This window comes from Andrographis paniculata, unplaced genomic scaffold (genome assembly GCF_009805555.1).
Source record: "Andrographis paniculata isolate CXL003 unplaced genomic scaffold, ASM980555v1 Contig56END, whole genome shotgun sequence".
NCBI classification, from domain to species: domain Eukaryota; kingdom Viridiplantae; phylum Streptophyta; class Magnoliopsida; order Lamiales; family Acanthaceae; genus Andrographis; species Andrographis paniculata.
In genome coordinates this window covers 2,939,237-3,083,415 of record NW_026137591.1, presented here as the reverse complement: position 1 = coordinate 3,083,415, position 144,179 = coordinate 2,939,237, and the positions used below count along the sequence as shown (strand labels likewise).

Below are 144,179 nucleotides of genomic sequence, written 5' to 3'. Positions count from 1 at the left end.
TCGAAGTTATTAGAAACAACATTGATTGTTTAGCATGGGATTATTCAGAAATGCCTGGTTTGACAAGAAATCTAATAGAGCATCGATTGCCTATCAAGGAAGGTTGCAAACCTTACAAACAACCTCCAAGGCGAATGAGCCCGGATCTAATGCCTCAAATCAAGGAAGAAATCCAAAAACTTCTCAAAGTGGGTTTTATTCAGCCTTGCCGTTATGCGGAGTGGCTGGCTAACATTGTGCCAGTGGTCAAGAAAAATGGTAAGATTATGATATGCATCGATTTCAGGGATTTGAATCTAGCTACCCCTAAGGACGAATATGTGATGCCTATGGCCGACATGTTGATAGATGCAGCAGCATGGCATAAAATCCTTAGTCTGATGGATGGTTATGCAGGTTATAACCAAATATTTCTGGCAGAAGAAGACATTCCTAAGACAGCATTCAGATGCCTAGGGGCTTTAGGTATTTATGAATGGACAGTCATGCCATTCGGGTTAAAGAACGCAGGGGCAACTTACCAAAGAGCCATGAATTCAATCTTTCATGATTTAATTGGCAGATCTATGGAAGTTTATATTGATGATGTTATTGTTAAATCTGCCAGTTTTGACGAACATTTGAGAAATCTTGAAGAGGCATTCGAAAGAATGAAGAAGTACAAGTTGAAGATGAATCCAACCAAATGTGCTTTTGGAATATCAGCTGGGAGCTTTTTAGGATTTTTAGTTCATGAGAGAGGAATTGAAATCGATGCCAATAAGGCTAAAGCCATTCTTGACAGTCGGCCACCCAAGACGGTTAAAGAAATCCAAAGTCTTTTGGGTAAGGTGAACTATTTGAGGCGTTTCATTTCTAATGCTGCTGGCAAGGTCAGACCCATTACTAAATTGTTGAAAGCTGGAAAAAATGCTTTTGAATGGGGTCCCGATCAACAGACGGCTTTAGATGCTATCAAGCAGGCATTGGTTCACCCTCCAGTCTTGATGCCTCCTAAACAAGGTCGGCCACTCAAACTTTATTTGGCAAATACATATGAAGTGGTTAGCTGTTTATTGGCGCAGGATGGTGATGACGGGAAGGAAAGGGCAATCTACTATCTCAGTAAAACCCTTACAGGACCAGAACTGAATTACACTATGCCAGAGAAAATGTGTTATTCATTGGTCTTCGCTTGTACTAAACTTGAGCATTATTTGCTGCCCAGAAAAATTGAGGTCATATCAAAGGTGGATCTCATCAAATTGATTTTACAGAGACCTACTATGAAGGGCAGACTCATGAAGTGGGCCATCAAATTGGCTCCTTTTGATCTTCAACATTCCCCTTTGAGGGCAATCAAGGGACAAGCAGTAGCCGACTTCTTAGCAGAATTTTCACAAGTCGGGTATTCTCTTTGTGATAGCGTCCGACCACTTGGTTGTTCATCATATTTGAATAATCTACAGGTCGGATGTGTACCTTATATAAGTACCAGAACATGGTTGATGTTCTTTGATGGTTCTACCTCTGGAAATAAATCAGGGGCAGGGGTCTTTTTGCAAGGACCTGACGGTCAAAAGATCAACTTACAACTACGATTGGAAGCCATGACCCATAATTCGGCAGAGTATGAAGCTTTAATTTTGGGTTTGGAGGCTTTAATAGCCAGAAAGGTCCAGTCTGTAATCATAAGAGGGGATTCTCAACTAGTAATCAACCAGGTAAACAATCAATATGTTTGCAATTACCCTCATCTTCGCAGATACAGGGATATTGTGGGTCGGTTACTGACAAGAATCTCAGAAGTAATAATTGAGTTCGTTCCGAGGAAAGAAAACCAACGTGCTGATGAATTGGCTCAAAGGGCCTGTAAAGGAATTCTGGAGGATATGTGGTCGGAGGTCAAGTCGGGCATAGAAGGAAAGACAGACCCAATATGCGAAGTTACGGTCGGGCAGGAGACTGTCGGACAGGAGCCTGACTGCGAAGTTACGGTCGGGCAGGAGAATGTCGGACAGGAGCCCGACTGCGAAGTTACGGTCGGGCAGGAGAATGTCGGACAGGAGCCCGACTGCGAAGTTACGGTCGGGCAGGAGAATGTCGGACAGGAGCCCGACTGTGAAGTTACGGTCGGGCAGGAGACTGTCGGTCAGGAGCCCGACTGCGTAGTTACTGTCGGGCAGGAGGCCGACGGCGTGGTTATAGTCGGACACAAAGATACCAGCGAAACAGTGCCCGATTGGAGAACAGAGCTTATCATGTATTTACAGAATCCAGGTGCGAGTGTTTCAATTGCGACACGATTGAAGGCTTTACGTTTTCAATTGATAAATGGAATTTTGTATAAGAGATCATTTGAAGGTTTACTTTTGAAATGCTTGGGGTCTAAAGAAGCTCTAGAGGTAATGACAGAAGTACATGGTGGGATATGTGGAGCTCATCGGGCAGGTCTGAATATGAGATGGGCCATTCATCGTTTGGGTTTTTTCTGGCCAAAGATTTTCGAAGATTGCATACAATTTGCCAAAGGCTGCCAGGAATGTCAGAGACATGGAAACTTAAACCATTTGCCAGTAACCGAATTGCAATTTTTGGCAAAACCATGGCCTTTTAAATCATGGGCTATGGATATCATTGGTAAGATACATCCTGCTTCATCGAAACACCATTGTTTCATATTGGTCGCGACTGACTACTTTACCAAATGGGTAGAAGCAGTTGCTTTGAAAAATGTAGATCAGAAGGAGGTGATAGACTTCGTTTTGAATCAAATTATTTACAGATATGGCATTCCTCAGTCTATAACAACCGACCAGGGCCTAGTTTTCACAGGGGAAAAGTTCTCTACTTTCTTGGCAGAATTCGGTGTTCGATTACATCATTCGTCACCTTATTATCCCCAAGCTAATGGACAAGCGGAAGCAGCAAATAAGATTATTATTGGGATTATAAAGAAGATGGTTGAAGGGAACCCAAGAAAGTGGCATTTGTTATTGTCTCAGGCTTTATGGGCACATAGGAATACCAGAAATACGGCCACAGGGTTCTCACCTTACCAACTCACGTTTGGCCAAGATGCTGTTTTACCAGCCGAAATCCGAGTATCATCTGGCCGAACAGAGTTTACTGATGGTGGTCTTACAAAAGAATACCAGCAACTTATGATGCAACAGTTGGAGGATTTGGATATTAGCCGACTTCATGCAATAAGTCGAAGTGTGAAACAGAGTGAAATCAGAGCAAGGAATTACGGAAAGAAAGTTCTTCACAGGACATTCCAAAAAGGAGACCTAGTCTGGAAGACCATTCTTCCTACATATAAGAAAACTGACCAATTGGGAAAGTGGTCACCGAATTGGGAAGGACCATACATTGTTCAAAAAGATATTGGGAATGGCGCTTTCATTATTGTAAATCATGAAGGTAGAAGAGTACATGATTGTATTAATGCTAAATATCTGAAGAGGTATTATCCTGCCTTTTCAGATAACAAAACTGCCTGAAGCAAACTATTATTCAGAACCCACTTGTGGGGTTCGAACCTATTTAAAGGTTCATTTCTGTTAGTCATCATGTATTTGTGAGAAATTTTCTGCCTCTGAATCAGACTTTTCATCCCAGTGAGTGGATATTAGTTCTGGTTCTTCTTCAATAAGATCTTCCAAATCTGGTCGGTACCTCTCCCATTGGCTTTGCATTTCGTCTAAATCTTGATTGGTACGTGCTTGCATGTCTGTTATGGCTTGATATTCACGGTCAACAATGGTACGCAACCTTGAAAAGACTTTTCGTTGATTGGAAAAGATATTATCCCAACCAAGATCTGGAAGTATGGTTGCTGCGTGATTTTCAATCATTTCCATGTGATGATGGAGGTCAGGAATGCGACCAAGGATGTCACGAAGAGGTTCATACCCCTCAATGATTTTTTCCATTAGGCGGATGACGCGATGAATGGTTCTTCTACCTCGTTGGGAGAATCGGAATTTGAAGTCTAGTTGCTTGAGTATATGTAACAAGTCTTCTGCATGGCCTCCAATAGGGTGATTACCTACAAAGAAGGGTTGAAGAACACCTTCCCAGTTGCTTGATGGAACATGAGGTCGGTCGTTCGACATGTTTGTTAACACCTCAAGTGTTTTGGTTTTCAAAATATGCCTTAGAATGTGTTTCTTAAAATGTGAGAAACAGTGTTCTTTAAAGGAAGGAGTTTGTTTCAGTTCCTATAAAGTTGGAAATTAAAAGGTGATCCTTGTTTTGAGAGAAGAAGGAAAAATATATTACTAAGTCAAATGTTGTTACAGAGGGGGAAGTGTTACAAAAGTGCCCCTAGGGCAGTTTTTATATGTGTCCATTTGACTTCATCCCTAGATAACCTTCTGGTATTAGCAGCCGTCTGATATCTTCTGATGAATTGGGATCGAGCTTGGGTTTTCAGCTCTTGATCCAATTCAGCCTCGTTCTTTGTATACTTCTCAAGCAGACGTTGCTCATTGGTAATTTGATTATCCAGGATAGACTGTTCTTTCCTTAGTTCCCGCAATTCTGCCTCCTTTTTCTGGATGGATTCATCAACTTGAGCCTTCGTGCTAAGGAGACCGCCCAGCCTTCCAGTAGTCTGCTGAAGGGATTCTCGGGTTTTAGCCAAAGAATTCTCCAGTGTTGTTTGATCGAAGACAGGCTGGGGGGTTTCGGCTGACAGGAGTCCAATAACTAACACTTCAGTCTTGAGCTCCGTAAGTCTTTCCATCAGCTGATGCAGAATGGGGACGGCTGGTGATTCCGTCGGAGTGTAAAAAAGAAGGCCACCAACCGTCTGAATGAGTTTGTCTAATAGGTCGGATCTTAATTCTGACAGGGGTTGGTTAATGGCCTCAGTGAATATAGTTTGGGCCTCCGCTGGAACCGGAACAGTCGATAGGATAGCTAAGTCCGAAGGCCCCTGCAAGTCTTACAGTTTCAATAAGCATTCCAAGGGAGGTGTAAAATTATTCAGATAAGATATGTGTCACCTCTGGGCGAACTGCTGTCAGTGAAGGGGGCAACAATGAGGTCGGTCGAGTAGGGCGGACAGCTGGTATAACAGCAGCCGACTCGTCGGCTGCTGCGAATGGTCGTTGAGGTGCCGACCTGGGTCCCTATGGAAAGTAGTATATAAAACAGTTAGTGTTTTCCGAAAGAAACATTGTGGTATGAATTGGTTTAATCTTACCAGATTCACAGAAGTCTCCGAATTGGATGAAGAAACTTCTTCTATTTCTGGAGGTTGGGCTGCCACAGGTGGTTCTTCTGCCTGCCACTCGATTGCTGGAGGTAGCGCCGCTGCTGGCTGGGCGGCTGCAGGGTGGGCGGCTGCATCTAGAGCCACTGCAGCCGGGATCTCTGGAGCAACTGAGATAGCCGCAGCTGGGGCACTTTCGGTTTCCAGCATGGCTGCATCCGATTGGACTATTTCGGGATCAGCAGCAGCAAGGATGTCGTTGTGAGGGTCAGCTTCGGCAGGGGCAGTTGGTTCTTCCTTCGAAATGGAGGAGTCTGATGCCATGTATGGCGGTCGACCCATCTGGCAAGTAGTCCCCTCACTGTCTGAAGAGACCCCTGCTGCTGATGCGATTGGTGAATGTGTCTGTGAAAAATCATGGAAATGTTGTTGTTAAATATATCAAGGTTGATCATTAGAATCCTAAGTATTGCTGATGAGAGAACTTACTGGTTCTATAGGCACTGCTGGTAAAGATTGCCTCCTGGTCGGGTGCCTGGCCCGACCACTCCTCGGTACGGGAGGTTGCCTCCTCGTCGGGTCCTCCGCCCGACTGCTCATTGGCAAATTGGTCTGGACCAAAGGTCCGATTGAATGGTCGGCTGGGGCTGGCGTCGTTTGTGTGGTCGGTGTCACCAAGGTCGGTTCTGGTGAATGAAATAAGTGAAATCAAAGTTAAGATATAGTGAATTGGTTCACGGTTTTAAGAAAAATTACCTATTCGGGGTCGGGTCCTTGCTGACGTCCTAGTAGTTCCAAGGTCCGCTGGAGCTTGCTGGTCGGCCCCAGAGGTCGGGGGTGTTTGCAGCTGGGAAGCTTTCCTTTTTCGCATTGGAACACTAGATCCGATTCCCGGGGCGGCTGTTTGTTGCTGAGTGCTAGTATGTCTAGCCGCCCCTAGAACTAATCCTTGGGGGGGAAGGAGTATGTTCAGCAACCGATCTTCATTAGGGGAAATCAGGGGCCATGCAACCGACCACCATTCATTGAATGTATCTACAGGCTCAGGAGTCGGAAGAGGATTTGGTGCCGGAAAGGGCCAAAAATGGTCGGGAGCATAACCCGCATACTTTTTATACATAGAAAATCGAGAGTTACTGCGGGTTTCTGTTAAAATTGTGGTTATTATTGGATCGGAAGATTGGAGTTTATTGCGTCCTGAGCAGAGTCGGTTGAGGGCTAATCCCAAATGTTTTTCGGATATTGGCATAGTGGGCGGAGATCCTAAATTGAACGCGTTGGGGAAGTAAAGACAGAACCAAAGTTCTAAAAACCAAAAAGGACCCGATGCGGCAGTGTCTAATTTTCTATTATCATTATCTGTTAAACGAAGGCTAACTCTGGTGAGTCCTTCAAACAGATTGGCTAAAAACAGGGTGCCAAGGGAAAAGAACCGACCTGATGCGATATGAATGGCCAGGTCGAGATGAGAAGGAAGAACACATTTGGAAGGGGAAACAATGACGTACCTACAAAGCCAAAAAAGAATAAAGGCAGTATGCTCCCGGTCGGTCACGGGGGTCCCTGGAGCCCCTTGCTGATCGGTTGCGAACTTTGTCCAGCCCCATTCCTTCACACCTTGTAAAGACCACCCTGGATGGTCTTCTGATGGCTCCTGCCCATCTAGGGCTCCCATCACAGGGTCTTCACCCACGACTGGGAGATGCGCGATCATTGCCACATCCATAAGAGTTGGACCAAAGGGGCCAGATGGTAAGAGAAAAGTCCCATTTTCCGCATTCCAGAAGGCAGACATGGCCAAGAGCACCTTCTCATGCAGGTTGATAGGCATGGTGGACAATAGTATTGCTTGGTCGATTTTTTGAGATCGCCATTGGGTCTGGAAGTGTTCTGCTACCCGTCGATACCAAGCGCGGTAAGGGTCTTTTGGGTCCGTGAGATGGGTTTTGATGCTGTCTCGAATGCGAACTGCTTGGTAGTTAGGGTTGTTGATAGCCAAGGAATTTCGGGATTCCAAAACTTCCCTCATCCGATTTGAGTCTTCAGTTGTAGTGCAGTATGGGCGAATCGTCGGAGTTAATACTTTCGAGGCTGAAAAGGGGCCCTCTGGGAGGTTTCCGTCGAAGGGAAGGGCAGGAATGTATTGATTCGCCATGGTTGGAGTGTTTGGGATTGTGATTCACAAAAGCTCGTATTGCGGAGAAGGAAGTTAATCAGGAGTGTTGCAGTAACTGGTGCAGTTGCTAAGGGAATTTTTCAAGAGGGTAGTGATTTATGAACTTCCAAACATTGATTGTTAAATGGCGTTTGAAAGTCCCTTGGCGGCGGGCAAGTTGTTACGTACGAAATTTAGAATTAGGTTAAAAGCCCAAGGTAAAAAGAAGAATGGGCCTGGCAATAGAGTTGATTGAACTAGCTCAAGGAAAATAGGTTTATTTCTAAGGAAACTCCTCAGGACGGAAGGACCTCAGGTCGGTAGGTCCTCAAGACGGAAAGACCTCAGGTCGGAAGGTCTTCAGGTCGGGAGGTCCTCAAGACGGAAAGTCATCAGGACGGAAGGACTTTAGGTCGGTAGGTCCTCAAGACGGAAAGACCTCAGGTCGGAAGGTCTTCAGGTCGGGAGGTCCTCAAGACGGAAAGTCATCAGGACGGGAAGTCCGCAGGTCGGGAGGCCCTCAGGACGGGAAATCCGCAGGTCGGGAGGCCTTCAGGACGGGAAGTTCTCAGGTCGGAACTCTGCGGCAGGACCAACAAATCGGATGGTTTGTTAGTCGGGATGTCTGTAGCTACTCCAAATAAGTCAGATGGTTTGCAAGTCGGGAGGATTGGCAGTCGGACCAATGCGGTTGTAGATTGGCAGTCGGGCCAAAAGGGCGGAAGGTCTGTGGTCGGCTCAAAGAGTGGAATATAGGGATAATTTTTGGTCTGCTGAGGACACGTGTCAGCAGGAGAAGGATTGGAAGACGGTTGGGAAGGAGACGTTGTAACCGTTCGGGCGACGGTTTTCAGTACAGTTTCCCAGAGAATATTTAAGGATTTGGATCATCATTTGACAAGGCATCTTCAATCAACTTCAACAAAGCAAAGTCAGATTTGGGGATCACCACTTTAAATTTCAGTCTTTTATTTTCCAGTTTATTTTCTGTACCATACAGTGTTTAGAGATTCCTAATCTCAGGCACTAATTAATCAAGTTTAAGGATATTTTCTATATCTTTGAATTTTACTTTATTTTTGTTGAAAAAATACATCAACAACTATTATACCCAAGAATGTATTTGGTCAAGGATTTTATCTTGGGTTTTACTTAATTAATTTTTTTTTAAGAAAATATCAAATCAAATGTTTATTTTATATTTTTTTATATTATACTAAATATTAATTTTATATTCAAAATATCACATCAATAATATTTATATCATATTATATAACCATTCAAATTCAAAATTTTAACTATTCAAAATCCAAATCCAAAATCTAAACCCTCAACCAATCACACTTTAAGGAATTATAAGGTTTATAGTCAAGTAAAATACCTATGAGTAGTTGGTAACTAACTAACCGTTTAGTTGAACAAATTTAATCATCAGTCTGATACTTAAGAAAATATCATACGGATATTATAATTTTCCTGCAACTTCTTTTCATAACTTCTTGGCAGGTATAATAGTTTCAATTTTAAATCAACTTATTTGACTTCAGTTTCAAATTTCAATCTAGTTTTTTATTTCATTGATAATATCAATTCATCAGCAAATACAGTTTGTAAAACATGATATACATCAACCTAAAACAAACTAAAATTTTATAAAAATAAAGAATACCAAAAAATATACATCAACTTAAAACAAACTAAACTAAGATAATATCACTTTGTTCCAATTGAAGTACTTCTTTTATCAATTTCGTTTATCACACTTAAAAATATTTTTTCCTATTATAATAAAAGTAATCACTTATTAATATTAAAATATTATTTAACTTTCATATAAATACGATTATAGGCTGTGCACGGTGCACAAAAATTTATTCCCCTATGATGACAATTACCATCCAAATCGGAGGCCGTGGAAGAAGGCGTACCTTGATGACATCGTCGAAGAGCATCCGACCCACGTGATGGGAAAACACAACCAAGGATGAGTACTATAAAGGACTTCTCCAATGTGGTTGTACGAAGGGAACCCTTTACCGTGCACCACTGAAAATCAACAATGAAATGTTCAAAAGGAGCGCTTAAATAATTATATTTCATCCAACAAAAACGCACAACATCACTTTGGGAGGGGGTTGTGTCATCTCCATAACTATCATGGTGCTATACATTCCTCACAGTCTTTAATCAAACGAAACATTACAACCTCAACACTCGAAACTACATCGTTGGCTACGAGGGGAACCTCTACTTTTAAGCTATTCTAGAGGAGACAACGAAATTCTTTACCAATTACTACAATTCGCCGCAGCTATCACCCTCAAGCAAAGTGACAGATTCCACACGTACATATGGAATCGGTAATTGAACGAGGTTCATATTTTAGTAAAAGCAAGTTAAATATTAAATGCGATCGAGGTTAGAGTTTCTAAACATTGGAATGGCCAACCAACGTTATGGATCGAATCAACTAGATACCTGAGCTGTTTTTGGATAAAGTTACCGATCGGATTTTGTTCAGTAATCGGAACAATATATATTTCTTAGTTTGAACGAGTGCTTGAAAACACACACTGTGTACAAAAAAATTATTTTGGTCAACGGCATAACAGACACATCTAAATGGACACAAATTTTCCAATATTAACTCAAAATTGGTAGGTTAGTGAAATAAATAGTCCGCCTACGTAAGAAATTATTGCCCTTACAACTATTTCACTAAGGTGGGCGTGGAAATAAATTTACAATACATAAATCAAGAAAGTACTTCACCAAAATAGGCCACGGGGCGGCGCGTCGTCTCCAACTGCGCGTCCTCTGGCCGGCCGGAAAGAGGGCCGACAAACTTTGGCCGGCAGCAGAAGATACCCGACATCTCCCGTACTCGATAGCGCAACACAAGCAAATAAATTCCAAATCGGCTAAGACCATCTCCAAACCTCCACTCCATTTTTGCAGTTGCTACAGTAAAAATGCAGTTATCAGTAATTTTACTCCAATCATAAACTTCAATTTTTACTCTAAAAAGTATATTCTCTATATATTCCTTTTTTTATATTATTTTATATAACTTTTCATATTTATAAATTACACCCCAACTTTAATTTATTTTTACATTAGATCTATACACATATAATTTATAAAATATTTAAAAATTACATATGTAAAAATTAACATTTATAATTAATAACTATTACAAATAAAATAATTTTAAATAAATAATTAAATGCTATCAAGACAAATATGATCATAATAATTAAACAAAGATAACGTAATATTATTATTTCATAACAATTTATTACAAAACATACATTACAAAATAGTTCAAATAAAATACGACATATTTATTCAATAGAGTTACTATATTGCTCCCATATATGCTCTATTAAATCATTACGTAGTGCAAAATGAGCATCTTTGTTTAAAAAAAAAATAAAATTATATATTACTTTCCAAAAACTAAAATTATATCCCTTTTGAAAAATAAAATTATACATTATTTTTCAAAAAATAAAAATTACATACAACTTTTTAAAATATAAAATTATATATCATCAACTAAAAAATTAAAATTACACAATACACAAAAAATTACCAAAAATATAAAAAACACCACAAAAACTCCACTCCAAAAATAGAGTGAAGTAACAGTGTTACTTCATTTTTGGAGTAACACTGTTGATTGCTGCAAAAATGGGGGGATTTGGGGGTGGGTTGGAGCCCCTCCCCCCATTTTTGGTACAACCCAATGCATTTGTGGCAAGTAAATCGAATTCTAACAACCAATCAAACTTTTTGAAACTCATTTAAACCCCATATGCAAAAGAAGATCGAAATTTTACTGGTTTGAGCTCTCCCACCGGAAGATCGGATGAATTGCTCCTCCACTCATACAACGTGCCTTCCCAACCATGTCGCCAGTATCATCACCGGCAGCCACACACCTTCACATCTGTCAATGAGCAAAATACAGATCTGCAACTATCGGTGCTTTTGGGAAGAGGGGAAGGTTATGTTAGGTGGAAGGTGGAGTAATAAAAATTAAATCGGGAAGAAAGGAAAATAACAGGGTAGAGAAAAAAAGTCAAAAACCTATAACCACTAGCTTCGCAGTCAATGCCCTCTACTGGGAGTCTCGCGCCAAAACGTCTATCTACTAAGTATTATTTGACATATATATATTTAATTATTTTTTTTTTCACTTACAAAATATACATATTTTTATTTTAAATTGTCTAACTATAATGTAATCATTTTAAATTAATACCTCATTTTATTTTTTTTACAAATACATCTGCTTTATCATTCCGTCCCATAAATATAGTCTTAACTAGGTTTGGTAGGAGATTTAAGAAATATTGATATTATATTAGTAGTAGATAAAAAAGTATGGATAAAATACTTTTTTGCCCTTGTGAGTGTATTAGTGTAAAAAATAGTGACAATTGTGTAATAAAAATAAAAAAGTAGGGGTAGTTTTATGGTGATATGGTTATTTATGAAAATAAGACTATTGTTTTGAAACGGACAAAAATGGTAAACAAGACTATTGTATTGGGACGGATGAAGTATTAAATAATTTTAAGATTCATTCAAATATAAATATGTAACTAAGAATACATGTAACCAAAGTGCCGGTGAGGTCGGGGTTCAAACTTAAGTAGCCTTTTGATTTTGCTTGCTATGGATTGCAATGTGATTTATTTTATTGATTTAATTTATAAAATATTAAGATGTGATTTATTTTATCAAATTTAATTTATAAACTATTAAGTTTGATCAAAAATTTATTTAAAATACCCTTTAAAAAAAAAGTTGTTGCTTGATTTTTTTTTGATTTTATATTATTTTATTTTAATTTTATAATTAATTTCAAATTGTATTTTTGTTTATTTATTTTATTATTTATAAATTAAATTATTTTTTATATTTATATTTATATTTTAATTTATAATTAATATTATTTTTATATTGTATTTAATCAAATGATTATATTTTTATTTATATTTTGCATAAATATTATTTAATAATATTAAAAATTTATTTATTTAATATAAATATTTATTATTTTTTATGATCAAATAATTAAAAAATTGAAATATATTAAAATAAATAAAATATTTAATATTATTTATAAAATTTAAAAAATATATATAATAAGATATAAAAAAAAAATATTACATGAATTACTGTAGCCTAAAATACAATTTTTTTTTTTTTTTTCTCTGTTACAACACACTAAATATATATTATTTTAATACTAAAATAAAAACAAATTTTCCCAAATTCATAAAAGAAAAAAAAAAAAAAAATGAAATGCCATTATACCTTATGAGTTTTAAGATGGTTACATGAAAAGAAAGTGCTGGTGAGAATAGGGTTGGAAGCAATCCAGCGGTTGGCGGCGAGAAGGGTCATTGCTATTGTTGGGTTCGGTGTCCGGTCAGGTCAGAGCACCGAGAGAGACCACACCCAAGAAAATTCACCATTTAACACCTCCACCCCATCTCCATCTCCCCTTCTTCTTTCTTCCCCATAATACCACCACCGCTCTTCCCTCCCTTTCTCCAATCCAATCGCTCTCTTTCTATATATAATCAATCAAGACGAATAGTCCACCGAGTACTAAGCTGTTAGATTAGAAGGCAGCAGCAATGGCGTACGTCGATCACGCCTTCTCCATATCCGACGATGATATAATGATGGGAACCTCCTACACTGTCAACAACAAGCCTCCTATCAAGGAGATCGCCCTCGCCGTAGCTCTCCTCGTCTTTGGCACTCTCGGAATCGTCATCGGTGTCTTAATGGCCGTCAATGAAGTCGGCGGCGATCGCGCTCACGGTGCTTGGTTTTATTCATATTTCCGTTTTTGTCCTCCACTTCGTTTGTGCCTCCACTATTTCTGCCTAGGGTTTGGTTAGGAATGGATTTCGAGCTGCTCTATAGCATTCAATAGTTCATTTTGCGCTTTATCACTGTGTTAGGGTTCCAAAAGGAAAAGCCAATTGTTAATAGTAGTTAAAGGCCATTAATCTATGGAGATTTTGATTATATATTCACTGGGGTAAGAGTAGAGAAGAGAGGTTTTAGAAACTAAAACAAGAACACAAGGTCGAATTGGTCATAGTTAAGTAGGTGTTCCTTTTTTAACTTATTGATCGGATTTTTCAGCCTTCTTAGTAGTTTATAATAAGCTTCGATGTATCGATCTGTGATCTCTTACAGGATGACAAAGCAGTGAATTAGTGAATTGTTAATCAGGGAGACACAAGTATGGAAGTTTGATAAGAATTAGCATACTAGAAATGGTGGTACTTGAACAATTTAAATTCTTAGTTTATCGATTACCTATATTCCTGTTTTCGTCGGGATATAACTGAAACTTAAAGCTAAGAATATATGATGTTTTGAGGCACCAAACAATGGGTCATGTTGTTGAGGAAGTTAAAAAATCAATTGTTAGCTGGATGGAAGGTGGTTTATGGTACCAATATTTCATTATTTTGGTATAATAGTTGGTAAGAGTGGAGCTTTTTTGCATTATGTTCTCTTAGAGAATCCTCAAGTTTAGTCTTCCGGACTAAAGTTGTATTGTTTGGAATTTCAGACCTTTCTTTGTCATTTTTCGAGTATAGGATGATGTTAGACCTAAAAGCCCGGTGCGGCCAGGCAGTATAGTTCTGTGGCCATATCACGATGTCTCAGCTGTGGCAATATGGTCGTGGACTATATTAACCTACACGCCGTAAAATATTGGTTGTATTGCACTAAGCATTAATTTTGCAAGGTAGAGCTGAAGCGGTTGGAGTCTTTCTCGACATATGCTGATGCAAGATTGATTTGGCAAGATGGTTACTGACACAGTTACGCAAGATTGAATTCTTAAGTACAGTTGATATTTTGCCTTAGGATAGATATTTTGATTACCTAGGCTGGTCTTGCATATTGTTTACTTGGACTATGTAGCGCTGCTAAGAACTACGTATGGTTTGATCCCATTCGGGTACGTAGGCAGCCCACTTTGGGTTCAGCCACTGCTATATAGGGAAAAAAAAGTACAGTTGAGTTAATTTGTTGGGTCAAGGGGAAAGATGGAAAATTGTCTGAATCTTGCTTGGACTTTTTACATCTACGTCGTTTTCTTAGAAAGAACTATAGGACTTTTAGGCAAATATGCTCCACAAAAACTTAGAATTATGATAGATTATGGTTAAAGTATTTTGTGTGATATAGAGGACATCGACAATAGATTTACATGCAAACCCTTTTTGAGATTGTTTATGTAAATTAGGTGTAGTAAGTACTTTTTTATAGCTTCTTTAATATTACAAATTATGACTCTTCAAAAATCAAAAGAATCATAATATTATATTTGCAAGTAGTATTTTTGATCTATAATTAGCAATTTAGTATATTCTTAGAATGATATGTTTCCCTCTAAACCCCATTCCCTAGATGTGTTCCAGTGTGATTCAACAGAAGATATTCTCATCGTTTTGTATGTAGCAAAAATATTCCCAAAGGAGCATTCTTTGAAAAAGGCCATATTGATTTATATGTAAATGGATGGATAGTGAGAGCATGCTCAATCTTCAAGACAATAGTTTTTACCTCAAGACTAGCAAGTCACACGTCACACGAGTATGCTATAATTGTAGAGACTTTCAAGGAGATAAAAGGAGAAGGTTTATTTCTATATGTTCATTTGATATCGACTTCTGATAGCTCGTGCCGAGGATTATCTATGCATGTAAATAGTCTATTTATGTATGGATCTCGGAGACTTTACATAGATGCAGTGCATCAATAGAGTCGATTATGACAATGCAGCTTTGTGAACTTCCATTTTTCTTTCTGTCCTGCTTTGCCATTATTGTGCTTGTAGACTTTTAGTGTTCCTCGTGTCGTATAACCTTGAGTATAACACTTACAGAGCAGCTCTGACTAGTAGAATGTATCGTTGTGGCTATATTGTTTATATTTATGTCATTTACATGGTATTTGGTATGGCCTGCGACCAATGATGAGAGCGAGATATCGCCCACCGCTGGTCTGGACCAACCTATTTTGGGCCGCGCGTTGCCCTTTGTTCATTCCACATCCGCCAGTCGCAGTTTCTCATTATTCTATCATGTTTTCCGTTTATTGCATTTCCATCCCTAAGTCGTGGTTCTTTTCTAGTTTTATGGAGATGCAGCCATAACCATAAGGCTTTAGAGAGCTTTCCTGTTAAATTTATTGTATTCATTTAGTATCGCAATTTATTACGACATTTTTTCATGTTTGTCACTTGAATAGAGAATCTGATTACTTTCCTTCTATCCCGTGTCTCATGTTAAAGCATTGTTGTATTGCAGGTGTTTTTTTTGCATTACTGGGTGGAATTTTGTTCCTCCCTGGATTCTATTACACTCGTATTGCGTACTATGCTTATAAAGGCTATAAAGGTTTCTCCTTTTCCAACATACCTCCTGTCTGAAGATGGACTGATCAATGTACATAGGTATGTATGTATGTATATGCATATATATATATATATATATATAACACTGACTACATGGTGTTTCGACTGCATCTTTATTCATATCTCATATCTATATTCGTCATATTATATCCATTTTATTTCCAGTATATTGAAATATTGTATGTGAATCTGAAATTTGTTAGCTGCAAGACTGCTTTTCATGTAAGACACTGTTGACTTGCTGCTGTAGTTTTCTTTTCTGATTGAGGAAGTTACATTATATTCATGCCTTCATCTGAGCTGCAATTAGGTTGACAATGTATGTAAATTGAATTTTCGTCATTGGATACGGAGTAGACATTGAAGATGTTAACAATCTATTCGTGTCAAACGAGATGGGTGAAATCCAAAAATCTAATTAATAGATCCAATCAATTAACAGATACAATTTACTGATTGAATATTGTATTCGACCCTCGCGTTGCACGCGAATTCTTTGAAGCAAGTTTGGCTCGCCACCAATTGTTTTCTAGAATAGAACGAACTATCCAAGAACTGAACTTGGAAAATCGCTGGAATTTTTCGGAGAAATTTTTTAGTATAGAGACCAAATATTGTGTACCTCGGAAAGAAAAAATATAATAATAATAATTGTTATAAAGAATGTAGGGTTTTGTATATATTCATAGAAGAAAATGAATTTTAAATAACACAGATCTTGCAATCACCACCACCCTGTTTTGCTCGTTGTTTGGTTGCAACAATTTAATTTTTATTTTATCCGTACGGAGTACGGAATAAGTCCCAAATCTTATATAATTATAGTCAAGCTCACACGGCTTAAACTCAGGCAAGCCCAAGTCAATCCAATCTAATCCCAATCATTCATTCATTTATTGGGATCAAATTAAATTAAATCTGTTTGTTTTACCACGGGGGACATAACTCTTTCACATTAATATGCTTCTTCTTCCTCTTTCATACTTACACTGATACGCGGTGGGATGCAATCAAAAGTTGATTCACGATGACGGAAAAAAGAGCAAGTGTGCTTTGGGCTAATTGTGGCAATGGTCTGAAGTCTAAGTTTATTATTAAGTACCTTAGTTCTTTATTTGATTATTTTAAATAAATTGTTAGGTTGGTTGGATCTAGGTCCATAGTAGTTTTTCCATAATATTTAAGTATTATTTTGAGATATTATTAGCATTCTGATTTCTTTAACTTTCATAACTTCGGCTTGGAGTATTTTTTCCTTGGTTATCAATAAAGTTTAGTCTTTTGGTTTTCTTAAGTTCTTGAGCGGAGGAGGATGACGCTAACAAATACGCAACGCATTAAAGCTTTGGACGAAGCCCTATAGGAACTTCGAACAGGCATGAAAACACAATAAGAAAGATTGTCGCACGTCGAATTAAAGGTGGATCGACAAGTGGATACTCTTAAAACAGAACTTTCAGCAGTCATGCGGGATACGATTCTTGGGTTGTTCCCGCATGGGCCGCCCACCACATCTATTAGGGGCTCGGCGGCGCAGGGAGCTATGGCGGGAGAAGGTGAGGCAGCGGATTCGTCGACGAGGGCTGCCGGCATCAGCAGGGCAGCACGTCTGTTTAAGGATGTTGGAGGAACGTGGACTACTCCGACAACAGATTTTAAGCTTAAGGATGCGCAACTCCCTAGCTTTGATGGCCACGACCCCTTGGGATGGGTTGCGAAGGCCGAACAACACTTCGTATTACACGGAGTCCCCGAGGAGATTAAGGTGAGTCTTGTGCGAGTGGCCATGGAAGATGTGGCGCTCCATTGGTCCCGTTGGCATATGATAATGCATGTTTCTGCCTCCTGAATCAAATTCTCACAGGCATTGGTTACTAGGTTTGATGATCGATTCATAGGGAATCCGTATGAGAGGATGGTAACGTTAAGGCAAACATGTTCTGTTGATGAATATGTTAATTCATTCACTCAACTTGCCACTCAGGCTCAACCATTGACAAAAGCGCAGGCTTTAGGGTATTATTTAGGGGGCTTGAAACAAATTATCAGAAATAAGTTAAGGGTAGTGGAGCCTCCGGATCTCGAATCTGCAATCCGCTTAAGCAGAAGCATTGAATGGAAGTTGAAAAATGGATCTATGGCAGAATTTTACCTGCGAAAAACTCTTCGACATTGCGAAGTAACCTGGTTGGGCGAGCTGAAAGCACTATCTCCTCAAACACAGTTGGAGGGGTAGAGAACCGCCATTCAACTAGCAATAATATTGTGGGGGGCAAACATCAGTCACTTCAACCCCTTCTTCAAAGGGAAGCACAAGAAAATTAAGTCGAGACGAGTATCGCGAGTGTCAAGAGAAGCAGCTTTGTTACAAGTGCAAACAATCTAATAGTCCACTCCACAAATGCAAAAGTAAATATCTTAATGTTGTGGTGAAGGATAGGCAACTGGGTTGCAGAGTTAAGGGAGATGAGAGAGAGCAAATTTACTGAGGAGGCGGGACTTACCTTGGAAAGTGACCAACCGCCCATGAGGAAACAACACAGGGGGCCCTTCCTTTATACGCCTTGGCTGGATTTTCAGGACCTCGAACTATGCGTCTCTGTGGTAGTCTTTTTGGATTTAGGGTAACGGTACTAATCGACAGCGGTGCAAGCCATAATTTTATTTCCCAAAACTTGGTTCTACATGCAAAATTGAACGTAGACACCCAGGAATTCAACATTGTACTAGGCGATGGTCGCAAGGTGGCAAGTATGGGAGTCTGCTTGAAATTGAGTATACAGATCAATGGAGCAAAAGTGCAGGCAGATTGTCACGTATTTCCTTTTGGTGGGGTGGATATAATATTGGGTGTCGCATGGCTCAGGATATTAGGAAAAAATTCAGATAGATTGGGAAGCCTTGGAGATACAGTACTATTTGGCGGGACAGCAGGTGACCTTGCACAGCTCGGCGTACAACCTGGAAACTGACGACCAAACTGAAGTCTTGAACCGCACACTAGAGACATACCTTCGTTGTTTTTGCTCGGAACAACCCCGAAAATCGGCAGCGTGCCTTCCATGGGCTAAGTTATGGTACAACACCTCCTTCTAAACTTACACTGCCACTACTCCCTTCTTGACCGTCTATGGCCGACCGTCACCCACACTGTATAGTTTCTTACCAGAGGAATGCCGAGTTGTTGCAGCTTCAGAGTTACTTGGCGGGTGCGAGGCAGTTCTGCGACAGTTGAAACACCATTTGGAGCGTGCTTAACATCGCATGGTGCGGGCAGCCAATGCCCATCGCCGTGAGCTCACCTTCCAGGTTGGTGACTTGGTATTCTTGAAGGTCAGACCCTATCGCCATGGCAGCTTGCGCCAGGGCATCCATCACAAGCTCATGCCCAAATTTTATGGACCATTCCGCGTCCTTCTCCGCGTGAGAAAGGTCGCATATAAGCTGGATTTGCCAGCTACTAGCCGTATCCATCTTGTGTTTCATGTATCTCAATTTCATCGAGTGCTGAGCAATCAACCAGTTAAGCCTCATTTACCCAATAACTTAGAGGTCCAGCAGCTGCCTGTTTACGATCCTGAAGTTGTTCTGGACAGACGATTGATCAAACGTGCCGGAAGTATGGTTTCTCAAGACTTGATTCAGTGGCGCGGTCTTCATCCAAATGATACAATTTAGATCGACGAGGAATAGTTCTGTGCTCAGTTCCCAACCTCCTGCCTTGAGGACAAGGCAGTTCTTAAGGGAGACGCAGTTGATATGCGGTGGGCGCAGCCAAAAGTTAATTCACGACGAGAAAAAAAAGAACAAGTGCGCTTTGGGCTAATTGTAGCACTGACCTGAAACCTAAGTTTATTATTAAATAACTTAGTTATTTATTTTCTTATTTGATTATTTTGAATAAATTATTAAGTTGATTAGGCCTAGGCCCAAAGTAATTTTGCCCTAAGTATTATTTTGAGGCATTATTAGAATTGTGATTTCCTTCAGTTTCACGGCTTCGGCTTGGTCGGGAAGAATACTTCTTCCTTGGTTATCAATAAAGTTTAGTCATTTGGTTCTTTTAAGTTCTCGTGTTATCAGACACCCAACAGAAGATTCGGTTATTACCATAGTTTGAATATAAATATTACATGATACTATAATATTAGTAACATAAGAATGGAGGAGCATGCAATAGGCAACTCTGTAAGACATCTGATCTAGGCAATAATAAAAATTACATAATATTACAGGGCATTAATAGGGTGAAGTTTCCATGCATAACATCAGCCACTTCAAGAACAAGTGTACCAATGAAACTGTGGTCTTGTTCTTTGGTATTCCAGAATTTAGAAACCAAGAACCTGAAGAAATGTGTCCAGAGACAGTAGTCATTGTTATTCACATTTTTAAGAAACAAAATGCTCTTGGAAAAGAAACAAAATGCTTGTGTGAGAGTTTCTTACCATTTCATACATTTGGCACTCTACCGGGTGTGATTTGTGGTTTTGCTTCTGGATTCTACAATCAGGGCAAGGAAGGCATTAGAAGTAACAATAATAGATCTAGGACGTGAGAAAGTAAAATGTTTTGCTATATTTTGGCATTATTCATCAAATAATTTCTCCATATATATCATAAATTACATTAAAATTTTACATTTTTTTATACAAAACATTGCATCGATCATTTATTTACATTACACCAAATATATGTTTTTTGTTCTCTTTGTTTTTTTTTTTTTGTTTTAATTTTGAAATCTCTACAAAAAACTTAAAACAATTCCAAAATACATCTTAATTTCCCCAAGGAAGTATGGAACATAAACTCAACAAGAATTTGCTGAAACCCCTTAAGAGGGCAGCAAATCAGCAACAGTTAAGTAGCAAGAGATATTTGACCAACAATAAACTTTTTAAAACAGTTCGATATTCAAATGGCTAATCGAAACGTATTTCCACAGTTCAATTTTGTCACATAGAATGCTTCAGAAATGATAAACAAAAGGACCCGGATATGCTTTTATAGAAACAGCATGATCTAATATGTAATATTTTCTCAATTTGGTAAATTGTCAAATTCCAATTCAAAAGTGTTGCAATCTTTTCTCAATTTTCAGATGATCTCACAATATCAAGGCAGTGTCATCATCTATGGTAGTTAGGCTTCTAACAAGTGATTTTACCCATATAAGTATTTATTTTCTTTTCCTTCTTTCCTGCTCTTCATCGCCAAGACGTGTATGAATCCAAAGGTGTATTTACTAGAAGTTATTAGGGCAGATTAATTTGTCATTCCTAATCACATGCTTACATGTTAGTGTCACAAATTATTTATACGGCGACTGTTTCAGTGCTGAATCTTAACTGTGCATCATAAGACAGCAGCCCATATTTTATATTAATTAATTTGATAAGAATATAGAAAATAAACTAACACATAACAATAGTCTACACATCGCACATGAGATATGTTCATCCACATCTATAGTTGAAAGCATGCACTTCTCTCTCTTTTATCTACTGAGTAAGGCTAATGAGCACTCTACCAGAAGTGTATCTATATAAGTATATGATTAATACACTAACTTATAAAACTAAATGTATCCCATAAAACAAGGGAGATAAAGTAATCCCTTAAATTGAGATGAAAAATTATAATCTTATGGCTCCTTTTTCCACATATAGCCCTCAACCACTTAACTATTAGTTTTTCCCTATCAAATGCTGATTAAGTTATTCCATTAAACCTCAGCAAGAGACAGGGCTAGAATCTCAAGTTTTGAATCTCCAACTAGCACAAGTCTCCTAAAGCTTTCTCTTTCAGAAGTAAACCACACTCAGGAATCAAAGCATAAACATCCTAAACATGGTGTCAGGCAAATGCATACAGGTATTAAATAGGCATATTATATTATTAACGAGTTACCTTCTCGTTGCATTCATAGTAATCGTTCAATGCCCACTGGTACTTGGATTGATCCAAACCAAACCAACGAGCTACATGCTCATCCAAACTCGCATGCGCTGAACAAGATCAATTCAGGCGAATAACATAATTAGACATAATTCACAGAATTACCTTACTAGATATACAAATCATGTTGCCCAAATTCGCACAAGTGAAAACTCTAAGCAAATCAATGGAGGAGATACCATTTTGAATTTTGGCCACCGTGTCCCTGAGGAAACCAAGTGATGGAGGCTTTTCTTTGAAGAACTGCGCAGGCGGAGCCATGACCGGGGGAGGGGAGGGTTTCTCGACCGGAACTTGAACCGGAGCAATTACACCGGGAGATTCTGGTCCTCGGCCGGAGTTTGGCGTCGCCGGTGGCGTCAAAAATACGGTGTACGGCCCGATCTTCCCAATCCGCGGAGGCGGCGTCGCCGATTCGTAATTGATTGGCATTTTCTAGTAAATGAATAAATTAAACACCAATAATCGAAAAATTGGAGCCAAATTCTTCCAATCGTTTCCTTCCTCAGAATCAGAACTGCAAGAATGGGGACCTCGGCGTCGATCGGAAGCAGGTTGCGCCTTCCCCGTTCGTTTGGAAGTGGAAGTCCAAAAAGAAGTGCAGAAGGGAGTGAGAGTGAAAGGATTGGTATGACTCAACTGGTACTCAACTGTTATTTTTCTCTTGTACTTTAAAAGAGGGATGTAATTGTCAAATAGTAGAAGGGGCATTTTGGGAATTCAATAGACTGCAGCAACGGCGTCTCACGTTCTAGAGTGTTTATTTGGATTTTATCTTTTCAAACTTTACTGCGTTTGTTTACCGATTGCATATTGATTAAGAGTAATTTATTTGTTTGTTTGTTTGGTTTGGATTTTGAGTTAATATTAATTAAAGGACTTTTGTAATTTTTTTTTAATCGGAGGTGGTATAATGTATATGGTTAAATAAAATTTTAACTATGTTATTTTTAAATGTTTTTAAAAAAATATTTCCTCTTTTTCAATTTAATGTATTTTTTTATTTATTTCACTCAAAAATATTTATTTTGATTATAGTTAAACAATCATACCTAAATGTTAACATATTTATAATTTTTATAAAAATATTTATTTCTTTTTTATTTTTAAGAACAAAAATATTGAAATAATATGATATATTTCTACTAATTAATATGATATAAGGTTTTTTTAAAAAAGACTAGTAGAAATAGTATTTATTATTATTATTATTTTGCAATAAAGAAAAAGTAATAAAAATAGTATATTTTTACTTAAAAAGGAAAATAAAGATATTTTAAAATTAAACTATAATTTGTTATACACATCATACATGCGTGTATAAGTTGTGGATGCAACTACTCTTGCTATGTTCCATCTTCGTAGATGAAACGTTGTATCATTTGTAGCCTATTATTGTGTACTCATATTCCCTATAAATAGGACTTTACTGTAATGAAAAAAATTACACTACACATTAATTCCAATCAACCCATTTACTCTCCCAGATTCCATTTTCCTTTGTTGTGCTGCATATATATATATATATACATTCTTATTAATATATATATATAATATACACACTCAGGCACACACATCTACATATATATATTTACTTACCTATTATATATATTATATACAAAATATAAAATAGTGGTTAGCGGTAGAAATAATTAATATTTCTGTTGGCTAATCCTATAATAATATTACAACACGTTATCAGCACGATTATATATATTTTAATTCCCGCAAGGTAACATTTCATATTTTATCTGTTTATTATGATTAACCTTGCCAAACAGGAATTTCTCCCTCTCCTCGTTTCTGGCCAAAATTATATGGCATGGGCTCGCGATGTTAAAATGCATTTGGCATCAATGGGCTTGAAAAATACCATTGCTCGGGATAAAAACTCCCCGAGCCAAGATCCTGCAAAGGCCATGATCTTTTTGTGCCATCACATCGATGAGGCACTGAAAATGCAGTATGTCACGCTGGAATCCCCACTCGAATTGTGGGAGAGATTGAAAGAAAGATATGATCATTTGAGGCTGACATTGTTGCCAAAGGCACGAAGCGAATGGCAAAGCCTACGGCTTCAGGACTTTAAAACAGTCCAAGAATATAATTCTGCAATGTTTAAAATAACATCACAGCTGCGCCACTGTGGCGAAAATATATCTGAATCTGATATGATGGAGAAAACTTTCTCCACTTTTCATGCCTCTAACATGGTTTTGCAACAGCAGTATCACGAAAGAGGCTTCCAGAAATATTCTGAGCTGATCACCTGTCTTTTACTGGCCGAAAAAAATAATGAATTACTGTTGAAAAATCACGAATCTCGGCCAACAGGTGCAAATCCATTTCCAGAGGCAAATGCAATACAACCGGCAAATCCGGTGCGTGGTCGTGGGCAAGTCAGAAATCAAAGAATTGATCGCGATCGAAATCAGAATCGCGGACGGGGCCGGGCAAACGCATACAGTCACAATAATTATCAAAACAGACCCCGATATGTGCCAAATCGGCGTTACAATGACAAAAGGCCGTACAGACCTCAACAGAGGATCAACACCGGGAGAAACAGAAATAATGACGAGGAATGCACCCGGTGTGGAATCAAGGGCCATTGGGCCCATGTTTGTCGCACAGCCAGTCACTTGGCTGAACTGTATCGGGCTTCAAAAGAAAGACAGGGAAGAATTGCCCCCGAAACAAATCACGCTGCCCACGATGACACATTTGACGATGTGATGAATGAAAATATCACGCACCTGGATGCCGATGATCTGCTTGACATAGCTGATGATGTTAAATGATAAAATGATATTGTATCTCTTTTGTCATGTTGATGCTTTTTGCCCCCCTTTTTGTTTTACCCCCTATAATATAAGTCTATTTTGATTATGTTACTAATACATGTCTTTTATTATTTTTACCTTCTTGCAAAGATATGGATGCCAAATATTTTGGAGCCGATGACAACATCTGCCTTATCGACAGTGCTACGACTCACAGCATTCTGAAAAACAAAAGCTATTTCTCCCATCTTAATATGGGAAAGACCACAATTATTACTATAAGTGGTGCATCGAAAATGATTGAAGGCTCAGGAAAAACCATTGTATATCTCCCAAAATGGACAAAAATGGCAATTGAAAATGCCTTGTTCTCGAGCAAAGCTCGAAGAAATTTACTGAGCTTCAGTGATATTCGGAAAAATGGGTATCACATTGAAACATTGAATGAGGCAGAAAATGAATATCTTCTGATAACTCAGGTTGTGAATGGCAAAAGAATTGTGAAAGAAAAGTTGCCATCATTTTCTTCCGGCTTATATGACTCAAAAATCAGTGCCATTGAAACATATCACCTAGTAGACCAAATGGCTACTAGCGAATTTAAAACTTGGCACGATCGACTTGGGCATCCTGGCAATGTAATGCTGAGGCGAATTGTTGAAAATTCAAATGGTCACTCATTGAAAAAGAAAAATATTTTGAGTCCGAATGAATTTGCTTGTGCTGCCTGTTCCCAAGGGAAATTAATAATCAGGCCATCTCCAACAAAGATTGGATTTGAATCCCCAGCTTTTCTGGAAAGAATTCAGGGTGATATTTGTGGACCAATAGATCCACCGTGTGGACCTTTCAAGTACTTTATGGTACTAATCGATGCGTCAACGCGATGGTCACACGTATGCCTGTTATCTACTCGCAATCTAACTTTCGCTAGACTACTTGCACAAATAATTAAATTGCGAGCACAATTTCCAGATCACCTGATAAAGAAAATACGTCTAGATAATGCTGGAGAGTATTCATCACATACATTTGATGATTATTGCATGTCAATTGGGATTACTGTGGAACATCCTATTCCCCATGTACATACGCAAAATGGCCTGGCTGAATCCCTTATCAAAAGATTGCAATTAATTGCTAGACCATTGTTTATGAGGTCTAAATTCCCAGTATCATGTTGGGGACATGCTATATTACATGCAGCAGCCCTCGTGAAAATAAGGCCGACAAGTTATCACTGTTATTCCCCTACTCAATTGGTTTCTGGAAAAATACCAAATATATCTCACCTGCGAATATTTGGGTGTGTTGTTTATGTGCCAATTGCACCACCCCAACGCACGAAAATGGGACCTCAAAGAAGGTTGGGTATATATGTCGGGTATGAATCACCCTCGATTGCGAAATATCTTGAACCAACAACGGGTGATTTATTTACTGCAAGGTTTGCAGACTGTCATTTTGATGAATCTCATTTCCCGACATTAGGGGGGAGACAGTAATCTACTGAAAAAAGAAATTTCATGGAAAACACCACTTGAATTTGATCCTCGTACGAAACATAGTGAATTTGAAGTTCAAAGAATTGTGCATTTGCAGAAAATTGCAAATCAATTGCCTGATACTTTTAATGATGCTGCCAGGGTTACGAAATCATATATTGCAGCAGCAAATGCACCAGCTAAAATAAATATCCCAGAAGGAAAAGTGCCAAGTGCTAATGAGCATACTGCCCGCGTAAAACGTGGCAGACCATTGGGTTCCAAGGACAAGAATCCACGAAAGAAGAAAATTGTAAATCCTGGTGAAGAGATCAACAATGATCAGATACCTGAAAAGGTCAGTACAACCCCTGAAGAGGTTGATACTAAAAATGCTGATGAAAGTGATGATGAAGTTATTGAAACTTCTGTTAACTATACCACCAGTGGAAAATATTGGAACAGAAAGAAAACAAGTATTGATAATGCATTTGCATATTCTGTAGCACTCGATATAATGAAAGATGACGAGGATTATGAACCAAAATCAGTTGATGAATGTCGGCAAAGAGATGATTGGGCAAAATGGAAAGACGCAATTAAGTCTGAATTGGACTCATTGAAAAAACGGCAAGTATTCGGCTCTATAGTCCAAACACCGGAAAATGTGAAACCTGTTGGTTACAGATGGGTGTTTGTGAGAAAAAGAAATGAAAATAATGATATTACAAGATATAAAGCAAGGCTTGTAGCCCAGGGTTTTTCCCAAAGACCGGGTATTGATTTTGAAGAAACATATTCCCCGGTCATGGATGGAATAACATTTAGGTATCTGGTGAGCCTGGCAGTACACAATAATCTTGATATGCAATTAATGGATGTGGTTATTGCCTATCTGTACGGCTCCTTAGACAATGATGTCTATATGAAAATCCCAGAGGGGATTAACATACCTGAATCATTCAAATCAAAGCCAAAAGAATCATATTCCATCAAATTACAAAAATCTTTGTATGGGCTCAAGCAATCAGGCCGAATGTGGTACAATCGTCTCAGCGAAAGTTTGACAAAAGAAGGTTATATAAATGACCCTATCTGTCCATGTGTTTTTATAAAGAAAAATGGGTCTGAATTTGTAATCATTGTTGTATATGTCGATGATCTCAATTTAATTGGAACTCCTGATGAAATCCAGAAAGCTGTTGAATATCTGAAAAAGGAGTTTGAGATCAAAGATTTTGGAAAAACTAAATTTTGCCTCGGTCTGCAAATTGAGCATTTGGAAAGTGGAATCTTTATCCACCAATCAAATTATACCAAAAGGGTACTAAAACAGTTCCTGATGGACAAATCACATCCGCTTAGTACCCCAATGATCGTCAGAGCACTCGATCCAGCAAAGGATCCATTTAGACCAAAAGAGGAAAATGAAGAAACACTTGGCCCAGAAGTGCCATATATGAGTGCTATAGGCGCATTGATGTATCTTGCTAACAGCACCCGACCTGATATATCATTTGTTGTAAATTTATTGGCAAGATTCAGTTCATCGCCTACTCGACGACATTGGAACGGGATTAAACACATTTTTCGCTATCTCCAAGGAACAATTGATCTCGGGTTATTTTACTCGAAAGATTCTCGACACGAATTGATTGGATTTGCCGATGCAGGATATTTATCGGATCCTCATAAAGCCATGTCGCAAACTGGCTATATATTTACTTGTGGCGAAACAGTGATCTCTTGGAGATCAATGAAACAAACTTTAACTGCCACTTCTTCAAATCATGCTGAAATATTGGCAATACATGAAGCTAGTCGAGAATGTGTTTGGTTGAGGTCAATGACTCAACATATTCTAAAAAATTGCGAGTTAATACCTGACGATAAAATTCCCCCAACTACATTGTATGAAGATAATACAGCTTGTATAGCGCAATTAAAATGAGGTTACATTAAAAGAGATAGAACGAAACATATTTCACCAAAATTCTTTTTTACTCATGATCTGCAACAAAATGGTGAAATTAATGTGCAACAAATTCGATCAGATAATAACTTAGCGGATATATTAACCAAGGCATTGCCGACGGCAACATTTGAAAAATTGGTGAAGAAAATTGGGATGCGTCGGTTAAAGGATCTCAAATAATGCTCAGATCAGAGGGAGCGAATCAATACAAGAATGCTGTACTATTTTTCCTTCACTAGGATTTTTTGTCCCACAGGATGTTTTTCTAGTAAGGTTTTAACGAGACACATTCTTTGTATAAAAGCATCCAAGGGGGAGTGTTATACACATCATACATACGTGTATAAGTTGTGGATGCAACTACTCTTGCTACGTTCCATCTTCGTAGATGAAACGTTGTATCATTTGTAGCCTATTATTGTGGACTCATATTCCCTATAAATAGGACTTTACTGTAATGAAAAAAATTACACTACACATTAATTCCAATCAACCCATTTACTCTCCCAGATTCCATTTTCCTTTGTTGTGCTGCATATATATATATATATATATATACATTCTTATTAATATATATATATAATATACACACTCATGCACACACATTTACATATATATATATATATATTTACTTACCTATTATATATATTATATACAAAATATAAAATAGTAGTTAGCGGTAGAAATAATTAATATTTCTATTGGCTAATTCTATAATAATATTACAACATAATTATATTTTTTCTAAACTTTATTTTATTTTTCTCAGTCTTTAAAATTCCTATTTATTACTCCCTCTGTCCCAGATACCGTGTCTGTTGCACTGTAGACACGGTATTTTAGGAGGGGTGTAATTAATAGATAATTAAGAATATATTAGTAAAAATAATTATTCTATAATATAAATAATTATAAATTAATATTAAGATAACTAATTAGTTTAATTAAAATTAAAAAAATAAAATTTAAAATGAGATTAAAGTGTGTAATCATTTTCCAAAAAAAAAAAGTGACATGGTATGTGGGACGGACAGAAACGACAACGTGGATATGGTATTTGGGATGATATTTGGGATGGAGGGAGTATTATTGTTGTGGCAGTCACGGTATTATTATTATTGAATGTATATTTTATTTATTGAGTATATCATTAATATAATTTTTAGTTTTGTATAGTTTATTATTATATTTGTTGTTTATAATATTAAAAAAATAAAATTAATCAAGACCTATTATTTAATTTTTGCTCAAGGTCTAAAAAAAAAATGCGAGACAACCCTGCTTACAATCATCAATTAAAGCTCCAACTCATTCTATTCGGATACTCAACACCAATATGCAAATATTTATCAATTCCCTCCGCTCTTACTATTGTTATTATATTATTGTACTATTTCAAAATTTTTATTGTGTTTCTTCAAATAGTTTTTGTAGTTTTAAATATTATTATTATGTTTTTTCTTAATTAATATTATATTCTTAATTAATATTATATTTTAATGATATAATCATTATGCTCGGTTGATATAATTACTATGTTCTCGTAATTGTTGATGCTATTTTTAACAATAAAAAGTAAAATTCAAAAACTAATTTCGAATTTGACTATAATAATATTTGGAATTGTAAATCCTTAGACACCGTACGTAAGAAAATAAAAGCAATAAATACTGAAAGATAAAAAGGATGATCCCGAAAGTGAATTTCTCTAAAATTGATGCTGATTGAAGATGCCTTTGCCGGATGCGAGGTGCATGTTATATGCTTTTCAAGACGGTTATTGGATCATATGTGCTGGATTATCAGTCGGTTGCAACTACCCTGAGGAACTGCCTTATGGTTGCAACTGCCTGAAGAACCATCTTGCGGTTGCAACTGCCTAAAAAATTGTTTTGTGGTTGCATCTTTACTGACTGTTCTGATGCTACCACCCGACCAACCGACCAGACAGGCTACCGACTGGTTGACTGGTTCCCTTGTAACTGCTTGACGAACCGCCTTGTGGTTGCACCTTTGCTGAATGTTCTGATGCTACCAATTGATCAGCCGACCAGACAGGCTACCGACTGGTTGACTGGTTCCCTTGCAACTGTCTGACGAACCGTCTTGTGGTTGCACCTTTGCTAACTGTTCTGATGCTACCAACCGACCAGCCAACCAGACAAGCTACAGACTGGTTGACTGGTTCCCTTAATGGATGTGTGGGAAACCCACCCTTTTTTTGGGTTTGTCTGCGGGCCCAAATTTTTGAGTCCATTACAGGCCTAATAAAACCTTAAAATATTTTAATATCTAACAATTTGCCTCATCCCGCCCGACTCCCTTTCGTCACTTCTCGGTTAATGCGAGATGTGACGTTTTGGGAGTCTATTCATCATTACGCTGTCCCATCACGGGGTTTACGAAAAACCCCACTAAAACCCCTCTACTTCGTCTTCCTCCTTACGCTTTCCATTTCCTAATTTCCTTATTCTCTTGTTAAAATCCCTCTCTTCTCACGCGAACTTCAACCTGCTGTGATCATGGCAAACCAATACATCCCTGTTTTACCCTTCGATGGTTCTGATCCTGAAGTCTCATTCGTTTCATCCTGTGTTCTTACCCCTACCTTGCGCTCTTACTGCACCCCTTCTGAAGATGCTTCTCGCATGAGGAGTATCATTTCTCAAGTTACCCCTCTAGCCATTAACAATGTAGGTTTCAAATCCGAACGTATCAAAAACCACATCAAGACTCACCTCACGAATCCAAAGGAAGCCTTTCGGATTTGGTATTCCAGGCTATCCCCCACGTTTGGGGAGCAATGGAAGTGCCAGGGGATCGACAAAGCCATCTACCTTTCCATCCAATCCTTATACCTTCATGACAAGGTCCTACTGGCCATGGCGGCCTTCTGGAACGCGCAACTAGGCGTTTTTCTTCTCCCTTCCGGTCCAATGGCCAATGGCCGATTTTTCTCCTTAGGCACCCTCTTTCTGGCCAACCTATATGAGAGTCTGTCCAGAGTCAGTGTCCGCCTCTGATAAATCTTAATTTTGCCATATTTTATAAATTATATTTATTTAATTAATTATTTATTTATGTAGAGTTTTGGTATTATTTATGTTAATTTATTCTAATAATTATATTCATTTCATCTTGTTTGTATAATATTAAATTATTAGTTTTTAAATGTAATTTATAATTATTTTGGTGTATAAATTAAATTAATTGATGTGTTTCTTGAATTATATTTTTTGGCATTATTTATGTGCTATTTAAGTATTTAATTTTAACTAAATTAATTTTATTTAATAAGAATTATTTATTTAAATAAATATTTATAAGATATTCGTTATTTATATAGGTGAAATAATATTTGAAAACTGATATTAGAGTCAAAAACTGGCCTTAAAAAGTGAAAAATGGCTTCAGAAGCGAAAAAACAATCACCGGCGTGAAAGTTAACAAAAGTCAACGGTTAACACCAGAAAGTCAATGTACGAAAGTCAAAGTCAACCGAGCGCGGAAGACAAGCGATGGCCGCGCAGAAGACAAGCGACGGCTGACACGAAAGTGCGCGAGCGCGGAAGGCGAGCGGCGGCTGTATTTATGAACGCGGAAGGCGAGCGGCGGCTGTATTTATGAGCGCGGAAGGCAAGCGGCGGTTGACACGGAAATGTGAGCGGAGCGGAAAGCCATGCGTGGAAGTGAGCGAAGCGGCGGCTGGTGCAGAATTCCAGCGGCGGCTGGCGCGGACTCCATGAGCAGCGGCTGCATTAATTCTCGCTGCATTTATTGCCGCTGGGTCAGCGGCTGCATTTAATGCCCGGACTCCCTCAGCTCTACATTTATTTATGCTCTCTCTCAGCTCCCATATTAAATTTCTGCACTACTTTTTAGCCAATTTTTGGCTATTTTTGTGTAATTTTTATTCTAAAACCTTCTAGAAAATAGGTAGTTATTAGTAGTTATATTAGTAGCTATTTTTAGAGTTAGTTATTTATGGTTATTTTTAGAGGTAGTTAGTAGTTATTTTTATAAGTAGTTATTTATGGGCGGTTGTAACTGCAAAGCTTCTATAAGCTTTTTCCCAATAAATATCCCCTCTAATTGTACCATATATATATATACACCATACGTATATATATATACACACCATATATACACAATAATATACATTCTATACACTCCATTTTCTCCATTTCTTTTCTCCCATATTTTTATCTAGTTTAATAATACAAGATCTTCGGTTTTGTGTCCCGAGCAAACTGATTTTCTCCCCTTTTTTCTTTTAATTCCTGCATATTATTTTAGCTAGTAAAATCCTATCATATTTCTCCGCCTCACCTTCGCTTAAAAATTTCATGTTCGATTTGAATTGTTCAAGTTGGATTTCGACAAGGTTGCGGAAGGGCGGTAGAAGAATCGACTATTTCAGCCCTATTTTGTGCCAAAAGCAGATTTCGGGTAGTTCAACGTAGCTAAGTACGCGGGAGCCTTGTTGACCTGCTTAGTTGTTGTTTTGAATTCGATTCCGATTAAAGAGAGGTATCAGAGGGGTAGAGCCACTAGCGAAACGGTTGGAAGAATAATTTATGGGGCATAGGCGGTGGTCTATTGGGTCACAGAAATATCTAGTGACAATAGCGTTTCTTGCTTATAATGTTCTTCGCCGGGTGTCGCTGAAGCCTCGTTGTAAATCCCCTAAGGTCAAGTACCAACCGAGTCGAGAATCGGCTTAAACGAGCAAATGCGATCACGCTCATTTCTCCGTGCCGCCCCGCAATTATACATATATTTTTCGCTATCACGCCATCGTCATCCCGCTCATTTCATCCATGGAAATCTAGTCATTAAGGAACGCAAAAGTCAGACACAAACGCTTCGCTTCATCCTTTTCGAGATACATATATTTTATCGCTTTTTAATTAGATTTAATTTTTACAATTTATCTTTTCAATTTGTTCGATTGCATTAACTCATTGCACTTTTTCTAATTAAATATAGGATATTCGCATATTCCCTGAGTTCGACCCGGACACTCACCGGTTAAAGAGATTTTTTATTTTTGACAAAGAATTTTGGAGTTACTATGCGAACACGCACGACACTTATACATATATCTTTTTTTTGTATCTTAAAAGATATTTTAAAAACTCTCCAAAATTCTTCGATCAAATTTTGGCGCTGTTGCCGGGGAAGAAGCCTAGTATCTTTGTTTTAATTGGAAAATATTGAGTTAATGCTAATTTAATTTTAATATTGAATTTTATTTTATTTTGAACATTTAATCCATGGTGGTATGCTTTGTAGGTTTCGAGAGTGCGATATCCTTCGAGGATCAAACCTGCACGGCATTTATCTTTCGAAAAAAAAAAAATATCTGCAGTGGCGCCTAGGCCTTTGCCGCTGCCCTGTGTTATTTCTTTTCTATATATATAATAATAAATAAATAAATAATATTAGTAATAATAATAATAACTGCATAAATAAATAATAATAAATTAATAATAATTTTTGTTGTTCATTCAGGAAATTAAAGATTATCCGCACGTCGGTTCATAGTGAATTTTGAAGTAGAAGAAGCGGACATCTATCCTTGTGAACTAATGGATGAATTGCTTACAAGAGATGAACCCACTGCCAGCTGATCCTTGATCAAAATGAAGCGCCACTGCACCCGAACCGGCCGGTCAGCCCTAACCAAGCGGCGGCCAATCCTGCACCCGAACCGGCGGTCTGCCCAAGCCAAGCGGCCAATACTGCAAGTGAACTTATGGAGTCCGAAGCAGAACCAGCAACGAGTGATGCTTACATACAAAGCAGCGACTTCAGCCGGACACAAGCGAGTGAAAACTTCGGCGAGCGATGGCACCGATCAAACTCTGTCTCACCCTTTTTAAGCAGCAGCCTTGAGCGGCGATTGTCCAAGCGGGAATTAGCAGCGCCGTTTGTAACCAGTCAGTCGGCAAGCAAAGCGATGGACAATCTCAAGCAATAGAATGAAAATCGTTCCTGAGCGCTCCTCGGCGGCGTCTTCTTCACCCAATTCAGGGCAAAATTATATTTATTATTATTATTTTATTTTATTATATATATTTAATTATTTTTTTTTTAAAAAAAAAGGCCTGCGCATCATATATATATATGTTTTTAGAAATTATTATTATATTTTTTTTAATTAATTTTGTTTTCTTCTTCACCCAATGCCATTCAGCGGATCAGTTCATCTGAAGTTTGAAATAGAATCAAAGCAAAGCGGCATTAATGTCTCTGTGTGCAAATGAAGCGGCGAAGAAAACAAGCGGGAGATGTGAGCGGGTCTGCAAGCAAAGCCAATTTCAGGCAAGTGCAGCGAAGCGATGCAGACCAACCCCTCCTGCAAGTGAAGCTGCATCCAACCCCTCCTGCAAGTGAAGCGATGAATTTATTCTTCTTTATTTTGGCAAAAGTTCATTTTGTTCAACGGCGCCTACTAAGAAAATCCCAAATCATAGTCTTGGGCTAGAGAGATTTCAGATTTCGAATAAATAGTCGGTAATTCCAGGTAAGAAGATTTTTATTTGTATATTATTTCTTCCCCAAATTATTTCTCTCTATTTTCCATCGTTCTCCCTTTCCAATCGTTCACCCAGTACTTTCTTCCTTAAAATTTTCGCCATTTTAGTAAGCCCTAGCTACTTACGCCTTCAATCTCTTCCTTCCTTCCGTCATCTTCATCACCTAATTCTGAGAAAAAATCTGAATTTCACACCCAATTTTCTTTCAATTTCGTCAAGCCCTAATTCTTTTACCGCAAATTCCCCCAATTTCTTTACCGTAACCTCTTTTCTCCCACCGACGACGATGAAGCTAACCACACCACTTGCTCCAATTCTAGCTGCCTACGAATCCACCAGTAAACATCGGAAGAAAGGTTGTATTATTCAATTTCACCTTCTCTTGCCTATTTTCATCGAATTTCTTAATTTCGAACATAATACTAATAATTTGAAAATTTGCAAGGGCTGCTATGGGATGGATTGTACCTCTTGTAATTTTGTTAATTATGCTCCTTCTGATATTTAATTTAGGATTTAGTTGTGATTGGAATTAAATTATGTTGGAATTTTGATTTGGGTTAGATTGGAATTAGTTGTCGAGTTTGTATACATAATTGGCATTTGATTGGTGAATTGCAGACTGTGTGTAGGAGTTTTCAGTAAGATGAGTTGTGAGTTTATTTCTTATGATGATTTTAGGATTAATCGATAATTTAGAGAAGACACAAACAACCTCCAAGGGCTGATTGCAGGCTGTGTTGGATTGATTTGATTTGAGGATTGATAACTGAGGGCATTCGATAAAAATCTGCATACAACAGCTGCTGGTGGTTGCAAAATCTGAAATTTTCAGATTCATTCAGTGGTGAATTGACGCTAAGGAGGAGGCTGCTTTGAAGATTCCGAAGCAAGAAGACTTATGTAACTTTGAAAAGGGAGTTTTACTGTCTTTTATCTCTTGAATTCTTTGACAAATAATGTGACTGTATCTAATCTTTCGCTGCTGAAAATAATGTTTGTTTTTATTGCAGTCCCTACCGAGCTTACTCAAGGTTGTTCGAGGGCGAACAACAATTCAAGTGTGAGGAGGGAAGCCATCGGCACCACTAAAAATTTTGAACAAAAATCAGGCTGCAAGACATGAATCAGGGAAGTTCTTGATTCCCTTATCGATTATTTATGCCGGCTTATTTATTGATTGCTAACTTGTTAGATAGCAGAATATGTGTTACTTAGATAAATTAGTAGTTGTAATATAGTTGTATTAGGTTAATTTTCAGAATGGTTTAGAAGTAATGATAGAATAGTTTAGCTTATTGTGTAGATAGATCGGTTAGTTCTAAGTTCTGTTCATAGTCTACGTAACTAGTCTTAGTAATAGGCTGTTGTGATTAGCAATTAGCATAATTGGCTTAGTTATTATTATAGCATTAGTTGTATACAGTGCATCATTAAGTTTGTTCTGTAGTTATTATAGTTTAGGCTGCTGGTTTGGTATCAATATTATTCGAATTTGTAAATGATGAAGCTTAGCTTTTCTGTAATGTAATATATTACCCCAATTTCGTTGCATAGTTTGAGTTTTTAATTTTGTCTTGCTGTCAATTGTTGAAACCAGCTTGGTTGGTTTAACTTATTGGTTAGTCTAGCTCTGTGTTAGTTTTAGTTCAGTTCGCGTTATTAATTTAGATAATTAGCATGAACAGCCTGCTTGTTTGAATTAATGCGTCGGGTAGTTTACTTCTATATTTGCTTTTAGTCCATGTTACTTGTTTTGTCTAGATAAACAACTTGCAGCATGCCTGCTTGTTTACTTAATTAATTATGTATTTAGTTAATCCGTTTAGTTTAATATTTTGTGTGTTGTTAGTATTTCAATAATCTAGTCTCAAAAGTTCATATATTGTTTTAGAATTTAGTCTTTTCCCAGGCTTTGCTGTCATTCTTTAAATCCTATTAGGATAATTGTTGTTTTATGAATTATTTATTGTTTTTATTTATAGCAAGTATAGGGTTGTTCAATGGATATTTATTTGAGTACTTGTTTGGCTTAATTTTAAGATTAGTAGGTTGTAGTCTATCTTTCTTCAGAGCATTAGTTTAGGATGTTGATTATGTGTATGCTTTTGTTTAGCCGTAGTTTAATTCTAATTTTAATTTTATAATAATGTGTATTCTCAGCCGTAATAAATAATATGTGCTAATTAATTTATTTTGGCTTAAATTATTCATACATATTTTTAATTTCTAATTTATTGTTGTCTAATTTATTTTGAAATAAATTTATATATTTATTTTTATTTAAAATAAAATTAGCAGTGAAATATGTTATTTTCTTGAGTCAATCGATTTCCATTGTGCTTAATTTGAGTTTGAAATTGAATCTATTCAATAATTGAAATTCTTTTGAGCATGAGTATAAGTCGGGATTTTGATAAAGTTGGTTGATATCCCATTCGTTTCATTTATTCCATACTTAGTCTAATTTTTAGAACTTTCGTCTATTTAGCTGCGCTTGTTAGCGGAGAGGATGAATTAAGTTTCCTTAAAAATGAGATTGACGAACGAACAGTGCGAGGAAGATGTCGATTATCTTTATATACAACTTGATTTGGCAAAAAAAAAAAAAAATCGACGCGAAAAATGTCGAAATTAATTTATTATCGGTAGCAATGTCTACCGGGCCGCCTTGTTTCTTAATTTATGATTTATTATGGCGGTTTATTTAAAGCTTTGAGTCGTCGCATCATTTTTAGAAGCTACTCCGAACACTTAAGTTTGAAAATATTTCGGGAGACATAATTTCGAATCGTTGCAGATGAGCAATATCGCGTAAATGGCTTAAGGATCTGAACTTTAGCTAAGATTCGTTTACACACCACCATTGATATTGCCGACAATATTGAGTCCTTATTTAGAAAATACTTGGTTTAATTTCATTAATTGAATTTATTCGAGGACGAATAAAGGTTAAGTGTGAGGAGTTTGATAACTCTTGATTTTGCCATATTTTATAACTTATATTTATTTAATTAATAATTTATTTATATCGAGTTTTGGTATTATTTATGTTAATTTATTCTAATAATTATATTCATTTCATCTTGTTTGTATAATATTAAATTATTAGTTTTTAAGTGTAATTTATAATTATTTTGGTGTATAAATTAAATTAATTGATGTGTTTCTTGAATTATATTTTTTGGCATTATTTATGTGCTATTAAAGTATTTAATTTTAACTAAACTAATTTTATTTAGTAAGTATTATTTATTTAAATAAATATTTATAAGATGTTCGTTATTTATATATATGAAATAATGCTTGAGAACTGATATGAGAGTCCAAAACTGGCCTTAAACAGTGAAAAAATGGCTTCAGAAGCGAAAAAAACAGTTACCGGCGTGAAAGTCAATAAAAGTCAACGGTCAACGGCAGAAAGTCAACGTGCGAAAGTCAAAGTCAACCGAGCGCGGAAGACAAGCGACGGCAGCTCAGAAGACAAGCGATGGCTGACATTAAAAGTGCGCGAGCGCGGAAGGCGAGCGGCGGCTGTATTTATGAGCGCGGAAGGCGAGCGAGCGCGGAAGGCGAGCGGCGGTTGACACGGAAATGTGAGCGGAGCGGAAGGCCATGCGTGGAAGTGAGCAAAGCGGCAGCTGGTGCAGAATTCGAGCGGCAGCTGGCGTGGAGTCCATAAGCGGCGGCTGCATTAATTCTCGCTGCATTTATTGCCGCTGGGTCAGCGGCTGGATTTAATGCCCGGACTCCCTCAGCTCTACATTTATTTCTGCTCTCTCTCAGCTTCCATATTAAATTTTTGCACTACTTTTTAGCCAATTTTTGGCTATTTTTGTGTAATTTTTATTCTAAAACCTTCTTGAAAATAGGCAGTTATTAGTAGTTATATTAGTAGCTATTTTTAGAGTTAGTTATTTATGGTTATTTTTAGAGGTAGTTAGTAGTTATTTTTATAAGTAGTTATTTATGGACGGTTGTAACCGCGAAGCTTCTATAAGCTTTTTCCCTATAAATATCCCCTCTAATTGTACCATATATATATATACACCATACATATATATATACACACCATATATACACAATAATATACATTCTATACACTCTATTTTCTCCATTTCTTTTCTTCCATATTTTTATCTAGTTTAATAATACAAGATCTTTGATTTTGTGTCGCGAGCAGACTGATTTTCTCCCATTTTTTCTTTTAATTCATGCATATTATTTTAGCTAGTAAAATCCTATCATATTTCTCCGCCTCACCTTCGCCTAAAAATTTTATGTTCGATTTGAATTGTTCAAGTTGGATTTCGACAAGGTTGCGGAAGGGCGGTAGAAGAATCGACTATTTCAGCCCTGTTTCGTGCCAAAAGCAGATTCCGGGTAGTTCAACGTAGCTAAGTACGCGGGAGCCTTGTTGACCTGCTTAGTTGTTGTTTTGAATTTGATTCCGATTAAAGAGAGGTATCAGAGGGATAGAGCCACTAGCGGAACGGTTGGAAGAATAACTCATGGCGCATAGGTGGTGGTCTATTGGGTCACAGAAATATCTAGTGACAATAGAGTTTCTTACTTATAATGTTCTTCGCCGGGTGTCGTTGAAGCCTCGTTGTAAATCCCCTAAGGTCAGGTACCAACCGAGTCGAGAATCGGCTTAAATGAGCAAATGCGATCACGCTCATTTCTCCGTGCCGCCCCGCAATTATACATATATTTTTCGCTATCACGCCATCCTCATCCCGCTCATTTCATCCATGGAAATCTAGCCATTAAGGAACACAAAAGTCAGACACAAACGCATCGCTTCATCCTTTTCGAGATACGTATATTTTATCGCTTTTTAGTTAGATTTAATTTTTGCAATTTATCTTTTCAATTTCTTCGATTGCATTAACTCATTGCACTTTTTCTAATTAAATATAGGATATTCGCATATTCCCTGAGTTCGACCCGGACACTCACCGGTTAAAGAGATTTTTTTTATTTTTGACGAAGAATTTTGGAGTTACTACACGAACACGCAAGACACTATTTTCATTTTATACATATATTTTTTTTTTGTATCTTAAAAGATATTTGAAAAATATCTCCAATGGCCAATGGCGACCTTCTGGAACGCGCAACTAGGCGTTTTTCTTCTCCCTTCCGGTCCAATGGCCAATGGCCGATTTTTCTCCTTAGGCACCCTCTTTCTGGCCAACCTATATGAGAGTCTGTCCAGAGTCTGTGTCCGCCTCCTAGATACCAAAAAGGTGGACACAGCCGCCTTTGGCCCATTCTGGTTTCTAGAGCTTTGGCTTCATTTATATTTCCCAAAAGCCTTTTTTGGTCGGTTACCTGTAACCCCGAACCCTCAGAGATCCTTAGGACTAGCCCTTGCCCAACTAACTCAGAACTATTCCAAACTTCACCCATCCGACCCCGTAATTTCTGCCATTCTTTCAAAAGACCGTAGCAATTCCAAGTATTTTGTTTATGAGGCTTATGTACAGTATGCCACTGAGTTATTCTGGCCCTATCCGGATACAGACTACCCTCATTCGTACCCAGATCCTTTACCTCACCTGACTTATCCCTATTTTTGGGATTCTGCTCTAAAACCTCGGTTTTTTTTTCCAGCCAGAGATTCGACAAGAAAAACCAAAAGTTTTTTTTATACTTTTAATTACCAACCCCAATTTTTGTCCCGACAGTTCAGCTGCTGTCAAGGTCTCCTGGGTCCACTCACCCGACCGCATCTAATAACCCAAAGTTCCGACGGGCAAGTGATCCTTTCCCTAATTTCGCCTTATCTCTCCCAGCTTTCTTCTTACCTTACTTCAAACTCCTATCTTCCTTTTCTCCGGAATCCCTATTCGGTTGAGGCCTTCCCGTCTTGGTGGTCGGCTACCTGGACTGTGGTGGCCCCTCATTTCGACCAATTGTTGGGGAATTTCATTCCCCCTCCAGCCCTTGCTTAGGGCTCTACTCACCCCGAAACTGTCCCAAGGAAGAAACGGGCGGCTCCTGCCGAAGGCCCAAGCGCACCGAAAAGAAAGAAAAGAGCCGCCCGAACTAAAGCCGCCACTAAGCCAGCGTTCGATCGACAAATGGTAGAGGACTACTTGGTGTCCTTGCCTATGGATCCCGCTTGGTTGCCCACAAATGTGCGCCGATATTTCGGTAAGGACTAGACTAATTCAACCTTTACTTTCTCTATCCCGTATGGTTCAAAAATCCTTGTCTCCATAGTCACTTCCCCCGACTGCCGAGCAACCGACCGTCCTGCCTGCCAATCAACCGACTGTCTTGTCTGCCGACCAACCAACAACCGAATCACCTGTTGAAGAGGTAATCCCCAATATTCATTACCTTCCATAAACTTCTATTACTAACTTTGACTCCTTCCTTGAGCAGACCGCTCCTTCCCTGCCAGCTGCAGCAGCCCTTCCACAACAGGCTGATATACCAGCGGAGCCGCCCGTGATTCGTCGGAGGAGGACCCGACGATGAGGCAGGTTTCCTCTCTATCCTCAACATCTTCCACCCGTCCATACATGCCTCTGGTGAGTCCGAATTGACTGTAGGATTATATTCTTTCCCTTCGTAAATTAATATAAACTTCTTATTTTAGGAACCCGTAGCGGTCGTTTTTATGGCCGAACCGGCCGGTATCGAACACCATATGCCGACTCCCAAATCGGTTCAACCGAATCCCGAACTAGTCCAATCAAACCCTCAACCAATCCAACCGAACCCGGAACCAGTCCAACCGAACCCTAAACCAGTCCAACCGAACCCTGAACCAGTTGAACTCTCCTCTTCTGAGTCGGGTGATGCCTCCGTAAATCAGAATCTCGAGGCTGTGGTTAGCACTTCTTTATTCTGTGGTTCCTTATTTATAAATTCCAACCTTTCTTAACTCAGAATCTTATTCTTCCAGGGTTCGGAGCCAGATTTTGTCGGTCCCCTGTCCGCAGCCGACGAGTCGGCTGCCAGGCCGAGGACCCGTCCGAGTCCTCCACCGATAGCCCTAGTTCGTTTGGCTCCTTCTGAGGCCACGACCGTCCTCAACCAAGTAACTTTCACATCGCCCAACTAGTTACGCTTGAGTTATGTTTCTCTAATCACTTCAACTTGTATAATCAGGCTACCCGCAAGATCAACTTCCTGACAAGAGTACCATCGCTGGCGCCTGCCCGACCGGTAGTGATGTGTTGCACCGACTTGTCATTTGCCGACTTGAGCCTTGGAGACCTTGAATCTCTGGCTCAAGTGGCCATTGACCTGCTGGTGCAGACTCTTGCTGGGTCTGCGGTGGCCCCGATACTCAGTCGGATGATGGAGAGGATCACTGAACTTCAAGCCGAGCTACCCTTGATCCGACCTCCATCGTCCGACGCTACTCCATCGCAACCACCACCCGACACAGCTGCCATTGAGGCCTCTTTGTCAAAAGCGACAGAACTCCTCAATCGAGCCTCTATTCGGTTGAATGAGCTCCAACATGCGCGACATACTTTGGCTCCCTCGATTTCTCATAAAATCAAGGAACTCGAAAGCCTCCAAAAAGAGCTGGAGACTCTGGACGGATGCATTCAGGAAGGAGGTCGTCTGGTGACCGAACATCGTTAGACTCAAACAAACCTCCATGGCCAATTACAAGCAGGTATTCGGTCGAGGCTTGTACATGAGCACCAGATGGCCTTCCAACAGAGGAGGACGGCCCGGCCCGAACAAAAGTGGTCGGACCTCCGAACCGCTCTATGGGCCCTTCTGTTGTAGTACTTTGAAAAGTTCAAACTTTGTATATATGTGTAATTCCTAACCTCAATTTCATCCTATTTTTCGATCACCGATCCATAAATTTGCACCACAAAATTAAAACAGGAATTACTTATTTAAATCAAACCTCAAAGAAGAAAGTCACAACAATCCTTTGATCTTTTGAACACATGGCCTCTCCCCGCATCCGCATTCTCTCCAACAATTGGGAAAGCTCTATGTAGCCATTTTTCGTGGGCAACCATCCCATAGGCCATCATGCTGAGGACCTAATACAAGTGCTCAAACAGCTAGATTTTAAATTCAAATTTTCTGGCAGAGGTAGAAAAATCATACACCGTACGATCCGTCTTATGGAACATGTGTCCACCGGCAATGAACCCCTCACTGACATTCTCAACCGTATATCAGACCTTGATCATCATATGGACATGATAGACCATCATGTCATGGTTGTTCTTCCCAATCTTGACTGGAACAACATTTTATGTCAGCAAAGATCAACACTTTCCAGATTTCGTGTTCTTATCGAATGAGAACGTCATTCTCTACAGATATGAAGGTTCGTACTGAGCAAGACCTTCAAGAAATGCAGGATCAATGGGATCGTTACCATCCCGACTTGGAAGATCTTCTTGATGAGGAACCAGAATTGGTTACTGCTAATTGAGACGAGGATTTTGAATCAGAGGCTGATCATGTCTGTATCACCCTTTCGGATGACGAATAAAACCCTTCTTTGTGGGTTCAAACCCTTAAAGGGTTCTTAGATTCTTTGTAATAAAGGCTAACGATCATGCTCTGAAAAGGTAGGAAAATACTTTTTCAGATATTTGACGTTAATATTTTCATGTATTAATTTCCCTTCCTCATTCACAATAATAAATGCTCTATTCCCGATCTTTCTGTGAATGATGAAAGGGCCTTCCCAATTCGGGGACCATTTACCCAACTGATCAACTTTCTTGTATGTGGGTAATAGTTTTTTTCCATACCAGATCTCCTTCTGTAAAAGTTCTAGGAGATACCTTATTCCCATAATATCCTCGTACTTCATTCTGCTGGATCATCTGTTCCAAGGCTTCCATGCGTTCGGTATCCACTGTTTCTAGTTGTTGTATCATGCTTTACTGATATTCTGCAGTGTGGTCCAGACTAGCATGTGCCACTCTGAAAGTGTGTACGTTGAGTTCGACTGGAAGTACGCCGTCCTAACCAAACGTAAGTTGATAAGGAGAGAATCCTGTGGATGAACTTTATTGTTCCGGTGAGCCCATAAAGCCTGAGACAATAACATATGCCATTTCCTGGGATTTCCTGCTATCAGTTTCCAAATGATATTGATAATGATATTGTTTGCTGCCTCAGCCTGCCCGTTGGCCTGTGGATAGTAAGGTGAAGAATGGTGTAACTTTACATAAAAACTTGCCAAAACTTAATAAACTTCTCTCCCATGAACATCAAACCCAGGTCGGTAATGAGAGTATGCAGAATTCCAAACTGATAAATAATGTGATTGATCACAAATTCAATCACTTTCTTTTGCGTCACATTCTTCAAAGGAACCGCTTCTACCCATTTGGTAAAATAATCAGTTGCCACTAAAATAAAGGAATGATGTTTTGATGAAGATGGATGAATTTTACCAATGACGTCGAATGCCCATGCTTTCAAGGGCCATGGTTTAACTATTGTCTGTAAGTCCACCAACGGCAGGTGATTCAATGGGCCAGGTTTCTGACATTCCTGGCATCCTCTCGCAAATTTGATGCAGTCTTCAAATATTCTTGACCAATAAAAACCCATACGGTGAATGACCCATCTCATGTTAAGGCCTGCTCTGTGTGCCCCACATATTCCACATGAACCTCATGAATTACCTCTAAGGATTCTTTCGGACCCAAACATCTCAGCAAGACCTCTTCAATGGTTCTTTTATATAACACTCCTTCTATCAACCGGAACCGCAAAGCCTTTAGTCGGACCCCCACAGATGTTGATGGGTCCGGTGTTTGCAGATAGACGATAATCTCAGTCCTCCAGTCTGCAGGTATATCAATATTTCTGATAGCAATCTGCCCGCATGCACCCTGGGCCAGACTGTCTGCATGCTGATTTTCTGTTCTCGGGATGTGTTCAATAACTACTTTTACGATTCTAGACAATAAATGGTGCACTATATCTCTATACTTGCGCAAATGGGGGTAATAGCACACATACCGTCTCAGAACTTGGTTAATAACTAGCTGCAAATCTCCACAGATGATGACTGGCTGAACGCCTTTTTCCATGAACATTTTCAGCCCCAAAATCAGTGCCTCGTACTCAGTGGAGTTGTGAGTTACCTCATCCATCTGCAGTTGTAGCATGATCTTTTGCGCGCCAGGTCCCTCCAGAATCACTTATGCCCTTTATCTTCCGTTTGCCCGCGACCCATCAAAAAACATTCGTCAGGGGTTAGTCCCTACATAAGGTACTAGCTCATTTTCGTCAGACCCACCCTCAGTAAATTCTGCCAAGAGGTCCGCCACCACTTGGCCCTTCATGGCTTTGAGTGGTCTGTATCTTAACGAAAATGGGGCCAATTTGATAGCCCATTTTATCAATCTCCCTTGCATGGTAGGCCTGTGCAAGAGAGGCTTGAGGAGGTCCACTTTGGAAACTACTTCAGTTTCCATTGGCAATATATAGTGCTCCAATCGGGTACAAGCGAACACCAAAGAATAACACATTTTATCTACCATGGTATAATTTAACTCGGACCCTGTCAGAGTTTTACTCAAATAGTAGATAGTCCTCTCCTTTCCATCATCTCATTCTTGAACCATGAGACTACTCACCACATCAAAACCATTTGCTACATATAATCTTATAGGTCGGTTACCTTTTGGGGGGACTAGAACAGGTGGTTCTGCCAACGCCTGCTTAATTACTTCAAACGCTTCTTGATGCTCGGAACCCCAAACCACATCGGCTGCTTTATTTTTTAGCAGCTTGGTAATATGTCTTAGTTTCCCCGCGGCATTTGATATAAACCGCGTTAGATAATTTACCTTACCCAGAAAACTTTGTACCTCTTTCATTGTTCAAGGCGGCCGAATTGTCCGAACTGCCTTGGCTTTGTTGGCATCCACCTCTATTCCCTTTTCGTGTACCAGAAAATCCAAAAATTTCTCAGCCGAAACTCCAAAAACACACTTAGTCGGATTCATCTTAAGGTTATATTTCTTCATCCGCGTAAAGGCACGCTCGAGGTCGCCCAAGTGCGTGTTGAAGTCGGCTGACTTTACTATCACATCGTCAATATATATCTCAATTGATTGCCCAATAAGATCATGAAAAATGGTATTCATGGCTCGCTGATATGTTGCCACTGTATTCTTCATCCCGAAAGACATTACCGTTCACTCATAATTACCTAATGCCCCTGGACATCTGAACGCAGTCTTTGGAATATCTTCTTCTGCTAGAAAAATATGGTTGTATCATGTGTATCCATCTATAAGACTCAAAATCTTATACCCTGGAGCCGAATCGATAAACATGTCCGCCATAGGCATGACATATTCATCTTTAGAGTCGCCAAATTAAGATCCCTAAAATCGATACATATCCTGATCTTCCCATTTTTCTTGGTTACAGGAACAATATTTGCCAGCCATTCCGCATACCGACAAGGTCAGATGAAACCTGCTTTCAGTAACTTCTCGATCTCTTCTTTTGATCTAAGGGAGCAATTTAGGATTGATTCTCCTGGGTGGTTGCTTATACGGCCTAAAACCATTTTTAATAGGCAATCGATGCTCAATTAACTTACGCTCTAATCCAGGCATTTCTGAATAATCCCACGCTAGACATTCCATATTCTTTTGTATTAGCGCTACCATCTGCTCCTGTTGCTTTTTAGGCAATAAGCTACTTATTCGAACCATTCTTGGTACCTGGTTGCTTCCTAGGTTATATTCGGTAAGTGGGTCTTGTGAGGATAAGGAAGGTTCTATTTTTTTCCAGAAGGTCTGGCCAACGAAAACATTCTCCTTCCGTGACACAATTATTCCACCCCCTATTTTTATGTAATTTAACCATTAATTGGTTTAAATATAATTGTTTGATGAGAAAATCACAAGTATCTACTTCTTCCATAAAAGTCGAATAAATAATGGCTTCAGAAGTCTGGCTAGCATCAAAGCCAAAAAGATACAAAGAATGTTTCTTATTGAAACACATAACCCTGGGTGGTGAGCCTGCAACTCTTCCATAGATTTTCCTTGTCAAACATGGCTGTTTGAGAGATCGGGGGAACATACTTAGAATACAACACCGATTCTTCCACGATCTCTGTAGCATCAAAAGGGTTCTGATTAGCATCTAATTTGTACACCTGGTCTCCTTCTCAAAACATTATTTATTGATGGAGTGACGAGGGGACACATTTGGAGGCATGAATCCAGTCCCTTCCCAACAGCACCTAATAGGTAGTTTTTGCATCTACCACAAAGAACACTGTAGAGATTACCTTTGCCCCCACTTCAATAGGGGCGACCAACATGCCTTCTGGTTTGGTCGGTTGCCCTGTAAAGCTGGTCATTTCAATGTCTACTGGAGACAGATCTCCAATTCCCTTTCCAAGTCTCCTGAGGGTTCTCAAGGGCATGACATTGAAAATAGTTCCATTATCAATAAAAACTTTGTTGATCGGCTTACCACATATATGAGCACTTACGTATAATGGCTTCAAATGAGGAATCGCTCCTTCAGGCAGAGGTGGGAAGATCATTGGCGGGGGTGATTCTGATACAAAAAATTGGGGCCAATCGCTATATGTGCCCATTCTGGTTCTTCTATATAACCGTCACTCAAGCTCGCCCAATATTCTTCTTCGAACCGACGCACACCAACCATCCCAACCTGAAATGCCGTACTATCTGTCCCTTCTGCTTTTCGGGTCCCTTTGCGTAATTCTTTTATCTCATATCGAGAAAATGAACCAAAAACCACGTTGGATGGTTCTTCCCTTGCTTCTTCTATAACGGGATCGATATTAATCCGTCTATAGAATTGACAATGAAAATACCGAGCCTTTTAACTGGTTTATTTTCTTCTCTTTCCCTGAGTAAAGAGCCTTTTTGACCTCCTTGTCTTGGCGATGGTTCTGGTGGTTTTGGTCGCTCCTGACTGTTCTGATGCTACTAACCGACCAGCCGACCAGACAGGCTACCGACTAGTTGACTGGCTCCTTTGCAACGGCCTGATGAACCGTCTTGCGGTTGCACCTTTGGTGACTGTTCTGAGGCTACCAACCGACCAACCAACCAGACAGGCTACCGACTGGTTGACTGGTTACCTTAATGGATGTGCGGGAAACCCACCCCCTTTTTTGGGTTTGTCTGCGGGCCCAAGTTTTTGAGTCCATCTACAGGCCCAATAAAACCCTAAAATATTTAATATCTAACAATAATATAATAATTGTGCTCTCATAAAATAATTATTTTATTATTTTATTTTTATTTTTATTTTTTTATTTTGTCTATTTGTTGTTTATTACACTCTCATATTAGAAAACAATCAAGATTTCAAAATTTCATTAACATGGAGAAGCCATGGAAAACAGTTCTGTAGACCTGAAGAAAGTCTTGGGGAGGCATCTGATGCTTGTGAAAATTGCGATGAAGCGGTAGTAGTGGTGGCGACCTTTCATTATTGTTATTATTTTAGTGTGCTATTTCAAAATTATTATTGAACTTTTTTAAAGTAATGTTTGTTATTTTTAGATTTTATTGTTGTGTTTTTATTTTTTAATAATTAATATTGTATTCTAATGATACAATCATTGTATTTTGGTGATATAATTATTGTGCTCTCATAATATAATTATTATGCTCTTTTGTTTGTTTGTTTATTTGTTTTTTTTATGTGTTGTTACACTCTCCGATTAAGCAATCAAAATTTTATTAATACACGGGCATCTACATCTCTTAGTTTATTGATTTAGTGGGGAAGCCATGGAAGATAGTAAATGTGAAGAAATGAGATGTAGACTGTCTGTGTTGCTTGTCTTTATCGTTTTCAGTATGTTGTTATTATTGTGCTCCTTAAAAAATACTAAGGCTGAAGAAAGAGATATTCAACTATCAAAACATTTTAAGACATTCACATTACTTTCACAAAATTATCTAGATAAGCACTTCTCTAAAGGATATAAATATATACATATTGGGCTGATCCAAGTTGGTATAAAAACCAAGCCCATTGTATAGATGGAGTTAAGGGTCTTGAAGCAAATGAGTAGGGACTATTTTGAAAATTTCGAAAGGACTTTGTCCATTAGAGTATCGTATCATGTCTAGAAGATATTGGCGGTCTTGTAAGTCATTATACCATGCTCGATAAGTAAAACTTGTCAAAATATATATGGAAAAAATATATATTTATGGATATGTAAGTGTACTTTAAACAAACTACAGGAAAATATATCGAAATTTTTTTATTGGGTGAACACACCCAATATTTTTATTAGACAAGTTGACACTTTAGTATTTATTATAATGTTTTGTGACAAAAAGAATAAAGGTAAAATTATATTTATATTACTTCTAACTATACATTATAATTAAAACAATATTATTTCGTGTAAAAAATAAATGTATATTTTTTTAAAAAATATATGGAGTATTATTATTACCGGAAATTAGAGATATATGTCTCTGCCTAATGTCTTATTGAGATTCAGTCCCTAATAAAAATTTGTTGATCTGCACTTCTATTTTACAAATATTTTTACATCTAACTCCCTACCCCTTTTTTAATCCATTTTCTAGCCTTAACATCCACCCTCCTCACAGTATTGATTGGTCTACTATGTTATGCACCAAAATATTTTCAAAGAAAAATGTTTGTCATATTACATAGAAAACACAATAGATGTTCTAATAGCATTTTAGAATTAGTTCTTTCAAGTAAGTACTATATTATTCTTGTGTTATTTCATGAGAATAAATTCAAATTGCATCTGTAGGCATTAAAAATTAAATTCCTAAATTAAATTAAATATCATGTATTTTGGAAGAAAATAAAATTTTAATAAAATAAGTATATGGTATTTAATTATGCACATATGTTAATTTTTGTACAATAAATATCAACCATTAATGCAAAAAATCTGCTTAAAATGGAAGATATTGTACAAATATTATGTGCATAAATAGAGCCATAATAAATTTGGCAGCAAAATAAATTAATCTTGTTAATAAAGAAAGTATATAAATTAATATCTTCCGAAAAAGACAATGATATAAAGATCTTGGCGAGAAAAGAATGTGCATAATCAAATTCGTCAAGAATAGAAAACGGCATCTGATGGAAAAGGAAAGATTATAAAATCTTCATATTGGCCAATCAAGACGCGCCACGTGGCATCATTCTAAAAGGAAGCCGAGGCCACCCCTCCCCTATAAATAGGAGCCATGGCCAATTAATTTGACACACCGAAGTTACATCGAGGATTCAAGCAAATGGGTAAGTCTCTAGACTCTTTCTGTATTGTTCTTCATGTTTTTCGTGTCCTTCGAAGCGTTCTTCATCGAATGTCGCTGATTTGGACAAATGATCCGATATTGGTTGACGACTCGATGGAGTTAACGTTCTTCGTCGTATGCCCAAGCCGGAGGAAGGATCAAAGCTCCCAAAGCCGTTGAGGAATTTTTCAAAGCCAAGGGAAGGTCTCCAAAGTTCCTCTCAAAGCTTCAAAATGTTCATCGCATTCTTTAACAAAGTATCAACCAGGCCCTCTTCGATCCAAAAGTCAAAGGGACACGCCGTCAAAAGTGTTATGGAGCACCGAATCCACCTCTTCAAGGATCAAAGCTCTAAAACCCGTTGAAGAATCCATCAAAGCCAAGGAAGACCATCCAAAGTTTATCCCAAAGCTTCGAGGTGTTCATCGCGTTCTTTACCAAAACATCAACTCGGCCCTCTTCGATCTAAAAGTCAAAGGGACATGCCACCAAAAGCGTTATGGAGAACCAAATCTACCTTCTTAAAGATCAAAGCCGCAGATCGTCAAACGAAGATATCAAATCCAAAGCCGACGATCGAACAGCCCACACGAAGACCGAAGCTCACCAAAAGGCCGAAAAGGCAAACAAAAGATCAAAGTCGCGGATCGTCCAAAGAAGACATCAAATCCAAAGCCGATGATCAAATCGCCTTTCACGGAGGTCAAAGCCCTCCGAAAGGCGGCAAAGCCAAACCAGAGGTCAAAGCCGCGGATCGTCCAAAGAAGACATCAAATCCAAAGCCAACAATCAAATCGCACACACGGAGACCGAAGCTCTCCAAAAGACGGAAAAGGAAAACCAATTATCAAAGCTGCGGATCGTCCGAAGAAGACATCAAATCCAAAGCCGATGATCAAATCGCCCACACGGAGACCAAAACTCTCCAAAAGGCGGAAAAGCCAAATATCAAAGTTGCGGATCGTCCAAAAGAAGACATCAAATCCCAAACCGACGATCAAATCACTCATACGAAGACCGAAGCTCTAAAAAAGACGGAAAAGACAAACCAAAGATCAAAACTGCGGATCATCCAAAGGAGATATCAAATCCAAAGCCAACGATAAAATCGGCCACACGGAGACCGAAACTCTCCAAAAGGCGGAAAAGGCAAACCAAATATCAAAGCTGCAGATCGTGCAAAGAAGACATCAAATCCAAAGCCGACGGTCAAATCGCCCACACGGAGACCAAAACTCTCCAAAAGCGGCAAAGCCAAACCAAAGATCAAAGCCTCGGATTGTCCAAAGAGGGCATCAAATCTAAAGCCGACGATCAAATCGCCTGCACAAAGACCAATGCCCTCCAAAGTCCGGAAAAGTCAAACCGAAGACCAAATTTCTTCGGATCAAAGAAGCCATCAAAAACCAAGTTGGAAAACAAATCGACCCGGAAGGAGAATCAAATGACCCATATAGATAATATAACCCGCTTTAAATCCAAATCAAATATAATTTGTACAAATTTTGTGTTTATTAAAAATAACATAATTTTTTTGTCCTCAGATTTTTGGCACGGCCAGTGGGTCCTCTCTACTTTTCATCTCTCTTTCCGACGAACTTTTAACAACCAATGGCTTTCTACAAGATCAAGACGTCTAACACTGCGTCGAAAGCTGCTGCCCAAGCCACCACCACCAAAGGTGTCGCTACATCTATCGTATCAAAAAACTCAAACGCTTCAACAAATGTTGGAATGAAAGCACGAAGCATGACCAAAAGAGCATTGTCGTTCTCTTAACACATTTCTCCAAAAATCACAGAAAAAAGTCCACTCTAAGAAGAAGACGACAACTTCAAGAGTACTGCCGTACAGTTCACCCCTCAACAACCTGCAAGTCATTAAACCGCATCAAGCTCTGCTTCGGTGATGACTACCAACGCTTCGAATATTGAGGACCCAAAGACCGCGGATCAAAGTCTGCTCTGCAAGGGAGAAAAAAACTTCAAAGGTACTTTCATGCCACCTACTCATCGGCCAATTTTAAGTCATTCAACCGCATTAAGCTCTGCTCTGGTTATGACTATCAATGCTTCAAATAGAAGACCAACTTCCAGCATTTGCCAAAATCGTTGAAGGGATGTCTCAACACATGCAACAACAAGACGCCCTCATCGAAAACACTTCTCACAAAGCTGGACAAGTCTGAAGAATCCAGTCATGCCATCGAAAAGCAACCATCTTCCCCAGCGGCCCAAAATAAAGCGGCAACATCTGTGGAGCAACGTCATGGCAAAGAAAAGGTGGCGGAACCAAATCCATTTCAAGGATCATCCAACTCCATCTATATATCACAACTTACAAATACATCAAGGGGGCAATCAAAAGAGAATTCGAAGGGAGTTCAAGGCCGACGCACACTTACACTGCAAGGATTGACGCCCTAAAAATGCCAACGGCCTATCAACCACTAAAGTTTCAACAATTTGACGGCAAAGGCAACCCAAAGCAACATATAGCGCACTTTTTCGAGACATGCAACAATGCTGGAACATATGGAGACCTCCTAGTCAAACAATTTGTGCGGTCACTAAAGAGCAACGCTGACTAGTACATCAACTTATAGGCTAGTTCCATCGACAATTAGGAGCAACTAGAGTACAAGTTCTTGAACCGGTTCTACAGCACGAAGAGAACTGTCAGCATGACCGAACTCACCAATATCCACCAATGGAAAGATGAACCAGTAATTGACTATATCAACCGCTGGAGAAGTCTAAGCCTCAACTGCAAAGACCGTCTGTCCGAGGCTTCCGGCATAGACATGTGCATTCAAGGAATGCAATGGGGCTTAAAATACATTTTACAAGAGATCTGACCCTATACTTTTGAAGAATTCGCCACTCGCGCTCATGATATGGAATCGAGCATGATGACTAGTGGAATATATGAACCGCCTACCCAAGATTTCTCAGACAATGAGAAATATAACACCTGAATAGTGGGGGCAATCATACCTTCAACACTCCTAGAAACGATGATAAACTTTCTACAATCTCTTGGGAACGAGGATAAACTTTCTACAATCTCCTGTAAACGAGGTTAAACTTTCTACAATCTTCTGAAAACGAGGTTAAACTTTATTCAATCTCCTAGAAATGAGGATAAACTTTTTATAATCTCTTGGAAACGAGGATAAACTTTCTACAACCTCCTAGAAGGTAATTAGGCCAATACTTGCAGAACAACCAAATACCTGGCTAATCTTTATCAACATATAGCGCACTTTTTCGAGACATGCAACAATGCTGGAACATATGGAGACCTCCTAGTCAAACAATTTGTGCGGTCACTAAAGAGCAACACTGACTAGTACATCAACTTATAGGCTAGTTCCATCGACAATTAGGAGCAACTAGAGTACAAGTTCTTGAACCGGTTCTACAGCACGAAGAGAACTGTCAGCATGACCGAACTCACCAATATCCACCAATGGAAAGATGAACCAGTAATTGACTATATCAACCGCTGGAGAAGTCTAAGCCTCAACTGCAAAGACCGTCTGTCCGAGGCTTCCGGCATAGACATGTGCATTCAAGGAATGCAATGGGGCTTAAAATACATTTTACAAGAGATCTGACCCTATACTTTTGAAGAATTCGCCACTCGCGCTCATGATATGGAATCGAGCATGATGACTAGTGGAATATATGAACCGCCTACCCAAGATTTCTCAGACAATGAGAAATATAACACCTGAATAGTGGGGGCAATCATACCTTCAACACTCCTAGAAACGATGATAAACTTTCTACAATCTCCTGGGAACGAGGATAAACTTTCTACAATCTCCTGTAAACGAGGTTAAACTTTCTACAATCTTCTGAAAACGAGGTTAAACTTTATTCAATCTCCTAGAAATGAGGATAAACTTTTTATAATCTCTTGGAAACGAGGATAAACTTTCTACAACCTCCTAGAAGGTAATTAGGCCAATACTTGCAGAACAACCAAATACCTGGCTAATCTTTATCAAGCCTCACTACAGAAAAAAAAGGAAGAAAGCCGAGATTAATCATGTTGATAATGATGATGACCTCGATGATGATCTTCTAGATTACGACACAACGCATCTTGATAAAACGAATTTTTTCGTAGATCTAGAAAACCTCCAGTGATAGACATATTATGTCATTTTACATTATGTTATCTTTAAATTATCGTCTATATCTTTTTGTATTGTATTTTTTAATATTTATATTAGATTTTATTAATATTACATTTATTTATATTTGAAGGTTAAAGGAATGCCAATCAAAATGATGCAAATATGTGTTTAATTGACAATGCAACGACACATACTATATTGAAATACGAAAAATATTTTTCCCATTTGAAAAGGGAAAAAGATGAATGTCAATACAATAAGTGGCATTGCAAAATTAATTGAAGGCTCTGGAGAAGTCATTATATTTCTTCCCATATGGACAAAAATTATGATACAATATGCAGTATTGGCCACTAAAGATCAAAGAAATTTATTGAGCTTTCATGACATTCGGAAAATGGTTATCACACTAAAACTATGAGTGATACCGACGGTGAATTTTTATTGATCACCAATATCATTGATAAAAAAAATGCATCATTAAGAGATTACTCTCACTCTCTCCTGATTTATATTACCCTCATTCTTATATGGTTTATGTTTATGCCATCTATATGGTATTTGGTCTAGCCTGCGACCAATGATGAGAGCGAGATTGCGTCCACCACTGGTCTGGACTAACCTATTTTGACTGCTCGTTGCCCTTTGTTCATTCCACATCAGCTAGTCGCCGCTTCTCATTATTCTATTATCTTTCCAATTTATTCCATTTCCATCCCTAAGTCAGGATTCTTTTCTAGTTTTATGAAGGTGTAGCCACAACCATAAGGCTTACGAGAGCTTTCCTATTAAATTTATTGTATTCACTTAGTATCGCAATTTATTACCGACATTTATTCATGTTTGTCACGAATAGAGAATCTGATTACTTTCCTTTTATCTTGTGTCTCATGTTAAAGCATGGTTGTATTGCAGGAATATTTTTGGCATTACTGGTTGGTATTTTGTTCCTTCTTGGATTCTATTACACTCGTATTGCGTACTATGCGTACAAAGGCTATAAAGGTTTCTCATTTCCAACATACCTCCTTTCTGAAGATGGATTACATAGGTATTTATATATATATATAATTACCATAAAATGATTGCTCAAGAAGAGTACGATCTTGAAGAACATAATGAGATTATCGAAAACTCAATTAATTATGTTACTTCAAAAAAATATTGGAACCGTAAAGAGGCAATTATTGATAATGCCTTCGCATAAATTTTAGCACTTGATATAATAGAAGAAAATGAGGATCCAGAACCAAAATCGGTTGAATGTCGGCAAAGAAATGACTGGCCAAAATAGAAAAATATGATTCAATCAGAGCTTGACTAATTAAACAAAATATAGGTCTTCGGACCAATTGTTCAAACACCGAATGATATAACTAGTGGGATACAAATGGGTGTTGTACAAAAAATAAATTAGCTTAATGAAATTGTGAGATATAAAGCCCGTCTTGTTGCTCAGGGATTCTCAAAAATACCTGGAGTAGATTTTGATGAAACATACTCTCCAGTTGTCGATGGTATAACATTTAGATATCTTCTGAGCTTATAAGTGCGAGAAAAGCTCGACATGCGTATCTTTATAGCTCATTGGATACTGATATTTATATGAAAGTTCTTAAGGAATTCAATATGTATTAAGCATACAAATTAAACCCAAATGAATCATATTTTTCATCAAATTGAAAATCTCAGTATAACTGTCTCAATGAATGTTTAATAAAAGAGGGATACTAATGATCCTATATGCCAATGCGTTTTTATAAAGAAAATTTGATCAAATTTTATTATTATTGAAATATATATTGATGATATCAATTTAATTGAAACTTCTGAAAAGATCCAAATTGCAGTTGAATATCTAAAGAAAGATTTTGAGGTCAAAGATTTTGGAAAGATAAAATATTGTTTGGGATTACAAGTGGATCATATTAATAATAAAATATTTATCCATCAATCCACATATATCCAAAAAGTATTCAAGCAATTTTATATGAATAAATTTCACTATCTGAGTACGCCCAATTGGTTGAGGTCTATGACTCACGAAGCCAATTGTGAATGTGTTTGGTTGAGGTTTATGACTCACCAGATTTAGAAAAATTGTGACTTGGTTTCTGATGATTCATTACATCCTATAATATTATCCGAAGACAATGCAGTTTGTATAGCATAATTAAATGAAGGATATATTAAAGACGATCGGACAAAACACATATCTCCAAAATTCTTTTTTACTTATGATCTTCAAAAGAGTGGTGAAATTAATGTGCAACAAATCCAATCATCTGAAAATTTTACAGATTTATTTACCAATGTGCTACCGACTACAACATTCATTGGTGCAAGAAATTAGAATGCGTCAGATGAAAGATATCAAATAAAGTCCAAAACAGGAAGAGTATATTAATACAAGAATGTTGTACTATTTTTCCTTCACTATGATATTAATCCCAAGGGTTTTTTCCTAGTAAAGTTTTAACGAGACACGTTCTTTGTATAAAGCATCCAAGGGGAGTATAATTATATTTCAAAAGAGAAAAGAATAAATTATGTGGGATGAACGGAAATAGAAAAAATTGACACTTTATGTGAGACGTAGGGAGTAATAAAAGTTATAATATAAATCATTCAATGAAAATTTTAAATTTAAAATTATTAAAAACTTTTGAATTTGATAATTATTTTTGGTAGAAAAATTAATCTAAAAAATAAAAAAGGAAAAGAATATATCGTATCTAAATTGCAAATAGAGTATTGAAATATAATATGATTAACCTGCATGTGCCAATCATGAATAAGATATGAAAATTGCAATTTTTTAGAATGTACGTGATATATTTTGCCAACAAAATAAATAATTAACAAAAATAATAATAGAAGATATAGAATATATATTTTACAATTTTTTGTAATTTTTTTGGCTCATCCGTCGATAAAACATGACTGTAATTATTGTTATTTTATATTAATTATTTTAAAATACACAAACAAATGCATCCATAAAGTAAATAGAGGTTTATCAATGAATAACTTAGGTAGAACGTAGAATAAAATAGATACTTAGGTAGAACGTAAATAATGATTCATTATAACTTAGGTAGAATGTAGAATAAAATATCTTATAAGTATATAAAATTATTATTTGAAGCATTTGAAAATTGTTGAGTAAGAAAAAACCAATGTATAGGGTTTCTTGAGAATGAGTTTATAAATTGGATTGATGTATAGTCTAATGAGCCTGATAATGGTGGGTCTTAAATGAAGTCGGGTGAAGAAGGATGAGACGGCCGATAAGGAGGTCGGACAAGATGAGGTCGGGCAAAGGAGGATGAGACGACCGACACGGAGGTCGGACAAAAGGAGGTCGGGCAAAAAAAGATGAGAGGGCAGACACGGAGGTCGGACAAAAGGAAGTCGGGGGAAGAAAGATGAGACGGCCGATACGGAGGTCGGTCAAAAAGAGGTCGGACGAAGAAAGATGAGATGGCAGACACGGAGGTCGGACAAGAGGAAAGGTCTGTTAATTGGTCGGGCGAAGAAAGGTATGTTAATTGGTCGCTTAATTAAGCGACCTGTTAATCGCCTGATCGATTGGCCGGTCATTTGGTGAAACAGTTGTTCAATCGTTTGATTGGGCGATCGATGAACTGTTTGGACGAATGATTGTTCAGCCGTTTGAAGGGACTGGATGGTGGTCGCTTGATTGGGCGACCGATGAATCGTCTGGACGAATGGTTGTTCAGCCGTTTGAAGGGATTGGATGGTGGTCACTTGATTGGGCGACCGATGAATCGTCTGGACGAATGGTTGTTCAGCCGTTTGAAGGGACTGGATGGTGGTCGCTTGATTGGGCGACCGATTAATCGTTTGGTCTAGCGACTAGTTAGTATCTGGATTGGTCGGTTGGTCAATCGTTGGGTTATTCGGTAGGTTCAGTCGGTGGATGGTCCAGACGATTTCTCAGTCGGATGGTGATTTATGATCCGTCTGAAAAAACGGTTAAGGGAAGTTACAACCGGTGAGCGGATCGGACAAGTGGAAGGCGGGCAAGAGGAGACGTAGCAGCAGGTGTGCTGGTCGGACGAAAAGCAGTTCTAAGACGGTTGAGAGAAGTTACAACCGGCAAGCGGATATGAAGGCACGACCTAGTTGTGGCGGTTGACATAGGTTTTAAAGGTTTGTTCATGACCTAAAGAAACCATCTTCAATCAACATCAAAATCAGTGAATTTCTTTTGGAGATCACCATTTTACTTTTACAGTTTGTAGTATTTATTTTTCCTATTTTATTTATGTATCGTACGGTGTCTAGGGATTCTTAAATCTTAGGCATTTTATTTTATCAAATTCGAAGATAATCTCTATTTTCGAGTTTTACTTTTTATTGTTGAAAATCGGCATCAACAAAAATAATTTATTGATACATCAAATTTACACCAAACAGATTGAAAAAAAAAAAATATAAACAGAGATCAATATTGGAGCATAGATCAATTCTTTTATAACAAGAATTAAATTGAAACTTAGACAATCTTCAATCCAAAGCGTTTTTTCCTATTTTTGATAAGTGGAAAGAAAAAACAGCTCCAATCCTGCAAATATGCAAATTTCTCCATCTTATCAGAACGGTTTATGTAGCACCCTCTCATATGAGAGGTGCTCTTTTCAGCTTATTATTATTATTACTTTTAATTATAAATTAATTATAAAATATATTTATATCTTATTAATTCTAGTTTTAGCTTTTTTTTTTAAAAAAAAAAATGTTTTAAAATTATATTGTTGTCTTTTTTATTTTGGGATAATTGGACAAAATTCTCTATCAGTCATATTCAATTTTAATTTAGTCCTCATTATAAAAAAAATTAATTTGCACTCCCTTATTTACCTATTTAATTTAGTATTGGTTCCTATTTCATATTTTTCTATCAATTTGCACAGTGTAAATTTAATATACTCCTGAAATATATTCAAACACTTCCAATATTATTTTATATACTTATAACACATCCCTCTCTATTTACACTACATTTCACTCAACCTAAATTGTTCTTTGATATACCCCTAATTACTTTATGTGTACCTTTGTTTGTATATTTGATAACTCTTGATTTTGTCATATTTTATAACTTATATTTATTTAATTATTTATTTATTTATGTCGAATTTTGGTATTATTTATATTAATTTATTCTAATGATTGTATTTATTTCATCTTTTGTATAGAATATTAATTTATTAATTTTTAGGTGTAATTTATAATTTATTTGGTGTATATATTAAATTAATTGATGTGTTTCTTGAATTATATTTTTTTGGCATTATTTATGTGCTATTTAAGTATTTAATTTTGGCTACATTAATATTATTTAGTAAGTATATTTATTTAAATAAATATTTATAAGGTGTTTATTATTTATGTAGATGAAATAATAATTGAAAACTGGTTTGTGAGTCCAAAACTGGCTTTAAAAAGCGAAAAAATAGCTTCAGGAGCGAAAAACAGCAGCCAGTGCAAAAGTCAACAAAAATCAACGAACGAAAGTCAAAGTCAACGGTCAACGCTGCGCGGAAAACAAGCAACGGCCACGCGGAATTTGTGAGCGAGTGCGGAAGTCCTTGCGTGGAAGTGAGCGAAGCGACGGCTGCACGGAAACTTTGGCGTGGAAGTGAACGAAGCGACGACTGCATTAATTTTGCACATAATTTCTCGTTGCAATTACTGCACTGCTCCTCAGCTCCTGCATTTACTACAGCCACCCAACATTTATTCCTGTACTCTCCGAGCTGCTGCAATTTAATTCCTACATCATTATTTAGCCAATTTTTGGCTATTTTGTATATTTTCATTCTAGAACATTTTAGAAAATGAGTAGTTATTAGTAAGTAAATTAAGTAGTTATTAGTAGCTATTATTAGAGCTAGTTAGTAGCTATTTTTAGAGGTAGTTATTTATGGACGGTTGTAACCCCTAAGCTTCTAGAAGCCTTTTCCCATATAAATATCCCCTCTAATTGTATATTATACACACCGATATATATACATAACCGCACACTATCTATCATTCCATACACTCTATTTTCTCAATTTCTTTTTCCCCATATTTTTATCTAGTTTAATAATACGAGATTTTCGATTTTGTGGCGCGAGCAAGCTGATTTTCTCCCTCGTTTTCTTTTAATTCCAACATATTATTTTAGCTAGTAAAATTTCTATCATACTTCTCCACCTCATCTTCACCCAAAATAAATTCCATGTTCGATTTGAATTGTTCAAGTTAGATTTCGACAAGGTTACGGAAGGGCGATAGAAGAATCGACTATTTCAGCCTACTTTCCTGTCGTATTCATTAACGGATTCTAGGTAGTTCAACGTAGCTAAGTACGCGGGAGCCTTGTCGACCTGTTTAGTTGCTGTTCTAAATTCGAATCCGATTAAAGAGAGGTATCAGAGGGGTAGAGCCACTAGCAGAACGGTTGGAAGAATAATTAATTGGGCATAGGTACTTGCCTATCAGGTCGCAGAAATTTCTGGTGACAACGGCTTTTCTTTGAAATAATGTTCTTCGCCGGGTGTCGCTGAAGTCTCATTGTAAATCCCCTAAGGTCAAGTACCAACCGAGTTGAGATTTGGGCTTAAGCGAGCAAATGCGATCACACTCCTTCCTCCGAGTCGCCCAAAATTATACATATATTTTTTGCTATCACACCATCGTCATCCCGCTCATTTCATCCATGAAAATTTAGCCATTAAGGAATGCAAAAGTCACACACAAACGCCTTACTCTATCCTTTTCGACATACGTATATTTTATCACTTTTAAGTTAGATTTAATTCCTACAATTTAACTTTTCAATTATTCGATTGCATTAACTCATTGCACTCTTTCTAATTGAATATAGGATATTCGCATATTCTCTGAGTTCGACCCGGACACTCACTGGTTAAAGAAATTTTTTTATTTTTGACAAAGTTTTTGGAGTTACTACACGAACACGCACGACACTATTTTCATTTTATACATATATCATTTTTTATATCTTAAAAGATATTTTTAAATCTCCCAAAAATCTCTGATCAAATTTTGGCGCCGTTGCCGGGGAATAAGCCTAGTATTTTTGTTTTAATTGGAAAATATTGAGTTTAATGCTAATTTATTTTTAATTATGAATTTTATTTTATTTTGAACCTCTGATCCATAAGCGGTATGCTTTGTAGGTTTCGAAGGTGCGATATCCTTCAATGATCAAACTTGCGCTGCATTTATCTTCCCAAAGAAACTTTTCAAAAAAAAAAAAAACAAAAAAAATTCCATTTACAGCCCGCCTCTATTTTGCCTTCTCCTCTGTTTCTATTTTTGTTATGTTCTTACCAATAATAATAACAATCATAATAATAAAAATAATAATAACTATTGCTCATAAATAAACGTATATAATAATAATAATAATAATAATAATAATTGTTTTTGTCATTCAGGATTTCCAGGCGAACCGCTCATCCTCCAATATTGAAATCTAAGCAAAGCGGACGTCTATTCTTGTGAATCAAGTTGTGGCAGCTCGGAAGCGGTAATTCGCTCATCAGCCATCGATTGAAGGCACCCATCTGCTGCAGCGATAGAGACCAAGCGGAGAAGTTTCTCCTGAAAGTGCAGCAATGCCCTTGAGTGTGGGGCCTCCCTATGAGCAGCGATGTGCCCTTGAGCGGCATCCGTCTCCCACGAGCGGAGCAATAGTTGGCCCCTTGAGCAACCGCCCAAGTGGGTCTGCACCAGCCGCGTCAATCTCTCTGTGAGCCAAGCGGTGATCCAGCGAAGCGGTGCCTGTAGGGCAAGTGAACCCGCCGGTCTATCCAAACCAGTGCTCCGGTCAGAGAAAATTAAGACACAGAGAAAAGTAAAATTGCGGCGCTTTGAACCCTAAATTGATTCTTCGAAAATATTTGGAGAAAAATTTTCAGAATTTTGGGTGATAATAGTATGGGTAAGTTCAGGTAAGGAAATTGATTTATCTATATATGTACTTATTTTCCTCTTTTTCTTTCTCTTCTACAATAAGTATGAGGAGAGGAATATTCTGAAAATTCTTAAGCCATAAGGATGTTTCCATAATGTCGAAAAGGGAGTTTCATAGCATCATGTTTTGATTGATTACATCTATGATGGATACTGCTATTTTGAAATGATGTTTGTTTTGATTACAGCCCCTCTGGAGCCTAATCAAAGTTGTTCAAGGCAAACGATAATTCAAATGTGAGGAGGGGAGTTTAATCGACACCACCAAAATTTTGAAAAATTTGGCTGCAAAAGCAAGAAGTCTTGAATTTCTTCTCAACTATCTATGACGGCTTATTTATCGTTAACTTGTTAAATAGTAGAATATATGTTACTTAGATGAAATAATCGCTGTAATATAGTTGCATTATGTTAGTTTTCATATTAGTTCAAGAGTAGGAGTAACATATTTTAGCTTGTTTTTAGTTAGTTGTCCTAGTTTGGTTTATCATCTATATCTTTTTGTATTGTATTTTGTAATATTTATATTAACTTCTATTAATATTATGTTTATTTATATTTTCTTTTTTATTTGATTGAAAGCAATCAAATTCATTTCATATCACATGGTCTCTCTCTCTCTCTCTCTCTCTCTCTCTAACACATATGCTTATATATATATGTAATATATATATTACACCTCACAGTATATATATACCTACATATTATATATACTCATATATTGCATACTATAAGATATTTATATAGATATATACACTAAATATATTATATTACTCGATTCGTCCAGCTATAAAGTATACATATTTCTATTTTGGGACGTTCAATTACAAAGTAATCATTTTATTAAATACCCCACTTTTTTCCACAAATACCTTTACTTTACATCACATCATTACTTTTATACCAAAAAGCAAGGGCAAAAATGTCATTTCACTACTTTTACCTACCCACTATAATTAAAATACTATTATTTCTTAAACTCCCCGCCAAAAGTAAATGTATACTTTATCCGTGGACGGAGGGAGTAATATTTATACAAAATAATGATTAACAATATTTGTTATTCCTATAATATTAATATTTACAACAATATAATTATTATGTGAAATAGAATTTATTTATCTATTTTTTTCTTACATAACATCGACAACATCAAATGAAAACAAATTTTTCCAATCCAATCAAAATAAACATACCCAAGAAATGTACCTTATTAGTTTATATGGTTACATGATAAAAATGTTAGTTTAATTAATTAATTAATCATATTTGAATTTTGATTATTGTTGAATTATCTTATATAATTAAATTAACCTTAAATTGTGGCCCATTTTTCTCCCATTAAGTCTATCACATTCAAAATATACGTGAGAAGTGGCAGAAAAATCGTGATGGACGGTTTCTCTTTTTTATTATAAATACTCTCACATATGGATTACTAAACCTACTCTCAGAAAATTAGAATACACCATCGCTATTTGAGAGCCAAGGTTTGGCAACATCGTCCTAGGGTTCCATGATCTGGCACTATCTTCGGAGGTTTCCAAAGTTTGGCAACATCCTCCCAATGGTTCCAAAGTCTGACAACACCATCTTCCCACAGTTTCAATCTATTGTTCTTGAAGAAGATCTCAAGGACAAATCTAATTTTTAGCAATGGCTGGAGGTTTGTTTAAATTTTGCTTCCGCTAACATATTTGATTATATATTTATTTTCTAACATTTGGTATCAGAGCAATTTTGCCTCTGTCTTGCTTTGAATTTTCTTCTAGTCAAATTCTTGATCAAGATTCGCTTTAATTTCTTATTTGAAAATACTTTGGTTTTTTATTTTCAACAATTGTTTTGCGATATTTTCTTGATCAAAATCCAATCCTGCGATATAAGAAAATTTCATTATGTTTTTGGAAAAATTTTGAATTTTATTTTGAAATTAATTTATGCAAAATATTAAATTTTTGAATTTTCCTTGCATTTCGATGGAGTATTCAGATTCTTCTGTAATATTTTATGTGCACTTCACATCTGTGTCGACTTGTATGCGCAATTAATTATTTGAGGAAGCTTTTCGGTGTCGAATTTTGATATAGGAGATGATATTTATCTGCAATCATCTGTTTTCGTATATATATGTTATTTGGAATCAATCTGAATCAATTCATTCTTGAAAGTCCATCCTGCAGACATTAATATTTGTTTGTTTATTTTATTCGTACATGAATGAGCATTAAATGCAATAACGTACATATACATATACATATATAAGCAGACATTAGTTACGAATGTGATAGTCTGCATCGGTTGTTTTATTTATCTATTTTATTAGACCAATTCATTGGAATAAAGCATGAAGAATTATTATTATTATTATTATTTTGCATATATTTGCACTAATGTTTAATTGAAGCATGCTGATGGTATAAATCTGATTTATTTATGTGAACTTCATATTATATATTCATGATGTTTGTGATTTATTTTAAATTTTATTTAATTGCGGAATAGCCATAGCATCCTTGATTAATTAAAATTTTATTTATGATTTATTTGAAAATCACATTAATAGACATCGATTGTAATTATCATGTACGATGTGATGAGATCTACCTACAGGAGTCTTGTTATATTTATATGAGTAATTATGATAAAATATCGAGCTGTATTTCTTAATCTATCCACATGAGTTTAGAAAAGGAAAGGCATGCAGAATTATTATTATTATTATTATTTTGCATATATTTGCACTAATTTTTAATTGAAGCATGCTGATGGTATAAATCTGATTTATTTATGTGAACTTCATATTATATATTCATGATGTTTGTGATTTATTTTAAATTTTATTTAATTGCGGAATAGCCATAGCATCCTTGATTAATTAAAATTTTATTTATGATTTATTTGAAAATCACATTAATAAACATCGATTGTAATTATCATGTACGATGTGATGAGATCTACCCACAGGAGTCTTGTTATATTTATATGAGTAATTATGATAAAATATCGAGTTGTATTTCTTAATCTATCCACATGAGTTAAGAAAAGGAACACAATTTGATAGTTTTATTGTTAAGTTTTTGTTTGAACCTAATTGAGTAAAACTTTAGCCCACAAACAAGTTTTATGTCTCTAGATTCATGTTTTAACATGTTTACATTGGTAGAACATGTAATTTACTTGTCTCGTTTATTGATGAGCATGCATATTTAATTTTGGAGCGTTTAATCCTATCAATTTCTCTGACATTAAGTGTGATGTCTCCGAATTGACTGGTGATAATTACAAAATCTGGAAGAATGGATCCTCCTTCATTTAGGTTGGATGGACATTGATTATGCCAGTCATTCAATTCTCCACCATGAGATTCACGGATGTGAGGAGTGTGCGCGAGCACATAATGCGGATGCGGGACATTATCCTACAATACACATAAAAATAAATGGTCCATCAATAAATTGATGACTATGTGTGTTCAAGAGGATGAAAAATTATTGATGGAGGAATGTGAGAAAATTTAGTCTGTAAGCTTAATAAATCCATATATGGATTGAAGCAAGCCTCCCCAATGGTATTTGAAATTTCATGATGTTATCTCTTCATTCGGTTTTGAAGAAAACGTCATAGATCACTATATATACCAGAAGGTTAGTGGGAGTCGTATTTGCTTCTTTGAGTTGTACGTGGATGATATTTTGCTTGCAACTAATGATAAAGGGATGTTATATGAGGTACCTTTAAGGTACGAAGGATTTTATGCTCACATATAGACAAATTGATGTCCTGGAAGTGATTGGCTACTCCGATTCGGACTACGTTGGCTGCATTGACACTCGGAAATCCACATCGGGTTATGTGTTCATGTTGGCTGGTGGAGCTATCTCTTGAAGAAGTGCGAAGCAGTCTATCACTGCTACTTCCACTATGGAGGCTGAGTTTGTTTCATGTTTCGAGACTAGCTTGCATGGTGTATGGTTGAAGAGTTTCATATCCGAGCTTAGAGTCTTTGACTTTATTTCTAGACCGATCAAGTTGTACTGTGACAACTCTACTGCGGTGTTTATGGCTAAAAGCAATAAAAGTGGGAATCGAAGTAAACACATCGACATCAAATATCAAGGAAAATAAAGTGGTCATTGAACACGTTAATACAGAGTTGATGCTTGTGATCCCTTGACTAAAGGCATGCCACTAAAGAATTTGAGGGATCACGTAGCAAGTATGGGACTTGATTCTACAATGTAGTTTATTTGCGCACATTGTTATTTGAGACTCTTATTCAGTTTGATGTTTTCTCGCTTTATTGTGCATATATTTGTTTATTATTGAGAAAACTCGCTTATGTTTAACCCGGAATAAATATATGATTTATTCATTAAGATTGTGAATTTAGTTTGAGATGCTTGACATATCGTAATACATGGAAGGTAACATTCGTTTATAGAAGACCTAACGCCATGATTCGTATGTAAGGTTTCTCGTTATGTTGTGATGGTTTGAGTGGGCCAAGTGGGAGAATGTTAGTTTAATTAATTAATTAATCATATTTGAATTTTGATTATTTTTTAATTATCTTATATAATTAAATTAACCTTAAATTGTGGCCCACTTTTCTCCCATATAGTCTATCACATTCAAAATATACGTGAGAAGTGGCAGAAAAATCGTGATGGACGGTTTCTCTTTTTTATTATAAATACTCTCACATATGGGTTACTAAACATACTATTAGAAAATTAGAATACACCATCGTTATTTGAGAGCCAGGGTTTGGCAACATCGTCCTAGGGTTCCACGATCTGGCACTATCTTCGGAGGTTTCCAAAGTTTAGCAACATCCTCCCAATGGTTCCAAAGTCTGACAACACAATCTTCCCACGGTTCCAATCTACTGTTCTTGAAGAAGATCTCAAGGACAAATCTAATTTTTAGCAATGGCTGGAGGTTTGTTTAAATCTCGCTTCCGCTAACATATTTGATTATATGTTTATTTTCTAACATTTGGTATCTGAGCCCGATTAGATGGTGAAGTAGACTGGGTGGCATTGGTTGTGGTGGTGGGCTCACCCTCGTAACCTGCAGATGTGCCTTGTGTCGAAAGTCTCCTGACGGTGTTGGGTCGGTCCCGATTAAGGTGGTCAAGCAGCGAGTCCCTTTGTGATAGGCGGTACAAGGTGGGCAGGGAAGGTCTTATAAGTCCTCCGCTAGTATGAGACCTTTTGGAGGATATCCAAAAACACATTCGTGCGGACTCAGCCCAAAGCGAAAAATATCATATTTGTGTTAAGTTCACAAGTCTCAACAAAATAAACATACCCAAGAAATGTACCTTATTAGTTTATATGGTTACATGATAAAAAGTGCCGGTGGTAATAGTGGAAGGGTCAGTGCTATTGTTGGTTCGGTGTTCATACAGGTCAGCGGAGAGAGAGACCACACCAAAGAAAATTCACCATTTAACACCTCCACCCCATCTCCATCTCCCCTTCTTCTTTCTTCCCCATAATACCACCACCGCTCTTCCCTCCCTTTCTCCAATCCAATCGCTCTCTTTCTATATATAATCAATCAAGACGAATAGTCCACCGAGTACTAAGCTGTTAGATTAGAAGGCAGCAGCAATGGCGTACGTCGATCACGCCTTCTCCATATCCGACGATGATATAATGATGGGAACCTCCTACACTGTCAACAACAAGCCTCCTATCAAGGAGATCGCCCTCGCCGTAGCTCTCCTCGTCTTTGGCACTCTCGGAATCGTCATCGGTGTCTTAATGGCCGTCAATGAAGTCGGCGGCGATCGCGCTCACGGTGCTTGGTTTTATTCATATTTCCGTTTTTGTCCTCCACTTCGTTTGTGCCTCCACTATTTCTGCCTAGGGTTTGGTTAGGAATGGATTTCGAGCTGCTCTATAGCATTCAATAGTTCATTTTGCGCTTTATCACTGTGTTAGGGTTCCAAAAGGAAAAGCCAATTGTTAATAGTAGTTAAAGGCCATTAATCTATGGAGATTTTGATTATATATTCACTGGGGTAAGAGTAGAGAAGAGAGGTTTTAGAAACTAAAACAAGAACACAAGGTCGAATTGGTCATAGTTAAGTAGGTGTTCCTTTTTTAACTTATTGATCGGAATTTTCAGCCTTCTTAGTAGTTTATAATAAGCTTCAATGTATCGATCTGTGATCTCTTACGGGATAACAAAGCAGTGAATTAGTGAATTGTTAATCAGGGAGACACAAGTATGGAAGTTTGATAAGAATTAGCATACTAGAAATGGTGGTACTTGAACAATTTAAATTCTTAGTTTATCGATTACCTATATTCCTGTTTTCGTCGGGATATAACTGAAACTTAAAGCTAAGAATATATGATGTTTTGAGGCACCAAAGAATGGGTCATGTTGTTGAGGAAGTTAAAAAATCAATTGTTAACTGGAAGGTGGTTTATGGTATACCAATATTTCATTTTGGTATGATAGTTGGTAAGAGTGGAGCTTCTCTGCATTATGTTCTGTTTTAGAATCCTCAAGTTTAGTCTTTCGGATTGAAGTTGTATCGTTTGGAATTTCAGACCTTTCTTTGTCATTTTTAGAGTATAGGATGATGTTAGACCTACAAGCCCGGTGTGTCTCAGCCGTGGCATGGCAATACGGGCGTGGACTATATTAACCTACACGCTGTAGAATATTGGTTGTAGCTTTGATATTCCACTAAGCATTGATTTTGCAAGGTAAAGCTGAAGCGGTTGGAGTCTTTCTCTATGTGCTTATACGAGATTGTTTTGGCAAATGGTTTTTGACACAACTACGCAATTTGTAGTGCAGTCGAGTTAACTTATAGGGTCGAGGGAAAGATAGAAAATTGTCTAAATCTTGCTTGGACGTTTTACTTTTTCGTCATTTTACTATAGAACTTTTAGGCAAATTTGCTCCACAAATACTTAGAATTATAATAGATTATGATTGAAGTATTTTGTCTGACAATCAATTTGCATGCAAACTCTTTTTGAGATTTTTTATGTGAATTAGGTGTGGTAAGCATTTTTATAGCTTCTTTATTAATACAAATTATGACTCTTCAAAAATCAGAAGAATCATAATATTAATCTTTGCAAGTAAGATGTTTGATCTATAAATTAGCGATTTAGTATATTCTTAGAATTGTATGTTTCCAACTAAACCCCATTCTCTAGATGTGTTCCGGTGTGATTCAACAGAAGATATTCTCATCGTTTTGTATGTAGCAAAAATATTCCCAAAAGACTTTTTTGAAAAAGGCCATATTGATTTAATGTAAATGGATGGATAGTGAGGGCATGCTCAATCTTCACGACAATAGTTTTTACCTCAAGACTTGCACGTCACACGTCACAAGAGTATGCTGTAATTGTAGAGACTTTCACGGTAATAAAAGGAGAAGGTTTATTTCTATATGGTCATTTGATATCGACTTCTGATAGCTCGTGCCGAGGATTATCTATGCATGTCAATAATCGATTTATGTATGGAGTTACTGTAATAGCTATAGAGGAGAAGTTAAAGATGTTTCCATATGCATAATTCTTTGGATTGTGAATCATGTATACTCGGAGACTTTACATAGATGCAGTGCATCAGTAGAGTCGGATTAAGACAATGCAGCTTTGTGAACTTCCATTTTTCTTTCTGTCCTGCTTTGCCAATATTGTGTTTGTAGACTTTTAAGTGTTGCTCGTGTCGTAAAACCTTGAGTATAACACTTACCGAGCAGCTCTGACTCGTAGAATGTATCGTTGTGGCTATATTGTTTCTTATACGGTTTCTATTTATGCCATCAGCCAGTTGACGCTTCTCATTATTCTATTATCTTTCCAATTTATTCCATTTCCATCCGTAAGTCAGGTTCTTTTCTAGTTTTATGAAGACCATAAGGCTTACGAGAGCTTTCCTGTTAAATTTATTGTATTCACTTAGTATCGCAATTTATTACCGACACTTATTCATGTTTGTCACTTGAATAGATAATCTGATTACTTTCCTTCTATCCTGCGTCTTATGTGAAAGCATGGCTGTATTGCAGGGATTTTTTTTGCATTACTGGGTGGAATTTTGTTCCTTCCGGGATTCTATTACACTCGTATTGCGTACTATGCTTATAAAGGCTATAAAGGTTTCTCCTTTTCCAACATACCTCCTGTCTAAAGATGGACTGATCAATGTACATAGGTATGTGTATATATACAGTTGCCTGCATCGTGTTTCGACTGCATCTTTGCTCATATCTTATATCTATATTCTTCATATTGTATCCATTTTCTTTCCAGTATATTGAAGTATTGTATGTGAATCTGAAATTTGTTAGCTGCAAGACTGCTTTCGTGTAAGACAGTATTGACTTGCTGCTGTAGTTTTCTTCTCTGGTCAAGGAAGTTATATTATATTCATGCTTATATTTAAACTGCAAATAGGTTGACAATGTATGTAAATGGAATTTAACTTGTCATTGGATTTGGAGTAGGCATTTAGGTTATTCGAATAGTTTGAAAGTCTGTAAGCATCTAATATAGGCAATAAAATCACATAATATTACAGGGCATTAATAGGGTGAAGTTTCCATGCATAAACATCAGCCACTTGAAACTGTTGTTTGGTATTCCAGATTTAGGAACTAAGTACCTGAAGAAATGTGTCCAGAGACAGTATCCATTGTTGTTATTCACATTTTTAAGAAACAAAATGCTCTTGGAATAAAATCAAAGAAACCTTGTGAGAGTTTCTTACCATTTTCATACATTCGGCACTCTACCGGGTGTGATTTGTGGTTTTGCTTCCGGATTCTACAATCAGGCCAAGAAAGGAACTTAGGCTTGAATATAACACATAAACTTCACTTAGGCTATTCATTTAACAACTATTAAATGTAGCATGTTTACTGATGTTTTGGCATTATACATCAAAAAATTTCTCCAAATTATATCATAAATTACATTAAAAAATATACATTTTTATACAAAACATTACATATATCATTTATTTACATCACATCAAATATATATTTTTTGTTCAATTTTTTTATTATTTCCAAATCTCTACAAAAAACTTAAAACAATTCCAAAATACATCTTAATTTCCCCAAGGAAGCATGGAACATAAACTCAACAAGAACTTGCTGATTAAAACCCTTAAGAGGGCAGCAAATCAACCACAGATAACTAGCAAAAGATATTTGACCAAAGCAATGAACTTTTTAAAACAGTTCGATATTCAAATGGTTAAACTAAAAAGTCTTTCCACAGTTGAATTTTGTTGCAAAGAATGCTTAAAGAAATGATAGACAAAAGGGAAGGGCCCGTATATGCTTTTATAGAAGCAACATTACCTAATATGTAATCTTTTCTCAATTTTGTGAACGGTCAAATTCCAATTCAAAATTGCAATACTTTCTCAATCTTCAGATGATCTCACAATATCTAGGCAGTGAGTTTCGGTTTGAGTGCTGCTGATTTGAACCCAGTCAGCACCAAAACCGCCGTCCTAGGGCGTGGTCAGCGAGAATTAATTATTGGAGATAGACAGTCGATGATCATAAAGTACCCCTTTACCATTCTGTAGAAATGTACTATTCTATTTGTACAGATATGGTAGAGGGGCACATTCAATCCCTGTTTGTTTATTTCTTTTGATGAGACATTATTTATTTCATATTCGATACTAGAATGAAATGTGAGACATGTGATTCCCGAAGTTACGGGGCTATTTTGCCGAGTTCCTTAGAGAGAGTTGTCTCGCGAGCATTGTCATCATCTATGGTAGTTAGGCTTCTAACAAGTGATTCTACCCATATAAGTATTTATTTTCTTTTCCTTCTTTCCTGCTCCATCGCCAAGACGTGTATGAATCCAAAGGTGTGTTTACTAGAAGTTATTAGGGCAGATTAATTTGTCATTCCTAATCACATGCTTACATGTTAGTGTCACAAATTATTTATACGGCGACTGTTTCAGTGCTGAATCTTAACTGTGCATCATAAGACAGCAGCCCATATTTTATATTAATTGATTTGATAAGAATATAGAAAATAAACTAACACATAACAATAGTCTACACATCGCACATGAGATATGTTCATCCACATCTATAGTTGAAAGCATGCACTTCTCTCTCTTTTATCTACTGAGTAAGGCTAATGAGCACTCTACCAGAAGTGTATCTATATAAGTATACGATTAATACACTAACTTATAAAACTAAATGTATCCCATAAAACAAGGGAGATAAAGTAATCCCTTAAATTGAGATGAAAATTATAATCTTATGGCTCTTTTTCCACATATAGCCCTCAACCACTTAACTATTAGTTTTTCCCTATCAAATGCTGATTAAGTTATTCCATTAAACCTCAGCAAGAGACAGGGCTAGAATCTCAAGTTTTGAATCTCCAACTAGCACAAGTCTCCTAAAGCTTTCTCTTTCAGAAGTAAACCACACTCAGGAATCAAAGCATAAACATCCTAAACATGGTGTCAGGCAAATGCATACAGGTATTAAATAGGCATATTATATTATTAACGAGTTACCTTCTCGTTGCATTCATAGTAATCGTTCAATGCCCACTGGTACTTGGATTGATCCAAACCAAACCAACGAGCTACATGCTCATCCAAACTCGCATGCGCTGAACAAGATCAATTCAGGCGAATAACATAATTAGACATAATTCACAGAATTACCTTACTAGATATACAAATCATGTTGCCCAAATTCGCACAAGTGAAAACGCTAAGCAAATCAATGGAGAAGATACCATTTTGAATTTTGGCCACCGTGTCCCTGAAGAAACCAAGTGATGGAGGCTTTTCTTTGAAGAACTGCGCAGGCGGAGCCATCACCGGGGGAGGGGAGGGTTTCTCGACCGGAACTTGAACCGGAGAAATTACACCGGGAGATTCTGGTCCTCGGCCGGAATTTGGCGTCGCCGGTGGCGTAAAAAATACGGTGTACGGCCCGATCTTCCCAATCCGCGGCGGCGGCGTCGCCGATTCGTAATTGATTGGCATTTTCTAGTAAATGAATAAATTAAACACTAATAATCGAAAAATTGGAGCCAAATTCTTCCAATCGTTTCTTTCCTCAGAATCAGAACTGCAAGAATGGGGACCTCGGCGTCGATCGGAAGCAGGTTGCGCCTTCCCCGTTCGTTTGGAAGTGGAAGTCCAAAAAGAAGTGCAGAAGGGAGTGAGTGAAAGGATTGGTATGACTCAACTGGTACTCAACTGTTATTTTTCTCTTGTACTTTAAAAGAGGGATGTAATTGTCAAATAGTAAAAGGGGCATTTTGGGAATTCAATAGACTGCAGCAACGGCGTCCCACGTTCTAGAGTGTTTATTTGGATTTTATCTTTTCAAACTTTACTGCGTTTGTTTACCGATTGCATATTGATTAAAAGTAATTTATTTGTTTGTTTGTTTGGTTTGGATTTTGAGTTAATATTAATTAAAGTAATTTTGTAAATTTTTTTACTCGAAGGTTGTATAATGTATATGGTTAAATAAATTTTAACTCCTCTTTTGTTTTGGTTTCCGACGATCTCCTCTTTTCTTCTCCGGCAGACAGACGGCAGACCCGCGGAGAACTCCCGCGACGACTCCTCCGTCAATAGCAGCACACCTCCGTTGCCACCAAACAGAACCTGGCTTCTCGATTCTTTCTCCGATCTTTCATCACCGAGAGGAACATCGACGGAAGGCTCAGACCAAGGTGCGAGAACGGCCCGAGGTAACCACACCTCAAGGTGGAGGTCGGCTCATCACTCTAAACCTCGACACCCACCGGAATCGGGGCTTCTCACTCACCGGAATCACTCGCCGGGACTAGCTGATAGAACTAACGGTTACCCTGAAGGAATAATTGAGGATGTTCTTGTGCAAGTGAACGAGTTAATATTCCCGATTGATTTCTATATTTTAGATATGCATGATGGTAATTCGCCTAATCCTTCGTCTATTATGCTTGGACAACCTTTTATGCGCACCGCACAATCAAAGATAGATGTTAAAATAGGGACACTGACCATGGAGTTCGAAGGTGTAAAGGATCATTTTAATATTTTTTATGCAATGGGATATCCTGTGGAGCCTAATACTTTGTGTTGTGTAGATGTTCTTACTCAATGTGCAGGAAGTCTTTGACTTGAGTGGAAAGGATGAATTGGAGGTTGCCCTCGAACTTGAAGTATGTTTTCCTAGGAGTTGGAGAGACATTACCGGTGATCATATCTGCTGCACTGTCTCCTAGTCAAGAGGAGAAGTTGATCCGAATTTTGAGAGAGCACAAAGAAGCCATTGGGTGGACGTTAGCTGATATAAAGAGGATTAGCCCATTTCTTTGCACCCATAAGATTGTGCTTGAGGAAAATGCCAAGCCAATAAGGTAAGCTCAAAGGAGGTTGAATTCTGCTATGATGGAAGTCGTAAAGAAAGAGATCTTGAAGCTTTTGGATGCCGATATCATCTATCCAATTTCGGATAGTCAATAGGTAAGTCCAATTCATGTTGTCCCCAAGAAGGCGGGAGTCACCGTTGAGGTTGACCACGATGGTAAGTTGATCCCGGTTCGGAAACAAACCGGTTGGCGTCAATCCATCTACTGCCGTAAGCTAAATTCAGTCACAAAGAAAGATCATTTTTCATTACCTTTCATTCATCAAATGGTTGAGAGACTAGCAGGAAGATGTCATTATTGCTTTCTAGATAGTTTTTCAGGTTATTTCCAAATTGCGATTTCACTGGAGGATCAAGAAAAGACGACATTCACTTGTCCCATTGGCACTTTTGCTTATAGGCGGATGCCATTTGGCTTGTGCAATGCCCCTGCGACATTTCAGCGGTGTATGGTAAGCATATTTTCTGAATATGTAGGAAAGATTATTGAGGTTTTCATGGATGATTTCAGTGTATATGGAAATTATTTTGATACTTGTTTAGATAATTTTGGTTGTGATCTTGAGAAGGTGTCGAGAGACAAAGTTAGTTTTGAATTGGGAAAAATGTCAATTTATGGTAGAAGAGTTAGTTCTTGGAGATTTAGTTTCATCAAAAGGAAAAAGAGGTAGATAAAGCCAAGATTGATATTATCTCTGCTTTACCCTATCCCACTTCGGTGAGGGATTTGCGTTATTTTTAGGGCATGTAGGATTTTATTGTCGGTTCATTAAAAATTTCTCAAAGGTGGCTGCTCCTCTTTTCTGATTGTTACAAAAGGATGTTCAATTTGAGTTTGATGAAGAGTGTACGAAGGCATTTGACAAGATTAAAGAGTTGTTGACATTACCGCCCATCATTCAACCACCGAATTGGGATTTACCTTTTAAGATTATGTGTGATGCAAGCGACACGGCAGTGGGGGCTGTACTTGGATAGAGAAGTGGAAAGATTCCATGGGCAATCTACTATGCATCAAAAGCACTCAATGGAGCCCAATTGAACTACTCCACTACTGAAAAAGAACTCTTAGCCGTTGTTTTCGCTTTAGAAAAATTTAGATCTTACTTGCTGGGTACTAAAGTAATTGTATTTTCTGACTATGCAGCTTTGAGGTATCTAATGGCGAAAAAGGAAAGCAAGCCAAGGCTTATACGATGGATATTACTTCTACAAGAATTTGATATGGAGATTCGAGATAAAAAGGGAAGTGAAAATTTGGTAGCTGACCATTTAAGTCGTCTTCCTATGGTTCATGATGAACTACATTTGAGGGAGTATTTTCCGGATGAGCAATTACTTGCGATTTCTTATTCTTCTCCTTGGTATGCTGATTTAGTGAACTATTTGGCCACTAATAAATTCCCTGCAGGATGGACAAAAGCAAAGAAGGATAAGCTGAAAATTGATGCAAAATACTATGTTTAAGATGACCCCTACTTGTGGAAATGATGTGCAGACCAAGTCATTCGACGATGTGTCGAAGAAAGTGAGTGTGAATCCATTCTGAAGTTTTGTCATTCACTAGAATGTGGAGGTCATTTTGGCTCTCAACAGACTGCAAGAAAGGTACTCGATAGTGGATTTTATTGGCCTACATTATTTAAGGATGCTTATGAATTTTGAAAAGCATGTGATAAATGTCAAAGAGTAGGCAATATTTCTGCTAGAAATCAAATGCCCCTAACCCCGATGTTGTTTGTTGAGGTATTCGATGTGTAGGGTATGGATTTTATGGGTCCAATTCCACTTACACATGGTTTTCTGTATATCATACTTGTTGTTGATTATGTGTCGAAGTGGGTGGAAGCAAAGGCCACCCGAACTAACGATGCTAAGGTTGTTGCAGATTTCCTAAAGTCCTTGATTTTCACTCGCTTTGGAATGCCTAAGTCAATTAATTGTAAGTGATCGGGGCACACACTTTTGCAACAAAACCATTTCAGCGTTGTTTCGCAGGTATGGAGTTCTTCATAGGGTCTCAACATCATATCATCCGCAAACAAACGAACAAGCAAAGGTTTCTAATCGGGAGATAAAAGAGAATTCTAGAGAAAATGGTGAGGCCGGATAGGAAGGATTGGAGTTTACGCTTAGAGGATGCGTTATGGGCATACAGAACTGCATATAAAACTCCGCTCAGGACGTCGCCCTACAGGTTAGTCTTTGGTAAGCCTTGCTATTTACCCGTTGAACTTGAACATAGAGCTTTTTGGGCTATTAAACAGTGTAACATGAATTTGAGTGAAGCTGGAGAATATAGGAAATTACAGTTGCAAGAGTTGGAGAAGATGCGAAATAAAGCTTACGAGAATGCTGTGATTTATAAAGAAAAGAGTAAGAAATTTCATGATCAAAATATTTTGAGGAAGGATTTTAAGGTTGGTCAAAAGGTTCTGCTTTATTATTGTCGTCTTAAGCTCTTTCCGGGTAAGCTTCGTTCTCGTTGGATAGGTCCGTTTTTTATTACTAACGTGTTTCCGTATGGTGCAGTTGAGATTCAAAGTCTAAGCACTGAAAAGAGGTTTGTTGTGAATGGACATCGTCTTAAACTTTACTATGAGGGGTTCCAGAGCAAAGAAGTGGAGTGCGTAGCTCTCTTTGAACCGCTTGATTAGCTTAAGAGATGTTGTGTCGAGCCAACGACAATAAACAAAGGCACTTCTTGGGAGGCAACCCAAGTGTTTTAATTTTATTTTGTGTGTTTTGAGTTTTTGTTGTGTTTGTGAGTCAGTCTCATGCCTTGATTTTGGTGCTTTATTGCAGGTAACAAATTTATGGTTGGATGAGCAATGGACAAAGTTCTTAGGCGTGGCCATGCATCCAGTGTGTTGTGATTGATGAGAGGGAGAAATTTTTAAAGAAATTAGAACGTAAAACTTTTTTGGGCATGATCACGCTTAATGAAATTTTACATTCTGAAAAATTGTGCGAAAAGAGGATTTATTTTGGGGAATTATTATATTTATTAAATTTAATATTACTGTATTTATTATTATTTCTATAATAAATATTATTATAGCTATTAATTTTTTTTGTTATATATATATATTTTTTGTTGCTATATTTATTATTATTATAGTTACTATACTTAATCTTATTATTATATTTATTACTACGTCTATAATTATAATTATTATGATATTTATTACTATAATTATTATATTTATTATTACTATATTTATTATTGTTTCTATAATTATAATTATTATAGTAATTAAATTCTAATTTTTTATTTTCATATTTATTACTATATTTATTATTACAATTATATTATTATTGCTATATTTATTATTATTATTATTATTATTATTATTATTATTACACCCTTTAAAAGCTAATTATTTTTGTCTCTCTCTCACAGCTGTCCGATGCGCTCTTCTCTCCCGCTCTCTCCACAGGCCGGTTTGAACGATTGTGCCTCTGCTAGCCGCCGCAGCCCAGCCGGTTCGTGCATCCCGCCGCAAATAGAAGTTCCCCGTCCGCCAGTAGCAGCAGCCACCGCCTCCTGCGCGCCTCCTCCGCCAAGCCGGCGCGCTGAAGCCGCCAAACCATCATCAGCCCGGTTCAAACCGCATCCTCCGCCGCGCGCTGCTCCCGATCTCCAACTGCTGCTGTTCTGCGCTGCCACTGACCATCAGCTGCGAGTCACCAATGGAAATTTCAGGGAAGTCATTTACTCTTGATCTATATTGCATTCTCTTGAGAAACCTCTATCGATTATTGCCTAGATATTATACAAAATAAGTTGATGATGAAGAATTTTAATTTCGGCGATTTTCGTAGAGGTTCTTTGATGCAACCGATAAATGGATGCATATAGATTATTGGGAGAGATTATTGGGTGATTGATATTGTCGAATAATATTTAAATGTTTGTTGTGAAATTGTTCTTGGTGTTGGGGTTAATTGAGGACTTGCTATTTAGTTGTTGAATTTTCTGGCGTGCAGGCATTATGACTAAAGTGCGGGCATCGGATTCGGTTCCCGCAAGGGTTCCAATAGCTACGAGGTTGTCAACTATTTCAAAGACGAAAGGATGCAAAAGAACAAGCATTGAGGGAACGGACATCTTCTTAGTTGCGGGGTAGAGATACGGGTAATACAATGACCACAATTCCAGTCGATTTTCCTACTTCTGTATCCACCAATGTACGGGCACAAAAAGGTAACTCAGTTCAAGTGTTGCCTCCAACTCAAGTTGGGGGCCATTTACATTCTTTCACACCCAAGGAACATACAAGGTACGAACTTTTGTGCACTAAGAGCATTTTCTCGGGTAAGTACATTCACGTTGAAACACTTGAGAAGTTACGCATTAAAGATGTTGTTCTTGATTACATATCTAGCATTGGTTGGAGTTGTTTATTTACTTATCAACAACCTGGTTTCATTGAACTTGCCCTCGAGTTCTTCTCTACATTTATGTTTGACTTGCCTAAACAATTTGATGTAATGCAACCTGATGTAATTAGATTCTCTTTGCTTGGTAAAGAGTTTAAGCTTTGTTTAGCAGAATTTAATTTACATTTAGGTTTTGTGACTTCCGAGGAGCTTGAGGATGATTCTTTCAATACCGATGCATGTGCGTTTATTGAGCCCTTTTCTGTTTCAGTCGAGAAATTACGGAGTGAATTTTCTGTGGATTGAAAAGTTTGTTTTGACAATAATATGCCTGCTCGTAGATTGAAGGACCCCGCCCTTCGTTATATTTAGCGTTTCATTGCTTCATTTATATCCGGGCGTAGGGGTACCTCCAGTATTGTTACTAAAGCTAATTTTCCTTTCTATGGTGCATGACTAGTGGCATTAGGGTTAATCTTGGGTACTGGTTGGTTGTGCAGTTTAGTGAAGTTTTTAAGAAAAAAAGAGATTTGATTGGTGCCTCGTTTATAACTACTCTTGCTATTAGTTTGGGTGTTCTCCCTAGTATTGATGCTTATGTTATTTCTAGGAGGCGCCTCCATCAAGTAGGACCAATAGAGTACTTGGATATGGTGGTATTGTTCCGCATGGGTATGGTAGTGAAAGATGATACTGGATATCGTCTTGTTAATCAGTGGCGTCGGCCGTCCCATCGCGATGTAGTCCAGTTTGATGATGACCGAGAGGAACCCCCTATTGATGCTTCTACTGAGGATGGTGCTCCTGCGCGATCCGCCACTGGCTCTACTTTACAGGCGTTGGCATCTGATGTTAAAATACTGAAGGAGAATAATAATGACCTTCGTGGCAAGCTTGATGCGATTATAGCTGGACAAGCGGCTCTACAAGGATAGTTAGACTCCATTGAAAAGCTTTTGCGCGCCCGTTGCCGATCCTAAGCGGGCCGGTTGCCCCCACCTATTCCAGGGAAGTTTCTTTTCTCCTTTCTTTTATTTCATCTTTGTTCTTGCAATAGGGACATTGCACTAATTAGGTGTGGGTTGGGGGGAGATTAGAATTTTTGATGCGATATAATGCTTTATTTTGATGACTTCCCTGCATGTCTTCTTGTGTATTTTGAGCCGAGGTTGTTGTGCTTACTTAGTTCATTAGGATCTTGCCGTGTTTGTTGATGAAGTTAGATGACGAGTGTGCTTAGCCTTCTGAAAAAGAACCCTTAAGTGAGTTATTTGAGCCTTATTTGAGCAAATTCACTCATACATATCATATATGCTCAATTTTTTTTTTGGATTGTGTAAACATATGTTATATTTGACTACCTAGAACTTGCTTACTTATGCTTATTGACTCCGCGTTTATTGAGAATTGATGGGATTAAAATGATAAGGCACTAGGATTACCCATGTTGGCCTTAATTTCATCTCTTTACCAATATTATCCCCTAGTGAACCAAGTTTGAGCTTAAATGTATTATCTTATTTTTCTTGGTTTCTATTTAACCCCGAGCCAATAAGCCCTTTTATTGGACTAAGCCAAACGCCTACTTGAACTCATGGGAACTTGAGGGATTGTTCTTTGATTCATTACATTAGATTATTTAGAGTTGCATTCATTATACGATACTATTCCGAAGTTGTACTTGAAAGTATTCATATTGTGGCATGGTTATAAATTCACATATATTTTTGCCAAAAATATCTCATTATCTAGCTCCTTAAATAATAATAATAATAATAAAAAAAGGGGCTGAAAGAAAAAAGAAATATTACGAGTCCTTAAAATAATAAAAAAAAAAGACTCATGTAAAAGAAAGAAAGTATGTTCTTGTTTTGCATTGATCATCGTTAGTGCAATGTTGTTTGATTTTTGTTCATTCATGTATGCGATTTGTGCTCATTGTGATGTGATGAATTGATAGATTAATTCTTCGGTCCCATTAGCTGTTAATATCCTTTTTCCTATCCCAACCATGACCCCATTATAACCTTTAATTAAGACCTTTGATTATGAACGTTAATTTCTTGAGGAATTGTGGAGTTGATTTGATTTGCTTGCAAGCCTGTGGGGTTCGTCGTTTACTTCATGTGCATTGAGTGAATATACCCTAAACACATGAGGGTGAGAGCTTTACGTTGTATACATTCCACATTTTGTGAGGTTAGTTGGTTCTTGCATGCTTTGAATCTGACGTAATTGATAACACGACTAAGTGACTTTTGCGCTAGTGAGTATTTCAATTCTTGGTTTGGACATATGCTTGAGGACAAGCATGGAATAGGTGTGGGGGAATTGATATTTGTTGTATATAATGATATTTTATTATGTTTTGGGCGACTTTTGAGATACGAAATTCCGTATATATGCAACTCATGGTGTGTTTTTGATTGCGTAATAGGTTTCATGGAGTTGACATGTTTTGGAGTGTATTTAGGAGACAATGAGCAGAATGCACGAATGCTTTTGGCATGATCACGCAACACAATATGAGAAATATGGAATTCGCAAAATGGCCCTCCGGGGTAAATTAACAATATAAAAAGTATGTGATGATTGAAGTGCAAAAGGGATCTATTTAAACGGGGATCTTGGGATGGATTTGATGAGACACGATTTTTTTTCAATTGAAGAGGAGAAGAGAAGGGGACTACCACGTTCTTTACCACGACACCATATTATTTGAAGGAAAAGAAAGAAGGACACGACGAAAGGAGGAGAACTTGGAAGAGGATTGCAGACAACTTTTCAAGGCGTTCTTTTTCTATCTTCATATTGTTCTTCTTTGTCGATTTCGAAATTGAAGGCATGATGAACTTCTTTATTTGTTCTGCGTTTTCAATTCCTATGAATTTCAAGTAATTTTCTTTCTAGCGTAGGTGTGAATTTATGTTCGGAATTGAATTTGTGAGACTTAATTTTGTTTAATTTGGTGTTCATCGATATTGGGTATTTTTAATTTTTGTAATTTATACATTTAGAAATCTTAAATTGATTATTGCGCACGTATTGATTTGAGATTTCATAGCTAAATTGGAGATTGGCACCCGTAATTGTGTAATTTTCCAATTGGTGTAGCGGCGTAGAGAAATACTCTAGGGAAGAATTAGAATCAATTTTAAACAAATCCGCGTAGAAATTTTGTTAAATTGAATTGGGCCTTTCTAGTACTTAAAGCTGTCGAGTCACTAAAACTATGGTCGTACCTAGGATTCTCACTCGATTAGGAAAATAGCTAATGGTTGTACCTTAGCTATCGACAAAGTTAGGAAAGGTTGGTTGTGAACGCGTGTAGATAAACTATAACCAATTTATCCAACTAGCCAATGAACTTGATTTTTAGTCGATAAACAAAATTTATATCCCGAACAGAAAATTCATACCTTGCTAGAGTCTAATCATCTTTGGTAATTTGCCTTGAATTTTATTTTATTTTATTTAGTTGAGTAAATTTATTTTCTCATTATTTAGTGTGATAAAACCCTCCCCCCATTATATATATAGTATAATTATAAATAACCGAATATTTAATATTATTATTGTTTCCTGCGGAGACGACCCTACTCATTGAGCTACTGCATTTTGTAAATTTTTTGTGGCGTAGGAACTGATACTTTATTTTGCAGCTGTGCGACATGCGTGCACTAGCACCAATGGATTTCATCATCGGCTTTTGTCCCTCGCTGCATCTACGAACAAACATTATGCAGGAAAAATATATCGCACATAGAACACACAAGTCCTAACATACACCTAGATTGATCACTCAACAACCTAGCACGTAGTACACAGAATCGCAGGAATGCGTGGAAGAATAACTTCGGCTGAAGATTTCAAGTAAGTACTTTGGTGCCAATGTTGATAGCCTTCCTCAAAAGCGCAGCAACGGACGTCTTTCAAAAGAACTACGGGAATCTCTTGGAAAAAACCAAATTGACGGCAAAAACGGTGGGGACTATACGGCTCCACGAAGCATCGAAATCCATCCCGCAAAGTCAGAAAACAAGAGCGAATGGAGATGAAGTATTCTTGCTCGTAGTCTTCGCGCTTCCCGTCATCAACAAACCGTACGTCGAAATCTTTCGTGATCATGGTGCAAGCCTAACGAAAGTAGTCACCGCGTAAAATCTTTCGGCATGCAACATCTGCTCTATACGCACGAGCACTAACAGCCCCGGAGTGCTTCACCATCCCCGGACCACGGATTCCCTTCCATACGCTGTAGTGGGTCTGAAAATACTCAGCGATCCATCCGGTCAAAAAGTGGAGAGGAATTGTCGACCGAACTTTTTCCCAGGACATGATGAATCCGCGATCTGGTTTAGCCCCTTATAAATACTGGTTAAGACTGGAATGGCCAAGCTTACTGGAAATCCCGACGCTAGGACACTTGCCATCTTGAAAGTCGAAGGACGTATCAAACCAACATCGTCGAGCGGAAGCACAAAGATGCAAAGCCAACAAGAAAGGAACGCTGCGAGAAAAGTCTCCTCAAGGTGCTCCCGTCCAACTTTGAGTTTGGCAAAAGATGACTCCTGCGCCTTCGACCATGGCTCGTGGGCACCAATCTCTCCGGTAGGATTGTAAGTCGCATCAGGCCGAGAAGAACGAGTAGACTCCTTGCCACGACGAATTTGAGGACGCTCGTATTTGACGGTCTTTTCGCACCAAAAAGAAATCCAGTCGGTTGTGCGGACGCCACGTCGACCTTTGTCACGACTCCGAAGAAGGTGATAGGCATGCAACAGGTATCGGCACGAACGGGGAACCAGCTTCCTATCCTCTTTACTGCCATATAGCTCCTTTGCGCTTGGTACCACCTCTTCGTAAAATGAGCCGAGTATGGGGAGGCCCGCCAAGGACGCCAAGTCACGGAGAGAGATCGACACTTCACCGGCGGCAGTCAAAAGGGTGTTGGTTTTGGGACACCACGCCTCGCAAACGGCCTTGACGATCTCCGGAGAATAGTCGTAGGAGAACAAGGAAGCATAAACCGCATCGTAAATGCATCCTCTCTTTAGTGGAATCTCGCATCGATCCAGCACATCCTCCGCCCATTCCCAATAGCCGGCCACGTACGAAAAGTTGCCATCAAAAGAAGGAAGACCATTCTAAACGCACGCCCCATCCATGATCCGCCGCCCCAAGGTTGGAAGTGGAAGAACATCGTTTGACACGTGTTGATGAAGTGAGGATTGCAAGGTATGCTTTCCGCCAGCGACATTCCGAGACCACGTCTTTGGGAAATTTGGGACCTCCAAGCGAGGGCGAGCAGCTCCGCGTCCTATGAGTGGTGGATGCACCAATAGACGAGTCGCCTTGTCCAGCGGTTGACCTTCAAACTCGCAAATCACCAACTCGGCGTTTCCAGAGGGGGAGGAGACATCCTTGAAGTAAGCCATCTCGTCTACAAAAAAATATATATATCTAAGCAAAGATCAAAAGATAAAAAAAAAAAAAAAAAAAAAAACAACACAAGAGAAATAAGCCTACCCTAGAATGAGAGAAATCAAAATTGTGAGAAGTTGAGAATGATAAAGTTCTCTCATGGTGAGGGGTTTATATAGTGTCTAAAAAAAATTGAGATATGGAAAGACATGTATAAGGGAAGGAAGAAGATAAGGAAATAAAAAAAAAGGAAGGAAGATAAAAATAAAAACAAAGAATAAAGGAAAGAATATATATATATGATATGTGTATATATATATATATAAAATTTTTTGGCAAAAACGCCATTTAAAAAAAAAAAAAGAGAATTTTGCAAAACAAAAAAAAAAAAAAATTGTCAATTTTGCAAAAAAAAAAAAAAAAAAAAAAGGCAAAAACGCCATTAAAAAAAAAAAAGAAAAAAGAAAAAAAAAATTTTGCAAAAAAAAAAAAAAAAAAATTGCATAAAAAAAATGGCAAAAACGCCATTTACAAAAAAAAATGCAAAAAAAAAAAAAAAATTCTTTTTCTATGTTTCGAGACTCGTTCACGCCTTAAACATTTTGCGTCGGCTTAAACAAGTCTCGAGGGGGCATTTTGTAGACACTAAAAATATATGTCTAAAATCAATTAAATATCATGTATTTTGGAAGAAAATAAAATTCCAATAAAATAAATATATGGTATTTAATTATGCACATATGTTAATTTTTGTACAATAAATATCAACCATTAATGCAAAATCTGCTTAAAATGGAAGATATCGTACAAATATTACGTGCATAAATAGAGCCATAATAAATTTGGCAGCAAAATAAATTAATCTTGTCAATAAAGGAAGTATATAAATTAATATCTTCCAAACAAGGCAATGATATAAAGATCTTGTCAATAAAGGAAGTATATAAATTAATATCTTCCAAAAAAGGCAATGATATAAAGATTTTGACGAGAAAGGAAGGTGCATAATCAAATCCGTCAAAAATGGAAAACGGCATCCGAGGGAAAAGGAAAGATTATAAAATCTTTCCATCCACGTAGCACCATCCGAAAAGGAAGCCAATGCCACCCTCCCCTATAAATAGGAGCCTTGGCCAATTCATTTAGACACCGAAGTTCATTTGAAGACTCGCGCAAGGGTAAGTCTCTCTAGACTCTTTGCAATGTTCTTCATTGTTCTTCGTGTCCTTCGAAGCGTTCTTCGTCGAAAAGTCACCGATTTGGACAAATGATCCAATATTGGTTGACGAATCGATGAAGTTAACGTTCTTCGTCGTATGTCCGAGCCGGAGGAAGGATCAAATCTCTCAAAGCCATCGAGGAATCCATCAAAGCCAAGGAAGAGCCTCCAAAGTCGCTCCCAAAGCTTGAAGATGTTCGTCGCGTTCTTCATAAAAGGCGCAAACCAGGCCCTCTTCGATCCAAAAGTCAAAGGGACACGCCGCAAAAAGCGTTATGGAGCACCAAATCTCTCCCTCAAAGATCAAATTCCGTCGGATCATCCAAAGGAGGCATCAATCCAAAGCCGACGATCAAAATCGCCAACACGGATACCAAAGTTTCCTAAAAACCGATGAAGTCAAACCGAAGACCAAAATCCCTTCGGATCAAAGAAGCCACCCAAATCCAAATTGGAAAAATGGATCGACCCGGAGAGAGAATCAAAGGATCCGAATAGAGAATAGGACCCGCATTAAATTTAAATTAAATATAATTTGTACAAATTTTGTGTTTATAAAAATATAACACAATTTTTTTGTCTACATCTAGCATAGACACACTACTCTACAGCTCAGACACACTACTTTACAACTTAGATACACTACTATACAACTTAGACACACTACTCTATGCCTCGGACACACTATTTCACGAACTTAGACACACTACTCTCTAGCTTAAGTACACAGCCCTACAATTCAAACAAGCAGCCCTACAACCTAAGCACAGAGTTCTACAGCCTAAGTATAAAGTCCTACAGCCTAAGCGCGAAATCCTACAACCTAAGCATAAAGTCCTACAACCCAAACACAAAGTCCAACAGTCTAAGCACTAAGTCCTACAGTCTAAGCACAAAGTCCTACAACCTAAGCACACAGATTTCACAGCCTAAGCGCAAATATACAAGCACAATGACCACAAACAATTAAATAAGGAGACAACATGCTTTAAAAAAAAAAAAACAACAACTAGAGCACAAAAACATGCAATCCAAGTAACAAACATGATCACCAAATATCAACACTACAATCTAACATATAGAACACTTCAGGATCACATCAACAAGATAATCCACATAATAGGATCACATCACAATCCACATAACAGGATCACATCAGGAACTCAATCCACGTAATACCAACTAAACAATCAAAACGCAAAAATATCAAGGAATACATGCAACTCATCACACATCAAACAATATCATGCATCAAAGTATTCCTAACTTTCAACAATTAGTTCTAATTTTAGCATCTCATGCATATCTTCAACTAATTCCCCACAAGAAACATGCAATTTGATTTTCACACTTGGCATTTTATTATATTCGCAAGGAACCTATGGAGGAAAGACTAAATCAATCGCATAGCATACAAATCAAGAATCTAATACATGCATTTCAATTATTTCACCAAGGAAACACATAATGCAACAAAATCATTTTATTCTTGATTATCCTCCAATTTAAAATTCTTTTTAGGAATTTTTCAAACAATATCTAACATGCATTTTCTATCTCACACTGGAAATATCAACATGCATCTAACGATCGGCTATAACAACTCAACTTCTCAAGACTAACACCTACATAGCCCAAGAAACTACACTAGAAATAAACAATGAATCAAAAACAATTTCTAAAGAAATTTCACCAAGAAATACAAGAAATTCCGACAAATTCCAAGATTATTCAATCAATCACCAAGTAAGCATAGCCAATCAACACAAAGAATTTCAGCATATTATCAAACCACAATTTCAGTAAGAATCATAATATAGCAAAATTAAAGAGAGAGGGTTTAGCATTTTATCACAATTCGAGTCCTACCAAACTCAAATCAAATTTTCTTTCAATTTCGCAATCGGTTGATCACCCGGGGCTTTGATACTACTGTTATGAATTTATTCCCGGACCCTTTGGATTTATTGAACAAACCTTATATACAAATATACGAATCAATTAGTAACGGAAGCAATTAATCGAATAAAGCCAAATTATCCTACCGAATTGAAATGAATTAAAACATATTAATAAAAGGCTAAAAATATTTCTGGAAAAACCCAATCAAATACGCCTTAATAGAATTGAATTGGATGTTGAAATTGAATGGAAGGAAACCTCCTGTTCGTCTTCATCCGAAATTCAACCGCGACAAGAAACTGAAGCCACCGTCGACGATGACACGGCTTGCAGCAGCGGCGGCTGTCTTGCGCGGGACTTCACCGGTCATCTCCTCAGGCGACAGCGACCAGCAGATCCGGCGACAGAGGCGGCGGGACCGCAGCGGGTTTTGGAGACGAATAGTCGCTGCTCCTGCGACACTCTCGAACAGCTCCGACAGTTTCCGACGATCTCCTCTTTTCTTCTCTGGCAGACAGACGGCAGACCCGCAGAGAACTCCGGCGACGACTCCTCCGTCAATAGCAGCACACCTTTGTGCCACCGAACAGAACCTGGCTTCTCGATTCTTTCTCCGATCTTTCATCACCGAGAGGAACATCGACGGAAGGCTCAGACCAAGGTGTGAGAACGGCCCGAGGTAACCACACCTCAAGGTAGAGGTCGGCTCATCACTCTAAACCTCGACACCCACCGGAATCGGGGCTTCTCACTCACCGGAATCACTTGCCGGAACCCAATCAGAGAAACTAACCGGCTTCTCTCCCTCTCCCTCACTCTCTCCCTCGTTATCTTGAATGGTTCTTGACCCACCCACCATCCCAAAAACCCACCATCTAATATAACCCTTAAAAACAACTTCCTCTAACTAAAAAAACCACACAGTTATAGCCAACCTAACAAGTGGGCATAGGGTTTGATATATGGGTTTGGGTCGAATCCGGTGGGTCGGGCAACAAAGTGACCCAATTAATTATTTATCGAGGTACTTGTCGGGTTAGGCCTCGAACGGCCAAAATTTTCAACAGATACTTTGAATGTAAACTTGATTTTAGTATCTCCTCCGTCCCACTTACAGTGGTCACGAGTTCATTTCTCACACCATCAGGTCATCCCTAAACGAACACACCATTAATTAATATTTGATTTATAATATTTCCCCCCGTCCGCTTCTAAGGGTCACATTTACCTTTTTCGTCATTGTACTTAACATTAAAAATATCATTATATTTGTATAATTTTTTGTACAAATGTCCTTCTACTAGTATTATAGATACTAATTAGAGTGTTTTTATTTTTGTAATTTTTTCTTAATTTGTACTACGTTTTGATATAATAATTAATATTTAAAGATCAATAGAAAAAATAAATGAGATTTTTGGAGCGGGACGGAGGTGGTACGGTTAAATAAATTTTAACTATGTTATTTTTAAATATTTTAAAAAAAATATTTCCTCGTTTTCAATTTAATATATATTTTTATTTATTTTACTCAAAAGTATTTATTTTAATTATAGTTAAATAATCATACCTAAATATTAAAATATTTTTAATTTTTATAAAAATATTTATTTCATTTTTATTTTTAAGAACAAAAATATTAAAATAATATGATATATTTCTACTCATTAATATGATATAAGTTTTATAAAACACTAGTAGAAATAGTATTTATTATTATTATTATTTTGCAATAAAGAAAAAGTAATAAAAAATAGTATATTTTTACTAAAAAGGAAAATAAGGATATTTTTGTATGACAATTAAAAAAGAAGAACATAAATTTGAATGATAGTGGATAAAATATTACTCCCTCTGTCCTTAATCTGTTGGATAATAACTTAGTCTAATGATTAAGATTAAATTGAAAGGTATGTAAATTTAGTTTGTTTATCTTCTTCTTTTGCAAGTTGTCTTTCAGTTTCTCACTACAGTCATGAATTCAAGTAGAAGAAGTACGGAATGAGAAGAATCAAATAGATAGAGAATTTATTTTGTATGGCAAGCAAGAGAAGGAGGAACAAAAAAAATTTTAGTTTTATTATTATTATTAAATTAATATATTTTATTTATTGAGTATATCATTAATATAATTTTTAGTTTTGTATAGTTTATTAGTATTATATTTGTTGTTTATAATATTAAAAAAAATGAAATTAATCAAGACATATTATTTAATTTTTGCTCAGGGCCTAAAAAGATGAAAGACAGTCCTGCTTACAACCATCAATTAAAGCTCCAATTCATTTTTATTCAAATACTCAACAACAATCTGTAAGTGTTTATCCATTCCGTCAGCTCTCACTATTGTTATTATATTATTGTACTATTTCGAAATTATTATTGTGTTTCTTCAAATATTTTTTGTACTTTTAAATATTATTATTGTGTTTTTTTCTTAATTAATATTATGTTTTGATGATATAATCATTGTGCTGGGATGATATAATTATTGTGTTCTCGTAATATAATAATTGTTCTCTCATTATATAATTCTTTTATTGTTTTATTTTTATATTTTTATATTTTTTCTATTTTTTGTTTATTACACTCTCATATTAGAAACCAATCAAGATTTTACAATTTCATTAACATGGACAAGCCATGGAAACCAGTTCAATAAACCTGAAGAAAGTCTTGGGAGACATCTGGTGCTTGTGAAAATTGCGATGAAGCAATAGTAGTGGTGGCGCACTTTCATTATTTTTATTATTTTATTGTGCTATTTTAAAATTATTATTGAACTTTTTTATATTAATGTATGTTATTTTTAGATACTATTGTTGTGTTTTTTTTTTTTTTTTATATATATAATTAATATTGTGTTCTAATGATACAATCATTGTATTTTGGTGATATAATCATTATGCTCTCATAATATAATTATTGTGCTCTTTTGTTTGTTTGTTTATTTGTTTTTTTTTTTTTTTTTATGTGTTGTTATACTCTCCGATTAAGCAATCAAAATTTCATTAATACACGGGCATCCACATCTCTTAGTTTATTGATTTAGTGGGGAAGCCATGGAAGACAGTAAATGTGAAGAAATTAAATGAGATGTAGACTATCTGTGTTGCTTGTCTTTATCGTTTTCAGTATGTTATTATTATTGTGCTCCTTAAAAAATATTAAGGCTCAAGAAAGAGATATTCAACTATAATTTTTTTTTAAAACATTCACATCACTTTCAAAAAATTTTCTAGATAAGCACTTCTCTAAAGGATATAAATATATACATATTGGGCTGATCCAAGTTGGTATAAAAACTGAGTCCCTTGTATAGATGGAGTTAAGGGTCTTGAAGCAAATGAGTAGGGACAATTTTGCAAACTTCAAAAGGACTTTGTCATTATACTATCATATCATGTCTAGAAGATAGTGGCGGTCTTGTGGTTCATTATACCATTCTCGATAAGTGAAACTTGTCAAAAAATATATGAAAAAAATATATATTTATGGATATGTAAATGTAATTTAAAATAAACTATAGAAAAATATATTGAAATTTTTTTATTGGGTGAACACATCCAATATTTTTATTAGACAAGTTGACACTTTAGTATTTATTATAATGTTTTGTGACAAAAAGAATAAAGGTAAAATTATATTTATAGTACTTCTAACTATACAATATAATTAAAACAATATTATTTCGTGTAAAAAATAAATGTATATATTTTTAAAAATATATGGAGTATTATTATTACGGGCAATTAGAGATAAATCTCTCTGCCTAATGTCTTATTGAAATTCAGTCTCTAATAAAAATTTGTTGATCTGCACTCCTACTTTACAAATATTTTTACATCTAACTCCCTACCCCTTTCTTAATCCATTTTCTAGCCTTAACATCCACCCTCCCCGCAGTATCCCCGCAGTATTGATTGGTTTACCATGTTATGGACCAAAATATTTTTAAAGAAAATTGTTTGTCATAATACATAGAAAACACAATAGATATTCTAATAGTATTTTAGAATTAGTTCTTTAAGTGCTATACTTTTCTTGTGTTATTTCATGAGAATAAATTCAAATTGCATCAACTGTTTAATAATCTTGTAGTAGCGGGAGTGTAGCATAGTAATGAAAAATATTTTAACTACCTTCTTTATTGCTTCGTTTAGCATCCATAAATAGATATTGAACATTTATTGTATATGTATGATAGTGTTTCTCCATTGAATTATTGTAAATGTGTACTCTTTGTATTTTAATACTCTCCATGAATGAATGAAAATACTATCATATTGAGTTTATCCTCGGTTACCACAAGGGGTATATGATACACAAAACGGTCGATTTCTCAAGAAGAAGTTCCCCGGGCATAGATACTCGTTGCTAAAATATATGACATTATTATTATAAGTACGTAAGATCTGCACCTGGATATGTCGGTATTTTATGCAAGTATGTAAGTATGTGCTCCGGGTACAAACACCGACATTCAAAGTATGCATGATTGTTACTTAGGTATTATCTCTATAGTAGCAGGTATCCTTTAGTGTAGTCGAATAAATTTCTGACGGAGGAGGCAATTAAGGAATCTGTCGAGAACACTTCCTCTATTAGTCGTGAAAAAGGTTTATGTGTAGCTCACTGCCTATTTTATATATTTTCTTATTGAAAAATATTTTATAATTAAAAAAATATGACTAGGTATTTTAAATATATATATTTTAAAAAATATTGTATGATAACTAAAATAAAACTTATGATACTAATTAGAAAAATTTAATATTAACTTAAATAATATATATCAAAAATATATATTTTTTTGAAATTAATAAAATAATTTCAAAAAAATTTTATATTTATATTTTTCATATTCCAAATAAGCATGTTTGATTGTTACGATGTTTATGCTCTCATGCTCACTAATCCATATTTTCATAATTATTTTTTAATTTTTAAAAATAAAATATCGTATAAAAAATAATTTTAATAAAAATTTTACACAATTCATTAAATTATTATTAATTTTAATATAATTTAATATTAAATATTAAAAAATTACTTTATGTTGTACACATCATAAATATGTGTACACAGTGGATGCATTAATAGCTCATACGTTTATAATACATAGATGTTGTACAACAAATAGATACGTAGACACTACGTGTCCTTGATGTGGATGCATTACACTAACATTGTATGTTGCTTCTCCTATATATATATATGTACAAAATGAATGAAAGGAAAAAAAGGCATCAATTCATTCACACACGATTTCTCTCTATTCTTCTCCCCCCATTCTCTCTCTCTCTATATCTATATATCTTTAAATATACATAAAATATCACACACACATTCATATATACATATATAGTATATTATTGTTATACTTACCAACTATATTATATTACTATTTATTATATAACAAGTTATCAGCACGAGGGCTCTTGCATATTTTATTTTTGGTAAGTTTTATTTTTATACTATCTATATTATCTATTTTCTACACTATGGAAAATATTGCAAAATTTTTTTTTAAACCTCTGTCTCTCACCGGCAATAATTTTCTGACTTGGTCCCTGGATGTAGAAATGCATCTGGTTTCTATGGACCTTGTTCATACAATTGCCAGTGAAAATGCGACGACAAGCCAAGATCGGGCTAAGGCTATTATTTTCATCCGTCATCATTTGGACATTCCTCTACAGTCTGAATATTTGACGGTGAAAGATCCACTAGATTCGTGGAATAAATTGAGGGAGAGATTTGGGCACTTGAAATATATCACTCTCCCCAAAGCCCGACATGATTGGCTTAACCTGCGGTTGCAGGATTTTAAAAGTGTTACAGAGTACAACTTTGCTATCCATCATATTACATCTCAGTTGAAACTCTGCGGAGAAAATGTTACTGAAAATGATAAATTGGAGAAGACTCTCTCTACCTTTCATGCTTCGAATGTTGTGCTGCAACAGCAGTATCGTGAGAAAAATTTTCAAAAGTACTCACATCTCATTGCATTTCTTTTATTAGCTGAGCAAAATAATGAGTTACCGAAGAAAAATCATAAGTCCCGACCCACTGGTTCCAGTCCGTTCCCTGAAGCGAACGTGACATTTTCTGAACGAGGCCGAGGACGTGGTAGAGGCTGTGGACGTGGTCGCGGTCGTGAGAGTCAACGCGGTCGATATACCCTTTACAATCGCCGCAGTTTTGACATTAACAGGATGCAGAGTAAACCCCAACATGGGGATATAGCCGAAAAGGCTAAAAAGGGAAAGAGGCAAATCGGCAGTTGTAATCGGTGTGGAATTGAAGTCCATTGGGCCAATACCTGCAAAACAGCCAAACACCTAGCCGATCTTTATCAAGCCTCACTGCAGAAAAAGGGGAAGGAGGTCGAGACTAATCACGTTGATAACGATGACGACCCCGATGATGATCTTTTGGATTACGACACAACGCATCTTGATATAGCGGATTTTGTCATAGATCCAGCAAACCCCCAGTGATAGACATATTATGTCATTTTACATTATGTTTTGTAATATTTAAATTATCGCATACTACCTTTTTGTAATGTATTTTGTAATACTTATATCCGCCTTTATTAATATTGCGTTTATTTATATTTGAAGGTTAAATGGATGCCAAACAAAATGATGCAAATATGTGTTTCATTGACAGTGCAACGACACATATTGTATTGAAACACGAAAAATATTTCTCCCATTTGAAAAAGGAAAGAATGAATGTCAATACAATAAGTGGCAGTGCGAAATTAATTGAAGGCTCTGGAGAAGACATTATATTTCTCCCCGCGGGGACTAAAATTGTGATACAGTATGCACTGTTGGCCACTAAAGCTCGAAGAAATCTACTGAGCTTTCACGACATTCGGAAAAATGGTTATCACATTGAAACTATGAGTAACACCGATGGTGAATTTTTACTGATCACCAATATCATTGATAAAAGGAAATGCATCATTGAGAGATTACCCTCACTCCCTACTGGCTTATATTATGTCAGATTATGTGTTGTTGAAACACACCTCACGGTAGATCAAAAGACTACCGATTTTCAAATATGGCATGATCGTCTTGGGCATCCTGGCAGTATAATGATGAGGCGAATAATTGAGAATTCGCATGGTCATTCATTAAAAGATCAAAAAGTTTTAAACTCAAATGAGTTAACATGTGTTGCCTGCACTCAGAGAAAATTGATAACCAGGCCATCGCTAGCTAAAGTAGGTATTGAATCCCCTACATTTTTGGAAAGAATACACGGGGATATATGTGGACCAATAGACCCACCGTGTGGGCCATTTAAATATTTTATAGTGCTTAAGCATCTACCAGATGGTCACATGTCTGTTTATTATCTACTCACAATATGGCATTCTCGAGATTGCTTGCCGAAATTATTAAATTACGGGCACAATTCCCCGATAATCCAATTAAGACTATACGTCTGGATAATGCTGGTGAATATACTTCGAATGCATTTCATGATTATTGCATGTCGATTGGAATTAATGTAGAGCACCCTGTTGCTCATGTTCATACACAAAATGGCCTAGCAGAATCACTTATTAAAATATTGCAATTGATTTATAGACCATTACTGATGAGGTCTATGTTGCCCGTTCAGCTTGGGGGCATGCAATCTTACATGCAGGAACACTTATAAGAATGAGGCCGACAAACTATCATAGCTATTCCCCAATGCAGTCAGTATTTGGTCACGAACCAAATATATCTCATCTACGTATTTTCGGGTGTGCTGTTTATGTTCCTATTCCACCCCTCAAACGTAAAAAAATAGGTCCTCAACGTAGATTGGGTATTTATGTCGGATATGAATCGCCGTCAATTATAAAATATCTTGAACCTATGACGGGTGATTTATTCACTGCAAGATTTGCAGATTGTCATTTTGACGAATCATATTTTCCGACAGTAGGGGGAGACAAAAATGAACCGAAAAAGGGATATTAATTGGAAAATCCCATTGAATTTTTATGATCCTCGTACAAAGCAGTGTGAACTAGAAGTTCAACGCATTATACATTTGCAAAATATTGCAAATAAGTTACCGGATGCATTCAATGACTCGAGCAAAGTCACTCGAAAGATAAACATCCTCGAAAGAAAAGAGGAATTAATGATGATAATCATGAAAATATCAGGAATGACATTGATAAACCTCAATTTAACGAGGAAGTCAACCCTGAAATAATTGCTCCAGAAGAGCACGATCTTGAAGATTATGATGAGATTATTGAAAACTCAATTAACTATGTTACTTCAAGAAAATGTTGGAACCGTAAAGAGGCAATTATTGATAATGCCTTCCATACAATTTAGCACTTGATATAATGGAAGATAATGAGGATCCAGAGCCAAAATCGGTTCATGAATGTCGGCAAAGAAATGACTGGCCAAAATGGGAGCATGCGATTCAACTGAGCTTGATTCATTAAACAAAAGAAAGGTCTTCAGACCAATTGTTCAAACACTAGATGGTATAAAACCAATTGGGTACAAATTGGTGTTTGTACGAAAAAGAAATGAGCATAATGAAATTGTGAGATATAAAGCCCGTCTTGTAGCTCAGGGATTCTCACAAAGGCCTGGAGTAGATTTTGATGAAACGTACTCTCCAGTTGTTGATGGAATAACATTTAGATACCTTGTGAGCCTAGCAGTGCGAGAAAAACTCGATATGCGTCTTTTAGACGTAGTCACTGCATATCTTTATGGCTCCTTGGATACTGATATTTATATGAAAGTTCCTGAGGGATTCAATATGCCCGAAACATACAAATTAAACCAAAGGGAATCATATTCTATCAAATTGAAAAATTCATTGTATGGACTTAAACAATCGGGGCGAATGTGGTATAACCGTCTGAGCGAATTTTTAATAAAAGAAGGTTATACTAACGATCCAATATGCCCATGCGTCTTTATAAAGAAAAATGGATCAAATTTTGTCATTATTGTTATATATGTTGATGATCTCAATTTAATTGGAACTCCAGAAGAGATCCAAATTGCAGTTGAATATCTAACGAAAGAATTTGAGATCAAAGATTTTGGAAAGACAAAATATTGTCTGGGATTACAGGTGGATCATGTGAACAACGGAATATTTATCCATCAATCCACGTATACCCAAAAGGTATTAAAACAATTTTATATGGATAAATCTCACTCTCTGAGTACACCAATGGTGGTCAGATCACTTGATCCCAGTAAAGATCCATTTAGGCCAAGAGAAGAAAATGAAGAAATACTTGGCCCCGAGGTACCATATCTCAGCGCTATTGGCACATTAATGTACCTTGCAAATTGTACCAGGCCAGATATATTTTTTTCAGTAAATCTACTGGCCAGGTTTAGCGCATCCCACACAAAGCGCCATTGGAATGGTATCAAACACATTTTCCGTTATCTTAAGGGGACTCATGACCTCGGATTATTTTATTCAAGTGAATCTCGAAATGAATTAACTGGTTATGCTGATACTGGTTATTTGTCTGATCCACACAAAGCAAAATCTCAAACTGGCTATTTATTTATTTGTGGTGGAACCGCGATCTCTTGGAGATCTGCTAAACAAACGATAACAGCTACTTCTTCAAACCATGCTAAGGTTTTAGCGATTCACGAAGCCAGTCGTGAATGCGTTTGGTTGAGGTCCATGACTCACCATATTCAGAAGAATTGTGGCTTGATTACCGATGATATATTACCTCATACAATATTATTTGAAGATAATGCAACTTGTATAGCTCAATTAAAAGGAGGATATATTAAAGGCGATCGGACAAAGCACATATCTCCGAAGTTCTTTTTCACTCACGATCTTCAGAAAAGTGGTGAAATTAATGTGCAACAAATTCGATCGTCTGAAAATTTTGCAGATTTATTTACGAAGGCGCTACCGACTGCAATATTCAACAAACTGGTGCAAGGAATTGGAATGTCGGATGAAAGACATCAAATAAAGTCCAAAACAGGGGGAGCACATTAATACAAGAATGATGTACTCTTTTTCCTTCACTATGATTTTTTTCCCACAGGGTTTTTTCATAGTAAGGTTTTAACGAGACACATTCTTTGTATAAAGCATCCAAGGGGGAGTGTTGTACAACAAATAGATACGTAGACACTACGTGTCCTTGATGTGGATGCATTACACTATACACTGTATGTTGCTTCTCCTATATATATGTGTACAGAATGAATGAAAGGAAAAAAGGCATCAATTCATTCACACACGATTTCTCTCGTATTCTTCTCCCCCCCTCTCTCTCTCTATATCTATATATCTTTAAATATACATTAGATATCACACACACATTCATATATACATATATATTATATTATTGTTATACTTACCAACTATATTATATCACTATTTATTATATAACAATAGACATTTTGTTGGCAAGTTTGTAGCCATTTATTGACCATTCTTTTTTACTATAAATATAGATATCTTGCCTACGCAATAAAGTACAACAAAAAAAATTGAAATTCAGCTACAAAAGAATTTTGTAGAAAAAGGTAATAATTTATAGCAAAATATTTTTGCGGCGAAATGAGTATCGTCGCCTATACCGCGTTAGTAAAGGTCTTTGATTACAAATATGACTTTTGTAATAAAAAATAAGTTTTTTTGCGACAAAATTTAAGAAAAGCGATATAACTAGCTAAAGCTCTTTTGCTATAAAATTAAAATTCATAACAAAAAGAGTTTTAGCAACAAGATATGTATGATTCTTTTAGCCAAATGATTTTAGTTATGAAAAATAATTTTGTACCTAAAACCTCTTTGTTATGAAGATAGAATTATCTAAAAAAAAAATTAGCGACAAAATTAATTTTGCAATACATAATTTATTTTTAACGATAAAATTAACTTTTGTTGCTAAATAAAAATTTTAACTATAAAAATATTTCGTAATTAAAAATACTATAACTAATTAGATACTTTCTTACAGTGAAGTGAAGGAAAAGGAAATACAATACTCAAATAATTGATACTGCATCTCTCTGCCCTTCCTCTATTTCTTTTCTTAATTGTCATACACTCAAACACAATCATATATATATATAATATAGTATATATATATAATATACTTACACCATATACATAAGAGGATATAAAATACTAGTGAAGTCTGAGTAACTAGATTCAGCAACATTCTAGTGAAGTCTGAGTAACTAGGTACGAGTTGGCAAGTAATCTTTTAGAGTGTTCCAAAGTCCTTACTTTTTAATCTCTGTGAGTCTATATGTTTATGTCCCATAAGTTTTTCCATGTTGTGTCAAGTCTGAGTTTGTTCATTTAAGAATGTTATTATGATAAATCATCAGTATGGTCAAAAGATATCAACCTGAATCTATTAAAAATACGACTGGAAAGCCTAAGTCAAGACCATAATGTTCTCTACAAAAACATTGATCCAAGACTGAAATGCTTTGATATTAATACCTTAATTTTAATAATCTAACATCCCTTCCCCTACGGACTGGCAAGGCCAGACCACTAGCTTAATTCTAACAACCTAACATCCCTTTCCCCTTGGACTGGCAAAGCCAGACCACTAACACTAATCTTGCTTTTATCTAATCTTATGTATTATTTATCTATTCTTATGTATTTTATATCCTTTTACATCCTCTGATTCTGTGGACTCTTGGTATCAGAGCCAAGGGGGGTGTAAAAGGTGTTCATTAGTGTTCATCTGTGTTTTTCAGGAAAATTCCGAGATATTTGCCGAAGGGAAACCAGGACAAGCCAGGTACGCCTTATATACGCCTTATGTCCTTTACACCCTTAGGATTGTAAGTTTTTTCTTGAAATATACATTTACACTCTTATGGATTCCTTTTTCCAAAGATCTGTCTCTACCATGTCCACAAATAGCTCATCTGGTTCTAAGAAATTAGTCTGTTCTGAAGAAACTATCATTGAAAACTTTAACAAATCTATTGATGATTGGACCATACCAAGGATCTCAAAAAATGAAATATATGAAACCTCTAGATTCCTCTCTTGGTCTACTGACTTAGCTATTAAAACTGAAGAAAGAGATATCCAATTATCAAAACCCTTTGAGACAATCACCTTACTCTCACAAAATTCTTTAGATAAACACTCTTCTTAAGGTTATAAATACATACATATTGGGTTAGTCCAAGTTGGTATAAAACTACTGACAAAAGAAGGTCTTGATGCTTCAATCCTTGCCATACTTAGAGACGCTCGTTTTACTAACTTTGATGAATCTCTTCTTAGTTCAGTAGAATCTAGCCTTTGCACATGACCCATTTCCTTCGATTGTTATCCTAACTTAACAATCTCTCTACGTGATAAAAACGTATTAAAATCCCTAGTACTACAAATTAAAACCCATAACTATAAAATGTTAGAAGGATCCATCCCTGTAGCTATAGTATACAGAATTTACTACAAAGCCATTTTATCAGCCTTTGCTACAAAAGTTAAATTCCATAGTAAGAGAGGAGAAACACTTCTTCTCCAAACAGACTTAAGCAAATCTAACGCTGTAGTCTCAAAATCTATTCAGTAGAAGGATGTCTCTCTTCCAGATGAATGGGTTTTAGAAGACGTGGTTGAACCTGAAAAACCATTATTTCCTACTCCAAACCCTCATCTTAAAACCATATCCCAAAGTAGCAGTGGAGAAGTTAGGCTCTCTTTTCACATAAACCCAAAATCAGACTATAACTATGACAATAACTCTACATATTTTGATACAAATACCATCGATTTAGGAAGAGTTTCCCAACTAAATAGTCCAACTAAACCATCCAGATTTTCCACTTCTGATATCCCAACCTCATCCTTAAAAGAAGTAAATTTCTCTTCATCAATACCTAAATATATTTACACCCGTAGAGACAATGAACTTTTACACGAACCAACTAGTCCTACATTTTCCTCAATAACTGAAAATGTTAACGAATTGAACACTATAGAAAAAGAATTTTCGATAGATAAAACAGTTTTTCATAATGAATTCTATTCTCCAAAAAATTATGAAAAGCGAAACTGGTTCTTTAAAAACTTTCTTGATGATAAAAATAAAATACAAACATTATTTTATAACTTTATCTCAGAAACAAAAACAATAATTCCCTTTTTTACTTGGTTTGAATTCTATCAAACGATTTACCCAGTTCAAAAAACTCTTCATCCTATTACCCAGAGAAAACCTACTTGGGAAACAATTAATGGTGAAAAAACCTTTCATACAAATCATCCACCCCTACAAGCTTTTAAGTTTTCTATCAAAGATCAACAAATAAACACTGCCCCTTTAAAGCAAGTTAATGAGGATGACAAGATCAATATAAAAAATTTAATTGGTCAAACCAACTACACCAACATTCATCTAAATACAATCGGAAAACAACTGGAACGAATTGAATCTCATATTTTAGATACACAATTCACAACATTGTATAAACCAAATCTACACATTTTCTCTGCCAAAAAACCTTTTTTTAAGCCTTTCCAAATCTCTAAAGAAAGTACGCAAACTCTTATACAAGGAAAATCCGATTTTATTAAAGAACTTCAATCCCAACTTTCACGAATAGGCACCACCAGTGCCGAATACGCTCCTGATACACCATCATCTTCTCGCTTAAATGTCATTTCCTCACATCAAACTGGAATAAATTGGGATGCACAACCACTCTCTCTTACCTTTGTCTTTCAGCCTGTCCCTCAAACTCGTTTTAATTCTTCCTCCTTATATAATTGGAATCTTGATGGATTAGGAGAACATCAAATCATACTTCTGTTACAACAAATGACTATGGCTGCTAATGCCTATAGAACACAAGGGCATATACAAGATAGGGCTATTGCCTATAGAACACAATGGCATATACAAGATAGGAACATTTTGTAAGAAATTTGAAGCCTGTAGTCCTAAACCCACTACTGAAAATTGCAACTGTAAAGAAACATCTAAGTCTAATAGAAAATACCATAAAAAAGATTATCACAAACGAGATTACAAACCCTTTAAAACCCCTGCATATTATAATAATGCCAAAAGGTATAAAAAAACCTCTTAATAATAATTACAAAAGAAAAAACAAGGATCAAATCAAATGCTATAGATGCAACAAAACAGGACATATAGCTAAATATTGTAAAATTAGAAGAAAGATTCAAGAATTACAACTTGAAGATGAAATAACTGATAAACTTTATAATCTTCTCTTAACATCTTCTGAAGAAGATGAATCCGAAACGGAAAAAAGATCTTCTGACTCATCTAATGAAGAAGATAATATATTCAACATAGAAAATGATGAAACTTCAATAGATTCTTCTAGCACAGACCTATCTATCAATACAATAACACAAGAACAACAAAAATTAATTGATATTATTAAACAAATAGATAACCCAGATGTCCAAAAGACATGTTTCGAAAAATTACTTCAACACCTAGAAAAAACAACTCACCAACATAACTCTAACCCACAAACGTATGACTTAACCAAAATATTAGGTAATACAAAAAATATATTAAAAAATCCCACGGTCCATACCCTTCAAAATGAAGTAAAAGAGTTAAAATATGAAATCAAAAAAATAAAAGAACAACAATCTCAGGACACACAAACAATACAAAAGGATGTAAAAGGATATAAAATACATAAGAATAGATAAATAATACATAAGATTAGATAAAAGCAAGATTAGTGTTAGTGGTCTGGCTTTGCCAGTCCAAGGGGGAAGGGATGTTAGGTTATTAGAATTAAGTTAGTGGTCTGGCCTTGCCAGTCCGTAGGGGAAGGGATGTTAGATTATTAAAATTAAGGTATTAATATCAAAGCATTTCAGTCTTGGATCAATGTTTTTGTAGAGAACATTACGGTCTTGACTTAGGCTTTCCAGTCGTATTTTTAATAGATTCAGGTTGACATCTTTTGAATATACTGATGATTTATCATAATGACATTCTTAAATGAATAAACTCAGACTTGACACAACATGGACAAACTTACGGGACATAAACATATAGACTCACAGATATTAAAAAGTAAGGACTTTGGAACACTCTAAAAGATTACTTGCCAACTCGTACCTAGTTACTCAGACTTCACTAGAACGTTGCTGAATCTAGTTACTCAGACTTCACTAGAACGTTGCTGAATCTAGTTACTCACACTTCACTAGAACGTAGAACACTCTTAGACCTTCAATGCTTTTGGAATTCAGAAAGGAATAAGGACTCTCGTGCTCTGCTCCCCCCTTCCCTTGGAGAAATGAAGGCCCTTATATAGGAGGAGGCAGGGGTCTTTCGGCAAATAAGAAGGACTGAAGTGCAAATGTCATAAGGGTTTTGTCCATACGCGGGAGGTGGTGGTAGTCTGGGTGGCCATCATTTCTTTTTTGGAAAGTTGAACCTGTGATCTTTGTCGGCCACACTTCTATTTCTGCCTGGTGGAAACCTGTCCGGATATATTATGTATAATATTTGTGTAGATAGTATTTTTTTTTTTTTTTAATAGTAGGGATATATGTATAATATTTTTGTATATAGATAGGTGTATTTTTAATAGTAGGGATATATATATATGTATAATATAGATAGTAGTTTATTTGTACATATATATATATATGTATTTTTAAGAGTAGATATATATATATAGGAGTTTATTTGTACATATATATGTATTTTTAATAGTAGGGATATAACTCATTCATCCTCATTTTTTTTTTATATATAACTCTTTTTCCCCTGGTATATTTAAATTTTATCACAATTGATTTTCGGATGGTCTCTTTCATGTGGAATGTCGTCAGCATCATTTTTATTTTTTTTTACATTCCACTATTACCGAACCATGTGTCGTTGGACTGGCTTGTTGAATCGTCTGAGCCTAGCTGCTCTTGTATGATTCGGATGGCTTCCTCTGGTGTTTTTGCGCCTGCGATGAGAGAAGCAATATGGGACCGCTGTTCTTGGAATTTTATTTTTGGATTAGATGGCTTCGCTGCAATCTGTTTTGCACTTGTGTCTTGGGCAATCCAATATTCGATTTGGTCTGGTTGTATGCTTTTTACAATCGAACATTTTCCCCACCATTTTACGTTAAACCTTTGTCGCAGCACCTTGTGTGTATCATTATGAATCTCGAGGGTCCAAGAAAAAAATCCACTACCCTGGACAGATATACATACAACACTAATACAAGATATTAAAAAGAGAATTACTGAAATATCATGCCTCCATCTAGCTGACCCAAACCTGCCAAAAATAGTTGAAACAGATGCTTCTGATATTTACATATATAATATAGTATATATATATATATCTATTATATATTATCCTCTTATATAAATATACTTACACCATATACATATACAACCTATATATATCTTTATACATATATGTATTTAATACTTATCAATATTTATTATATAACATGTTATCAATATTTATTATATAACATATTATCAGCACGAGAGTTCTTGTCTATTTTATATTTTATAAGTTTTGTTTTTATATTATTTATTTTTTATACTGTGAAAAATTTTGCAATTTTTTTAAACCTTTGTTTTCCATCGGAAATAATTTTCTCACTTTATTCCTAGATGTAGAAATGCATCTAGTTTCTATGAGTCTTATTCATACAATTGCCAATAAAATACGGTTACAAGCCAATATCGGGCAAGGCTATTATTTTCATTCTACACAATTTCGACATTGCTTTACAGTCTGAAAATCTAACGGTGAAAGATCCACTTGATTTGTAGAATGAATTAAGAGAGAAATTTGGACATTTGAAATATATCACTCTCCCGAAAGTCCGACATGATTGGTTTAACTTGCGGTTTTAGGATTATATAACTGTTACAGAGTACAACTCTACTATCCATTAGATTACATCTCAATTAAAACTATGGGGAGAAATTTTAATTGAGAATGATAAATCGGAAAAGACTCTCTCTAACTTTCACGTTTCTAATGTTGCGCTGCAACAACAGTATCGTGAGAAAAACTTTCAAAAGTACTCACAACTCATTGCATGTCTTTTATTAGTTGAGCAAAATAATGAGTTACTAATCATCAGTCCCAGCCTACTGGTTCCAGTCTATTCCCTAAAGCGAGCGTGACATTTTCAGAATGAGACCGAGGATATGGAAGAGGCCATGGACGTAGTTGCGGTTATGAGAGTCAACGCAGTCGATATTACCCCTTACAATCACCACGGTTTTGACATTACCAGAAAGCAAAGTAAGCTCCAATATAGGGATGTAGCCGAAAAGGCTAAATAGGGAAATGTGCAAATTAACATTTGTCATCGGTATGACATTGAAGGTAATTAGGCCAATAGTTGCAGAACAACCAAATACCTGGCTAATCTTTATCAAGCCTCACTGCAGAAAAAAAAAAAAAGAAGGAGGCCGAGATTAATCATGTTGATAATGATGATGACCTCGATGATAATCTTCTAAATTACGACATAACGCATCTTGATAAAACGAATTTTGTCATAGATCTAGCAAACCTCCAGTGATAGACATATTATGTCATTTTACATTATGTTATCTTTAAATTATCGTCTATATCTTTTTGTATTGTATTTTTTAATATTTATATTATCTTTTATTAATATTACGTTTATATTTGAAGGTTAAATGGATGCCAATCAAAATTATGCAAATATGTGTTTAATTGACAATGCAACGACACATACTATATTGAAATACGAAAAAATATTTTTCCCATTGGGAAAGGGAAAAAGATGAATGTCAATACAATAAATGGCACTGCAAAATTAATTGAAGGCTCTGGAGACAAAAAATTATGATAGAATATGCACTATTGGCCACTAAAGCTCAAAGAAATTTATTGAGCTTTCATGACATTCGAAAAAATAGTTATCACATTGAAATTATGAGTGATACTGATGGTGAATTTTTTAAATTTAAATAATATTAAATACCAAATTAAATACACAAATTATACCATTTTTAATAACAATTTAAATAAAAGTTCTAATAGAGCAACATCAGGTTCTAAACTCTGGAAATTATGAATTTATGAAATAGTTTAGTTAACTTTTTTTCCTTTGATTCAACAAAGGAGAAAAACCAAGTCCCCGCGCATTGGTGTAATCAGTCTAATTTGGAGTAATCTGGCATTCGAGTCGATTATGTTTTACATAATGTTATAAGTAAGTTATAAGTAAACCAAAAATATACATGTTTTTAGCGGCTGAATCTGTCGGATGAGAATGAGAACAAACATCGAGTCGGTTGGGATGGAAAGATGAGAGGAAGGGGCTGAGTTGTTGGGATGGAAGAGAGAAACCGTCCAGTCGGTTGCTAAGGAAAGACGAGAGATAGCGGCTGAATCCGTCGGATGAGAATGAAAACAAACGTCCAGTCGGTTGGGATGGAAAGAGGAGAGAAAGATAAATAGATTTTTTCTTAAATATAATATTAGGAGATATTTTTTAAATAAATTTTTTTTCTTAAATTGGTTGTCTTTACAGTTATCTAAAAATAGAATTATTTAATTTCCCGCATCAGCCTCTGGAACTTTTGTATGTCGAAGGTCGGTGTTTGTTTTAACAAGTGGTGTTATTGGTCGGTAGACCATAAAGTATTGAGCATGGAAAATCATCTATCGATTGACCAAGTAAAATTTGAATATTTTTTATTTTTGGGTAAAAAGATTGTTAGTGGGTTCGGTAGTAGGACATTTGGTAGGTCGGGGGCCGGCGACTGTGACATATCTGAATTTCGTTCGGTTATGGGCCGGACGAATTATCGGAGGATCGTGATGGGGTTGAGCGGGCAGGCATGGTGGAGTTCGCAGCTGGAATGTCAGCGTCTGGTACGGTCTGCAAGGAAGATACGTGCTTTTGGGGGGGGGGGGATTGGGGCCCCCACCAGAGTGGGCCATATATTGTTTGTTATATTGTACTCCCTCCGTCCCAAACACCATGCAATATTTCCTTTTTGGTATGTCCCAAACATCCTGCAACATTTCTAAAATAGAAAATAATTAATTATACTTAATTTCTACCCGACACTTTATTCCCTCACATCATCCAAATAAAAAAATAAAATATATATTTATCTCTTCATCACATCACCTAATTTCTAAATCATCCTACTTAATACTACCCACCTAAAAATCCGTGTTAAAAGCAAATGTTGCACCTTATTTGGGATGGAGGGAGTATTTTTTTTTTTTTTTTGTTAAAATTCACTAAATTCTCAAAAATTAATATTGTAATTTTGATTTAGTACGTAAAGACAAATTTTTTTACAAACAATTTTTCTCAATTTAATAACTATGAATGTATTTATTAAAATTACATATGAAAAGGAGGCACGTTTGGTGAGTTGTAAGTATTTGAAAAAGGCAGAAACCGATAAATATATTGTAATATGATTCTCGAAATATATGAATTAATGTAACGATTCCGAGAAAGCATCCAGACCAAAATTTGTTCTATGAAGCGGCGGTGGTGGCGGTGGAGACGGAGCTGGAGCATAGAAGGTTGTGTGTGAATTGATAGAGAAGGAGATGGATCCCGCTCTAACAATCATACAAAAACGGAATGGCCCGATGAAAGGCATCTACTACAGATGAGTGCATTACAGACAAAAGCAATTTCCTCTCTAGAGGATTCTAAGTTAGGAAGTTAAGAAAGTAATTACAGACAAAAGCAATTTCTGAAGCTGAATAAAACGGGCCCTTGCAGGTTCATTTCTTTGCCGCCAATTTCGTTTTCTTTGCTGAGGTCGGAATTTGTGTTTCTTTACCTTTCTTTTTGGGGAACGCTTGAGTGTCATGATCCGGTATTAATAGCCACAGATTCTTGCAGACTCCACCTATTATAGAGAAGTGAAATATAATACGTATAAAATGATAGATTCTGTAGTCGATTGTTGTAGTTTAGGAGGATGTAAGAACCTGAATTTTCTGCTCGAAATGTTGTTGTTGAGGTTGTAATATGTGACAATGATGGAGTGAGGCTTGAAGATTGGCCACTGTTTGTGGTGGATGTATTCGGTGAATCCTTAGTGAGAACCTCTATATCTTCTGAGAAGTCTTAATAGTAAATTAATGTGTTGATTTCAAAATATGATTTTGTAGATGATATATGTTTAACTGTTTCTATGTTGTAACCTTAATTCCATGGTTCCATGTTGTTGATAGCGTAGCTGTCTGTGCTGAATCTTGTGGATACAGATGTTTTTTTCTTAATTGTGAACATGAAGTTGCTACTCTTAACTTCGTTGTTTCGTTTTTCACAAAGTGTTGCCATGTCCTATATAAAACATTAGTCTCAGAGATTTTGTTTGAAAATAGTTTAAGTTAAATTTTTTATATAACCTTTTTTGTTTTTCTTTTCAGAGTGTCAATGTTGCAGCCCAAAAGCAAACTGACAATTTTCTCGTACGCAACCCATTTTATGGAAGTTGTGTCGTCTGTAACGGTTGTTGTTAACATGTATCTGACAGGTAAAAGTAGATATGTTTGGTTATATTTTACAAGTAAAAGGTTTATAAAGCATGTGGGTACCTTTCTTTGCTTGTTTGGACGCATGAGCACTTAAAGCAATAGAATGTTCGTGCTGGAGGCGTTTTTGTTGACGTATGGCTTTTTTCGCATGTAGTGTATGAAAATTTCATGTTTGTTGTCAGTAAGATTCAAAATGAACCTCGTGTCTTATGATCGACCAACTGTATGTGTAATTATTACAATGTATTAAGTTGACAGTAGTATCAGATATAATTTGGTTCGAAATAGGTTGGTAAAAGAGCCTGTGATTGACGCATTTCTTGGACTGTAATAAAAGCCAATGCCTGTGTGCAATGTTGTTGAGCAGGTGTTCCAGAGGGTTTCATTTGAACGAGCTCATCGAGATAAGTTTTCTCATCTTGTTTCATGTGGGTAACTTGTGAATGTAAATTTACTACATCCAATTTTTTTAAGGGTACTAATTTGTGGTATTTTACCATTGTTGAAGTGTCATATTCTCGGGGTATGGAGGATTGAATAGAATGTTAGTCATCGACATGGTTGACAATAAGATTCCTGAATTGAAACATAAATAAATTTGTAGTCGTTTATACCCAAAAACAAGTTTGAAGGTACTGAAATTTTGGCTTCTTCTCCTATGCTTTATATATAATTTTGAGAAACTCGACTAATAATCAGTAATAATTTTACGCCAAAATTAGTTAGAAATATAGGTGTTATATGATTTATTTATATTCATTGTAACTTTTTTTTATTTATTTGAAAACTTGAAGCCTTTACATACATTGTGATAGTGGTCTACCTTTGAAAAATTACGCTTTCATATTTAGTGCAGCAATTATTGGTCTTTTTGGAAGAAGTGAGAGGATTTCTGATCATTTTGCTTCGACGAGATCATTCCAGATCGTCAATTGAGTTGGTATTTTTTTCTTGAAGACAACAAGATTGTGATTATTTTAGCATGAATTAAAGAAGTGCAAAAAATGTTGTTTTATGAAATATTGTAAATACTCCTCTGTAATGATTATGATTTCTTGTAGTTTAACTGTTCATCTTGTCTTGATGGGGTCGACTTCGATTGCTATACCTATGATGTCTTTTTAACGTAAAATTTGTGTTTAGTGTTAGCAAAATTTTGAACGCCATTAAATCATTGCTAGGTAAAGTTTGCAATGGTATAACTTTTAAACGAGATAAAATTAAGAATGATTATATTGTCAATTGTTGAATTTTTAATAAATTACCGAGGAAAGATTTTGATTCGAGAAAATGTTGTAAGCTTGATAGCTTGACGAAAACCGGCTTCCCAAGAAGAATATTGACGGTTGATCAATAACAGGACTTATACTTGACTTTTGGTTGAGGATGATCTGAACTTCTGAGTTATATCTGGGCAGGGTTGTGCTGAAAGGCTTGAGATAATTTCCGTAGATGTCATACGTGTGAAATAAGGTTAGGCATTCATCCAACTTCGCGATATCTGGTTCAAATCCGCAAGCCTGCACTTTCGTTCCCTGCATTTACAAATAGAATATGTTATTTTGGATATGTTGTAGATTTTGAAATAGAAGTTGCATTTTTATTTTTTCAAATTTTTTGGGTTGTTCTGACGTCGGAACCCGCAGCCGCTCCTCCAAAGTAGAAATATTGTTTTATTTCTTTAACAGAGACATTGCTGTATAGCAGAGGATTTCTACGAATGAAAAAGTTTCTGACTTTGAAGACATAATAAACGAAACCTTTGCATCCACAAATATGAATCTCTTGTAAGTTGTATTTGTGCATAGGGAAACTCTTTCATTTGAGCATTTCAGTAGCATGACCTGAATCGCCCATTCGGAAAGTTTTGTGGAAAGATCACCAACCAAAGTAACGTGTGTTTCTTCGTCCATTTGTTAATGGAGTTATAGTAATGAAAGGTGTATTGAGAGAAAAGTAAATGAGATATATATTTCAACAAGTATTTGTTGAAAGAAATATATTATGGAGAAAGAGTGCATTGTGAAAAGAATGGGTACTTGGTTTGTTTATATTAAAGTTTTGTTTGATTGTTTAGTACCTATGCTTCGTAGTTTCTTTGTTATTTTATTTAATTGAGGTGATAGGTAACATCTTAATATTATCAATCAGTATGCGTAATATAGAGATTTGGCGGGATATGAAGTGTAGAAAGTATTACAATGTTTCAGAACTTGAGTGTCTGATTGTTATAATTATTTTTAGGTAATACCTAACAATAGGTATGATAGGTTACTGTAGTAAAAGATTTAGTGGGATACAATCTTATAAGGTTTGTAATAGTACAAGTAATGGCATTTAATGGAAGGGAATGTATGGTATACACAAAATATAAATATAAATATATATGTATATACTTATAGAGATGCATAGAGAGGTATTTATGTTGTTGGGTTATACTCCCTCCGTCCCAATAAAATAGTCATGTTTACCATTTTTGTCTGTCCCAAAACAGTAGTCTCATTTCCATAAATAACCATATCACTATAAAACTACCCTTACTTTTTCATTATTATTACACAATTGCCACTACTTTTTACACTAATACACTCACAAGGGTAAAAAAGTCTTTTACCTGTGCTTTTTACCCACTACCAATATAACATCAATATTCCTTAAATCTCATGCCAAACACAACCCATACTATAGTTCTGGGATGGAGGGAGTATATGTTTACTTTCTTTTTTAAAAAAACCAATTTCATAGAGTAATTGTCTTATCCACATCCAACAATAGTCTTATTTTGAATAAATATTCACATAAAGTATAATATGGTACCCATCAATGCATGTTGTCCACTTTGTATGGTGTGCGTAAAAAAGGAATACACGTACATGGATTACGGTCTTTACATTGGTTGAATAGGAATAAACCATAGAACTGTAGGTAATTTTGTGTTAAATTATTTTGTAGAAATGATATATATATTTATATGTTTAAAATTCGAAATGAAATTTCACCAAAATATCATTAATATAAATATGAATATATAAATTTAAATAAATAAAGCCTTATGAGGGAGTGAATGAGAGAATAGAGAAGAGAGGAAAGAAAATGTGTGACCGCATTGGTTGGATAGAAGGAGGAGAACCGTGCACTCGGTTGGGATAGAAAGAAGACAGGAGGTGGCAGATTTGGTCGGACGGAAAGAGGTAAACGGTCTAGTGGGTTAGAATGCAAAAAGGACAAATAGTATGTGAAGGATGAGACGGAGAAGAAATGTCCAGTCGGTTGGGAAAGGAGCACAAACGTCCAGTCGGTTAGGAAAGGAGAGAAAGGAGCTGATTTGCTGGGATGGAAGAGGGAAACCATCCACTCGATTGGTAAGGAAAGACAAGAGATAGCGGCGGAATCCGTCGGTTGAGAAGGAGCACAAATGTCCAGTTGGTTGGGATGGAAAGAGGGGAGAAATGGGCTGATTTGGTCGGATGGAAGAGGGAAACTGTCCAGTCGGTTCTATTGAAAAGACGAGAGATAGGGGCTGATTCCGTCGGATGAGAAAGAGAACGGACGTCCAGTCGGTAGGGATAGAAATAGGAGATAAAGCGGCTGATTTTTTTCGGATGGAAGAGGATGACCGTGCAGTCGGTTTGAATGGAAAGACGAGAGATGGGGGTTGAATCCGTGCGATGACAAGGAGAAGAGTTATCCAGTCGGTAGAGGCTAAAAACTGGCTGGTTGCACAGTTTAAAAAATATATATATTATATATTATATATTTTATTATATTTTTCTCTCTCTTGTCTTTGTATCCCTACCAACGGGATGATTTTCCTCCTTCTCATCCTACCAAATCTCCCATTTTTTCTTTCATTTCCATCTCAACCGACTGCACAGTTCTCCTCCTTCTATACGACTAATTCCGTCAACCACTTATTATTATTATTATTATTATTATTATTATTATTATTATTATTATTGTGTCTCTTCTCTTATTCTCTCTCCCATAAGTCTAATTCATTCGAGAAATATCATACGAAAATTTAATTTGATGAAAGAAAATTAGGATTTTTAAAATTGGTTGGTTGTACAGTTGTTGATCGTCGTTTATGTTTTTGAAGGACTAACCTACGGTTTTTTCGAGTGGAAAAACGATCTGTCACCGAATTGATCTGTGGCCCACCAGTGGGCCCACTTATTTATCTTTACTACACAAAAAACCCTAGTCCTATTTATGTATTCAATAATTTGGCTGTTTTTCTTTTGGCTTTGTATGTCACTCTTGATCGGCGCAAGAAATGACGGTACCTTCTCTGCAATACAAACAATGTAATCATTACATTGCTTCGGTCAAATCAGAGGGGTTTCAAAAACCCTTTTTCACCGCCAGAAAGTGTATGCTTCCTCATTTCACTAACTCTTTATCGTCTTCCTCATCTTGAAGCTCTTTCCATTTCAAAATTTTCTTTTCATGGCGAATCAGTATGTTCCTACTTTTCCGTTTGATGGTTTTGACCCCAAAACGTCATTTGTTTCATGTCAAGTTCTGACTCTAACGATTCGGCCCTACTGTACCAGTGTTGAAGATACAACACGAATGAGGGATATTCTCGAGCAAAGAACACTCCTACCCATCAAAAGTACCTCTTTCAATCCTTCTTGCCTTTTAGATACAATAAGAACCCACATAACTGATCCGAAGGATAGCTTTCGGAAGTGGTATTCCAGGCTTTCCCCTCATTTTCAGGAACAATGGAAATGCCAGGGAATTGATAAACCCATTCTTCTTGGAACTCAACCACTACATCTTCATGACAAAGTTCTTCTTGGTGTGGCAACCTTTTGGAATCAAGAGATTGGGGCAATTCTGCTGCCTAGTGGTCCCATAGGTTCGACGTTGATGGATGTAGAGCTGATCGCTCACTTGCCTATTGCGGATGAGGACACAGTGATCGGTTGTGTCACAGGGCAGGAGCCGCCATCCGACTATATTGGGTGGTCTTTGTCCGTCCTCTCCAGAAAAGGATGGACTAACTTTATTGCCGACCATCAGGGTGAAACTGGTAGTTCTATCACCGACCTTGAACATACCGCCTTTATACTTTTCTGGCTCTGTAGGTATGTTATTTTTTCCTCCTCTAAATGCATTATTCCTTCTCATATAGACCTTGCTATTCATATAGCTTCGGGTCGCTTCTTCTCAATCGGAACCCTTTTCCTCGCTAATCTTTATGAGGGTCTAGCCCGAGTTACCTCATGTCTTTCCGAGTCTTAATAAATTAGACACAACCGCCTCAGGACCATTTTGGTTTTTAGAAATTTGGTTGCGTTTATACTTCTCAACTGCCTTTTATAGTTGGCCTCCGGTAGACTGTGGGCGCTGAGATTCACTCGGTTTGACCCTTGCGGCTATGTCTAGGAAACGAGCTGACTTGAAACCATCCGACCCAATTTTAGAGGATATCATATCTGATCGCCGTAGTAATTCATGCTTCTTTGTATATATAAGCCTTGTACAGTATGCTACTGAACTTTTCTGGCCATATCCTGACTTTTCTCCTCCGTTGCCATATCCTAATCCTTTACCACACCCGACTTACCCTTTTTCTTGGGACGCTTCTCTAAAACATCGTTCTCTATTCTCTAGTAAGCGAATAGATAACAAGGGACATAAATGTTTTTATACTTTCAACTATCAACCCCAATTTCTAGCGCGGCAGTTCGGTTGTCGACAAGGTATTCCTGGCCCGCTTGGCCGACCTCACTTAATAACTCAAAGCCCTGACGACAGAGTAATCCCTGAACTTATCCAACCTTACCTCATCCAAATCTCTACCTATATAACTACCAATTCTTACCTGTCTTTTCAAACCCAACCTCAAACTGTAAAGTCTTTCCCTGAGTGGTGGTCGGTAACATAGGCCCTGCTGACTCCTCAAGAAATTATTCCAATTCTTCTACTGCCACCAGCACTGGCGCTTGAGTCGGTTGTGCGTAAACGGGGTCCGCGCATAAGCCAGGCCCCCGCACTTGAAGGGAGTCCAAGTGTGGCCAAAAGAAAAAGAAAGAAAATGTCAACCGACGAGCAGGCAGTTGTGCGGACCCCCGCAGTGGACCGTCAAGCAGTCGAGGAGTACCTTGCTTCGCTTCCGATTGATACTGATTGGATGGCACCTCATATACGCAGTGGCTTCAGTAAGTTTTAATGTTACATTTCAATCAACCCATATTATCTTTCCTAACATTTTTATATTTGCAGTTGATCCTCCATTTCAACAACAAGAACATCAAGTGACCATATCCGCAGATACCGTACCCACTGATGTACCGACTAACCCAGACATCTAGGTAACAAGTTATTTAGTTCTTTGTATGAAATTTTACTCACTTCGGTATACCCCTTACTAGTAATCTTTCATATAGGTATCGAAATTTCAAACACCTCGTACTGTATCTTCCTCTATTAAACCGCCAATGATTGGTCAATCGGAGCAACCGACTAGGAGGCAGATTCCATCACAACCGACACTTCAAACTCCTATGATTTTACTTTCCTATGGTCAACCACCGGTGATTGGTCAGATAGAGGAACCAACCCTGAGGCAGACTTCCTCAGAACCGACAAAGTTGGTTAACCCATCTCTATTTGTGCCAAATCCAATAAGTATTGTTTAAGTAAGAAATATGAGTCTTTTAATATTTACGTGTTAACCTTTAAAAACCTTTTTGAGGTTGAAAACATTGTGCTCCCAGAGGCAAGAGTTGTGGCTCGTGTAGAGAAAGTCCAAATTGAGCAGTCAAGCGGCGAGCTTCGACCCAGCAACCCTCTGGTAGTTGTCCAACCATCTCTTAACACTCCGGCGGTCGGTGGTTCGGGCGCTATGCAACCTGCGGCCGACGTGGCAGCTCCAGACGCTCCTGAGGCCGACCGCCTCCGAGTTGTTATCGAAGAGTTGTCATCTTCGTCATCTGGGTAGCCTTCCATAAACTAGAATTTCGAAGAAGTGGTAGGTGAATCCTTTATTTCGATGACAAAACAGGGATCGGAAGCAGTAGCCGTTCATCCTAGTCGACTCCCGACAGGCGAGGAATCTGGAGTCAAGACCTGGGTATGTACGAGACCGACTCCACGGGTCCCACCGTGTACCCCCCAATTTGGAATAGGATCACCTTTGGTAGAATTATTGCGCGGAAGGATTTTCCTATCTATCAGATAAACTGATTATCGGATAGACTATCGATTAGTATTACACAAAAGAAATCAATTCTAGACACTAATACAATTCGATCCGCTCTTGGCTCCTTCAGAGATGACCGCCGCCTAGGATGAGGTTGAGAAATGTCCATACTTTGTAATTTTTGAGTTCATACTTCGATTTTTAAATCAGCATTTCCCTTTGCCAGCGGAATGTTGATTTCTCTGTCATCTCCCGAGTTTCCGTTCCACAAACCTCCAGATTGGTGATGTCCCGATGTGTGACCTTGTCATTTGTTGACTTGAAGCCTGAAGATCGACAAGATCTTGCTCAAGTCACAATTGATTTACTGATTCAGCAGCCGACCGAGTTTGCCGCCATGCCTCTTTTGTATCGACTGATGGAACAGATCACCAAACTACAAGCTGATCTTCCATTGATTCAAGTAGTCGGCTCGGGTCAGCCACGATCCCAAAGTGATTCTGCTGTCATCGAGGCCTCATTATCAAAAACGAATGAAGATCTCAAGCAAGCGGACGTGAGGCTGACGAAGCTTTTGGAAGCTCAAACTACTATATCCGAAGATATAAGCAGGAGGCAGACGGAAGTAGAGCGGCTGCAAAAAGAACTGGAGGATCTTCGGAGAGAGAAAGTGGCTCTTGACGGGTGCATCAAAGAAGAACAGCGTGTGATTGCCGAATATCGCAAAAACCGAACAAATTATCATGAAATCCTGCAAGCGGCAGCACAGTCGAGGCTAATCCATGAGATAGCCTATCGACAACGCAGGGCGATTCGTTCAGAACAAAAATGGACTGACCTGCGAACTGTCCTAGATGCTTTGTTATTATCACAAATGTAAATATATTTTAACTACGTAAATTTCTGTTTGGACTTCTTTTTAATGTAGGGAATTTTCATGTACTGTGCAACGACAGTAATTATTGTTGCCCTAAATTCCCGAAGTTTGAAGGATCCAAAAAGGTGAAATGAACCTCGTAACATGAAAAGAATATGCTGAAACAAACAAGTGTAACCACCTCATTTTTAAAAGTTGATGTTGTTAGGTAAATAACAGAAAGAAAGCATGTAATAGAACATTTTGATTTAGAAATAGAGACTTAAGCAAATTGCATAGAAATTGGAGGTTACGTAGTTGATAAAAACGTCGCGACAAAAGTGGAATGAGATAGAAATAAGAATGTTTAATCCACAAATTAATTGTGATTTCATGCAACGGTTGAAGTTGTCGACGGTCCAAGTCAACAAAGGACAAAATATGCATTGGAGAATGTTTCCGCGGCCCGTCGGGAAGTGCCGAAATGGAAAGTGGAGACTTGAGTGTTGATTGCACGCCTTGACGGTGCTTGACGTATGTTACCTACAACAGCTGCACAAACGTCCATAAATTGGGCGGTCCATGTTGGGCCTTACGGTCTTTGTGTGTTGGTTTCTCGGGAGAGAGGGACTGTATTAGTCAGAAGAGGGGACTTCTTAGAAACAGAAAACTAACCACTTGATTTGTCGGACAAAACTTAATAAAGTAAAATAGACGGTCTAAGTTTTTGTTATAATGTAGTTATGTATAAATAGTGAGAAACACTAAAGTAATTTTTAGGTTATGCCGACTAGTTGTAGGATTTTGTCATGAACTATATTCTTTGTCCATTGTACAATACCATTTGTAGGTTGTAGTGGTCGGATCATAATATGTAATGACGAAAAGGATTTTGCTCTTGATAAAGCAACATATAGTTGACCGTGCATAAAAACAGGATCACCTATGTATATACCCACGTGTTCTAAGGTTTGTCCTTGTGACTTATTAATCGTCATTGCAAAGCAAAGTTTAACATGAAACTGTGTTCTTGTAAGATCTATAGACAATACATTCTTATTCTTTGGTTGGAGTGGAATACGGGGTATTAAATAAAGGTTTCCTGAACAAGGTCCTGTCATTATTTTGGCTTCTATTAGATTTCTTGTTACTTTTTTGCATATCATTCTTCTGCCGTTTGACAAGCCATTTGTCGGATCAAGGTTTCGAAGCAATATTATTGGTGCCCAAATTTTTAGGATTAATGTGTGTTGTGGCATTTCATTTGGTGTAGTTGTGGCAAGATAATCTTTGTAATGAGCTTGTTGATCACTATCTTTAGTAATATCACGACCTATAGCTGTAATTTGTCTTCCTGACATTTTTTTAAGAATGTTATCATTAATAACATCTACAAGGTGGTTTTTTGTTGTAATAATTGATCGATTGATAAATACAATTGATGAAGGATAGAGTTTTTGAATGAGTGATTCTAAATTTGTATTGTCAAACTTCAGAAGTGTATCTAGCGGAAGTCTGACCTCACCATTATTTTTTTTATGACATGTATTGTTCCCAATAGTTTCTAGGTACTTTGAGAATTCAGGATCTTGTCTTGCTCGCATGTTTGTAGTAAGGTGGAATTTACTTGCATTTAGGAATAGATAAGAAGAAACAACACTTGCCTCGATAAACTTTTTTTTTGTCCCATTGGGAATGACTGGAGTAATCTGTCGAAAATCTCCTCCAAATATAGCAACTTTTCCTCCAAAGTTATCATTGCAATTTGTTATATCTTTTAATGTGTTTTCTAGAGCTTCTATTAGTTCTCGTCGTGCCATTGAGATTTCATCCCAAATAATTAGAGAAGCTTTTCTTAGTTCATGTGCAAGATTAGACTGTTTTGCTATGTTGCATGTTTTGTTATCAGTCAAGTCTAACGGAAGTTTGAATTTAGAATATATTGTTTGACCATTACGTAATAAAGAGGCTGCAACACCGGATGTTGCTACAGGGATTGCTGATAGATTTGCATTATTTGCATATAAAAGTATAGTGGTATATATACAAAAAGGTATTTCTTGTTCCAGCAGGCCCATCAATAAAACAAACAAATGAAGAGTGATTGTTTAACTTTTGAATAACAATATCATAAATTAATTTTTGTTCAGGATTAAGGATTTGCCGTGACGGGAATTGTGTTGTGGAAATAGTCTCACGGCGAAAGATTTCTTGTTGTATTTGTTGACAGTGAGAAGATGTTTCATTTTGTAATTGTTGAATACCAAAGTCATGTAAATTACTTCCGAGGGGTGCTAAGAAACTATTTACAACAATTGAAGCTTGTGTCTCCAAGGTTGATGTATCAGTTTGTGTACAAGAATTATTTTCAGATATACAAAAATAGTAGAATCTGTTCCACAACAACTGAGGTTTTGTTGGACTACAAAATATGAGTATTGTAGCAAACAGTTGAGCAAATGTTGATGGTAATTGACATTAGGATGCTTATTTAAGAGAATCAATTATTCCACTATCACTATCTAATAAACCAAGTGCAACACATGTAGCCCTAAAACTCTCATATTGTATGCCATTAACAGTTTTCAGGTCTTCGAAAGATGTCGGTGCTCGTCGAAATTGGAGTAGCATACGAAGGAAGTATCATTCATTTTCAGATGGGCGAGCAGTTACAATTCTTCCAATAGTTGTCCCACGTTTTCGTATATTCCATCTATGTGTGTTGCTATCCCATACAAAATGTACTGAAACTTCTCGGTACAATAAATTTAAAGCTCTAGAATTTGAGTTATGTGCATTTATGTAAAAGAATTATGTTAGCATTGTTCGTTGATTAAAGGAGGAAGTAATTATAGTAGATACTGAATTGTTTGTTCTAAATGATGAGTATTGGTAATTTGGTATGTGTAGTTGAAGAGCATGTACTAGAGGTTGCATTTCATTTAAGTTGAAGCTAAAAATACGGCAGCATGCTTCCAGAGGTGCTACCCAGCGACCTGACTGGAATGTTGAGATCTCGTCAACGGGTTGTTCAGCAGTGGAAAGGTCGACTGTGTATGCAACCCGGTCGTGTCCTTTGTAGACATATTTATACAAATATTTAACAAGTTTAATTGTTGAACAAACTTCTACATTTACATGGCAGTCAAAGTTTTCAAGCAATTTAAGACTATAAGGTACTACCTAACGATTATTCAAGATTTTTCCACGCGCATAAGCAATAGATCCACAGTTACGCCTTCTATATTTTGGGAATCTGTTTTCTGTATGAGTTATTTCTTCGACAAAGCTTTTTGGGTAATGGTTTTTACATTTGCCGTCAGACATGCATACATTGTTTAGATTCAATAATCCACAAGGACCATGTAGCATATGCTTGCAGACTAAATTGTACAAAGGAAGTTGTTGATATTGGTCTGGCAGTTCTGCTGAAATAAAAGTCATAGAATGATACACAATCTAACTTTGAGTTACCATCCATGATTAGCAGCATATGCATATGAGGAAGTCCTCTTTTTTGAAATTCGATGACATAAGAATAAGCTTTAACAACTCCAAGTACAATTTTTTTTTAGTATATCATGCTTGATTTCTTCAATTTTGCCTCTAAAAACTCGTGCAACAATGTCAGATTGATTAGTTGTACTATTAGAAGTAGATATGTAAGACTGAATTTCGGTCCATTGTGGATTACAAGTCATTGTAATAAAGAAGTCGGGTTTTCCGAAGGTCTGTACAAGTGCCATAGCATCCATGTATCTACGATGCATATCTTGGGGACCACCTATGAAAGAAGAAGGTAATACCAAAGGCTTTCCTATCATAGACAAATTGTTTAGTCTATTGTTGTTGTAAGCATCTAGAATTCCTTGATATGTATCTTGCCTAAATGTTTTTGTGATTGTTGAGTATGAAAGAAGTCAAGTCTTTGAGTTTCTATTTTAATGTATTGATCAACAACGTATTGTTGAAATAAACGTCATGTCTGTAGTCAAATAGTTGGACAAGAAGGTCTTACTTGTAATCGATATGAATAGTACTCTTTCATAGATATTCGGCCTTTATCCATCATTGCTTTCTTTGTTCCTACAATAAAATTGTGAAAATATAATATTTAGGACAATGAAATTGTTTGACATGACTTAAAAAATTAAAGGTGAAAAGTAGTTAGCATCATAGCGTGTATACTTTGATTGTTCGTAGTTTGATTGTTTTCTTCATCTGCTAAAACTTGACTGTAGAAATCAGCAGCAGAAACATTAGATTGTGGTATTGCTCTTCCGTTATTTTGAGTATATCAGCATGCCAACCAGGTTGGCCATAGGGATGTAGTAGTGGATATTGAAGTGGGTCAAAAGCAAATTAAAAATAGGAAACTTTTCTCACAGTTCCTTTAATAGGATATACTTGAATATCATAATGTACATCTTTACTTGGATCATCTCTATCTTGCCAGATGATAGATATATCATTCACAGTTGGACGGTTGTAAACTTTTTTATTAAGGCACGGATTTGTCTGCAAGAAAATCTTATAGTCATTAATATAAGACATTGTATATAATTGTCTAAAGAAGCATGCATATGGATTTAAGTAGGAGCTGTTTATAAGTATAGCAACTAACTCAGGCATTAGATTGGATAGTATTCTAGTCATGCCTGAAGTTCTGTGTTTGAGTCATGGTAATAGAGTTGCAATTTTTTTTCTTATCAATTGTAGGAGTTAATGAATTTATAAAATGATGCATTGTTCCATCCACTCGGAATATGTACAAATTATGTCCGTTGCGACACATATCAACATCGTACTTGACACCAAGTGTAGAAAATGCAAAAGAGTTATTATATGTACGAATATATGGCGTGAAATGTTCAGACATGTTATGGTTATACATTATGCAATCCTGGAGTATAGGAGATGTTTCAAAAGGAGCAAGAACAAATGCACCATTTCCACAACAAAAACTCATGGTTTCACGGTAGAAAGAATTGCACCACAATGAGTACATGGGGACACATTTCGTAGAATCCATGGTGACGAAGTGGTTGTATTTGTACGTGTAGAATGTCGAATAGCATCCTCATGTATCATTCGTCTTTTAACACTCTGTAAGTTATGATTTGAAGACATATTTGTACAATTTTTCGTTTCTAATCAAATGTTACTGTAGGAAAAAAATTTGGTCGAAATACATATAATATTTTATCAATATGTACTGCTATCATCCAAAATGGATTATTTGATTTAATAGAACAATTCCAAACAGTGTCGATCAGCCCGTGTTTCGAAAGACTGTGTAGAAGTGGGTAATTTCAATATAGATTTTCGCGGTTAAATAGGTTGAGCTAAAAACCCTTGTACTACTTAAGAAGCATTCGTGTTAACAGAACTGTCCAATTATTGTAAAAGCGGCAATTTAATTATTTACCTGGAACGGCGAATCTTCTAGTAAGCTAAGCTTTCAGTTGAGAAGCTTTTTCTGTACTGCCCCAAAAACTGAACTCAAATAAATATTTAAAATTCAAAGCTTTACAAATAATGCATAAATCTTAAATCACATTTATTATTTAAATATTTTTTTAATCTATTTTATTTTGATAATTAGAAGATCCATAAATTTAAAAGAATGCATAGTTTTATAAAAAAAAAAATGAAGATAATGGGAGAAAGAGAGAAAATTTATTCATCTGAAATAGTCTTCCAATCAGTCTGATGAAAGAAAGAGGTAGAAAATAAGTGAAAGAGAGAAATATAATGCTTGATGCGTTTTTTGTGTTTTATTGAAAACCTTATTCTGTACAAAATAATATAAATTGATGCTATATTTTAAACTACTATATAAATTTAAATTTTTTTTAATTTGTAAATATAAATATATAAATTTAAATGAATAAGCTTTATGAGGGAGTGAATGAGAGAATAGAGAAGAGAGAAAAAAAATATGTTTGACCGCATTGGGCGGATGGAAGGAGGAGAACTGTGCACTCGGTTGGGATAGAAAGAGGACACGAGGTGGTGGATTTGGTCGGACGGAAGGAGGTAAACGGTCCAGTGGGTTAGAATGCAAAAAGGACAGATAGTAGGTGAATTCGTCGGATGAGAAGGAGAATAAACCTCCAGTCGATTGGGAAAGAAAGAGGACAGGAACTGGGCTGATTTGCTCGGACGGAAGAGGGAAACGTTCTAGCGGGTTAGGATGGAAGAGGGAAACCGTCCAATCAGTTACAATGGAAAGGCAAGAGATAGCGGTGGAATCCGTCGGTTGAGAAGGAGCACAACTGTCCAGTCGGTTGGGATGGAAAAATGAGAGAAATGGGCTGATTTGGTTGGATGGAAGAGGGAAACCGTCTAGTCGGTTCAATTGGAAAGACGGGAGATAGGGGCTGATTCGGTCGGATGAGAAGGAGAACGAACGTCCACTCGGTAGGGATGGAAAGAGGAGATAAAGCGGTTGATTTTTTCGGATGGAAGAGGATAACCGTCCAGTCGGTTTGAATGGAAAGACGAGAGATAGGGGCTGAATCCGTGCAATAACAAGGAGAAAGAGTCGTCCATTCGGTTGGGATGGAAAGATGAGAGAAATGGGCTGATTTGCTGGGATGGAAGAGGGAAACCGTCCAGTCGGTTCCTAAGGAAAGACGAGAGATAGCGGCTGAATCCGTCAAATGAGATGAGAATAAACGTCCAGTCGGTTGGGATGGAAAGAGGAGAGGAAGGTACTGATTTCATCGGATAGAAGAGGAAAACCGTCCAGTCGGTTCCTAAGGAAAGACGAGAGATAGAAGTTGAATCGGTCAGATGAGAAGAAGAACAAACGTCCAGTCGGTTGGGATTGAAAGATGATAGAAAGAAATATAAAGAATTTTAGAAATATAAATATAAATATATATATGTGAATATACATATATTATATATATATATTTCTAATTTCTAATTAAATTTTGGATGGATGTCAATATATAAATTTAAATCAATAAAACATTAAGAAATAGAGAATGAGAGAACAAGAAGCGAGAAGATGAAAAAAAAAAAACAAAGATATACACAGTTCGTATACGTATATACACTTCATAATTTTAAAATGAAATTTCCGATGAACAAACTTAAAATATAAAGATTAGCAGTTCTTAAACAAATATAAATAGATATACAAATATATATATTTGAAATTTCTAAAAAAAATTTAAAAATTACATTATATAAATGTGAATTTATTAAATTTAAATCAATAAAGCATTAAGAGAAATATGAAAATAAAAACAAAGATATACACTTCATAATTTTAAAACGAAATTTTCGATGAAATTACTCAAAATGTGAAGATTAGTGGTTCTTTAACAAAGATCACTGTGTAAACAAACGATCGGTCTTTAAAAATGGAAGAAATTTGTTATATATTTGAAAAGCGGCTTGTTTCTCGTAAATTAAAGTTTCAGTTGAAACGTCCTTCGTTACTTATATATGAGGCAAGAAGTAGAACGATCAGCGAAGAGAAAAATGACAGCATTTTATAAAGAGGACTACAATCATTTTATATTCACTACCTTCAATAAGTTAACATGTAAATAAATAAAGGGCAAAATTGTTCATAACTCCCTTATGGTTTCTAAACTCAACGTAAATCTCCTCTCTACTTTAAAAATTGTATGACGCCGCCTTATACTTTAAAAGATATTGCATGAAACTACTATGTAGTTTCGAAACTTAGCATAAATCCCCACTTTACTTTAAAAAATTGCATGACGCTCCTTATACTTTCAAAAGATATAAGCAATTTCGAAACTACTATGTAGATTTTACGCTAGATTTCGAAACTACTATGTAGATTTTACTTTAAAAGATATTGCATGAAACTACTATGTAGATTTTACGCTAAATTTCGAAACCACAGGGGAGTTATAAGCAATTTTACCATAAATAAAGGTATGTTGGAAATTTTTTTAATACCTTCAAACAAATGTATGCATGGTAAATTGGCGAAGGCAATCGTTTGCAAAAGCCTTATCTGGGGATCAAAATTACATTAATGAGAATTACTGTTAATTTCCTCTAGTATATATATAATATAATGTGAAGTGGAAAATCGTACAAAGTGTGTGTATAATTCCAATAACGTAGTAAGTGATTTGACCAAATTTTGTTTTAAATATTACGACAAAAAATAGAAATTACTTTAGTGATTTGACATTTACCCAATTTTATTATGACATAAAGAAATACATTAGTGAGAAGACGAAAACTGGATAGAACAACCCAGTGGTAGAAATTGAATGAATTATATTACAAAGAATTTATTGTTGTGCAACCAATCAATGAAAAATTTTAGTCTCTTAGTTTTTAACAATAATTATATGTATTTTACTTTTTCGGGTTTATTTAAACCGTATATTATTCGAAATGGTACGAAAATAATAATGTTGGATGAAAAATTGGATTACAGTATGAGCAGAGGAAGTTAAGTACTGTTGCTGTGAGAAATGGAGGAAGAGTTGATTAGACTTCTGTTTATTTTTACTCGGAAGGGTTAACTACAAGTTGCTAGACAGAGAAATAGTTGAGTATTAAAAGTAGCAAGTGGTTTGATTGGAACTATTTCCGAAAAAATCTGCAGGGTTTGCATATTAGATATTACATGGCATTAATATTTGTAAACAACTTACTATATTAAATATTTTCTGCAAAAATATTCAACTTGTTCGCTCTATATAATGAGTCATTGTAGTGAAAAGGCTGGCCGAGTTTTTCTGTTAATCGATTAAAAGAGGTGAAAGTTTGCCCATTAATTGTCTTTAGAGAATTCCTAGGTCTTCTATATTGAAGTTACTTTATTTAAGCAATACCGATCGTTTAATGGCCAGCATGAGCTTAGCGAATATGCCGGGTTTTTTCCGTAACATTCGTTTTTACAATGGCGTTTTTGCAGTCACAGTCACTAAGAAAGAAGTCGAAGTTGATCACTGGGTAGGTTTTGTTGGTCGTTTTCGTTCTTCGTATGGTCCTACTGTTGTCGGTTTTGATATGGAATGGCGGCCTAACGTTCACTCTGGGGAGGACAATCCTGTCGCTACCATCCAACTTTGTCTTTCTTCGTATTGTCTTGTTTTTCAAATTTTAAAGACAATTATATTCCAGTTTCACTTCAACAATTTCTGGCTGATTCTAGTTTTCTGTTTTGTGGTGTTGGTATAGAAGCAGACACTGCAAAGCTGCATAGGCATTACGGTCTTTTTGTTCGCCAATTTGAAGATGTTAACACGCTCCACAAAAGAGCTTGTTTAAATGTTGATCTAATTGCACATGTTTATAGGGGACTGAAGGCAATGGTATTAGTTGGTTTGGGAAAAGAGTTACGAAAGTCATTGCATGCAACCCTAAGCAACTAGGATTCGGAAATTTTGACAAGCGAACAAATTGAGTATGCAGCTACTGACGCCTTTGCGACACTTCTGTTGGGTATTAGACTTACATATTTGATATCCAGAATTTCACAGCCTCCTATGATGTATTTTCCTGGAGGCTGGCTTTTGTAAACTGGAAAATAGTTACAGTTATCTATATTCTGTTTATTATCTGCTTATAAATCATACGCATGTCTCTGATTTATGTATTGCAATCTTTTGTAACGATGGAGTGCAGATTACTTTGTTGTGAGTATTTATGTTATGTTCTCATATTGTGTATGTAGTTATATTATTTGCATGTGAGTCGAATTAAAGATGTTTCAATGCCCTTTAATAGCATAATCAGATGAATGCATGAATACAAGTTGATGACTAATGAGTAATAAGACGTAACATATAATTCGTGTTTATAGTAGGTTGTACCTTTCCTGACGGGTAACTGTACACAGTAATCCATCCAATTTAATTACTTGTAAGAATAAGGGTTATACCTTTCCTGCCGGGTAACTTCACATTGTAATCTATCTAATTTACTTACTTGTAACAACAAGGAGACAAATATTTGGGCAAAGATAGTTGAGGTAATAAAATAAAAATAAAATAAAATCATTTAGTAAAATAATTATGCATTTTCTATTATAAATTCGATTATTGTATTTACTTGAATGAATTGTACGGAGAAACGGCATATTAAATATTAAATAATTTTTACAGGGCTTCGTACGTTGGATTGTTTTTTTTTTTTTTTTTAAACTGAGATGATAAGTAACGTGTTAGTTGACTCCAGCGAAGATGGGTAATATAAGGATTAGGTGGGCTAGGAATTGTAGAAAGTAATACAACGATAGAGAATTTTAAGGTTTGATTGTTATAATTACGGTTAGGTAACAGGTAATTATGGATTTCATAGGTGAATGTTGTAAAGATTTGTTGAAATTCAATAAAATAAGGTTACTAATAGTGGAAGTAAATGCATTAAAGGCAAAGCAGGATATGTCAGGAATTACATACATATATATATATTCATACTGTTAAGGCCCAAAATAAAATAAGGGTATCAGTGTACGGAGGAACAATGGATATGGCCAACGTGGCGATCGACTGTTTCAGAAGATCCATTTTTGTCGTAATCTTAAAGTGGTAAAAAAAAAATTCCCACAAAGAGTTTTGAAATTATAGCTTTCTTTTCATTACCTTTTTTCTGTATTATTTTTAAAACATTATCTACAAATCAAAATAATATAAATTTAGCTATTTTTTTAAAACCGAAGATAACCATCAATAGATTTGGTCGGATTGAAAGAGACCAGGTAAAGACAAAAAGGATTAAAGAAAATATTTTCTGTATAACACTGAAAACAGTGGAGAAGAAACCAGAGATGGCGAAACATTACCCTATAGGGGATGAGAATAAGAAAAAATGGTCGGATCGGAGAAGAACCGTCCATTTCGTGGAAATGGAAAGAGAAATGGTGGGTTGGGTCGGATAGTTAGAAGGACAACGTTCAAGCTGCCCAACCCCTAATTACTTTTAAAACATGTAGGCTTCCGTAAAGCGTGTTGCACAGGTCGGACGACAGCGGGAAAAACCTGCAGTCGGCTAATACAGAAAGAGAAGCGAAAGGAATATATGTATGAATTCTATAAACCTCTTATTTTACTTTTAACTGTGCAACATTAAGTAACAACTTTAAAAGTATATATATTTATGTTGATTAATCTACCATCTAGTCGGATTTTCTTTTTTTTTTTTTTTGGCGTGGCCAACAAATTGCAAAACCCCTGATTACTATAAAATGTCATTTTAAAGAAATCATAGTATTACAATGTTATAAGTAAGTTATTGTATTAAAGGAAAAGTTACGATCTAACAAACAATATCCATATCAATATATTTTGTACAACTAAATCACAACAAAATACCAAATTGAAATGGAAAAACACAACCCTAAATAACACCTATTATCTTTAGTATAACTGTCAACGCCAGCGTTAATTGACGAAAGTAGGCATACTTACCAACAATATTACCCCTATGTACAGTTGATGTAAATAAAAAATGTTAGACTATTAAGGGCAATTTAGTAAAATCAGATCGTCATCCGTATTGCAGGGTTCTGTAAAGCGTGTCGCGCAGGTCGGACGATAGCGGGAAAAACCTGCAGTCGGCTAATACGGAAAGCGAAGCGAAAGAAATATATGTATAAATTATATAAACCTCTTATTTTTCTTTTAACTGTGCAATATTAGGTAACTTTAAAAATATATATATATTTATATTGATTAATCCACCGTCTAGTCGGACTTGAATTTTTTTTGTTTTGGATGCCCAACAAACTCCAAAACCTCTTATTACTATAAAATGACATTTTAAAGAAATTATAGTATTGCAATGTTATAAGTAAGTTATTGTATTAAAGTAATAGTTACGACCCAACAAACGATATCCATATCAATATATTTTGTACAAGTAAATCACAACAAAATACCAAATTGAAATGGAAAAACACAACCCTAAATAACACTCAATATCTTCAGTATAACTGTCAACGCCGGTGTTAATTGACGAAAGAAGGCATACTTACCCACAATATTATCCCTATATAAAGCTGATGTAAATATGAAATGTTAGGCTATTAAGGGCAATTTAGTAAAATCAGGTAGCCATCCGTACTGCAGGGTTCCGTAAATCATGTCGCGCAGGTCGGACGACAACAGAAAAACCTGCAGTCAGCTAATACGGAAAGCGAAGCGAAAGAAATATATGTATGAATTATATAAACCTCTTATTTTCCTTTTAACTGTGCAACATTAGGTAACAACTTTAAAAAATATATATTTATATTGATTAATCTACCGTCTAGTCAAGACTTGAATTTTTTTTTGTTTTGTTTGCCCAATGAATTTCAGAACCCATTGTTACTATAAAATGCCATTTTATAGAAATCTTAGTATTACAATGTTATAAGTTATTGTATTAAAGTAAAAGTTACGACCTAACAAACGATATCCATATCAATATATTTTGTACAAGTAAATCACAAAAAAATACCAAATTAAAATGAAAAAACACAATATTACCCGGTGTTAATTGACGAAAAAAGGCATACTTACCCACAGTATTACCCCTATATACAACTGAAGTAAATATGAAATGTTTGGCTACTAAGGGCAATTTTGTAAAATCAGGTAGTCATCCGTACTACTTCTCATATATATATAAGCTTTAGGATATATATATATACAGTTGCCTGCATCGTGTTTCGACTGCATCTTTGCTCATATCTTATATCTATATTCTTCATATTGTATCCATTTTCTTTCCAGTATATTGAAGTATTGTATGTGAATCTGAAATTTGTTAGCTGCAAGACTGCTTTCGTGTAAGACAGTATTGACTTGCTGCTGTAGTTTTCTTCTCTGGTCAAGGAAGTTATATTATATTCATGCTTATATTTAAACTGCAAATAGGTTGACAATGTATGTAAATGGAATTTAACTTGTCATTGGATTTGGAGTAGGCATTTAGGTTATTCGAATAGTTTGAAAGTCTGTAAGCATCTAATATAGGCAATAAAATCACATAATATTACAGGGCATTAATAGGGTGAAGTTTCCATGCATAAACATCAGCCACTTGAAACTGTTGTTTGGTATTCCAGATTTAGGAACTAAGTACCTGAAGAAATGTGTCCAGAGACAGTATCCATTGTTGTTATTCACATTTTTAAGAAACAAAATGCTCTTGGAATAAAATCAAAGAAACCTTGTGAGAGTTTCTTACCATTTTCATACATTCGGCACTCTACCGGGTGTGATTTGTGGTTTTGCTTCCGGATTCTACAATCAGGCCAAGAAAGGAACTTAGGCTTGAATATAACACATAAACTTCACTTAGGCTATTCATTTAACAACTATTAAATGTAGCATGTTTACTGATGTTTTGGCATTATACATCAAAAAATTTCTCCAAATTATATCATAAATTACATTAAAAAATATACATTTTTATACAAAACATTACATATATCATTTATTTACATCACATCAAATATATATTTTTTGTTCAATTTTTTTATTATTTCCAAATCTCTACAAAAAACTTAAAACAATTCCAAAATACATCTTAATTTCCCCAAGGAAGCATGGAACATAAACTCAACAAGAACTTGCTGATTAAAACCCTTAAGAGGGCAGCAAATCAACCACAGATAACTAGCAAAAGATATTTGACCAAAGCAATGAACTTTTTAAAACAGTTCGATATTCAAATGGTTAAACTAAAAAGTCTTTCCACAGTTGAATTTTGTTGCAAAGAATGCTTAAAGAAATGATAGACAAAAGGGAAGGGCCCGTATATGCTTTTATAGAAGCAACATTACCTAATATGTAATCTTTTCTCAATTTTGTGAACGGTCAAATTCCAATTCAAAATTGCAATACTTTCTCAATCTTCAGATGATCTCACAATATCTAGGCAGTGAGTTTCGGTTTGAGTGCTGCTGATTTGAACCCAGTCAGCACCAAAACCGCCGTCCTAGGGCGTGGTCAGCGAGAATTAATTATTGGAGATAGACAGTCGATGATCATAAAGTACCCCTTTACCATTCTGTAGAAATGTACTATTCTATTTGTACAGATATGGTAGAGGGGCACATTCAATCCCTGTTTGTTTATTTCTTTTGATGAGACATTATTTATTTCATATTCGATACTAGAATGAAATGTGAGACATGTGATTCCCGAAGTTACGGGGCTATTTTGCCGAGTTCCTTAGAGAGAGTTGTCTCGCGAGCATTGTCATCATCTATGGTAGTTAGGCTTCTAACAAGTGATTCTACCCATATAAGTATTTATTTTCTTTTCCTTCTTTCCTGCTCCATCGCCAAGACGTGTATGAATCCAAAGGTGTGTTTACTAGAAGTTATTAGGGCAGATTAATTTGTCATTCCTAATCACATGCTTACATGTTAGTGTCACAAATTATTTATACGGCGACTGTTTCAGTGCTGAATCTTAACTGTGCATCATAAGACAGCAGCCCATATTTTATATTAATTGATTTGATAAGAATATAGAAAATAAACTAACACATAACAATAGTCTACACATCGCACATGAGATATGTTCATCCACATCTATAGTTGAAAGCATGCACTTCTCTCTCTTTTATCTACTGAGTAAGGCTAATGAGCACTCTACCAGAAGTGTATCTATATAAGTATACGATTAATACACTAACTTATAAAACTAAATGTATCCCATAAAACAAGGGAGATAAAGTAATCCCTTAAATTGAGATGAAAATTATAATCTTATGGCTCTTTTTCCACATATAGCCCTCAACCACTTAACTATTAGTTTTTCCCTATCAAATGCTGATTAAGTTATTCCATTAAACCTCAGCAAGAGACAGGGCTAGAATCTCAAGTTTTGAATCTCCAACTAGCACAAGTCTCCTAAAGCTTTCTCTTTCAGAAGTAAACCACACTCAGGAATCAAAGCATAAACATCCTAAACATGGTGTCAGGCAAATGCATACAGGTATTAAATAGGCATATTATATTATTAACGAGTTACCTTCTCGTTGCATTCATAGTAATCGTTCAATGCCCACTGGTACTTGGATTGATCCAAACCAAACCAACGAGCTACATGCTCATCCAAACTCGCATGCGCTGAACAAGATCAATTCAGGCGAATAACATAATTAGACATAATTCACAGAATTACCTTACTAGATATACAAATCATGTTGCCCAAATTCGCACAAGTGAAAACGCTAAGCAAATCAATGGAGAAGATACCATTTTGAATTTTGGCCACCGTGTCCCTGAAGAAACCAAGTGATGGAGGCTTTTCTTTGAAGAACTGCGCAGGCGGAGCCATCACCGGGGGAGGGGAGGGTTTCTCGACCGGAACTTGAACCGGAGAAATTACACCGGGAGATTCTGGTCCTCGGCCGGAATTTGGCGTCGCCGGTGGCGTAAAAAATACGGTGTACGGCCCGATCTTCCCAATCCGCGGCGGCGGCGTCGCCGATTCGTAATTGATTGGCATTTTCTAGTAAATGAATAAATTAAACACTAATAATCGAAAAATTGGAGCCAAATTCTTCCAATCGTTTCTTTCCTCAGAATCAGAACTGCAAGAATGGGGACCTCGGCGTCGATCGGAAGCAGGTTGCGCCTTCCCCGTTCGTTTGGAAGTGGAAGTCCAAAAAGAAGTGCAGAAGGGAGTGAGTGAAAGGATTGGTATGACTCAACTGGTACTCAACTGTTATTTTTCTCTTGTACTTTAAAAGAGGGATGTAATTGTCAAATAGTAAAAGGGGCATTTTGGGAATTCAATAGACTGCAGCAACGGCGTCCCACGTTCTAGAGTGTTTATTTGGATTTTATCTTTTCAAACTTTACTCCGTTTGTTTACCGATTGCAGATTGATTAAAAGTAATTTATTTGTTTGTTTGTTTGGTTTGGATTTTGAGTTAATATTAATTAAACGACTTTTGTAATTTTTTTTTTAATCGGAGGTGGTATAATGTATATGGTTAAATAAATTTTAACTATGTTATTTTTAAATGTTTTTAAAAAAATATTTTCTCGTTTTCAATTTAATTTATTTTTTTATTTATATCACTCAAAAATATTTATTTTGATTATAGTTAAATAATCATACCTAAATGTTAAAATATTTATAATTTTTATAAAAATATTTATTTCATTTTTATTTTTAAGAACAAAAATATTGAAATAATATGATATATTTCTACTCATTAATATGATATAAGTGTTTTTTTTAAAAAAAATACTAGTAGAAATAGTATTTATTATTATTATTTTCCGATAAAGAAAAAGTAATAGAAAATAGTATATTTTTACTAAAAAGGAAATAAGAATATTTTTGGATGATAATAAAAAAAAAATGGACATAAATTTGAATGACAGTGGATAAAATATTATTCCATCTGTCCTTGATCAGTTGGATTATAACTTAATCTAATGGTTAAAATTAAATTGAAATGTATGGAAATTTAGTTTGTTTATCTTTTTCTCTTTTTTCTTTTTTCTGCACGTTGTCTTTCAGTCTCTCTATGTTTTCAAACTACAGTCATGAATTCAAGTAAAAGAAGAAACGAGGGAGAATAATCAAATAGATAGATAATTTATTTTGCATGGCAAGCAGAAGGAGGAACAAAAAAAATTTCTTTGGATTTCGGTTACCAACTTTCTTGAAAGGAGATTTTAATATTTAATAGACCAGCAGCAACAACAACAATATCTCATTCAAATGACAAAATCAGAAATTGTAAACAATATATAATACCACTTTCAACCAGAGTCAGCTAAGATTTTTAAATTTTATCCCAAATTCGATTCTAATTTTAAAAAATGGATACTTAATATTCATATATTTTTTAGATGTTGGGGTTTGAACCCATGACCTCATGGTCACAAGTCCAACCCCTACACTATCGGACCATCCGTTACGGGAGATAGTAAACTGCTCTTTTCCTTATCCAACTATGGTTTTAGTTTTGTTTTGTAGTTATTGAGCCCTGCTGCGTGTTTAGCTTTGTTGCTATCAGTTTAGATTAGGTTGTATACTTTAGTTAGTAATGTATTTAGACTAAATTTGTTTCCTTGATTTGGTTTAGGCACTACCTTATTTCTAGTTGTTCACTCTAGAGTGGATCAATCAATCTGCTATTTATCCTTTTTTTTTTTTTTCTCCTAGTTTATTTGATGTTTGTCCTTTATTTTATTGTACTATGTGATTAGTCTTCTGCCGTGAATTAGTGCGGGTGTTGGGTGATTAATTATTTAGTTGCTAAGTGATTAATTTGATCTCTAGTGTTGTTTCAGACGAGTTGGGTTAATTAATTGGATTGGATTTACATTATTATCTTTTTTTTTTTCTAAAAAAATCAAATCAAAATACTTATTTTTCATTTTTTTTTTATGTTATACTAAAAATCAATTTTACATTCAAAACACACATCAACACTTATTTATATAACATCTTCAAATTCAAAATTTTTACTATTCAAATCCCAACCCAAAATCCAAATCCCAAACAAACACACCTTGCTTTCTTAATTAATTATTTTAGTTAATTAATTAGTCAATTTAATTTAATTTCTATTAAAGTAGTAGTAATTTCGTTAATTAGGCCGGCAGTAATTCTCATTTTTGTCTCATTAAGCTGCAATAAATAATGTGTTCTAATTCATTTATATTGAGTTAAATTATTTTGGCTTAATAAGTTAATTTATGTGAGATTAATTTATGTTGGCTTAAATTATTTTTATTTATTTTTTAATTTATGTTGTTTAATTTATGTTGATTACTTTATTTTGTCTAATTTATGTCTTTGTAATTTATGCTGAATTAATTTATATTATTATATTTATAATATTTAATTCATTTATTTAAAATAAAGTTAGCCGTGAAATATGTTATTTTTCCGAATCGATTTTATTGTGCTTAATTTGAGTTTGAAATGGAATATTTTCAATAATTGAAATTCTTTTGAATATAAGTATAAATCGGAATTTTGATAAAGTTGTTTGATATTTCCTTCGTTTCATTTGTTCCATACTTAGTCTGATTTTTAGAACTTTCGTCTATTTAGCTATGCTTGTTAGCGGAGATGATGAATTAAGTTTCCTTAAAAATGTGATTGACGAACGAATAATGTGAGGAGGATGCCGATTATCTTTATATGCGACTTGACTTGACAAAAACAAAAATCGACGCGAAAATATGTCAAAATTAATTTATTATCCATAGCAATGTCTACCGGGCCGCCTAGTTTCTTAATTTATTGCACCATATAATTTATTATGGTGGTTTATTTAAAGCTTTGAGTCGTTGCATCATTTTTAGAAGTTACTCCGAATACTTAGGTTTGAAAATATTTCGGGAGACATAATTTCGAATCTTTGTAGATGAGCAATATCGCGTAAATAGCTTAAAGATCTAAACTTTAGCTAAGATTCGTTTACACACCGCCGTTGATATTGCGACAATATTGAGTCATTGTTTAGAAAATACTTGGTTTAATTCTATTAATTGAATTTATTCGAGGATGAATAAATGTTAAGTGTGAGGATTTTGATAACTCTTGGTTTTATCATATTTTATAACTTATATTTATTTAATTATTTATTTATTTATGTCGAATTTTGATATTATTTATATTAGTTTATTCTAATAATTATATTTATTTCATCTTGTGTAAAAATATTAATTTATTAATTTTTAGGTGTAATTTACAATTTATTTGATGTATAAATTAAATTAATTGATGTGTTTTTTGAATTATATATTTTTGGCATTATTTATGTCCTATTTAAGTATTTAATTTTGGCTAAATTAATATTATTTAGTAAGTATATTTATTTAAATAAATATTTATAAGGTTGTTGTGAATTTATTCTTGAATCTTTTTAAATTTATCGAACAAATCCCGTATACAAAATACAAATTAATTAATACCGGAAGCAATTAATTCGAATAAATCCAAATGAATCTAAACCGAAATCGAAATAAAATTAACACAATTAAAGAAAAGTCAGAAAACAATTTTACGGAAATTAAATGAATTAGGAATATCTCCCTGTTCGCGTGCCCTATCTCTGTCCGAGATTCAATTCTAATTCCAGCCGATAGAGCCATCGATCGACGACGACCACCAGCTTCGACTGTGTCTTCTCTGGGACTCCTTTGGACATCGGTGGCGGCCTCCGGCAGCGACCGGGTCGACCATGGCGCTCTTCTTCTCCAGGCGACCGGCGGCAAGGCAATGACGACACCAGGCAATTGGCGGCTTGATCTTCACTGAGACAGACCCACGGCTCCTATTCGACACGAACGGACAGGAGAGCTCCGATGGCAACGATTCATTTACTGGAAAAGGGACGGTTGGATTTCGACTCAATCTATGGTGCGAGAATTGTCCGAGGTAATAACGCCTCAACCTCAAAGTGGAGGTCCGCTCGTCACTCCAAGCCTCAACACCCACCAAAATCGACTCAAATAAAAGGTTCCCAAACTTTACCAGTGTTATTACTAATTCAAGATCCAATAGGCTATATTCTTTCGAAATCAAATCAACATCGAAGAAAACTTAAAAGAAAACTTCGATTTCCGATTTATTACGGAAGCAACAGTTCGAACTCAGTTTACCCTAATATCAAACCAACCGACACTGAACACACATCCAAAACCCAACCAAAAATGACATGCCATGAAAACGCAACGAACACGCTAAACCGAAACCCAATCTAAGGAAACATTGCCGAAATTAAAGCCTAAACCCACATCGCAGACAAATTACACCGCAAACAACAATAAGGCATAAATCAAGCAAACCAAACCGTAGAAACCCCAAAGGGGAAGGCGTGCATCGAAGGAGAAGAAGAAACTCCCAACTCGCCGGACAGATTCACCGGAGAAGGCAGGCAGAGATTGATCGGAATCGCCTAGGGCTTGAGAGAAGGGCTGCGTCGCGTCTGTTCTGAATGAGTGAAGTGAACCGGTTCGAGGATCAGCTTATATATAGAGAACAGAACAGACCAGCGGTTCAGCGGTCCAGACCGGTTCAAACCGGTCCAGCCCGGTTCAAAGCCAGATAGCTTGCGAACCGACGAGTCTCTCAAAGGTTTGGGTCGGATAGCGGGTTGTCGAATCCGGGCTTCAATTTGGGCGGATCGGTTGTGTGCATTCTAGACCTCAATAATCACCGGCCAAAATATATAACAACCAGAAACTCACCGGAAACTCTTCATCTCCCCCACTCTCGATATCACCCTCTTTCTATCTATCTATTATTTGGTTTCACAACTCTTGATTCACTCCCACACTAAAAAAACCCACCCGGGCTATATCATCTGACCACCTAACAAAGTCACAAATAGGATTGGGCTTTGGGCTTTGGATATATGGACTTGGGCTTTGGATAAAAGGGTTGGGCCAATCCGGTGGGTCGGACTACGGAGGGGACCAACTAATTTTTATTTCCAAGGGACTTCTCGGATTAGGCCTCAAACAACCAAAATTCCCTACATACTCTACCTATTTTGGCCGTAATTTAACCAAATCCCAAAATGTGTATTTACTAGATATAGACTTACCTAGCACCAATGGATTTCATCATCGTCTTTTTTTTTCTCGCTGCATCTACGAACAAACATTAATGCAGACAAAATATATCACACATAGAACACATAGATCATAACATGAACCTAGATAGATCACATAACAACCTAGCACAAAGAGCACAAATACTACACAATTGAGCAACATATATGCATATACACAAAGAATCACATATTAGGAGCTCCACCTTATTTGACATATATTAGAGAACACTTAGCACTAGACACAAAGAAAACCTTAGGCACTAAACTCTACGGCTCTAGCACACACTTCTATAGGCTAAGCACAACCTAAGAACCTGGATCGATCGACCACTATCACTCAATTCTCTGGAGATACAATAACTCAAACATTATGCCTAGAAGAACACTAAGCAACCTAGGAGAAAACCTAGAAGAACACTAAGCAACTAAAACAAAACCTACAAGAACACTCAGCAACTAGGAAGAAAGCTAAACCTACAAGAACACCAAGTGGCTAGACAGAAAGCAAAACACTAAGCACCTAGTTCGTCCGAACACTACCACTAAGAAAACCCAGGAGCACAATCTCAAAGCAATCAATTTAAACATGATATAACAAACAACTAATCACATAGCATACAAATAAATAATCATGTATTTTCACCAAGCAATCACATAATGCAACAAAACAAACTATTCTTGATTATCCTTAAATTATTCATTCTTTTTAGATATTTTTCAGTTAACACCTAACACCTAACATGCAATATCTAACCCACAAATAAAATATTTAGCATGCATTTTACTACAACAAATGACTAGCACAAAAAATTCACAAGGCAATCAACATAACCAAAAAACACAACAAAAATACCAATCAAGGAACCCCAAAAATAATATCAAAGATATTTTTCAAGAATATCATAGAAAGACCAACACATTCCAAGATTATTCAATCTAATCACCAAGAAACATATAGACAATCAAACATCAAGAAATGCATAGTTAACCAACACAAAGAAATTCAACATATTATCTAATCAACAATTTCACCAAGATTTACCAAGATAATAATATACTGAAAATAAAGAGATGAGTGTTTAGCCTTATACCACGGATCGAGTCTTACCAAACTCGAACCAAATATTTCATTCAATTTTAGAATCGATTGCCAGACTTTGATAACACTGTTATGAATTTATTTCCGGATCTTTTGGATTTATCAAACAAATCTCGTATATAAAATACAAATTAATTAATAGTAGAAGCAATTAATTCGAATTAACCCAAATTAATCTAAACCAAAATCAAAATGGAATTAACACAATTAAAGAAAAGGCAGAAAGGCAGAAAACGTTTTCACGGAAATTAAATGAAAATACAAACAAATAGGCTCTAATTTAGGGAAATGAATTAGGAATATCTCCCTGTTCGCGTGCCCTATCTCTGTCCGAGATTCAATTCTGATTCAAACCAATAGAGCCATTGATCGATGACGACCAGCAGCTTCGACTGCGTCTTCTCCGGGACGGACATCGGCGGCGGCCCCGGCAGCGACCAGGTCGACCACGTCGCTTTTCTTCTCCAGGCGACCAGCGGCAAGGTAGTGACGACACCAGGCAATTGGCGGCTTGATCTTCACCGAGACAGACCCGAGGCTCCGATTCGACCTGAATGGACTGCGGGAGAACTCCGACGACAATGATTCTTTTACCAAAAAAGAAAAGGTTGGATTTCATCTCAGTACATGGTGCGAGAATTGCCCGAAGTAATCATGCCTCAAAGTGGAGGTAGGCTCGTCACTCTAAGCCTCGACACCCACCGGAATCGGCTTAAAGAAAGCGTTCCCGAACCTCACCGGAAACTCAACGGAAAGTCTGCATCTCCCCCACTCTCGATCTCACACTCTCTTTATCTATCAATTATTCGGTTTCACAACTCTTGATTCACTCCCACACTCAAAAAAATCCACCCGGGTTATATCATCTAACCACCTAACAAACTCACCAATAGGATTGGGCTTTGGGCTTTGGATATATGGACTTGGGTTTGGGATAAAAGGGTTGGACCGATCTGATGGGTCGGGCTATGGAGGGGATCAATTAATTTTTATTTCCGATGGACTTCTTGAGTTAGGTCTCGAATGGTCAAAATTCTCAACAAATGTGTTTATTATATATGCAGGTGAAATAATGATTGAAAACTGATTTGGGAGTCCAAAACTGGCCTTAAAAAGCGAAAAAATAGTTTCATGAGCGAAAAACAGCTGCCAGTGCAAAAGTCAATACGCAAAAGTCAAAGTCAGCGGTTAACGCTGCGCGGAAAACAGGCAACGGCCACGCGGAATTTGTGAGTGAGTGCAAAGTCCTTGCATGAAAGTTAGCAAACGACGGCTGCAGTGCGGAAAGTGAGCGACAACTGCATTTATGAGCGCATAAACTTTGGTATGGAAATGAGCGAAGCGACGGCTGCATGGAAACTTTGGCATGAAAGTGAACAAAGCGACGGCTGCATTAATTCTGCATATAATTTCTCGCTGCAATTACTACACTGCTCCATCAGCTCCTGCATTTACTAGAGGCACCCAACATTTATTCCTTCACTCTCCGCTGCAATTTAATTCCTGCATCAATATTCAGCCAATTTTTCGCTATTTTGTGTATTTTTATTCTAAAATCTTCTAGAAAATAAGTAGTTATTAGTAAGTAAATTAAGTAGTTATTAATAGCTATTTTTAGAGCTAGTTAGTAGCTATTTTTAGAGATAGTTATTTATAGACGGTTGTAATTGCAAAGCTTTTCCCCTATAAATATCTCCTATAATTGTATATTATACACACCGATATATATACATAACCACACACTATCTATCATTTCATACACTCAATTTTCTCCATTTCTTTTTCCCCATATTTTTATCTAGTTTAATAATACGAGATTTTCGATTTTGTGGCGCGAGCAAGTTGATTTTCTCCCTCGTTTTCTTTTAATTCCATCATATTATTTTATCTAGTAAAATTTCTATCACACTTCTCTACCTCATCTTCACCCAAAAAAAATTTCATGTTCGATTTGAATTGTTCAAGTTAGATTTCGACAAGATTGCGGAAGGGCGACAAAAGAATCAACTATTTCAGCCTAGTTTCATGTCTTATTCAATAACATATTTTAGGTAGTTCAACGTAGCTAAGTACGCGGGAGCCTTATCGATCTGCTTAGTTGCTGTTCTAAATTCGATTTTGATTAAAGAGAGGTATCAGAGGGGTAGAGTCACTAGCGGAACGGTTGGAAGAATAATTAATTGGGCATAGGTGCTTGCCTATCTGGTCACAGAAATATCTGGTGACAACGGCTTTTCTTTGAAATAATGTTCTTCGCCAGGTGTCGCTGAAGTCTTGTTGTAAATCTCCTAAGGTCAAATACCAATCGAGTTGAGATTCGGGCTTAAGCGAGCAAATGCGATCACACTCCTTCCTCCCAGCCGCCCCACAGTTATACATATATTTTTTGCTATCACACCATCATCATCCCGCTTATTTCATCCATAAAAATTTAGCCATTAAGGAACGCAAAAGTCACACACAAACGCCTCGCTCCATCATTTTCGAGATACGTATATTTTATTTATTTTTAGTTAGATTTAATTTCTACAATTTATCTTTTCAGTTCTTCGATTGCATTAACTCATTGCACTATTTCTAATTGAATATAAGATATTCGCATATTCCCTGAGTTCGACCCAGACACTCACCGGTTAAAGACATTTTTTATTTTTGACAAAGTTTTTGGAGTTACTACACGAACACACACGACACTATTTTTATTTTATACATATGTTATTTTTTGTATCTTAAAAGATATTTTAAATCTACCAAAAATCTCCGATCAATATTTTAAAATAATATAAAATAATAATTACAGACGCATTTTATTGTGGCGCAAGGCAAGAAATTACCATACACTTCTCATACTCCAGACAAAATTCTATACCCCTTCTCCATACTCCCAATCATTGTCATTTCTCTCAACCATCACCGATGAAGTAAGGAAACATAATAAAAAAAGGATCTCCGATCCATCCCGTCACCAAGGTGAAACGTGAAAAAATAAGTGTACTGTCTTTTTTCTCAATTATTTATTTTTTTGACATTAATATTCCATATGCTATTTTGTTCGTTTGAATGCAGTGTAAGTCATGATCTTCATATTATATGCCTATGTTTGTTGCCAAAGCTAAGGTTTTATTGCTTCTTCTTTTTATTTTTTCCTGATATAGCAAGCTGAGCCACTACTAAAAAAATTGTTTTCTACTACGGCCGGAAAATCGTAACAACAAGCCATTTTTCGTGCAATTTGCGTATTTGCTACGCCTTTGTTACGACTTTTTTCCGTAATGTGTACTCGCGTAACGAATGTTTTTTGCCACGCAGTTTTTCGTAACTATTACTGTCGGTCAACGCTCCCTAATGCAGGGTTTTTGTTACAATATTTGGTACGAATTTCCTCTCGTAACCAAAGGTCGATCCTTCCACGCGTGTGTCAGAGCTTTTTGTTACGATATTTTTTACGAAAGGTCGGCGCGTTACAAAAACGTTCCAGTAATCGCTTGTCAGATTTCGTTTTTGTTACGAATATTTGTAACGACATTGAACCCGTAATTAAAAATATACTTATCATTAGCCACGGAACAACAAACATCCAATGACCACTTTTTGTCACGGTATTTCATCCTTTTGTTACGCAGAAATATCATGGTACGAAAAATAGGTGATACACGGCAATTGAAATTGTGCGTAACAAAAAGACCTGCTGTGACCTCCCCAATACCGAAAGAAATTCCGTTTACACATAATGCTATAAACATCATCATTGGCAATACTTGCAAACATTAATTCATAGTATGCATAAGAATCCCGACATTAAGGGACATGGACACCACAATTTTTACTCGACAATCTCCATACCTAGCAACGAAGTAAAGCAACCCATAAAACAAGCCTAGCAATCACAACACAACAACAACCTGTTCCGGAAAATCAGCTTAACAGTTCAAACACCAAACCTAACAATAAGCAAGTACGGATATCCATCAATCGATAACCACATCGTTCACCACACGAATTAAAACTCCAATGGTCTATGCATGCATTCCATATATTGTTCACACAGCCTCAACACAATCCAACGAAAAACAGGTACGACATACATTCCATAAGACAAACGGGGCAACTAACACAGGTGAATCGGTAGATACGCTTCAGGGGCGGCGCATGAGCTGCAATAGCCAACACAACGATTAGTTTAAGTCGTATCTCTTATAAAATTCGGAAGGCAATACAAGAAAGGTATGAAAGTAGATCCGTACGTCCTTGTAGTTCCACTCAATAGGATCTTCACCAACGACATTGCGAAGGGTAGTCACCCCAGCAATGGTCGGCAAAATAAGGGGTGTGTCCGGGACTGAGGCGGATGTCACGAAGACCTTGACCAGGGAAAGTGTGTCACCTACAGCATGCACAAGTGCAATTTTTGAGTATATTGAGCCATATATATCAACAGACGTTCAAACTGAATGTATAACATGCCACAACACAGACATTAGAAGTGTAAAGCTTTGCAACTAGAACAATACAAGTATGTATATCCAGACATGTCGTACAATACACGGTATTATATCCACGAATTAGGTACCAAAGTACATTATATCCTAATTTCCTATGTGATTGCAGCTCGATCTATAAACCAATCATCCTCCAATAAACAAATGTAAACCAGCAATATCATGTACAATATCCAAATAAAAATTAGTATTTCGAATTTCTATATCTATATGGCAACCCCCAAATGGGATGGCTCCATGTATGTTTCGTAGTACTATGCCTCAATGAGAATAACTACCATTTATACACTACATACGAGCAGACATCCGCAGATGCAGTTCCAATTTTAGAGTACCGACCACTGATATATCATGTTTTATGTACCAAACTCATGACTAACACGAGGTACACCTTGGCAGCAAGGGACTACATAGGATTTCAATAATAAATTCAACTTCCAACATCTTTGGGGAAAGTCATAGTGTACCCAAATGGTGTAATATCATCGTAGCCATAAACAATGTGATGTAAAAGATAAAAAAGACCAGACCAACACAGGAGTCGGCTTAATACCACTGAGTTTACTGCCCCTATAAAAACAGTGTACATAACACAAGCAAATCCACATATCGTAACATTATATATGTCTAGGCTCAAGAAAACCATGATCATTAGCAATATGAGGCCCGAACGGTCACAAAACCTACGATCCCATAGCCGAGGCATAATAAAAGTTCCCAAAAAAACCTTAAAGACAATGGCACAAACCTGGCGCAGGGGGGCAGAGCAGAAGTCCCTCCGCAACAACTTTTTTCTCACCGGTGCGGGATAATAGAAGCACACGCGTACCGACCTACAACAAAATATTACAGATGAGTTGGAAACGTAGTAGACTATCAAGAGTAGCCTAAAATAGGCATTGCACTGATTACTAAGAAACTTCAAGGTTTGACGGAATCATACCGTCAGACCTGGCTCGGACACAGGCCTGGGAAGCTCAGATACTGAATCAATACGAGATGTGCCCTGTCATTTATGCGCATATCATGGTAAATTCCCATATTAGCCATCCCAATCTCATGGGATACTCATATGAAATGTATAGATATTATGAATACTTACTGCCTGGCCAGTAACTGTTCCGGAGTTTCTGTGCATGAATGCATACACATCAGACTTGATAGTTTTGAACTCAACCATCATTGCCCTCAACTCTGCAACTCCATTCTGTATTTGTTCCCACCCTTGCTCGAATGCTACACTATCTGTTAAACTAGTTGCATCGCTGCGGGGATGGGCTGAACTTGCCGCACTATCGACCTTCGACCGCTTCTTAATCTTTCCCCCAAGGGCCCGTCGGTACAGAGTCTCCCGAACAGAGGGAGTCCGCCCTTCAGGGGGAATCTTGTTTAGCACATTCTGTAAATATGTCTACAAGAAAAGATTTAAGTGAGGCCGAACTCGCTTTTATTGTCAGAGAGGTACAGAATGTCTGAATTGTCACTTAATTGGTACAATAAATTTATTATACCAAAATCTCCTCGGTTTTTTGGTCGTCCTTCCCCTTCCCTTGTGTCCGACTGGATATCAAAATCTCCAAATTGTCGGGGTCCTTCCCCTTTGCTTTGATCTGCAGCAACACAAGGCCTTATGTCATTGCAAAACACAAGCAACTATGTTTCGAGGAATGTAGGGATGGAGCATAGCATGACTAATTACTTAAACATAATGAAAGGTACCTCCTCGGCGAGAGTAGTGAAGGACTTTCGCCCCGTACAATGCGGAAAGCTTCTTTTCTGTACATTTGACACATTTTTCTTGGATTGAAGCTACGTAGGAATCAAATTATTTAGTTCTCACCATACGCCTGTGCAGATATAATGTATATTAATCTGCTTGGTCCCTATTGCATACCTTCACCTTTTCGTCACGCCAGTACTCAACCAACTTTGGCCACTGATCGGGCACGATCCTGCTTGAGGGAACCTTCTTCAATGCTTCCTTGTCGTCCTCGATCGGATTAAAGTAGGTTGATTTGATGCTATATTTCCAATGCCTCCAAACTTCCCTAAGGTCAGCCATGACCACTTTCTCTGCTGAGTCTGGTAATCCGCTGTTACTCTACAAAGACA

General features: G+C 36.4%; 6 protein-coding genes across 12 annotated transcripts; 3 read left to right on the top strand and 3 right to left on the bottom strand.

Moving 5' to 3' along the window:
• Nucleotides 1–12,743: 12,743 nt before the first annotated feature.
• On the top strand, nt 12,744–16,117 carry LOC127256776 (uncharacterized). The gene is made up of 2 exons (XM_051282964.1): nt 12,744–13,202; nt 15,719–16,117. Exons 1-2 carry the CDS (start codon nt 13,013–13,015, stop codon nt 15,838–15,840), a joined length of 312 nt encoding a protein of 103 aa, XP_051138921.1. The 5' UTR covers nt 12,744–13,012; the 3' UTR covers nt 15,841–16,117.
• A 718-nt stretch (nt 16,118–16,835) lies between these two features.
• LOC127256770 (uncharacterized) lies at nt 16,836–18,933 on the top strand. Of its 2 annotated transcripts, XM_051282954.1 has the most exons (3): nt 16,837–16,898; nt 17,121–17,590; nt 17,704–18,933. In XM_051282954.1, the coding sequence occupies exons 2-3, from the start codon at nt 17,322–17,324 to the stop codon at nt 18,059–18,061; spliced, it is 627 nt and encodes a 208-aa protein (XP_051138911.1). In that variant the 5' UTR covers nt 16,837–16,898; nt 17,121–17,321; the 3' UTR covers nt 18,062–18,933. The 2 variants fall into 2 exon arrangements, with proteins under 2 accessions (XP_051138910.1, XP_051138911.1); XM_051282953.1 differs by having other exon boundaries at nt 16,836–17,590.
• A 974-nt stretch (nt 18,934–19,907) lies between these two features.
• Nucleotides 19,908–22,428, bottom strand: LOC127256775 (uncharacterized). Its single transcript, XM_051282963.1, has 4 exons — nt 21,963–22,428; nt 21,736–21,833; nt 20,274–20,328; nt 19,908–20,171 (listed from the first exon to the last, which is right to left on the bottom strand). The coding sequence occupies exons 1-3, from the start codon at nt 22,213–22,215 to the stop codon at nt 20,278–20,280; spliced, it is 402 nt and encodes a 133-aa protein (XP_051138920.1). The 5' UTR covers nt 22,216–22,428; the 3' UTR covers nt 19,908–20,171; nt 20,274–20,277.
• Nucleotides 22,429–67,433: 45,005 nt separating this feature from the next.
• Nucleotides 67,434–131,238, top strand: LOC127256772 (uncharacterized). 6 transcript variants are annotated; one of them, XR_007839904.1, is made up of 4 exons: nt 67,434–67,819; nt 70,068–70,213; nt 77,234–77,340; nt 77,832–79,161. XR_007839904.1 is itself a non-coding variant. In XM_051282958.1 (3 exons), exons 1-2 carry the CDS (start codon nt 67,630–67,632, stop codon nt 70,187–70,189), a joined length of 312 nt encoding a protein of 103 aa, XP_051138915.1. In that variant the 5' UTR covers nt 67,434–67,629; the 3' UTR covers nt 70,190–70,213; nt 130,730–131,238. The 6 variants fall into 6 exon arrangements, 5 of the variants coding, with proteins under 5 accessions (XP_051138915.1, XP_051138917.1, XP_051138913.1 ...); XM_051282958.1 differs by lacking the exons at nt 77,234–77,340; nt 77,832–79,161 and adding an exon at nt 130,730–131,238; XM_051282960.1 differs by lacking the exons at nt 77,234–77,340; nt 77,832–79,161 and adding an exon at nt 87,871–87,886.
• On the bottom strand, nt 70,457–73,044 carry LOC127256774 (uncharacterized). Its single transcript, XM_051282962.1, has 4 exons — nt 72,792–73,044; nt 72,565–72,662; nt 70,769–70,824; nt 70,457–70,663 (listed from the first exon to the last, which is right to left on the bottom strand). Exons 1-3 carry the CDS (start codon nt 73,042–73,044, stop codon nt 70,774–70,776), a joined length of 402 nt encoding a protein of 133 aa, XP_051138919.1. The 3' UTR covers nt 70,457–70,663; nt 70,769–70,773.
• Nucleotides 128,796–131,383, bottom strand: LOC127256773 (uncharacterized). Its single transcript, XM_051282961.1, has 4 exons — nt 131,131–131,383; nt 130,904–131,001; nt 129,108–129,163; nt 128,796–129,002 (listed from the first exon to the last, which is right to left on the bottom strand). Exons 1-3 carry the CDS (start codon nt 131,381–131,383, stop codon nt 129,113–129,115), a joined length of 402 nt encoding a protein of 133 aa, XP_051138918.1. The 3' UTR covers nt 128,796–129,002; nt 129,108–129,112.
• Nucleotides 131,384–144,179: the final 12,796 nt, after the last annotated feature.

Bases quoted from the DNA above. Each gene is read 5' to 3' on its own strand.
- LOC127256775 (XM_051282963.1), bottom strand. From the start codon at position 22,215: ATGCCAATCAATTACGAATCGGCGACGCCGCCTCCGCGGATTGGGAAG. The intron at 21,834-21,962 runs GTATCTCCTCCA...GATCTTGTTCAG, and splicing joins GGTGGCCAAAATTCAAAATG to CGCATGCGAGTTTGGATGAG. The intron at 20,329-21,735 runs GTAACTCGTTAA...CCCTGATTGTAG, and splicing joins ACTATGAATGCAACGAGAAG to AATCCAGAAGCAAAACCACA.
- LOC127256776 (XM_051282964.1), top strand. From the start codon at position 13,013: ATGGCGTACGTCGATCACGCCTTCTCCATATCCGACGATGATATAATG. The intron at 13,203-15,718 runs GTGCTTGGTTTT...GTTGTATTGCAG, and splicing joins CGGCGGCGATCGCGCTCACG to GTGTTTTTTTTGCATTACTG.
- LOC127256773 (XM_051282961.1), bottom strand. From the start codon at position 131,383: ATGCCAATCAATTACGAATCGGCGACGCCGCCGCCGCGGATTGGGAAG. The intron at 131,002-131,130 runs GTATCTTCTCCA...GATCTTGTTCAG, and splicing joins GGTGGCCAAAATTCAAAATG to CGCATGCGAGTTTGGATGAG. The intron at 129,164-130,903 runs GTAACTCGTTAA...GCCTGATTGTAG, and splicing joins ACTATGAATGCAACGAGAAG to AATCCGGAAGCAAAACCACA.
- LOC127256770 (XM_051282953.1), top strand. From the start codon at position 17,322: ATGGGCCGCCCACCACATCTATTAGGGGCTCGGCGGCGCAGGGAGCTA. The intron at 17,591-17,703 runs GTGAGTCTTGTG...ATTGGTTACTAG, and splicing joins GAGTCCCCGAGGAGATTAAG to GTTTGATGATCGATTCATAG.
- LOC127256772 (XM_051282958.1), top strand. From the start codon at position 67,630: ATGGCGTACGTCGATCACGCCTTCTCCATATCCGACGATGATATAATG. The intron at 67,820-70,067 runs GTGCTTGGTTTT...GCTGTATTGCAG, and splicing joins CGGCGGCGATCGCGCTCACG to GGATTTTTTTTGCATTACTG.
- LOC127256774 (XM_051282962.1), bottom strand. From the start codon at position 73,044: ATGCCAATCAATTACGAATCGGCGACGCCGCCGCCGCGGATTGGGAAG. The intron at 72,663-72,791 runs GTATCTTCTCCA...GATCTTGTTCAG, and splicing joins GGTGGCCAAAATTCAAAATG to CGCATGCGAGTTTGGATGAG. The intron at 70,825-72,564 runs GTAACTCGTTAA...GCCTGATTGTAG, and splicing joins ACTATGAATGCAACGAGAAG to AATCCGGAAGCAAAACCACA.